Below are 144179 nucleotides of genomic sequence, written 5' to 3'. Positions count from 1 at the left end.
AGACACTTTTATCTATTTTAAAGCGACCTATAGTGCATTTATACCGCTGAGCTACAGGAAAGTTAATTTTAATAATTTAATTTTTAACATAATATTAATAAAAAAAGAATACTTTACAATATGGTGCTGTTAGTTAACATCACCTAAATTAATTAGCTAACATTAACAAAAAATTTGCATCATTGTTTTATTAATTATAATGTTTCTGTTACTCATGCCAGAAACCTTATTCGTATTAGCTTGTGGTGCATTATTAATGTTAACAAACAATATTTTATCATAATCATTTATTAGTAAATGCTGAAATTTACATGAATTAATATTGTAAATGCTGCCATTATATTGTTTATATAATGTGTATATAATTTGTTTATTTTTCTTTAATCACTACAATAATTTAGAATTTAAGCTGTCTGTTATTTATTTTATTATAAGTTGCACTATATTTTGAAGGATTGGGTTAAGCCGTAAATACGAACTTCGAGTCTGAATCATAGTTTTATAGTTCATGCAAGTGTGATGAATAGGTCACCACACGCCCCTTAATTTGAAGGAATGGACATGGTTAATTCAATTAGTGGTTACAGCTGATACGGGCGGAGAGGTGTGCTGATCTCTACCTCTCTTATACTTCGTGCTGTTGTTACACAGGCAAGTGGTAAACACGGACATTATGTTCAGGAAAAGCCTTAAATCGTCATCACAAAGGACTTGAACATTCGGAAGGAAGATTCAAAGACTATTTCCCTTTCTCGCAGCCAACGAGGTGTAGTGTTTTATTTGTTTGTATTTTGTGTCAGTAAAATGCCATTACATCTGTTGCACGCGCTTTGCTTTTGCTGTGTGTCAAGCTAATGTTATATTTCTGTATCTTGTTGTTTATACTATTTAGTTTTCACGGTAGAAATGGAGAATTTGAGACTTCAATTAAGCCAGTAGCAAGAGAACCACTTGTGTTAATAAAAGTTGTAGATGTATTCTTCATTGTTAGTTTGTCTGTTAATGCATTGTTAACAAACTGCACCTCATTTAAAGTGTTTCCATTTATTTGATTGCATATGCTTGCCATTATAAATAATCAAAATAAGAATTCTTAACAGTGCTTTATAAATAATACAATGCTCTTGTATCCTACACACTTTGGGTGAAACCAATCTTTACACCTGTCACACTGAGCATATGGTTTGTCCAAGGTGTTTGGTAGCTTGCAGACACAATATAGAGGTTCAGAAGACACAGATTCCACTGAACTGGAATGCTCAGCCTGATTAGGTAAAAAAACAAAAAAATTACTTCATATTGCACAATACATTGACTACTCTCAAGCATATTTAAGGAATATCAGTATTCTACTACTCGGTTATGTCCATTCTTAAATTTTAAATTACAACAAAGTTTAAATATGTGTGGTAATGCATCCAGATTCAACACATATAATTGGGATACATCTAACTAAAAACAGAAAGGGGGAGAGATTAATTTACCGTTACTTTTATTGAAGAGATCTTGTGAAGTCTCTTTCTGTTCTTGAAATTGTTAGGAATATCTAGAGAACTGTAACACTCCCGTCCGTTTCCCTGCCTGTTTTTCCCTATAGACTTCATTTCTCACGATCCCGCACCTGTTCGTCATCCGTAATCACCTCGTTTCCCGCACCGGCCAGCCATCATTGTAATTACCAAGGACTATTTATACCCTGTGTTTCCTTTGTCCGCTTGTCGGTTATTGATTGTCGTGTAAAGTCTGGCGTTACGTGTACCAGTCTTTGTTTATTAAAAGATTACCATTTTTTGGATACCTGGCTTCTCGTCTGTCTCGTCCGGCACGTGAGCCGTGACAAGAACAACATAGCTGTCCCCAGGGCCCAGACACCTGTGTCTTGGTAGGGAGTATCACTGAAAGACTGTCCATTAGACCGGAGTTTCGCTAATTCTGTTAAAATGTTTTCCTCACTCACAGACACATACCGTATCTGTTAACAATGAACATATACAGTACAGGTTAAGACTGCATTAAAAACTGTGTGCCCCCAAACAAAAACACCTACAGTCATCTATTAAACAATCTTAACACATACCTTTCCAAACACATTGAACCTGCAACAACAAAACAACTAAATAAATGAATGTTTGCACGCAAGAATATTATAAAAGTTTGATAGATCATCTTAAACAAGTAGGCCTACCTCCAATAAAACAATAGTAGGCCTACTAACGTTAAACCACACACCATGTATAAAGATAGCCTATATTTTCAATACATGAATAAATGTATGCAGAAATTAATTCGCTTACCTGTAAACATCCTTAGACATCTTGCGATGTGGTCCTAGCGTGACTAGCTGTCACACATTTTAGTCCAGGCAGGCGTACGTTTAAGTTTTTTTAGTTAGTCAGTTTAATTGTACTATTTTACCAACGCAATTACAGTCACACTATAGTTGTTGACGAAAAAGAGTGAGTTCTAAAACGTGCGTGTTTTAGAACTCACCTTGTGTGAAATGATGATCTTCGAGGTCATAATAGTCAGTAAAAGTAAATGTCGCTTCCAAATGGACGAACAATGAATTGTTTCATATATATTTTTAAATGTTTTCAGCACATTTAAAAAGTAAACCATTTATTAGGAAACGAGGAAATTAAGTCTTTTTAAAAAAAAAAGTATACCTGTGATAAAAGGCTACTGTTTTGACAATGCCTCCACTAACTTCCTTTTGCCCTGACCAATCAGTGTCCAGAAAGGGGCGCACAAGCGGTCTCTTGCACGAGTAGTATGTTTAAGAAGGTGTTATGCGCATATATCTTTATATATGCATGTACGCTGATTACTTTTCTCACGCATTACAAAGATTTAACGGCACTAACCCAACATCCGTTTTTTCTGTAAACATTGTCAAGCGCTACATTATACAGTTTTTACTGTAGCTCAGTGGTAAGATCATCGCGTTATCAACGCAAGGTTGTGGGTTGGATCCCAGGCGGATTGCACATACCTATATATATGTATAGGATAAAGCAAGTTAAGACACTTTGGAAAAAGCGTCTGCCAACTACATACATTTTAATGTAATCACAAATTTATTCACATAAAGGTCTTTAAACTATTAAGGCGAGATTGAAAAATTGTTGCATTGACACGTCCAGTATGTTGACAGTTTCTGGCTGTGGGTAGCAGTTCCGTCTGGTAAACAGCGCACCAGTAGCCTATTAACTTCTCTTTCGTCCTTGAATGAACAAAACAGGCAATATTATGCCAGAAAGCACATTTTGTATTCTGAAATATTAAATTAATACAAAGAATTATGAAAATAGGAAGCACATTAGACCTGCTTAGAGCGGCGCTGTTAAACCTACTGTTAAGTCACAAATGTTAATATAAAAAAGGGAATCAATGTGATTTAGATGCTTAAAGAGTATTCTACCACCTTTTTATATATTTAGAAATAAAGACTGTAAAGTGTTTAAGAACTTAATTGTGACCCTGGACAACAAAACCAGTCTCATCGGTAAATGTCTTGTTTTACAAATTACGCCTTGAATTAATGTATGGTTGTTAGGATAGGACAATATCTGGCTGAGAAACTTTATTTGTGAATAATCATATTACCAGAATAAATGTAATTGATATTGCATTTTTAAGGCATTCTAATTCTTAACAGCCATTTCAGCACTTTGGACATTGATAGAAATCACCATATCCCCTGCACATTGAACACTAAAACTAAAAGTCTGCTTTCTGACATGTTGGTAGACAAAGAGACATGGTATAACACAGCTCTGGAACATTTATCATTTATCCTCAAAGACAGTTGAGATATGGCACCCCAAAATGTGCTAAAAGTGCAACCGCCATTGTACCGTTTTGTGAGATATGCCAACTTCATGGGTCCATAACCTAAAAATGCTATAGTAAAATTGTCTGCTTTTTGGCCAGGGGGTAGTCAAGGATATTGGGTATAACCTATATGTAGAACTTTTAACGCACCCTTAAAGGTTTTCGAGATGTAGCACCTCAAAATGTCCCATAGGTGCAACGGCCCATTGAAGAGTTCTGTAAGATATGCCAACTTCAGGGGTCAATAACTTCAAAATACTACAGTAAAATTGTCTGCTTTTTGGCTAGGGGTAGTCAAGGATACTGGGTATAACCTATATGTAGAACTTTTAACGCACCCTTAAAGGTTTTCGAGATGTAGCACCTCAAAATGTCCCATAGGTGCAACGGCCCATTGAAGAGTTCTGTAAGATATGCCAACTTCAGGGGTCAATAACTTCAAAATACTACAGTAAAATTGTCTGCTTTTTGGCTAGGGGTAGTCAAGGATACTGGGTATAACCCCTATGTGGACATTTCAACGCACCCTTAAAGGTTTCGAGATGTAGTACCTCAAAATGTCCCATAGGTGCAACGGCCCATTGAAGAGTACTGTGAGAGGCCAAGTTCACAAGTCCATAACTTTAAAATGCTACAGTAAATAGATCTGCTTTTTGGCTAGATGTTAGTCGCACTGGGTATAACTCCAATGTAGAACTTCTGACGCACCCTCAAAGAAAGTCGAGATATGGCACCCCAAATTGTCCCAATAACCCCATAATGCTACAGTAAAACGGTCTGTTTTCTTGCATGACGGTAGATATCCAGACAAGGTATAACCTAGCTGTGGAACTTTTAACGCACCATCAAAGACATACTTGTACAAAAACACATTTTCTGTACATACAAGAAGTGACAAAGTTTACATAAATCTATATACATGTAACTCTATAGCAGTAATATACGCAATGGCTTAGACCAACAAGAGTATGATAAATTGTAAGAGTAAAAATTCGAATAAGCTTTAATTTCCAATCGTGCACACATAGACAAGCAACGTGTTGTGATTTCAGGAATTCAGAATGAAAAAATACAGTATAGCGAAACACAGGAAATGGAAAAAATAAATACATAAAATACATCAATGATGAAAAATAATTAATTTACTATGCTTTTTACAAATATACACATAATTGACTTAATTATGCATAAACTGTATTGCATGCTCTTCACTAGAATATTGCACTTTCAACCTTGTAGGTACTTTTGGATATGATTAATATTCTTTGTGGAGATATCCTGCCTAAAAAACCGTTCTATCAAAGTAATAATGGTAAGGGGAGTGGGTGATGAAGGTTCCACGTGAGGTTCACATCTCAAGGGGCATTCAGCATGTCATGACTCAGACAGCAAGCAGCAGCCCATCCTCTGTGCACTCTCTCTCTCTCACACACATACGCTCGCACGCACACACACATACATACATACAGACAGACACGCCCACAGACAAACGCGCGGACACACACACACACACACACACACAAAGTTTTTATTTAAAAAACGTAAAAGAAGAGAAACGCGAGATGGTCCCTAAGCTAAGCGTGAATAAGAAACTGGAAAAGCGGATGCTTCGCGTTTTTAAGGTGGAACGGAAAGCGTCAATAAGAAACTGCGAATAAGAAGCTGGATTCAGCCTCGTGCTTGTCAGATACTACGCGAGGACGTCGTGGATATGCAAATTAGCGCGTGACGTCATCTGGCGACTACCATTGAAAAAGAGCTAGCAACACTGTAGTGTTTGAAATAAAAACGCATGTATCAAATGCTTTATAGTAGTCTAAGAATAAAAGGAAACTATCTTTTGGAACCAAATGTGAATAATCTAATATATCTAATATTATATGTATATTATTTGATGTATGTCTATTGGGCAGAAATCCTGATTGTGTTTCATCTATAACCGAATTGAGAACACATTTTGACCTTTGAAATTTAGACTTATACAACTCACAAATTTTCGGATCTTCATATAATGTATCGTCAATCATAAGTTTCCCTATATTATTTTTTCTGGCTTGCTCTCTTTCTAATCTGAAAAAGTAAGCAGAGCTTTGCTCACCTTCTTCAAGCCATTTTCTGCGTGAGCGAATGTAGGCTCCTTCAGCTTTATATTTATAAATGTTATCTAATTGATGCTGCAGTTCAGCAAGTTCAGCTTTTTCAGAATCAGTGATATCCTCCACAAATAACATCATTTTCATTAGATTTTCTCTTTTTAGCTAAGATGCTACTAAATTTATGCAAATATTTACTAACTTCATATTTAGTTAGCTCCCAATTACTGCCGTAATTTTTTTTTTCTTTTGCTTTAGCCCAAAACTTTTTAATAATGTCAATGATGTTGTCTTTAACTTCCTCAAAGACTAATCGAGTTATTAAGTTTCCAATAAGAGGGGGTTATATGCGAGGTAACTTCATTTGAGAAAGGAAAATTCATAGTAATACATTTGTGATCAGACATAGGTGAAGGAATAATGTCAGTCGAAACGTTATGCAGCTCCTTAGAAATAAGGCATAGGTCAAAGCGAGATTAACAAGAAAATGAGTTATTATTCCATGTAAATGATCTTTAAGAAGGATGAGTATCTCTCCAGCTATCAACCAGACAGAACCTTTCCCTGAACATCTTTAAATAAGAAATAGGACTGTTAGGTTTCGGTGGCCATCTATCCATGTTATTGTCACTAACCATATTAAAGTCACCTCCGAAAATCAAATATGAATTTGGGTAGTTAGTTAACAGTGAAAGTATACGTTTTTCTATGTGATCCAAAAACTTTCATTTTTCTTTTTGTTCATTGTGCCCATAAACATTGGTGACTAATATTTCTAGTAAGAGGCAAACATATCGACCATTTGGATCACACTCAGTGAATAAAACTTTCCCCTTGAAACAATGACGTAAAACACATACCCCAGCTGAGCTTGAGGTTGCATGAGACATCCACAAGTCCATGCCCCATCGGGATCTCCATAACTTCAAATCTTCTCTGACTGAATGACATTCTTGTAAAAAGTAGAAGTCAGAGTTAAACTGTTTAAGGTACAAAAAAAAACAGCTTTACGTTTGGTAAGATTTCGTAACCCTCTCACATTAAACGAAAGAATAGACAGAGCCATAACAGAAAAAACAAAGACAAAAAGAGAACTTCAAATTAAACAATAATAACAATTATGATCCAAGTAGCGTGCTAAGGGATCACTTATTTATGGAATTTATGCAGAGATGAGCACAGCAAAATCTTAGAAGTAAAACATCCTAATAATGTAGTGCAGTACTACTCCAACAGAGTAAAGTAATAACTAAAAAAATCTGTGTTAGTAAACTCTCACAATAAGGGTGGATTAAACTATTGATTTTAATACAATGAATAATTCATTTAAAATAAACTGGCTCAGTCAATTTCTCAATAATCCTACCTCGATTTGGAATCTATATCAATTTGCAATTTTCACAATTTGGTGGCATAAAATTTGTTTTAATGTGCAATTATGATATTCAAAAACGTCCCCTTAAGCTATCTAATTTTCACAAACAGGCTCTTTTGGCATGGACTCTTATGTACAAACATAACTTTTCCCCTCATCGATGTTACATTTGGAACAATAAAAACATTCTATTTAAAAATAGGTCTTTGTTATAGAATATTGCATGATGGCCAGCTCTTCAATAAGGAAGGCATGCTTTTTAGGTATTCAGAAACTCCTAAGGAGTTTGCCATTGTTATGGATGCTATTCCATCTGGCATATGCATGCTTTTTAGAAACTGTTCTTTATTTTCAGAAGTCTCTTTACCTGAGCCTAGCGATACACCTTCTGGTAAATTATGTTTTACTAGTAAAAAAGGAAGAACTCTTAAGGTAAGAGCTTTACTTATTGAGAGGATTGCCCCTTCTGCTGTTTCATACTGGAACAGCTTTTTTGATAATCTAAACTGGAAAATGATATGGTCCATGCAACAAAAATATCTTCTTTCTAATAAAGTCAAAGAAATATCCTTTAAAATACTCCATAACATTTACCCTTCCAAAACTTTTCTAAAGAAAAAATTTAGATCTGACTTTGACACCAAATGCATCTTTTGTCAGAATGACACTGAATCTCTTCTTCACTTGTTTCGGTCGTGCAACTGTACTCAACTACTTTGGAAACATGTTGGTTTGTTTATTTCAAATACTATTTTGAAGGGCTTTGTTATGAACCCAAAATGCTTGTTTTATAATCAATCTATTTCTTTCTCTGTGTAAAGTTTATATACATAAATGTAAATTTTCTAATAGCAAACCTATTTTTATAGTTTTTCTACAAGAGATAAAACTTTATTTAAAAACAATTATGTTTTCTTCCAATATGAAAGCACAAAGGACTTGTAAAATTTGCACTGATTATAAGCTTTTCAACCTATTTAATTTGTAATTTGTTATAGCAAAAGGTTCAATAAAGCATTATAAAAAAATAAAAAATAAAATAAAATAAAGAGCTAGCAACACTGAGCCAGACACTCTCAAATCACACCTCCTGCTTAATGCTAAACATAGTTTTCATGTATTAAATATATGTATACCAAACATGATGTCAGAGTATATTGGTACAATATTTGCTTTTATTAAAATAATTAAGGATAAATTGACTACAATGTAGCCAGTTGTTAATATTTGTACACAAAATGTGTTCGAAGACATAGAATAGAGGACAAAAAGCGTTAATAATAATTTACTAAAGACTGAATAAAAAAAAGAAAATAAGGAAAGTATCAAGTCATTGCAAACCGTCATAGTCGTTCTGCTTGAAATGGTGTTGAGATATGGATCCATAATATCTTGCTTGCTATTATCATTCAGACGTTCAGTTGACAGTTCCAAAATAAATGATAGACTGGTGCGCTGTGAATTTGACGAAATATACTTCTATCGGTTTCATTGCTACTTCATGAAATGTTTGAAATGATAACATTTCTCCAACAGCTCCTCAGCATCCACAATGGTCCGTTTTAAAGTGCCAGAAACTAACATCTGCTGCAGATGCATCTCAAAACATTATTCCCCTGCCGTGTTTAACTCTGTCTCGGTTTCACTTTTAATGGAAACGATGCCCTCGTCTTCTGCTATACCACCATCTGAGGCAAGGTTGTTGAACTTCGACTCATCGTACCACAGAACACGGCTCCAGTCTTCCATAAGCCAATCTGTATGTTCTTTGGTAAAGGCCAGAGGTATTTTGCTGTTGACAGAATGAATTTACTGTTTCTTTACTGCCAAACAGCCCCGCAATCCTGCCTCTTGTAAGCATCGTCTTGCGGTGCGAGATGAAATAGGTTGTTTTCCTCGCCTTTGCACAATTCATCCATGACTTTTGGAGCTGTTTTGAAGGCCTTGATGTGATTTTCATTATCTTGTCAAAACGCTCACTTATCTTCCTTGGGTGGCTGCAACGCTTTGCATTGTGCAAGGTACCGGTCTCACGGTGCTTTGCAATAATCCTGCGGACGGTGCGATCATTCAAATCCAGCAGACGAGCAACATCAGATGCAGATTTACCAGATTGAGCCATTTTGACAATGTCCCCGTTGGTTGCAGAAGGCAGCTCCTTCCTTTTGACCATTGTTGTTTTGTCTATACATGGTCACTAGATGACATTAAATTGCAAGTTAAAAAAGTTGAAGAAATGAAGATCACCAGTTGATCCAGATTGTTATGTTTCTATTCCTTGATAACATGGGCCACGGCCGTTGTAACGATAAACAACATAATGAGGCCAGCTTAGTAATTTCTAGCAATGATGTGCAGCAAGTGAGTAGGTTGGTTTGACAAAAAATGAAGAATGTTAACTTTACATCTGAATCCCTATTACGGTTAGGGTGGCCATTTTCATAAAACCAAAAGGAGGACACTTTGCTGCATTTAGTGAGGCTAGAATAACTGCATCTGGTGTACTCGCAAATACAATACAATTTTGTCAATCATATCGATGGTATCATGATACAGTGATTCTGAGATAGACTACTCTATTCATTGCCAGACAATTTGATCAACGACATTTCTTGATGTAGACCTATGTGTAACAGAAGAGGCAAAAAAGTGTTTGTTCACAGTATTTGTATTTATTCAAGACACTCCAGTAGGACTGGTGATGCTTGACTGCATGATAGACTTTTCAAAGTCTATGTTTCGTTTCGGCATGTTTAACGTTATGATGTGACGTAGCCAGTACGTTAAGCTTGTTTACATTTTTTTAACCAATGATATATCAGATATTTATCAGACACCTCTTTCAGCCAATCATTTGTTTGACCAAAGATCTTATGGCGTCAGCCGCTATGCTGCTGCGTCCCAATAAAGGTTTTAGAGCGCGTTTTTTAAGGCCGATTCAGCGCAACTCCGAAAAGGAGGACAAATGAGTGTACGGCTTGAGGCTGCGCCGGACGCCGGACAGGGGGCTTAAAATCCGGACTGTCCGGCCAAAATCTGGACGTATGGCCACCCTAATTACTGTAGGCTATAGGCCACAACATGGATAAAAAATCTTCAGTTACTTTTGAATAGCTACTAAAAGAATGAGGAAGCCAATCTTCATAGATCACCTAATTGGACATAACCCTATTCAATTTGTAATAGGCCTACAGGAGGTGTGAACAACAGAGCTGATAACAGTTACATTGCTTAACTGAAGTGGTTGCTTAAGTTTTATAAACAAAACCATTTATCAGCATAAGAAACTCAAAACCAGAAGACTTAGTACACTAAGCCGAGCTGACACTACATGACTGTGAGACTACTTGAATTGCTATGGCACTTACACTACACAACTAGGTTTCTCGTCCTCCTTCATCTTGTTGTTGTAGCAGCAGACACACTACACAACACAATGCAGAAAAAGTGCGTTAGTAAATAAGACTATCCCTGCCTTCCAATTGGCCTTCTAGGAGGAGGGAACCGGCTAACAGAAAACAACTTTTAATTAATAAATAAAAACGTAAATAGACAGCCGACAGCCCCCCTTACGACAAACCACAACATAAATTCCAGGCCTGGTCCTCTCTCACTGACGGTCCGGTTGCTTGTCCTCTTATGCTCCCAATCTCCTCTGTGATGCGAGACCGGTGCGCGTACAGTGAAATTGACCTATTTGTCAGTTATGGTGAACCATACCTGAAATGTGACCTCTGCATTTAACCCATCCAGAGAGTGGTGAACACACGCACAGCAAGTCGTGAACACACGTACAGCCGGAGCAGTGGGCAGCTATCACTGCAGCGCCCGGGGAGCAGGTAGGGGTAAGGTGCCTTGCTCAACGGCACCTCAGTCGTTACCTGCCGGCCCTGAGGATCGAACTGGCAACTTTCTGGTCACAAGTCCGACTCTCTAACCATTAGGCCACGACTGAATAAGGTAGGCGCTGACGAGAGCCGGGATTCGAGTCCGGTGCATGAGTGACCGTACAGCTGACGCTTCGTTATCACTCACGCACTGGCCTTGAATCCCAGCTCTCGTCCCGCCTACCTCACTACATACACCCATTGCCCCTCACAGGCCTGGGGTACCCCGAGACTGTGCTTGCTCCCCCACCTCCCCTGGGGTTTGGGGGGGTCACCCAGCCTCGGCGGACTACCCCTGGGGGTATGTACCGACGAGCCGAGAGAACGGAGACAGGAGCACTCCGAATGACCGGAATGAGAGAGGGAAGAGAGAGGAAAAAAGAGAGAAATTCTAGTCCGGTTCCCCGACATGCTGTGGCTCGGTACTCAATCAGCCAGGGTACGTAAATAGACAGCTGGCAGCCCCCCTCACGGGCGACTGCCGGAGACACACAAACCACAACATAAAGTCCAGGCCTGGTCCTCTCTCACTGATGGTCCGGTCGCTCGTCCTCTTATGCTCCCAATCTCCTCCATGATATGAGACCGGCGCTCGTACAGCTGACGATCGTTATTACTCACTCACTGGCCTCGAATCCCGGGCTATTGTCCCGCCTACCTCACTACAGTACTGTTTTTGTGTTGGAATAGTAGGTACTTTTGAGTGCATGGCAAAAGAGATTGCACACACTGGGACATACTAACAGGGAGCGGAAGTGGTCATTGTTGCCTAGGCAACATCCCAGGTAGCCAAACAGTTTGGCCCAAAAATGGCCCAAATCCTGCAGGCCAGAAAAAATAACTCGGCCCAGTTGCGGTTGCCAGACTCATGCCATATCTGGGATGAATGAAGCCCCAGAATCAGCCCAGTGCGGGTGCTTGAACTGAGCTGACACTGCAAGCATAGGACCACAATCACGCCAGCTAAAAACTGTACACTCAGCCAGCAAATGTAAATAAGTTTAATAAGAACAACAAAACTAAACTAAGTATATAATTTATTCTTAATCACGCCTTTCATAAAATCTACGAAAACAAATGTGTATTAGACATTCAGTTTAAAAATTAAGCTTTTGTGCATTGTAATTCAAATAAATCCTACAAAGTACGGTATGTTGCCATCCTCTCATTTTAAATACGTAGAAACAACGTGTAAGCCTAAAGCCTTTTTTTCCGGATGTCTGGACTAGCTGAGGTTTAGAAAAACATATGTTTCAATATATTGAGTTTGGTTAACATTATTCTTAAAACAATATTCCTCTGCCAATATGATTTCAAAATCCTTAAAGAAACCATATAACGTTATTTGCACTTTTACTTACATGGTACAGATGAATTCTTCCGAGATGGTAAACAAAACTGATGATCTTGAGAAATCTAAATGTGACAAAACGATCACAAAAAGATGTAAAGTTGTATAACCTTAGTGGACAGTAAGGTTGTCCCATAAACATATCTTATGATAATATACCAGCTAAATAAAGAACTCGGGAACTCAATACTATTTTTAAGTAACGTTTAAGTAAAGCAAATAATATTTTTATTTTATTAGGATATAGAGTGCTCTAGGAAGTCCTGATGGTTCCAAACTTCTTCCATTTACGGATGATGGGGGCCACTGTGCTCATTGGGACCTTCAATGCTGCAGAAACTTTTCTGTACTCTTCCCCAGGCAAGTACGGGATCTCTGGCCCGAAAGGAGCAAATCATACTTACAATGGGATATTGTTTGTAGTATTTTGACGAAATTAATTATTAATTGAATCCATTTTGGAATAAGGCTGTAACAAGACAAAATGTGGAAAAAGTGAAGCGCTGTGAATAGCCATAATTTCCAGATGCACTCTATACACACTTAAGGTTTCATACGTAGTCACATTACCATTACAAATGACATGACATGACTCACCTAAATTACATTTTTTCACTGTCAGAATAATTGTGAAGCTATTGGTAAAGGTTATGATTGCACTTCAAAAAACATTTAAATATTGTCACTAGATGTCGCTGCTAGTGAGCACGTCTTGAAACATGCAGCCGTTTATATGTTTCAAAATCAAAGTTCCGCTTCAAGCTTGTTTCATAAGATAATTTTTATGAAAAAAAACAAATCTAAATGATAATCACTCAACAAAAAATATTTGCTCAGACATAAAATGTATCAGTAATAAAATAAAACAAAATCAAAGTTGAAAGGCTTTACAACTTATTTTTGAAAAAAGTTGACCATTAATTAATTAATTATGTGTGTGTGTGTGTGTGTGTGAAGATATTAGGAGATTACATGTATTTTTTATTTCTTTCTTCTATGGATTGTCTTCTATTTATTTCTCACTAAAGTAAAACATATTTGAGATTTGCTAAATAATTTTATAACAAAGTAAAACATATTTGCTGCATTGTTAAAAGGTAATTCATTCTGAAAAGTCTATTTAACCTACCTGTGCGCCACCCAACTGCTCTACCTTAACTGGCCCGATGGTCTGTATGGTAATATCTCACCCAAAATAACAGCAGCACTTGAGGAACATAGTCAGGCAGAATGTGGCAAAACTGTCATTTCTCAGCCCAAATTGGGCCAAATCCAAATAACATTTGGCAGGCTATGCAAATCCTGCTGTGTGAAATGAGTTCTGACTGAAACATTATACATCTACATACCGTTTGCCTACGTCTCCCACCGGTAAGTCAAAACTTTAACCATATAGTCTGTGGTCCTCCCACTCAACTGTTATAAATGTTACTGCTTCCAAATGCATAGAGACTGTGTCTGTCCCCTGAATAATAATTTGACCAGTGCTCGAAAAATGACCAAAACCAATTCATAAAGTTCGGCCTACTTAATATTAGATCACTAAATTCAAAGGCTGTTATTGTAAATGAAATTAGACAACAGTTTTGATATACTTTGTTTTACCGTGACTCAGAGAACAGAGCATACATTTTAATCAGTGCTTGTGTTGAACATAATTTTTCCAAACAAAAGTAAAAAAACATTGCTTTTTTTACATTGGCTACTGTGTATATACCCGACACATCACATAACACAACACATCAATAGACTCACTCATTGATTTAATCATACTCCAGACTTGATTATATCTGACTGAGCCGATCTAACCAATATAGATATTATACCTGAAAGCAGACCTGCCGGTTTGAATCTCAGTGCCAGCAGGTCATGACTGAAGTGCCATTGAGCAAGGCACCTTACCCCTGATTGCTCTGCAATAATGTGCCACTGTAAAAAAAACTACTTGTAAGTCGCTTTGGATAAAAGCGTCTGCCAAATGAATAAATGTAGTAAAGATAGTTTTGCAAAGAGCTTGCCAGATTTGACTCATTTAATACATTAGAAGCTGTCGCACTTATGAAGTAAAAAAAGATTAATGAGAATAACAAAGCACCACTCGCACCCTTGGAAACAAACAATTGCCAATGGAAACAAACCCAATTAGAGGTCTTTAAAATTGCAAACTGTTATAAAAAGGCACTAAAGGCAGCAAAGTCTGAGCACCTCTGTAACCTGACAGACACAAACAAAAACAATCCAAGGTTTTTATTAAGTACAGTTGCTAAATTAACAAATAAACACATCACCTGACCTGGTTATTCCGCTGCACCTTGGTAGCAATGAATTTATGAACTTTTTTACAGAGAAAATCGAAAACATACAAGACAAAATAGTAAAAACTCAACCTCCAAGTCTGTCCTATGAATTAGTACCAACCATCACCCCAAAATAAAGGTTAGTGTTTTCACCAATAAAACTGGAGGATTTAATTAAACTTATTGCAACATCTAAACCTATAACTTGCTTATTAGACCCCATACCAACTAAATTATTAAAAGAGTTGCTACTCGTTGCAATTGAGCCCATTTATAAAATTATCAACTCGTCAATTTATCTAGGCCATTTCCAAGAACACTTTAAAATGGCCGTCATTAAGCCTCTTATCAAGAAACCAAACTTGGACCCCAACGAACTAGGAAACTATAGACCGTTTTCAAATCTCCCTTACCTGTCAAAAATACTAGAAAAAGTAGTGTCCACTCAGTTGTGCTCTTTCTTACAAAATGATGACATACACGGAAAAGTTCAGTCAGGCTTTAGACCGCATCATAGCACTGAAACTGCGCTCATTAAAATGACAAATGTCTTGCTTATAGTGTCAGATAAAGGTAACATCTCACTCCTGGTCCTGCTTGACCTATGTGCTGCGTTCGAAAACCAGTGATTCATTTGAAGGCAGAAAAGAAAATTCCCACACCATGATGTCATTGACTTCCACTCCTCAAACACATTGAATGACATCTCAACACACTGATACACAGACGGCACTAGTTTATTGCTTTTCCCAAGAGTTCTTGGCATCAATATGTCCTATAAAAAGACCTTTCCCACTGAGACCCCAACACCAGCATCTTCCCCCATTCCCTCTCCCACTGTTTAGCACTGGATTCTTGACCATTTCTGAAGCATCACCATGGCAACGTTTACAAGTTGGGAGTGACTGTGTCAAGAGAAGTGCATGAGGGTATATGGGGCTTTCAGTGCAACTGAAGGACAGAAAACAATGAGCTTTTAATGAGGTCGGCGAAACAGAAGTTTCAAGACCTTGAACAGCAAGATTATTGTTGATGAGATTATAGATATAATTTACTTTAAGCTATTTACTAAAAAGTACCAAAGACAACAACGTTCCAAAATATAGTCATTAAATGTAACAAATCTTGTACTGTGTAGGCCATATTTTGCAGAAGTACAACCAGAACTTTATATGTATTTCCTCCTAGGTATTTGAGCCCCCTTAATCTCGCATATAATGTATAAACATGTTTGGGTGAGGATTTAAAGGTGCACTTCAACATCAGAACATTTATAACCAAAAAAAAATGTTTCACATCTTGAGAAGTGGTCCATTTCTTCGTATTGATTTTGTACTGACAGAAAGGTTCACAATATATCCTCTTTTATTTATTAATTCTCAGTTTACAAGTACAAATATTACTAAAGGGCAACTATTTTTACAAATGTTAATTTAACATTTCATAGATAAAAAACACACATCAGTACAGCAGATTACTATACAGACCATCTGTAAAGTGCATCAAAGTTTAAACTGACAAGAAATTTACTTTGTAAATATATTAAGTTATAATGCTGGATCCCAAAGAACCAATTTCGCCTCATTTTGTACCAAACTGAAGTGCAGTCAATGTGACTGTATCAGTCTAAGAAGTTAAGGACCATTACAACACATAGTCTCACGTTCACTTTTCAGTAATTTACTGAAGTCTCAATGACTATGACAGATTAAAAAATTAAAAAGATGCCCTGATATAGAGGTAACATTCTAACATGGCAAGGCAAACCCTTATTGAAGGAAGGTTGTCAGAAATTACATCAAACTTGCCTTTTGAGGTGCGTTGTTACCTGCACAGAGCACAATATAGTGTTCAGAGGTAGAGCGTGAAGTTAAAAACAGTGCTGAAATAGTCTGAATGTATGATCCTTTACACCGTCCATTCTGAACAGATAGTATGAGTGCCTCCTTTATGTAGTGACAATTTGGAAGGAGACTTGGAGAATTGGCATCCACACATACAATATTCACTTCCATAAGCAGTGTAAAGCGACTGCTCCTTAGTCGTAAGACTCAAATATTATTTCCACATGGGTTGGGGGGCAGGTCTGGGAGTTTTAGGGCTGGGTCTCTTTGCAGTCTTGGCTTTGGCTGCATTGATGACGGCAGTGCGAATTGTCTTGGCGGTCGTGGCAGCAGTCGGGCTATGTAAAGTGTTGGGAGTCTGGGGGTCAGAGATGGGCGCGTAGCGTTTGGACACACGCAACGGCGAGCCCCTTACAAACCGCTCATGGCTTTTGCTGTTCACCCCTTCTGTTGCGTTACGCTTATTCTTTGTGTCGGACTGGACGTTTGTTTTAGGTTGCACTCCGCCGTTGTGTTTAAGTTCATTCCGGATGCTAGTGACTTCCATTGATCGCACTGATGTAGAACGTGTATGAAAAGGGCGCGATCCGTGACTAGCTGACAAACCGTTGGAAGGAATTGGCTCAGCCTTAGTGCGCACTCTTGGAGTTCCACTGCTGTTGGAGGGTCCTCCACGGGGTGCCAGAGATCTTTTAGTAGGTCCTCGAGTCGGCACCTTCACCGGACGGGAATCCTCCTTAGCGTTATCCCTCTTTTCAGCTTCTTTCTTCCATTTGGAACAGTGATTGGTGGCTGGCCGCACCAAAGCTGGTGAAAGGCTTTCATATGACCGTAGACCTCTCACCAGGGTATGGCACTCCAGCACCTCTCCTACTCGTGGGTAAATATGCTCTTTTTCTGGGCTACATGGCTCAAGATCTTCCATCAGCGTTGGACTCGTTTCAGCAGGAGATGAGCTCAACCAGGTCTCTCCCACTAGGCTAGAGTCTGTTTCGCCTTTTGTCTGTGGCATTATTTCTGACTGAGCCACTGTGTTGTTTACACTTCTTTCGATTAACACTTTGTCCTTCTCAGTATCCTCAGGTGCATCGGCCGCTATCTGTGCCAGCCTTTCAGAGGCATCTTGAACCCGTTTCTCAACTTTCAAAACTCTGTTAGGGGATAGTCCTGTGAGAGGCAAGACATTCACTGCCTCCTGCTGTTCTTCAAACACAACTAAAGCGCCATCACTTGGGACTCTCCTCGTATTCAACCTAGAGTGGCTTTTCGTAGTATCCGGTGTGGCCGCTGGAACCCGTTGAAGTCCACATGCTGAATCTGTGCTTAACCACTGACCTTCTTTTTCAGACCTTCTCTGTCCAGTTTCGGCTGTATTGGTGTCGTTCTGTAGCAATTGTGTTTTAAGCATTGAGTCTCTTGGAGGCTGTTGGTTCTCAGACATATTTCTGCGCAGGCTTCGACGGCCTCCCGTGTATCTTAGGCTTTTCTGAAGAGCGTGTTCTAGGTCATCTGATTCCCGCTCCTCCTCCAGTCCGGTGCACAGGGCCAGAGAGCGTCGCTTTTCCACATTCTCACGCTCGCGAACCGCACGCCTCTGCTCCAGCAGCTCTCGTTCTGTGTTCTCCTGATAACAAACAAACATAATTCAGATCATTTTTAGTATTGTTGTATTAGCTCATATATAAAAGAGTGTTCATTTAGAATCTACTTGGCGACACTGATCTTGAGATCTTATCCTGAGATCTTATTTTTTCCAACTCCAGGTTCTTTGGTCATTTAAAAGGGTATAGGAATAATTCACTCAACATCACTTGTGTGCAGTATATTGATACTAGTGTTATCAGTGGCTCTCACCCGCACAGCTTTCTGGAATCGTTGGCAGAAGCAGTGGAAGGTGTGGCAGGCCTCCTCCAGTTTGAAGTATTTCTCATCTTCACATAAAAACTCCATGAGGTCTTTACTGGTCTTCTGTAAGTTTTCCACCTCATCTTGAGCCTCCTGAAGCCTCACGTCTACAACCTGAATAAAAGGGGGTTTTACTGACATGCTGAACTTTAACATCAGCATCTGGGAATATTAATACTGATGCGCACGTACCTCCAGAAAAGATCTTGTCTGCTGCTCGATCTCGGAGTCTGACTGAGCTTTGACTCTGAGATCTGCGACTCGACTCTGCAGTCGTGATAAATCCTCTTCTACAGACGCCTCCGATAACCTAATCAGACAAAATGTTGAATGAAAAATTACGATTATTTGTGCTGTGAAAATAACTGCAAAACAATATTAATGCTCATAAGACCATTTTACAAATAAAATGCAATTTTAGGGGTGAAACACAATAAAAATTTGCCCTTTAACATGCTCCATTAGATTCATCTGGAGATATTCTGACCTTGATGCTGGACTGACGTGAGTCAAGTGGCTGTTAAACATCAGCAGGTCTTTATTCTTCTTCACAACCTCCTGTGGAAAAGTCACTCATGTTGATAGTTTATAACAGTTTTTATTTAGAATTGTTATTTACCCAATCTTTGTTTATAAACGTATTAACTAAACTTTTTCAGCCGAACAAAGTCAGAGTTATACAGTATAAAATATATGCCACATATACACATAAACAGACATCTCACCAAAAGTTTGATGGCAAAAGGCTCAGTATTGTTTTTACTTTCCAAAAAACTATCCCTTTAACAACCATGCTGGTATAAAAAGGGAGGCTACGGTCACGTGATGTTTGAGAGATGTGATTATAGGCAGGCAGCACTTACCATGGCAACAAAATGGAGGAGATTCATGCCTGGTTTGTTGGCTTTGGTGTCAGCCAGTTTGAGTAAAGAGGAAATCCTGAATCCAGCAGCATTCCCTGCATAACCTCCCTAAGAACGCGAGAAAGGTCAGACGGACTCCAAAAGAAAAGATTTAGCAAACGAATGGTGCTTACTAAACGGGCCATAATGTATTTAAGTCTAAGTGCAAAAACAGCAAGCAAAACTACTTACAGCGTTCATGTAGTTTCCCGCCTTGAGCACCAAACGCAGGATATAGTGAAGCTCGGTGCAGCTCAGCAGCTCTGCACGAAGAACACATGAACGTCAACCACAACACATGAGGTTCCACTTATTCCATTAAATATCAGATCTGAAATTCTAGGCCATTGCGGCTCACACGTGAAGTTGATTTAGGAAGAAATCTAAAGTTTTCGAGCTACGACAGGTCCAAACAAATCTAGTGAAAGGAAGGACACTTGCCCCCTGCTGACTGTTTACCTCCAGCCGCATCCCCCAGACATCTGGCCGCCGCACAGAGGGAGGTCACTGCCAGGTCAAACTCCTGCTGGAGCATCATGACGTCCAGACGCATGCGAAAACTGGCCGGGTCAGATGGTGATGATGATGAGAGAGAAACAGATGATTAATCAGCAGCCAGTGAAACATCATGATGCGTTTATGTTACAGGAACAGAGAACAGATTTGATGTGCCGCCCAATCACTACGGCAAAGGCTAAAAGACAGAAAGACTGTGCTGATTAGGCAATGAATAAAAGAGTTGTTAGTCTCAAATTGTTACCTGGGTAACTCCACCAGTAAGAGTACGAAGAGATCTGCTTCTGGCAGTAAACTACGGTCTCCATTGAACTTCTTCAATCTGGCCTCCTGGACACAAGAAGATTTCCAGGTTTTGTAATTGGAGATCGCGTGGGGTAAATCATGTCAAACTAAAACGAATCAGACTGAATTTGGTCAGTGATCACATTATACCTCGTCTTTATCAGGCAGAAGTTTGCAGAGCTCTGACAGTTTCTCCGCCCCGTATCGTTCACCGAGCCCCCGCCTCACATCCTCCACAATATCACAGGCAGCACTGAAGAAGCAAACAGTTTGTGAAAATAAATTTCTACATGACAGCAGAGCTCAGCGTCTCCAATCCATCTGAAGTTCTGTAGGAAGCGCGTGTAACTCCGCTCTTCATCAGGTTGCACTGGCTCCCTGTTGCCGCCCGCATAAATTTCCAAGCTATGCTCCTGGCCTAAAAGACCACCACCGGGTCCGCACCATCGTATCTCCACTCGCTAATGCAGATCTACGTTCCTGCCAGATCCCTGCGGTCTGCAAAGGAACAACGAATAGTGGTACCATCCCAAAAAGGAAAAAAGTCACTCTCCCGTACCTTCTCTGGATCTGTTCCACATTAGTGGAATGATCTACCTGCTGCTACAAGATCAGCAGACTCGGTTGCCATCTTTAAAAAATGCCGAAACGCATCTCTTCCGTCAACACGTCTTGATTTATCCTAATTCTTTTCCCTTTCCTTCTTAAAAAAAATAAAAAAAAATAATAATAATCATACTAACCTCACTATTCTTAGCTTTGTATACTGTGCTAGGCTTTAATTGACTAGTTTGATGCACTTATGTATTTTGTTGCCTGTATGTTGTTATAATTGCTTCCAATGTTTCCTCATCTGTAAGTCGCTTTGGATAATTTGTCTGCTAAATGACTAAATGTAAATGTAAATAACTTTACTCTAAAAGAATGAACTTCAATACAGAAATGTTTGATACAAGCACAAAATGCAAAAACCAATGAATAAGTGACATTTCTAACCATAGGAATAAACAGTTTTTAAGTGTAACAGCCAAGTCAACCTTCACATATGACAGTTTGGGAACCATATGCTGAAGCTTGAAAAGCGGAGTTGTCGTTGGACGGACCGCCCACCAAGTCTATACATGATAAATATTTCAAGTAATTGCAGAAACAATTTATTAAAGTATTGTTTTTGTCATCTCTGTCCCCACTACTTTACAAAACAAAGTTACACCACGGATAAGATCCCAGCTACATCCCATTTCAATCCAACTGAACATTGCTCCTTCAGTCAGAAAAAGAAGTTGTGTCAAGCACACAGCTGCCGTATTTCCCCTGGATTAGAAGAGGTCTGCAAGGTTTATTCTGTTGTTATTTAATGGGTACTGGAGGGCTGTGTAGTTCAACATGAAATAACGAATTAGGTACCAGAAAGTCTGGCTCTAACTCACTGGGCACAATTCAAAAGCGTGTGCAAACAAGGAGGCGTGTACAAAAATGTGTAATGATTTTGCCTCATGTTCTGACAGTTATTAGTCTCACTTGAGAGCTTTTAAAACTGAAAGGAGAGCTACTGCACCTAAGCATGTTTAGACATGACAACTGTCCTTCCTTTAATAAGACAAAAAACATTGCTTAGAAAACATAACAATGGGTAGGATTAGATTACTTTAAAACTGTCTGGATCAAAATAGATACATTTCATCTCACCACCAATTTGGACAGGTTGACACAGAGGCTTTTAAAGGTTCTGTCAGACGGACAGCAGGTGTGACCTGTGACCACCTTCACTGACCAACATCAAAAGCCAGCTGTTCTGATTGGATGACATCGTCTAAACACTTGTCGTCTCCCCCCAGGACCCTTTACATTCACACATTCATGCTTCAGCTAAGGCCATCGACAGCTCGCAAATAAGCAGCCTGCTGCTACCGCCAGTCTGAAAGTGTTAAGACCATCTCTCAGTACCTCAACACACCTTCATTTCCTCTTTCTAACAAATGGCACCCTATCACTGCCCTCACATGCAAAGTTTGGCCTCATAATCTGAGAAATAATGGCACTGAAACACATGTTTCTATTTAAAATGACACATGAAGACATCTGAAGAGCTATTTAGTTCATTGATTATCTTTAATATTATAATTTTTACTTGTATGCTGTCAGCCGCAGCATCAAACAAAATCACAAAACTTTCACGGCCCCCAGAATATTTTGTGTGTATGTATATTTTTTGTGGCTCTATTTTTAAAGTATCGGTTTAGGCACCAAAACGGTACCCAGCCCTGTCGTTAACATTTAAAAAGTAACTGTCATTTAATTACACTTTTTTTTCAGCTACTGTAACAGATTTTATTTTTTATTTTGTAATTAAATTACGTAATGCGTTAGCCTAACGTAACAAGTTAGCCTACTCCTGGTCATAAATGACAGGAAATCAATGGCAGGGAAAGAGTTAATGTACACAATAGCTTAAATTATATGATCACGTATTAACTTTTATGACAAAGTACACATTTCAGATAACATTGTTACATTACATTCTGAAATTTCTATATAGAAAAGCTAATAGGCCTATAATTAAAATATATCCATCTCTGTATGCTCAGATGGGCTAATATAAACAACCTAACCTAACAATTACTCATGCATGTGTTCAAGTAGGGACTGTGTTTACCCGAGTCAAGGAAGATTTTTTTTGCTTTTTCGATTCTGTTTGGTAATTCCAGTGACATAAAACTAAACCAAAACTTACATTTTTAATTGCCGCAGGAATATTCCGACATTCATGCTGCGTTTGGAGTCAAGCAGTGAAACCTACAAAAAACAAATGGTAATATTATAATTTTGGGGCAGAAATCTGATACTATTTTGTTTATTTCCAACAAAATGCAGCATTTAATATTTTTGGTAAATATCTTACTTTGTCAAAGCTAATCTCCTGGGGAGACCCGCAACGCAGCAAACTTTGCCTAAAGCTGTTGGCCCTGTCCAGCTTGCCACCCTCTTTCTGCCCAAAGAGCTCATCCAGAGAGTTCAGGTCAATTGGCACCTCCTCGTCTTCGTCCAACGAACCGCTCCACACGCTCCTGCGACCCTCCACACGCTCTCTGGGGATCTGCTCCCAGTTGAGTTTACGGAGCCTGTTTTTACGGCTGGAGTCCACACGGGTCAGACCGCTGAACGGGGCAGGCGGGGGTGGCGGAGGGATTTGGGGTGGTGGAGGGGGGATAAGGGGCGTTGGAACAGGGACAGCTGTCATGACTCTCACTTCCGGTTTCTGGGTGCCAGAACGGTCAAGCTATGTTCCATATAAAAAATTATGTTCCAAAAAAATGAAGGTGAAATAAACACACATGAAAAGTCCAGGAGGTCCACGCCGTCCATCCGCATTCAAGGCTCACTCTAGGGCTGTTGTTATGTTCATGTTGTTTATCTGTTGGGGGAAATAAGACCATTAATTGTAGGAAACAACAGCGACAAACAAACAAACAACACAAGGCCAGTTGGCAAGACAAATCAAGCAGTATCCAGAACTGTGACCTCCTTTGAAAACTATCCGTAACTGCTTTTGAGCAATCTTGACCCTCCAGTAAAATGTACAACACCGGGTAATAAGATGACATCATGGCATTCAACCTCACTTGCGTGCTTTAAGCGATGAGTTGTTTACAGCCATCACACACCCAAAAGCTAGCCTATGGGCTTCAGGCACCTGGCAACTCTTTGCCCCCAATTAACACAAGGGTGTCTGTACTGACTATGTGCTTCATCTCGCTATTTGTGCTGCTGCCAGCGAGGTTTATACTCCTCTTGGTTTAACCCGAGGTTATAGTTGCTTAGGGTTCAAGGTGTTTCCAGCATGTGAATGGGCTCAGTCGCTCCACATGTGCTCTGTGAACCTACACACCGACATTTCACCCCGCAGTTCATTCATGTGAATGAGGCCACAGGACAATGACAGAGAAGCAGCCAAAACCATCCACATGCTGCGAATGGGATCAGTGTAACAAACATACTTTTAAATTTAGATTGTTTTGGCTCATCCGTTGAGGATATCACAAAATATTTGTTTCAATTATTTTTACTTTTAGATTTGTGGTTGACCATATGTATGCTCAGGGGCTGCCCACATGACAAATGCTATAGTACCCCTACTGTTTACTATAGCAAACTGCAGTAAATCGATGTATATATTCACAATTATATGATAGCACAGTGTAGTTACTACAGTGAGGTTTAAAAACAAGGGAGAAGGAATTTTACAGTTCACTATAGAGGAAAGGCATCTAATAAACAAGGCAAGATACCTTCAAACTGCAAACGAGTATACAACAGAATGCAAAGGGAGGGACACAAGAAGTGTTTTGCGTCCAAAGAACGAACAGCGTTTTAAGTAAAACTTTCGTTACGCGCTTTTAAAAACGTGACGCACGGACGGGCTGTTTTATTCTCACCAAAGCCACCTGAGCGCGCTGTAAATGCACAAGACCAAAACTGACAATGGAAACGCCAAGACGTCAAATGAACATAGTAACTTTAACTCCATATAATAAACACGTGCTTATAGCGACTAAAGGCCTTTTAGCATCATTGTGAAATGTTACGGACGACATGTGTCCCTGCAGAGAAGCAAAGGAACAACATTCACTTATTCAAATTTAAAAAAGGAAACCAATTACTCCACTAACACAAGCATACACAAGGTGCGTAAAATAACTGGGGTAAAGGCAGAAATGAAGAAAAACGATATCGGGTAAAAATAGGCACCTGGTTTTTATACCGATTAATTTGTTTTTAGGTAAAGGTGCCCGTCTCTGAAAATGTGTCCATTAATCTAAAATGACAATTGACTTCTTAAATCTTAAAAGGATAAGATATGACAAGGGTGTCAGTCGTGACTAATGCACCGTTACGAGTAGCCTAAATAAAAACTGAAATGACACCACATTCCAGAGAAATATAGTAAACGTCTTTCCGTATAGCGCAGCAATAAAATGTGAATTTAAAATAAAACAGTACTTACATTTTGTTTCTTAGAAAGAAATCAAAAAGTTGATATAAATTTCTGGTAAGCTGTGATAATTTCTCACGCGTTTCTCTACATGAAAATGATAAACATCCGAGAGCGTCACAGAACAGTGCAAACTCAGTCCTTAGCAGCAAAACTCCCAAACTTTTGAGCGCTCCCGACAGGCGCATGCGCACAACAAAGACGCGCTCATTGGGTTCCCACAGAATACCAATCCTACTACGGTCAAGGATCGCTGGTAAATATTAAACACGCAGAATGCGATGCGCAACACGTTACCAGATCGGCGAATCGCCGTTGCGGGAGCGATTGGAAAACGCACAGCTTTGTCGTGGTAAATAATTATCTGGTGATGAAGAATACGACATTAAGGTCTGAGTATCAAACGTCCACTTAAAGGTTGAAGGAGAGATGTAAAATACGATGCATATCTAGTTACAGTACAGAACGAGAGAGAAAGCTTCACCCCAGATAAAAACCGGATTCCTAATATGTGACCCTGGCCTGGAAAACAAAACCAGTCTTAAAGGGATAGTTCACCCAAAAATGAAAATTCTGTCATCATCTACTCTCCCAATTATGTCATTTCATATCTGTATAAATGTCTTTGTTCTGATGAACACAGAGAAATATATTTGGAAGAATGTCAGCAATTTTCAGTTCTGGGACATCGTCTACTACCATAGTAGGAAAAGAACATTCTTTTGTTCTGGTGAACACAAAATTAGATATTTGGAAGAATGTAGGAAAACACACAGTTCTCTGGCACATTTGACCACCATTACATTTTTCCTACTATCGTGAGTAATTGATGAATTTTCATTTTTGATGTATTGTTTGTTTGGATAGGACGATATTTTGGCCGAGAAACAAATATTTGAAAATCTGGAATCTTAGGGTGTAAAAAACAATATATTGAGAAATCGCCTTTTAAGTTGTTCAAATTAAGTCCTTAGCATAGCATACTACTAACAAAAATAAATTTTTGATATATTAACGGTAGGAAATTGACAAAATATCTTCATGAAACATGATCTTTACCTAAAACCCTAATGATTTTTGTCATAACGGAAAAATCTCACATTTTGACCGATACAATGTGTTTTTGGCTATTACTATAAATGTCCCCATGCTGCTTAAAACTGGTAGTCCAGGGTCACATATCAAACGAAATGCAAAGTTGTCGTCCACTATGAACTTTCATGAAAAGCCTCTGATCTTCTTCTTCAGTTTGTTATCAAGGTAGTAAAACCAGTGGCTGTAATCTTCCCATGCATTGTGAAGGGCTTTGATCACTTCTAGTGATGAGAAGCCAAGATGAAGTGAGCAGAGCATCAGTCATGGGAAACAACGTGAGTGGCTTTGGAGATTAAGCCAGCTCCTGAAAGGAAAACACTGGAAAAAGAGAATCCCCCAAATGAGGTGAAACTGGGAAACAGGAGGCTATCAGGTGATCGTGTGAGTGTTGAGTCCCTTCGCCTTGACACCATTCTAGCTTTGCTCTCAGGTGAAGCCAAGCAGAATGCTGAAAGGCAGTGCTCAACAGGAGCCTGTAGATCCCTCAGCACTCTGGCCAGTTTCCATAAAGCAAGCCAGAAAACTTTTTTGTCAGAACAGTTGTGGTTCTGGAAACATTGCTATCAATTATTTTTGTTCAGAATTTATAGAAATGGAAAAGTTTCCATTTGCTTTACATTCAGTCTCATTGATGTCTTATTGAAAAAATGTCCAACTGTATTCGTAAATATCATGGTAGACTGATAAACCTGTGACTTCTAATCCTGTCGCAGCCATCCAATCAAATTGAACATACATGGCATTTTCCTGTGCGATATATACCAGACAGTTTGCACCATGGTCTATGGGTGTGCCATCTGAATTTGACACCTTTACTGCACAAACAAGTCTTTTTTGTTGTACTTGCTAAGTAGACCATGTTTTGGCCTTCTTTATCTAATAAAAAAGGAAAAAACTAAATTTAAAGCAAGAGCATATACAGTTTAAACAAATGTGAAGCTGTTCGGAACTTTTTAAGTTCTTACAGCTGGACATGGCATTGTTTGAGGACTGGTAGAGTGGGCTATTCATATGTATAGACACACCTGCATTTGATCACACAGAGGCATCTGGAGTTTAATGGGACCCAGTGGCCCCGCAGAAGCTAGGGCCGGCATTCATGCAAAAAGGAGGCAAAGAACCAACAAGAACGGGTTTACAATCCAACAGGTGATTAAGAAGAGAGAGTGGAGGAACACTGAGAAGGACGTGAGTGAGGTATGCCAAGAAGCAGCTTGGAGAAATTCAGAAAAGACGTCTACTGATCAAATTAAACGTCGCTGTCAAACTGGAGATCTAATCATTGAAAAGATATCAGAGATCTGCAAAGTCAGCCATCCCCTCAAGCCCTTTTCATACTCAACTGTTTGAATAAGCGGTTCTTGGCATGAAGCCTGGGGACTGGTAGTTGTTAAAGAAAGAGTTCCTATTCTTCTCTATATATTGTGAGGGTACTTTATCCCACATTTCCCACATTATAAAGCAGCGCATTGTGAATACTTTAACCCATTGTGAGATTTCTGATTAGTGTATTGCCAAAGCAAGTATGTGCTTGTTTCTCCCAGTGCAACAAAAATTATTATATGGAAATAGTAAAGGCCTTAGAATGTTTTTAAGTGAACTGCTGAGATATATAGGACAGATATATTTAACCGCAAAGTTTTTTTTACAACTTGAAGGCTCTTTGATGCAACAACACAGACTAATGTGAATGGATGTGCATGGGAGCTGTGGCTATTCATGTACGGACAGGACACACACTATTTGTGTTTTCACATCTAGTGAAATAAGATGGTTCCAACTCCGGGAAACCTAATGAAAAGGACCGTCGCTGTTCACACACCTGTTCAATCTCTCTATCACTTTGTACCTAGTCTTGTGTAAACTGAAGGTCTGGAACTTGTCACTGCTTTGTGCCCAAGAGGCTATATGACTGACAGGTAAAGCAATCGCGTTTCGTTTTGTGCTGCATCATGTTTAGATGACCACACTCCTAGCTGTAACAGACCAGTGTACATTCACGAACGTGTCAAAAGTTAACAGCAACAAAATGAATTTAAGTTTATGCCTTGAACCTAGCATACTCTTAAGAATTAAGCATTAAGACAACCGTGATGAATTCTTGTAGCAACTGTTGTAAACACGACAGCTTACTTCGAAGATCAGACGGCATGTGTTGTTTCCAGGCGGGCCGTTAAAGAACGTAATACACACGTCTCCCGGAGATCCTGTGAAATTCAACCAATCAGATGACGACTTTGAACGTTCTGAAGTGTTTCCAGAAAAGTGTGGCGTATTCATCAGATTTTTAGCTGTCGGCCCGTGGGCGTGACGTCTGATGCTGTGACTACTTTGTACCAGACCGTGTCTGTTGCATTCCACCCACGTTTTTCAATTACTTATCGCCTCATTCTAATTACACCTATCAAAGCCAGTAAAGACGTGTCAAACTAGATTTGTACAGGTTCTGGCAACAAGCAGCAACGCCTATCCTTGCAAATCTCAGTATGATAAAGTTTGTCAGTGGTTGCTATAGGTGCATTGCTAGTGTTGGTGGTTGCTCAGGTGTCCTGGGGGTCTCTGCGGAGTGTTGCTCTGTGATTTTTCTGCATACGCTTTTTTATCATTTAATGGTTTATTTAATCCAGTAGGTTTCTTGATAATTTAACACAGAGGACAGTCAATGAGTAAATAAGAGTCTGATTCTCAACTATTTTTATGAAAATGCACCTTCTGTGGCAACAGTGATCATACGGTTAATATTCAAAGACTAGAGCCTCGTAAAGGAAGTCTTTTAATGTGTCTGACAAAGCGAGGTTGACACACAAAGGAACATGACTAAAGCGAACGATGTATACAGCAGGGACCCGCGGGGACCTTAAAAGGGTGATCATGTATAGAAAGTCATTTGCATTTCTAGACTGTGGCTTTTTCACCCTCAACTAGAACAATCCCGACATAGAGCAATTAGCAATCCTTTTCACTTTTTTCATCAAGGCAAATTGAGTGGTTTTACTCATTAAGATCTTTATTTTGTAATATATGTTTTTTTTATTTTAATTCACTTTAAAAACCGTTTTAAGAAAATTTTCTGAAAGCTAGTTAACATGAGATTTTGGTAAATGTATATATAATTATTACAAGGTGCTTTTTCGAGGTGTATTATTTTCAGATATCAAAAATCATGTTTTTTATTATGTTACTATCTTTTTATTGTGTATTATTTTGTTAGTTAGCTGTAGTAGTTAACTAATACATTAGAAGTGTTCATTAGAAGGACTTATTCAAAGCAACACAACTGCAATTTGATTGATATCAATTGGAACACACAATTAAAAAAACAAGATTTCTGGAATCCGAGTTATCTGTTTTTGCAAATGAAGTCTTCATATTTAGATCAAAATGCATGTTTGTCTTGAGTTGCCTTAAAGCCCCTATAGGAAACGTTTTGCCACGTAGAAGCTTTCTATTTGATACATTTTGATTTCAAATCAACACTGTGTTTTTAATATTTACTTATGCGGCAAGCAGCTGTGTAATGTTCTTCCAGCTGGTGGCTGTCGCTTCTCAACAGGGTCCTGATCACCCGTGTCATAACAACTGACTGGCTTTAGATAATCCCCTTATTAATTGTTTACTAGTCATTTATGTTAAATTATGTATTCTTTCTTAAATTGCATTTATTTGTGACATATCAATTACTTTTCTAATAGATTATTTCATATAACTCAGATTGTGTGATGAAATGATGTCATACGTCTAAATTATGGGGTTATTGTCACTCTGGTGGGATCTATTCATTAAAGACTCTGATTAATAACTTCACATCTAGCATATTCTTCTCTGTCCATCAGGAATCTGAATGGAAATATTCTTGTACCACACTACTGCCCATTCAATTGAACAACAGCAAAACAAGTTCCTAATTTTAGAGGTGGGAATCAGTGTACGTGATTTGTGTGGTGTAAACCCCTATTACTCCTTCTAACACACTCACTGTTTATTCAGGCAAAACACTCATTCATTCATGCGTCCCCTCTGCCGCATCCATGTCAACCTCATTACACCCTTCTCCCACTTCTGTTATGCCAGCTGATGATGTCATCCACACGGCTGGCAAGATGCCTGGTATAGCAGGCTATATGTGAGGGTCGGGGGATAAACATCCTTCCTATAGTGCTCCCAACAGAAAGCACATATCTCCCAGCTCAACTCTACTCGAAGACCCTTTTCATCCCACCCCAACTCCGGTGGGTCTACTGTTTTTAAAACTGAATGGAAGACATGCCGATTCTGGGAGGTTTATTGGAGGGACTAGTCTTGAGATTATCCCTCTCTTTTTTTACCCCTGCCTCCAGTGTCCTCGGATCTCCAAGCCTTTCCCGTGCCTTCTTTTCATCGCTACTAAATTGTTGCATAACAATGCAGCCTTCTGATTTAACCTAGATGCTGGTTAAACAAGACTGGTGTATGCTGGTTCATGAATATTTAGAAACATCACTTTTAATGAGAATAAAACTGAAACAAAATAAATCACATGTCATTCCATAGTCGTATACAGGTTTTGAATGATACCAATTGGTGAAAAAATAATGAAAACATTTGTAATTATCTTTTTAAGTCTTATTTGCACTGTTTGGAGCCTTTGGGGTTCAAATTACTTCAAAACTTGGCCAACATGTCTTGATGTGCCAACTTCAATATGCACTTGTAAGTATAAAATGTAAAAATAAATGATAGACAATACATTTCATCATGTGTGTTACCTGAATCAGTAGCATCGACGAAAGCCCTGGGTGTGCGTTTACATCTATTTTTTTGCCTTTGTGCAAGCATGAACGCTTAACCTCACCCTCAAAAGGAGCTGCAGTGTGTTTGGCAGAAAGTTTTCAAAGCACAAAGGGAGGGCTGGCCTATAAAGGGTGGCCAGCAAGGCCATGAGAGGCAACTCAATATGTCATTGCCAAGTTGTTTTGTCAGGCTAAGCACACAGAAGAGGCGAAGCCGTAGCTGGATGCAGAAAATTACAGTCGCTGGTAAAGACAACAATATCAACACTCATTAGCATTATTAGCAGCCATAACCGGGCCCTGTCTAACATTTGAAATCAAGTTTGATTGACCTCTTGTGGTGAGAAATGAGGTGATCTAAACAAGAAACACTGAGCCAAAGAAAACACTTGTCCACTATCATTGTATTTTTGACCACTCCACTTGACCCTTCATTGCACACTGAAAGGATTGTATTGCCAACACGTTGCATTCAAATAACTAATTCAAAATTCATAGAAAACAATAAATAGAAACAAACGGGACAATTGATGACTGTGTTAAAGCTAATAGGGAAGGTCAGAAAATGTCATGTTATGTATGAGTTAAAATTACTTTTGCTAGCAGACTTTAGCATAGGCCAATTTCTAAAATTGGAACTTTTTGAAAAACATAAAAAGCTTTATGCAGATTTCTGCCGAAATACCCTTTATAGTGGTTCTCGCTCAACACTGGGGGATTTCAGTTTAAAATACACCAGCCATGTGTCCTTGTTCACATCTCACACAGGCACCCTCCTCCCTTAGTTATCAGATGTGCAAATTCAGCGTTGATCCAGACCTCTTACAAGAGCAGATTAAATGGACATCTTTCAGTGCGTCTTAACCACACCCCTCCACCCTGGAGGAAAGATAAATAAGTAAAAGCGCTTCTTGGCTTTATTCCCAAATTAATCCAGGTCTTAACGTTGAGGTCAACCTGCCAGGCTTTAGGTTATCACAGGGATTTTCAGATTGTCCGTAGGTCTGTGGTTAACTCTTCGTTCTGCTAGTCCAGCTATGTAAACATTAGCCCTGGTGTGTTTGAAACAGAAACAGGCTAGGTTGGGCCTGACCCCTTCTCCATCTGTCCCAGTGGGCGGCTAAATGGATGGGCTGGGAGTAGGAAATCAGCAGGGAGTGTGGAGGTGATGAAGTCTGTCATCCTGTTGTTGATGGTCCACACCTGTCTGTTGTTTTGGGGATAATCTACAGAGACAAAGACTCTTCATTGACTGTTTACACTACACCTAAAAGTGAATCACTGGGAAGGACGGCATTGTTCACCCAAAAATGAAAATTCTAATTAGATTATTACAAATTTGTATAATTTGTATGTTCTGCTAAACACTAAGAAAGATATTTGGAAGAATGTCTGTAATCAGATTTCGCCCCCCCATTACTGCCCCAGTAGGGAAAATGAATACTATGGCAGTCAATGGAGGGTGAGATCTGCTCGGTTACTGACATTCTGCCAAATATCTTCCTTTGTGTTAAGCAATCAAATACATTTATACAGGTTTGTACAGACTTCACACTACCTATATTAATGTATTTAATTACATTTCTCAGATCACCAACCACTAAAATGAGGGCAGCACAACTCCTGCTGTATCAAGTGAAAGTTTCTTAGATGGGGTCATTTACGGTCAGCTCCACTGAACCAAACACAAGCGCATGCATAGGCGATGAGGTCCTGTCTGAGGTCATTGAGTCATTCATACTCACTATGCTGGATTACCTCATATACATCAGTCCTAATGAGCACAGATAGAGATCCCTGCCTCACCTCTTTGATCTCGACATGAATGTTACTGTTAAGCAACAGATTATACATACAGGTGAAACTTCAAGCTGATGCATGACCAGGGAGCTTTACTAACACGCCTGCTTTCAAACACGTGTATCACCCTTAGCGAGATGAACTCCATTCAAATTCTCATGTGTAATTGTGTACAGAGAATCTGTTCAACACATTTTTGGCAAATGCACCCTTGAGCAGTGGGCTGTGAAGCTATGCTTCTGCTGTTATACTAATCACAAGCTTTACCCATCACTTTTATAATTTGTCACCAGGTGTGCTGAAAAATCTCTCCGTGAGGAAATTAGAAATCCCCTGGGTCTTTAATGAAATGACATACACAAACTGCCACAGGGCACTAAATGGAGAGCTTGAACTTCACAGTGCATGGCTATATCTGAATAATAAGTCGTTTTTCATCCAAAGCTTCCTCACAGTTTAGCATGTAGAAAAGTCACTTCATAATTGGCAAGCATTTGTTAAGGTTATCTGATAGGAAGCCAAATTTAAGTTAATTTGTTCAAATTTTAGTAAGTCTTGTCAAAATCAAAACATTTTGAGGACTATTACTGTGGTGTTGTTTCTATATTCTGGCCTCTTTATATTGAATTATATATCAAATGTATGATCAGTTGATTTTATCAAGAGTATCCATTTAAGGAAGGAGAGTCATTTAAGAAAGGAGAATAAATAGTCCAACACAAAAAGCTTAGATACACTGTTTGCTAAGTTAAAGGTCATGACCTCATGCTAATGCTTCTTTGACACTGAAGATCTCCCTGGTTGCACATAGCGCAAAAGACCACATCAGTCACATGGTTTGACAGAGGCCGACAAGAGTTTCTTTCACAGTTAACACGACTGATATTGAGATTAGTGTATCATGATCTAACCAATGAGGATTTAATGATGTTTTGTCTATTGGTAGACAGTCCTGTGATGTTGCCAGTGAAAATATCCATTAAGAATAAAAGGAAAGCATTCATTAACTCTGAGATGACAGAATCGTGCAAAATTTCCTGCACCCACAGAGGTTCACACCCACTCGCTTATATAACTACTTCATGGTCCTGTTTCAACAAATTTTAAAATCACTTACAAATACACAAATAGAAAATTTCGCTCAAAAATGGCAGTTACATAATAAGCACCTTTCCCACACAAATTGTCCTAAATGCCCGTCGTTGCATGTGTATATCAAGTTCTTCCCTAAGGGGTAAAATGTCTGCTGGCAGGATTAAGAACACAACTGCAGTTTGCAAGATTAAGAAATAGCATATAAACACAAAATATTCTCATGCTTAGTTTTCCAAATTATTATTATTATTAAGGTGCTTTTATATGTAGTCAACTTCTAGTGAACTTGGTGTATTAATATAGTGGAAAAACTGCTATTCTAAGTTGGAGCTGATCTGTTCACTATCTTGAGAGTGGTGCATCTCTCAAACAGCTGCTGAACCCATTTTTATAAACCCAAATACCCACCTGTCCAAGACCACCCCCTTTAAAGCACAGCCAACTTTTCTTTCTATATCATATTAATCAACAAATACAGTCGAAATACAAATGATATTACAAGTGGATAATTTGAAAACCCATTGTATCTCATGACTTTGATATGACTTGCACCTCCACAAGTTATTTTTCTAAATAATTTCCTCTGCAGAAGTGTTCTGAAGGGATTATTAATCTTTCAATAACAACATGATCCCAGTTTTATAAGCTAAAATGATTTAGAAAGATTTGCAAAATATCAGTTTCATATCAAATATTTAATTTTTGTCTGTGATTGACGTGTTCCTCGACAGGCTGTTAATACGCCCTTACGGCTTCCTCTCCAGGCACTTCCATCCTAGCTTTCAGCCAAGCTGATTTCCTCTCCTTGCCGCTCTCACTGAGGCATAAAACCAAGTCAAAGTGCTCAAAATCAAGACACAAACGCAGAAAGCCAGCCTCAGAACCACACAGACCCAAGAACAATCCCTCTCTGAAAACAGATCCAACTGAGAAGCTATTGTGAAAAATAAAAGCCTTTCAAGGTTTGATCTTCTTAAATATGATAAATCATCTGTCTGTGTTGGCCTCTGTTAATCTGACCCTGTTTCCTGATATTTCAACAGTGCTGAGGAGCATACACAGGAAAGCTTCGGAGGAAAAGACAGGCATCGTTTAAGGATTGGACCCGGTGGTAAACTTTATCATCCATTACTGTGGATTTACATAAGTTGCGCATTAGCCTGGGTCAGTAAATTATAGACACACACGGATGCCACATTGAGCACTTTGACCCATTTATGTCATTGTCATCGCCATATTGGTGAGGGAATGCTGTGGTCCCAGTGCTAAAAGATGCCGGACATGAACCGCACGTGGTAAGTCAAACTAAATAATATGTCTGTGTTTTGTTGGCAATCAGCGTGTATGTGCATAATGTAAACAACACAAAGGGATAAAGCGATGATGTATTGTATGCTCGTGCTGTAATTCTGTTCCCCCTACACACCTCCAGCAGATTGTCTTGATCCAGAAAATAATCGTACAGCTGTATCTCTTTATAAATTTGATCAAACTGAATACTCTTCGAAGACATGAAGTATGCAGTACTACTGCATAGGTACTCAAGATTAATGTTATGGTTGTGGACAGAACCCAAGCGCAGGCAGACATGTGTCGAACAACAAGACTTTATTTCAAAACAAAGACCCTCGATGGGGAAAACATGAACACAAACAAGACTGAAAACTAAAACTTCCCACAAGGGGGACAACACAAACAAGGTTTTAAGAATAACAAACTAAGTCCACAAACTTGAGTCCAGAGAACAGGAACACGGGTAATCCAGACAGACAAAGAGTAAGTGTGCAAAATGAACCAACAAGGGACAGAGGGAAACTGGGGCTTGATAAAGGGAAACACTAACGAGGACTGATGACACAGGGAGAGTGGCCACAGGTGACATGGATGAAACACTAAGGGAAAGCTAACAGGAGGATTGCACGAGGCAGGTGAGGGGACTGAAACACTAAGGGAAAGATGGACCAGGGCTGGAGACAAGACTAACACTAATGGGGCGGGACTAAAGGACATGACACCGGAGAGAGAGCATGGCTTCTCAAACCAAAACAATGCTCTTTCTCCACACAAAACACATGGGACTGACATGATCCTGCCACAAGACTCGAAAACCAAGACAAGGAGAGGCAGGATCATGACAATTAATATATAGATTTGCAGAAACTGTGTGTTACCCCATCTTTAAGACAACAACTTTCTTATGATTAATTGCTTTGATTAATTCATTTGAGAAATGTAAATTTTCTGATTTTCCGTACACGATTATTATAGCCAAATTAATTCACGATAACACTGATAGACAGTATATGTATGTGCAATTGATATATGGAAATTGTTCATGATAAATAAATAATGTGTTCACTCAGTCTTTAATGTTGATTATTTTTGTGTTTTCCTTTCTTGGCCATTGTGGCATGTAAGTCAAAAGGTGCATTAGTGCCACCTGTAAGATATTGCTGCTGAATTATTTACGATATTTCCACAACATCAATTCTCACGCTTGTTAATATTTAGTTATTGTCAATATCCCAGACCGTGTCCTCCAAAAATCAACCCTCATAAGTAAGTTATGCAAGCACTTATTATAACCTATAGTTACATTTGAAAGAAATGCTGACGATATGCTCTATGGGTGACGGTTTGCATGTTACGTCATTTTGTTTGACCGTCACCAGCAAATGAATCAAAATGCAGGTTTGTTTATACGCAATGTGTGAACATCAAACATAGTCCCTCACCCACTGTTTTCCACTAATACATTTGTAAAATTTGCTTTTTCATATATGTAATTGGCAGACACTTTGGGTAATCATTCTAGGTATGCATTTCATGTTCTCTGAATTATTCTTGTACTGCTAACTCAATGGTCTACTAACTAACCAACTAGTAAGGTGTTTCTCAAAGAGGCAGTTCGGGCAACTTCTTTACAAAGCTCCAGAGTTCCAACCAAAAGAAATCAGAGAAGATAATTAACACAACACAGACTGAATCGCACAGTGTTGTCCTCAGGCAAATAGACAGGGTGATTTTTAAACTCGGCGAGCGATACTGAGATGAGTCGCTCTCTGAACACATTGTTCTCCTGGTGCTCTTGCCTCATAACGAGGGCCGCTTACGTAACTGGATTGAAGGGGAGGCCGTGCAAAGGGTAGTGATTTATTTTTCGGGATGAGGGGCAAAGCACATTACTTTTGACGGGAATAAGGGGCAACACCGCATACTTTACATGGGACTGGACATCGGAGTTTTTCAGTTGAAAGCATGTGAAACAGACATTTCTCAATGCAGGAGACAGATAAACTAAGTAACTCCAAAAAACAGCAGCAGTGCAGATAAGAAGAGAGAAAATTGTGTAGTGAAAACTTGAATCATGTAAAAACATAATTGTATTAATATATGATTATGCAACTCTAAATTAAGATCTTAAAACAAGTAAGCATTGTTTTCAAATACAAGGATGTTTTTTTAATCCATAAACAGTTTACCCTGAGGTAGAGGAGTGTCTAATGCATCTGATGGTGATAAAAGCTGCATGATTGGGTGGAGGTGAGTTGCGGAGATACACCTGCAAGTTTCCTGCTTTCCTGAGGCATAGCCGTTAGAGCATAACGCTGGCAACGCCAAAGTCATGGGTTTGATCCCAGGGGATTGCACATGCAGAATCAAATGTGGAGTAAATCGCTTTGGATAAAAGCGTCTGCCAAATGAAAAATGTATTGCCATTTGCTTGGAGTCGTGAAGAGATGATGAGTAGAGAGCGTAGATCAAACACTTAAAATTTGCAACAATTATATAAAATATTTTTTTCATCACCTTTAGTTAGCTACTTTAGTCATGCACACTACAATGCTACAATGCAAATAATAGTGATAAGGCATAATTTTGTTTCATATTTCATTGTATAATTGCATATTTTAATTGCATATTTATATGTTTAATATTTTTTGTTTAAAGCACATTATAATAATGCATGCATTTATGGTACATATCTGAGGATTTTTATATGAATGAACGGTAATGATACGTTATTTGTTAACAGTGGTAAATGCATTAGCTAACATTAGCTAACAATGTTTTCAGTGTTTATTTATCCCATTCCTTAACTAATTGTTAACAAATAGAACTGTATTGTAAAGTGTTACCAAATAAACATTTATTAAATACAAAATTAAAAAATTCTAATAAAATGTGATCAACTGGACACCCGATTTTAGAAAAGGCCTTCACATCACTGAGGCACTAAAGAAAATAAATTTTATACAGTACACACTCCTGCTTAAGACATCTGGAGACCTGAAACACAAATACTTAACCAACATGCAAATGAGTTCTGCACCTAAGAAACGTGTGTTCCATCTTACAATAAAAACTTGGTAGACTTTAGACAGAGCCGACTTCTTTCACATAGTTGTGTAGCAAACAACACACCAGCAGAAAATGTGAGGCTATAAAACAAGCAGATCACATGACAAGGCTACAGGAATGAATCAAACACCAAGCACCTGATATTTAAGAAAGTGCAGCTGCTGTGGTTTTGCCTAACTCTTTATCCTCCTACAGTTTTGTACCATGAGCAACATGAGCTGTCAAGTCTTAGGACGCTCATCTATACTGAATCATAGCTACCCGTTACGACCTTTAGCTGACAGAGCCACGCTAATGAAGGAGTTCAAGGTGTTTGTGTTGTAAACATACCTGAGAGGAGAACTCTTGTGCTGTGCGAAAAATCCAGTTTGAGGTTTTTTCAACAATGAAATGGTTGTAATGATGGGACTGAACAGAGAGTTTTATAGAAGGTGAGGTATAATCCCTCCGTCTGTTTTCCTGAAGGCTATTCATGTTAAGCGGAGTATTGTAGTGCCTGTAGAATAATAGCGGGGAGGAAACATTCCCCAACCACATCATTTCAGCATGAATTCCCAGGAAAAACTTTTATAAGCGGGGGTTTTTGTGCTAATGAAGGCATCACTAGTACTGTAGTGCATACTTGAGCAAACCCATAACCTGCACTTTGGATTGGGGGGTTGTTGATGAGCAGATGTGTGCTAGTGCTTTTCTAAAGTCATTGCATAGGTTTGATGGCCAAACAATAACATTCCCATAGACTAACACTTGCTACCCATGTACACAGGGCTCTGAGTAGAAAGTTTGCATTCTGACCTCATGTGACCACATCATTAGAAATGAAAACTGCTTTTTACAGGTCCAGCGTGTAGTGTTTTGGAGGATCTATTGACAGAAATGCAATATAATATACATAACTTTGTCTTCAGAGGTGTATAAAGACCGTTCATAATGAATCGTTATGTTTTTATTACATTAGAATGAGATTTAGAATGTTCTAAATACACCGCGGGTCCCCTTACATGGACTTCGCCATGTTGTTTCTACAGTAGCCCTAAACAGACAAACTGCTCTACAGGGCGTGTTTCGTGAATACATTATCTCCTTCGGCAAAGAAGCGTAAACGTGACGACATCTTAGTTCTGTGCAGCCACCCTAGTGCTTTGAAAGAGAGGGGTGGAGTGAGCCGTTGGTTGCCATTCGCAAGCTAACCACTATGCTGCTAAAATCTCCACATTCTCTTTTAAATGAAATGTCACGTGCATGAATCAATTTCTTCTTTTGTTCCAACACTAGGGAATAGCCTCTGTCAAGTCTAGACTTATAACTAAGGGAGTTTCCAAAAATCACTTTATGCACTGTTCATGGATGTCCCGAAGATGCATGACAGACACAGCCCTGGTCCAGCCAGATCTTCCACTTCGTGGGCCACACGTTACTGAGCAATGATATCTGTTCAACATGTTTTACACCAAGGTATACTTAACTGCGGAAGCCGTAAAGTGCCAAACAAAACAACAAATCGCAAAACGCAACACCAAATCTGAAAACACATTAACAAACCATAAAGCACAACAACAAATCCGGAAACAAAATAACAAATCAGAAAACACAACGACAAGTCAGAAAACACAACGACAAGTCAGAAAACACAACGACAAATCCGGAAACAAAATAACAAATCAGAAAACACAACGACAAGTCAGAAAACACAACGACAATTCGGTCAAACCGGAAAAGGTAGGTCTTTTGTGTGACCAGGTAGTTACTGCTGATTGGACGGAACCCCTGTCAATCAAGATAAACAGTCAGGTGTGTGTTTTCATAGAAAATAATGGAGTTTGTTCAGCACTACTTTTAAGAAGGACATTCATATGGCGTGATTCTAGATATGCTTCTAACATATCATGATATTAAGATCAGCTTGCGCTCCCTTGAAAGACACCTCAAGAATGCAGGTTTATTCAGACGAAAAAACGATTCCCTATTAATTCGATGTCAGGAATGCTTTCAGAGCAGATGCAAAACACCAAATTTGAACCCACAATAAGGATAGTACATTATATATTTGTGTACACTGACGCCAGCTACTTCTTGTTATTCTGTGCCGCTAGCTACAGAACAGTACTTCCTGTTTATCTTGATTGACAGGGGTTCCTTCCAATCAGCAGGAACTACCCCGGTCACACAAAAGACCTACCTTTTCCATTTTGACCGAATTGTCGTTGTGTATTCTGACTTGTCGTTGTGTTTTCTGATTTGACGTTGTGTTTTCTGATTTGTTATTTTGTTTCCGGATTTGTCGTTGTGTTTTCTGACTTGTCGTTGTGTTTTCTGACTTGACGTTGTGTTTTCTGATTTGTTATTTTGTTTCCGGATTTGTCGTTGTGTTTTCTGACTTGTCGTTGTGTTTTCTGACTTGTCGTTGTGTTTTCTGACTTGACGTTGTGTTTTCTGATTTGTTATTTTGTTTCCGGATTTGTTGTTGTGCTTTATGGTTTGTTAATGTGTTTTCAGATTTGGTGTTGCGTTTTGCGATTTGTTGTTTTGTTTGGCACTTTACGGCTTCCGTACTTTACAATGATAAAACTTTTATTTTTAAACCGTGAACACCAGCCACTGACAGGACTACCGAATATGACTGGCCGAGGGTTTCTCATGTTATCCATGTTAGCTGTTACGCTATCTTCAATTGTACAGACTGTTCGATCTCCCTAAAATAAGACAATCTCTGTCACCACCTCTCAGTTATAATCTAAAGGCAAGATATGGCCAAAGGTCCATTGTATGTTTAGGGATATTTTGGAACACTCTCCTCAGCAAGCTGCACAACATGTGGTATCATTTATGTCATTGCAGGTACGAGCTGCGCCCAAGTGTGGTGCTTACGGTTAAGGGTTTGACAGTATAAGCGATAACAATAATATCAAACAGGAAATGGTTTGTTTCCTTTGTGACCTCAAGCCTTCATATCGCATTTCAGGAGACCACAATACAAAGGCAATGCAAACATGGATGCCAGTGGGAATATGCATAAAAAGAGCTAAAGGACAGGGGATCTGGTCATATAAGGGTGCATAGTATTGGTGAGAAACATACATTTGCTCTGCTCACACAGACGTAGCCATGTCAATGCAAATGTCAAACTCAAAACCAACAATTTACATCACCCTGCTAAAAAATATACAAACCGGGCCATTTATTATGTCCAGAAACGAAATAGACAAGGTCATTGTTTTGGGGTCTGGCTGAGCTGATGCAACATGAAGTATATGGGTCGCCAGATTTGAAAGCAGACCAAATGGCTTAACTTGGCTGCCTGAATAACAGTTATTCCCAAAACTCAGCTTGCAGGTCGCCGGCCTAGTAGAAAACTCCCCGCTGACCCTCTTTGTAAGCACGTGTTGCTTAAAATAGCAAGAGGCTGTGTGAAAACTTTGGATTCATGACACAGGACCGCTTAACATGGGATCCAACCTGCCGCCCAGAACCGGGCGTGCACAAAGATAAAAGATGTCAAATACAATTGCCTGAAACATGGCCATGACATCATTTGTGCGCAATAACTTTTTCCCAAGGCAACAGCCAAGCACCACAGCAGGGTAAGTGGGGCGAGCTTGCACACTCCGCACTGACACACAGTAAGTATACAGGGCAGAGAAGCCTTTGGAGCAATGATGTCAACCATTTCCCATACAGATAAACCCAGACCGTTGAGCAGAACAAGATAATGAGCCTCACATCGCAGACTCAGACCTGACATGTAAGTCTGAGTGGTTGGAGCAGCATATAGCTATGTTTACTTTCTTTGCTTTTGGCAGAGATGAGTGTCGTGTGAAAGACAGCTGAGGATGACTTGAACATCTATTAGGTTCACTCAAACCCTTTAAGCCCACACATTCATAAACTGTTGTCTGCATTGTCTAAAAACATAAAAAAGAGCAAACACACAGACTTGAAATTCATTAAATCTGTCTGCTCCCTGTCTGTTTGAAATGGTGCTTATATTGGGATAAACATGTATGTACTACTGCCCTCTGCTGACATAAAACATCAAATGTACTTCATAAATTGCACTGGAAGACCAGCAAAAAAAACACAAAAAGTTCAAAAGTGTCACAAGAAATAATTACAATAATAACAAAGTTTTCAAAATAATCATAATCCCAAAATATACATCATAATCAGTAATAATGAAAAAGGTAAGGCTAATTGTGTAGAATGATAATATGTACATGGTGTGATAATACATGGAATTGATAGAGTAAAGAAAGAGAAAAGGAAACTCATAAAATTAGTATGAAACTTTCTTTTACTTTCAATATTCCAAGAGGGATCAATTCGAGCACTGGACCTACTGAAACAGAACAGAATAATTAAGTCTGTGTTTTTGCTAAATGTCTTAATAATAAATTACAGAAGGTAGGCCTTACTAAATAGCTTTTACTCATCTAGAAGCAGCTGTTATGTTTTATGAGTATTTCTGTCTTTTTCTGCATGTTTTTGTTTAGTTGTACTAAAACGTAGAAAGGCCTTTTACAGTATGACCCAGTTACCGTTCTATCATTATTTTGAACTTATAAAACGCTAGTGCAGTTGAAATGTTATTTTAGAGACATTTGTACCACCCTTTAAATAATAATTGTAATTCACTTTTGATTGTGACACTTATAAGCTGTTTCTTAAATATCAGTTATTTCTAAATAGTTCAAATCCAATATGTGCATCCCCTGTACCTTTATTTTACATTTACAATTAAACGCAATATGATGTTAACACATGCTTCTTTTCGTTTTCGTTTTCATTTTAAATATATGTATATGGTTTAAGTAATCTGATGTAATTATTTTCATTTTTAATCAAATTAAATATTTTATTCAATTATATAATTGTAAAGTATAAGAAGTTCTTTGCACAATAAGGAAAAACAATAGGCCTACAGTCAAAAGAACACCGGCAGTGCTCCAAGACTACGTTTAACTTATAAATACATACAGCCAGACGGTGTAGTTACTTCAATTTACATTTAGTTTTTTTTTCATTTGTCTGTCAAATATTCACATAAAGTAGAAATGGGTTTTAAGTAGTTTTTATGTTGTGAGAGATGTGGTTGACCGGACCGAGTTAGTAAGAATGTTCCACCAGGAAGGAGTTGATGGAGAATGAGCGGCAGAGCGATTTACTGCCCTGATAAGGAGAAGACAATACAAGACGGCACTCATTTGCTGAACGCAGGGTTCTTGATGGGGTGTAGTAGGGTGTGAAAGTATGCCGGTGCAGATCCAGTGATAGTCCTGTAGGCAAACATCAGTGACTTGAATCTGATCCGGGCTTCAACCGGTAGCCAGTGGAGAGAGATGAAAAGGGGCATCACATGAGCCCTTTTAGTTATGTTTGTTATGAAACTCTGACCTCAATCAAAACGATTAACGTTTGTCTCGAAACTAATAGATTCATCTGACATAGGATTACCCGTTATGAAATGTAACCCAAACTAGGCTTAAGTGCAGCGGCCAATCTTAAGTGTATTTGCTGCCATTATGCGGTTCTCCGCGGTGCTAACAGCCCAGTGATCACGGAGAAATCACACATTAGATTCACGTAGAGGCCAATTTCAAAATAGGCATTAGTATCTTTATAAATCAACTGCACATTCTTGGTATCATATTTAAAATCTTCGACACAAGAACACCACAGTGAAAAAGTGGCTTTAGATATGAGCCAATGGCGTTTAAGCTGATGTGGAACAGGCAGTCTTTTGGCACGCCCATTTCTCCGACCTGCAGATACCCGTCTCTACTTTCGCTGCTCGCGCAATGATACAACACATTAAGCCGAAGGGCAGCACGTGTTAACAACAGCAGTGTGTACGAATAGCATACGTTAAACATTATTTTCCCTTGCATATACTCATTACATATTAGCTATTAAATGTCAGTTATATGGCCAGTATTTGGCCTCATGTTCGCATGTTCTGTGTGAATCGGTGCGCAATGTGTTCGATGGCCCTGTTTTTTTTATCTTCCTCAACACTCCGCCTCCAAAAAGAAGTCCCGGCCACATCCGCCATTTCGCAGGCGACTGGAAAGCCATTGTTAGCAAAAACAGCGTTATGTTGAAAGTGTCGACCTTAAATGTGCATACTTTCACAATCTAGTCTCGAGGTTAAACAAACCACTTATGCATCACTCTCGTGCAAGTAACGCCAAGGGAAACGATTTAAGAGTTGTTTTGCGCGTTAGATTACGTGAATTTGTCTGCGTTCGTCAGTAGTGTGTTAGCATAGCAGCAGCAACAGGAAGGCCGCTTGCCTGAGATTTCGGCGTGCGTTGTCTACGTTATCACATCATCAGCTAACGATAATTTTGTGAATTTGATATTTCGCATCTTTCTTAAATCGCCACGCTGTCCGTCGCGGCACAGGAGTCAGTAGAAATTGAAAGAGAAATGGCAAGCTCGGTGGGGAACGTGGCTGACAGCACAGGTAACCGTGACAAAAACGCCTTATAAATAAGCGATATGAATTTGATTTATGGTTTAGTAGCTATGTGACTTTCGTAATTTTTACTGCAGTTATAACTTTTTGCATACGTGTGTCGAGTATACGTTACCGTGACTGGGAGAACAAAACCATTTTCAGATTGATCTGGTGTGTGCGCGCGCGCGCGAGTGTTTGTTTGTCTTGCTTGCAGTTTGATCATGTTTATTGAAAATAACGTTGATGTCTGAGTAGAATAAGGGATAATAACCAGACCTAGTTGTTGTGCGCAGTCTCTGCACACTCTTGTATCTTATGTACGTCTCATGCTCATAACCGAAGCCCTCTGTACATCTTTGTTTTTCATTCATGTTCACCCCTTTACAATTTACATATAGTCTGTATCTACTATTATTTCAGTAATTTATTCATTAAGTATTTATAACCATTCATTAATTTGAACATTTCTGAGTCTTTAGATGCCGATTCTCGAAAATTAAGTTTGTTTTATTTTTTCATTTATTTATCAATTTTGGATGGCAGAATATAAAAAAATAGCATCATTCAGGAACCGTCAAAACTAGTGTTAGATCATTCTATGCAGTGACATTCATTATTTAACATGGTTCCACTAAATAAAATGTCACTTAAAAGAAAAACGATCTTGTCATTTTAATTTGGTTTTATTTTCTTTGCCTCATTTCCATTTCTTCTAACATGTTGTTTCCCCCCTTCTTTGGGCCGGTTGGTGCTTCAGAACCAACCAAACGTATGCTTTCCTTCCAAGGTTTGGCAGAACTGGCGCACCGTGAATATCAGTCGGGAGATTTTGAGGCGGCTGAGCGTCACTGCATGCAGCTGTGGAGGCAGGAGCCGGATAATACAGGCGTCCTGTTGTTGCTCTCCTCCATCCACTTTCAGTGTCGCAGGCTTGACAGGTGAGATGGATGGCTTTGCCTGTGCTCTTCATGTAGCTCAGTTGCTGGTCTGTGGACATACGTGCAGTGGATGCTGTGCTTTAGATGTCGACCAATATTGGATTTTGCAGATAACTAAGGTGGTCAAGTACCTACGGATAATGATAGAACCATTTAACTCAGTTGATATTGTTGTACTTTTAAATAAAACACAACAATATCAACTATGTTAATAAAAAATAAACTCTAATTTAAACAAAATAAGTAGGTTATTTCTACAATAACTAAACAAAGTCTAGGTACCAAATTGGCAAAAAAGAATGACAGATCTGGTGTAATATTTATTGAAATATTGTCGGGTTCACATGCGTGTTTGTTTACATTGGCTAATGTAAATGACATTAGTTTAATTCGCGCTGTCTCTGTCATCTATATCTTCTTTTCAAATTTAGAGGCGGTGTTCATGCGCACGTGTATACAAACACACACACCACTGTAGTGACAATGCCAATCCATAGTTAGAATAATAAAATGTAAACATTTCTGCATGTATTTTCATCGCCCTGTTGTAACTTCTTAAAATAATATGCTACTAATGTTAACGCACTCTCAGACCTGTCGGCAAAAGTACTGCTGTTCTCCATTCATGCAGCATATAGTCAATGAAGAAATGAATTTTTTACATGTCATGTTTACAGCAGCTGGCTCTACCATGTCACTGTGAAACTTTTAAACCCCCATCTGATGTAACTGTATTCCACCCTGTGCAGACTGTGGTCTCAGGTCTCCAAACCAAACAGGCTGTCCGTATTAGTTTTATTTCCCCCTCTAGAGATCGCTGTTTTGCTCTATACTCTGTACTCTCTACCTGTGTATCACAACCAGTAAAAACTATCAGTGGGGATTATTGCTGATAGTTAAGATTATCGTTATCGGTGGCAATGAATCAGCAAAACCGATGATTCTTTAAACCTCTACTGTGTTTCACTCCATTCTGTTAATGTAAAAGTGAGTATGCTGAAACAATTGTTATCAACTTTGGAGGAGTTGTTCAAAATGAACACAAAACATACCTAAGAAAGACTGCGTTTATTGGATTTCATGTGCGTGCTCTAAGGCGCAAGTTGTTTCTTATATTATTAATAAAAACAGGGCTCCAGACGGAGCCTTATAGAGTCTCATTTGCGACCAAAAATATTAATTTCCTGACCTCAAGAGGTGCTCTAGCGGCAGACGAAACCGACTCCCATGCTGTATTGACGCCCGGTTCGAGGTCCCCTAGTGTGCGAGTGACTGGTTACACAAACAGTTTTCACAAGCAGTTTCCTGCACGCTCAGCGATAGCGCTCTTCTCTCCGTTTATTCCACACCCTGCGTACCAATACCCGATGAGGCAGCACGGAATAAGCGCTTGCAGATCTCCGCAGAAAAAACTGGATTTTTGTGCTTGTTATACAAGTAGACACACACAATGTGAGCGTGTTTGTATTATGCGCTGTTTGATGTGATGGATTTTAATGAGCCTTATGACGAACAATGTGACGTTTAAATTAAAAAAAAAAACAATCTCTGAGAATTTCAGGGAATGTATTTGTTACAAGACACCGCTCACAGCAAGAATGAACGACAAATTAGCTTTCTAAGTTTTATTTGAAGTTATCTTTACGTTGTGTAGTGAACATGCAGAAGTGTCATTATTACAAACTAAAATAAATAATGTAACAAGTCCTTTCGTAATAATTAAAAAATATATAGCCTACTATTTCTTACAGTATAATATATAAATATGGTCTTTACATGCAACTTTTCTGTTGGTTCAAATGAATTGGGAGTAATTTGGTCTGGTGTGTTAAGTGTTGAACCAGTCTTAGTAATAATAAATAACACTTCTCTGCCTCTTTTTATATGAGCAGAACCAAATCTGCTGTCATCTGCCTTTAAATGCTTAGACAGGCCGTGTCTGAAGACTACTTGAACACATTTACACACATTTCTATTCTGTGGAAATCTACCAAAATTTTAGGGTGGAATTTAACAAAAAAGTCGAAGATTCCATATGAACCTGCTTATGAGGGAAAACAACTTAAAAGAAAAATTGTATATGAACAAAACCTATGAGAGGGCAGATTAACATACATATTCTTTATTAATTTTTTTTGGTAAATGTTATACTTTAAAAATAATTTGGCGCCTGCTTTTTTCCCCTGTGGGAGCCAATGGTTCCTTAACTGATATTTTTACCTGGAGCCCTGTAGAAAAAGAACCCGTTCGGCTTTTGTTGCAGATACTTCTGTTTGCTTAGTGTTTATTTGCACCAGTTTATCAGGAGGTTACGATTTGTTCTCTTTTTGGGAAAAATTTACTGTTTTCCAATTTTGCAGACATGTTGTATTGCAGCTTTGAATGGGAACGTAGCCATAGATGACTACACGCACACACATTCAACTCATTTTAACCCTCGCAGCACATCAGCGTTTCTCGTTTACGACGCATCAGTTTTTCTTGGCATGCAGGTCGGCGCACTTCAGCACTTTGGCCATCAAGCAGAACCCAATGCTGGCTGAGGCGTACTCCAACCTGGGCAATGTTTACAAGGAACGGGGACAACTGCAAGAGGCCATCGAGCACTACCGTCACGCACTCCGTCTCAAACCAGACTTCATCGATGGATACATTAACCTGGCAGCAGCCCTGGTGGCAGCAGGGGACATGGAGGGAGCAGTTCAAGCATATGTGTCTGCTCTTCAATACAATCCTGTGAGTGTGGAGTTAAGTGCAGGCCTTTTAAGCTCCTTTATTTGACATTCTATACAAGAGCTGTGTTAAAGTGCATTATAATCACAGCAAGCTTTTTGCTGTTTGCTGTTTAGATTCATACTGCTAAAGTATACTGGCCAATTATTGATGTTTGTTTTTCACGTTTACAGGACCTGTATTGTGTACGAAGCGACTTGGGTAACCTCCTTAAAGCGCTTGGGCGCCTTGAAGAAGCAAAGGTACGTTTAAATATGTCGGCCCTTACACGTAATGGTTTATTTTGTTGTACTGTTGCCGTAGACCATAATCCCCTGTCAGAGACCTAGCCATTCCTGTGGGAGGGAGTTCTTCCTCCCTCACCAAAGTCTTGTTTACACACTTTTAAGAGTGTGCTCTTTACTTTCCTCTACTTCTCACTTTACCATTCAGTAAAGACCAAGTCCTGGCATTGAGCTAGAGCAGAGTGTACCTGCACTAAATGTCATACACCCATCTCTTTCTCTCTGTCTCTCTCTGCCATTTACTTACAAAGTGAAGCCCCCCTTTCCTGTTTTAATTTGCTGGAGAGACACTCTTTTTCCAGACCCACTTTTTGCCCTCTATCACATCAGTGCTTCTCAGTGTAAACACTGCTTCATTCTGGCCCGGCCAGCTACCGCTTGCCCCCCACACACAGGAAGAAAGGCTGGGCTTCTCTGTCTCAACAAATGGGGATCCTAAAACACGTTTTTCCATGTAGTCTCTCGGAGGGATTTTGCTGGCTCGGTCTTGGTGAAATAAATGGACTGATAAAGTTAGTGATCTTTGCTGTGCAAAAAATAAGATGGCTTCTAACCCTAAAGAGTTTTCTGTGTGTTCTTCAAAGTGTTGGCCCTTTGGCTGACCTGTAGGTTTTCTTAATGAAGCCCTTGTAAACATTATCCTGGACTGCTATGAGACAGTATGACCATTTGTAGTTTAAGTGGGTCTTTGGGGGGATTAAGTAGGGACTCGTCCTCTCGTTGGTTTGAAGCCCTCTTATTTGGTGCCTCAAGGGGACGGAGTGGGGAAGAGCACGAGGGGGCCAGCGGCTCCCCCCACCAGCTCTGTCGCTCCCAACCCCCGCGCGCTTGCCAAGGGTCTGTGGAGTGTGCGCGCTCTGAACTGTCTGCCTGACCCGACAGCTAAGCCGAGAGATGGGCTTCAAGGGCTTCGCAGTGAAATTAATCAGTATCCCACCTATTTATCATTTGGCCCCATGCTTCCCCATCACTATAGTAAGGCCAGCCGGGTTCGGGAGGGTTTATGCATTTCGAGCACTGCGACCACCCTGGGCTGTGCCAGGCAGACAGATCTCTATCTGCACTCCACTGCACGCTTCAGATACCATATTAGAGAGAGAGAATATTATCTGCGCGACACAAGCGATGACCTCTTTATTTCAGAGCTGTGGAGGCTTCTAGATGATTATGAAATCATTAAACCCCAGGCTGTTCTCTTTACCCAATGGCCAGGAGTCAAGAATTGAGAGAATTCAGGAAAAAGCAAACAATGTGTTAAACCATGCAAGCAAAGAATACTACAATGAAGGAAAATAAAAGAAGAAATGATTCCATTTCTTCCCCCGTTGTATGTTATGATTATGAGTAACATTCCCAAATATATGTGATCAGTTCATTTGATTAAGATCAAGCCAGTTTGCCTCCCTCCTATTTCTGTATTTAAAAATGTGGCGTGATAATGAAAAAACACCCAATTAGTTTTTAAATCTAAACTCAAAGCCTTTCTTCACCCCATATGAGAATATTCCCCTTCTCTAAAAGAAGTCAAATCCTATTGGTTGCATGGGTTGTTGTAGGTTATTTGATAAAGCTTTCTCTTTTACTCGTTTGGTTTTGTTTTGTCAATACACGTTTTGATATCCATATGACATGTCTTGATTGCAAACTTTTACTAACGTTCTTGTTTTCTTATTTTGTCTCTTTTGGCTTTTCCACCACTGATATTGTTATTAAGAAAGTTTCAGGTGGGTGACACTATTCCTGCGTAGGTGCGGTCTGGTGGACAGGAACACTAGGGCAGCATCAGTCTTCTCCTCTTCTTCCAGCTGCGGTCGCCCCCCCAGACAAAGTCCAAAAATATGGTAACGGGTTTGTAACGCCAACAAAAGAAAAACACCTTACTCCAATGCCTGAGAGTCTTGTGGCTACCTTTGAAGAAACAAGCAAGAATAAACACCTAGTAAATGAACGCAAATGAACGTAAAAGTAAACTGTAAATGTCAAGTATATTAAAAAGTGAAATGGATTGGATGCTGTAAGCAAACGAAAGCACAGTAAGAACCCTCTAACTCTTACTTGTTGATTGTTTTTTCCGGTTCATTTGGATTATGATTTATTTTTTCTCCTTTATTTGGAGTTGCAGCGTTCTGCTGAGCAGATGATGCGCTGTGAGTCTGCAGCTGCGCATGGGCCGCGCAGCGACAAATGCGACCAAATGGCGCGTGCTCAAACCGCACCCAACCCCTCCCCTCATTTCCAGACTTGTGGGTTGCAGACCTGCATGCTCTCCCTACTAGCATGGCACCAGGTGGATACCCAGCCCTTTATAGGACTGTTATGGAATATTGACCATTTAAAATGCAAATTAATTTGGCCGTGGGATCAAATCTCAGTTGAAGCCCCCAAAGGGTTAAGGGTTGTGTTGCGTGTGCCTGTCTGGTGGGGAGTTTAACTGCTCCAGGTCTGCATTCTGCACCCAAAGCTGGCGTTTGCGCAGGCGAATGCGAGCGCAAACAGAAGCGATGCAAGCTGCGACCACGGCGTGCCGACGCCAATTGGCCGTCCGTGTGGCTTTTCGCGCATGCATTACAGGGACCTCCACCTGCACGCCACACTTGCATTTAAGGTTGTGAATTGACTTTAGTATAACTTCTCGCTATTTTCAGATCTGGGAGCGGGAGTTCCTACCTATTTTTAAACGTAAGGTGGATCTCTGTTGTTTTAAGCTCATAACTGAAGAATGTAAGTTAGAGTGTAGGTGTTGGTTGGATCAGCGCAGCGTAGGAAAAAGTGTGCAGCTTTGCGCGGCAGAATTTTGCGCCCGCTAGCCCATGCTGTAGGCTCACTTTTTGCTTTCTTTGACATGAGATGCTAACTCTCCTATTGTCTGCCCTTTTTGTTTTTCTTCCTTTTTATTTGCTCTCTTGGTTTTCTTTTACAACCCCTCCTCTGTCCACCCTCTCCGTCTTTCTTTTCTTGGTTTTTACTTTGAACCTCTTCAAGGCTTGTTACCTGAAGGCAATTGAAACTCAGCCAAATTTTGCTGTGGCCTGGAGTAACCTGGGCTGTGTGTTCAACGCCCAGGGAGAGATCTGGCTGGCCATTCATCATTTTGAGAAGGTTTGCAGACCTCTTTGCTCAAATTCAAGTGCTTATAAAATAGATCCAACTATGGCTTATAAAGGTTACGTGTTAAATGGGTTTACAGGCAGTGACCCTGGATCCAAACTTTTTGGATGCTTACATTAACCTGGGCAATGTCCTAAAAGAGGCCCGCATCTTCGACAGGTACGTTTTTCTACCTTTTATCGTGCAATAACTCAGTAACAATAGTGATCTTGTACTTTATTTGCACCTACCGCCTTGACTTGTTTGTGTATATTGCTTTTAGGTAGTTCTATATAGACGGTGTTTGAATTTAATTAGATGTTAAGATTGTTAAATTATATGTAACATCACTATGAGCTGCTCTAATTTTGTGACGTCAAAGAATTTTGTAAATGCTCACCTCGTTGAGAATGATGTCATATAGCTTTCTAATGTATGTTTTTCTTTTCTGCAGAGCTGTCGCCAGTTATCTGCGTGCCCTCAGCCTGAGTCCTAACCATGCCGTCGTGCATGGGAACCTGGCCTGCGTGTACTATGAACAGGGTTTGATTGACTTGGCCGTTGACACCTACCGTCGTGCCATTGAGCTGCAGCCCCACTTTCCCGATGCTTACTGCAATCTCGCCAATGCTCTGAAGGAGAAGGGCAATGTAAGAAACTCCTCAATACAAAGGCAAAACAGTGTTTTCGCTTAAAACAACTTCAGGGCAATCACCATTTCCAATAAACCCAATGGCAATTGTCTTGTGATCTTGTAGTTGAATTAGTTGAATACAGTAAAGGGTTACAGTAAAAAAAACTGGCAACAGTCCTCTGAATCGGAGTAAAAAAAGTACACTAACCCCTTTCTCTCAACAGGTAGTGTTCTAGCTTTTGTTGAAACTAGTAACTTTGTATTAACAACTAATGTACTATTGCTCTTTTATGACATATCGCTTATTGCTCCCCGAACTCTTTGTAAGTCGCTTTTGGATAAAAGCGTATGCTTAATGACTAAATGTAAATGTAATCTATGTCAGTAGCAGACGTGTTTCACTTTTGGATTTTCTCTGCAAAGTACATGAGTCATATTTGACTCTGCTTACTCGTATGCCTTGTGTCAGGTATCGGAAGCAGAGGAATGCTACAACACAGCTCTGCGTCTGTGTCCGACCCATGCCGACTCCCTCAACAACCTGGCCAACATCAAGCGTGAGCAGGGCAACATTGAGGATGCTGTACAGCTCTACAGAAAAGCTCTGGAGGTAAAGTGCTTGTATTCAAATGTTATCTAGCTTTCATCGATGAACTTCATTTCTCTTAAGTTTGGACTTTTTGTTGTTCAGGTGTTCCCAGAATTTGCTGCAGCACATTCAAACCTTGCCAGTGTCCTGCAGCAGCAAGGCAAGCTCCAGGAAGCTCTTATGCACTATAAGGAGGCCATCAGGCATGTAGACCCTAATCATTACATTACTGTATTATGGGATAAAGGGAAGTGGCTACATTCTTCCGAGTTGTCTCATTGTGTTTTTTACCACTAAACAGAATCAGCCCCACATTTGCTGATGCTTACTCCAATATGGGCAACACTCTTAAAGAGATGCAGGATGTTCAGGGCGCCCTGCAGTGCTACACTCGCGCAATTCAGATCAATCCTGCTTTTGCAGATGCTCACAGTAACTTGGCTTCCATTCACAAGGTATTCTAGAGAGCTGTACATATCTCTTTCGCCGTGGCTTTGAATTTAATTGTGTAATTGTGACCATATCAGAGCTACAAAAACAACACATTTTCATTTGATTTTTGCATTTAGAGATTTTAGTGTTGTTCTTTGTCTTGAATTAATTCATTTTTTATAGGACTCTGGAAATATTCCTGAGGCGATCGCGTCTTACCGCACTGCCTTAAAACTCAAGCCAGACTTCCCTGATGCCTATTGTAACTTGGCTCACTGCCTACAGGTATATACTTGACATTGCTTTTTCTAAATGGTTCAAAAAATGTTTGTCAAGAAATCTAATGTATATTTTATGATTAAAAAGCAACATTTTCTTTTGACAATTTTATGTTCACAATTCACTTATTTCACAAAATGGCGACAGACTGGAAGTAGGGCAAAAGTTTTCCTGACGCACTAATGCCATATCAGTGCGATATCATTTATTCATTCAGCTTTGTTTCTCACCGCAAATCATTTTATTTACCAAAAGCTAAAGTTGCATATGCTGTCCGATTTGTTCATGTTTGATCAACCATTACAAAAACATAGTTTTTTGGGCAATTAATTTATTATCAAGGTCTGATATATGTTAGATGAATCAGCATAAAGGGAGCGCAACATGCCTAAATTCTTCTAGTCTCCGCAACTTTTCTGTGTACTGAACAGAGCTATAGCATTGACCAGACAAGCGTTTACCCTACTTCCGGTTTGTACACGTCACGCTGTGAAATAGGTCTATTGTCAATGATCTTTCACTTTTTAAAGAATTTGTCTCCCTGTGTCAAGCAAAGCTTGTGATTATTGAATTTTGTTTTTGTAATGGCTTTGTGGTTATTTTAATTTGAATGTAATATAAATTGTGTTTTATCTGGACTGCATTTTCAAGTAAGGGAGTATGTTGTTATTGATGGATTTCTGTTTATATGTGTAGGTATCGCGTGTAGTATTTTCTTTCATAACTTATTCTGGGGGAGAAATTTGCTCACCATTTTCCCTGTCAAATAAAAGTTCTACTTAATATGCATGACTTAATATTAGATTTTTCTCATCAGATTGTGTGTGATTGGACTGACTATGACGAGCGTATGAAGAAGCTGGTGAGCATTGTGGCCGATCAGTTGGAGAAGAACCGCCTGCCGTCTGTGCACCCCCATCACAGTATGCTGTACCCCCTGTCACACGGTTTCCGCAAGGCAATTGCAGAGAGACATGGCAACCTCTGTCTGGATAAGGTGTGTACTGGTTGTCAGATATTCTGTTTTCTGGGGTAAGGTAGTGGAAGTTTACAGGTCCATTGAGCTTTATATTTTCAGTAAAATGATGGGGCGAATTCTGTGTGGTGTATTTTTTACAGCTGCAATAATCTTTGCCAAATTTGGTGAACACACACATAAATGGAACAACAATGTTGTAAATTCCAGGATTATTTCCCCGTAGTCTGGAGTTGGAAAATGAAGTTGACATTGACCGTAAATAGTCAGTTGTAACTGCTGTCTGTACAATTTCTTTTGTAATGACTTTTGAAATGACAAGGCTCTTGTCTTGCTTTTCAATAAAATACTTGAACTAAAATGTAGCAAGACAAAGTAAATTAAAGCTGCAAGCAGCATTTAGCGGGTTTTGAGGTTAAAGGCAGTCAAAAGCAGTCGTGCATTCATGAATAGGTTAGGGGGTCACACCTCAACACACGCATGAAGGATCAAAGTCCAACACACACACACGCACAGAAAAATGACAGGTATGAACTCATAGAAACTATGCATGGTTACAGAAACATGCACGTATACTACAAGAATGTTACTTTTCTGACTATCAATTCATTTGGACAATTCGTTAATGAGTATCCGATTTTCATTGTTGTTGGCTTTTAAATTGAAGAGAAGGTGCTTTCAAACTCAAGAAGTCTGAAGTTCCTGGGCCGAGACGTTTGTTTTCAAAGCGTATCAGAGCCTGTAGATGTATAACCGTTGCATATTTACAGTATTTAGTGCCATTGTTCATGTTATAGTGCCACCTAGTGTCCAATCACCGTGTTATTTTCACATATGTGTGAAGCCCACGTGAAGCTATCTCAAATCCTTCTCTAACAACGTCCGTTTAAGTGTCATAGGCTCCACTCAGTTCCGTTTTTGCCCCCCCTACCGTGTATGAATATAAATTTCAACGTTTTTTCAATGATTATTGACATTCACACTGCACAGAAGTCATCTGCATTGGTTTGGTTCTGATCGGTTGGAAAACCAAGGACTAGTTCGCGAAAGTAGGTTTTTGACATTATCAGCGATAACTCACGAACCGTTTGATCGACAAAAGCGTGTCCAGAGGCAAAGTTGTTCAGAATGAGAAGAGCTATCATTTGATGTAAATAGTTTGAGTATATGTCAAATGTCACGTGATACACAATTGTTTATGCACTCCAAAAACGTTTTTTCGCCCCCCCCCCGGTGGCCGAATGAGTTGATATTTCTTACAGACCTTCAGGACCACGAGTCGAACAAGCCCAGTGAGTGTCGTTTCGATCGGCCCCCGTTAACCCTGTGTAATGAGTGCTCAAAATTCATTGGCCGATGGCGGCCACGTTTTTTTTCACGTCAACTTTTTTTCAATGAATATTTACATTCACACTCCACAGAATTCATCAGCGTTGGTTTGGTTCCGATCGGGCTAAAATCCAGGGACTAGTTAATTTTATTTTTCATAAAATGCAAATTAGCGGAAATATTTGCATACCGGAAATGAAATCGGAGATAGCCATTTTTTAAGTTTGGAGCCAAGGATTCCAATGACACCAAACACTTTGTTGTGCGACATCTGGTTTACGAGCATTGAGCCCAAACGCATTGGCCATCGCTATAGCACCACCTATGGGCTGATTTGGCTGGTTCACTGTATCTGAGTAACCTGCACAGATACAACCAACTGACAAAGTCTCGAGTTTCTACGACTTACGGTTTGGTCTGGGCAATGCGTTTTATGGCGGAAGAATAATAATAATAAGAATAAAAATCCTTACAAAAACAATAGGTTTTCAGCACTTCGTGCTCGAAACCCTAATTAAAGTAGAAAATTGAGCACTCTCCGTGCTTAAAGAATGTACTGTAAGTTACTCTGTACCCCTACAGCAAAACAGGTCATTCAAAAGTGTCATTCAAAATTAGACCTATAGGCTACAAATACTAATAAATGAAAACTGTTGGATCATTATAGGCTACATTGCAAAATGATTTTAAGAAAAAGAAAAAACATCCCATGTGAGCAATTCTGACTGATGCTGACTGACAACCATATCAGTTCACGTCGCTCCTCCAAACCTCACCCACAAAAGATGACTGTTCTCTCAGAAGATGTACTCGTGGCCAGGATGCACAGAACATACTTTGACAAGTTGTTTAGTACAGCGAACTGAGTGGACGCAAGCGACCACTGTAGGGATCTTGTGAGCGGCGGGACTACTCTAGTCTGAATTATAGTTACCGACCAGTAAAGGACATTTTCTCCCGTGCGGCAAGTCCCGTGTCTTTCTATGATGCTTTAAAATGCTCCACACACACTGCCAAAATGGCATTAACACAGCGCACGCGTGTCCCTCTCTCTATGTACTGGTTGCTGCTTGATCGTATCACAAGCCAAACATGCCTTTTTAGCTATTTTCGGCCGAACATGTTAGGTTGCCGAACATTCGGTGCATCCCTTATACACATCCTTCATTTTGTGTCTTGTTGATAAACCAAAATCATCTGAATTTCACATCACATTTTAAGTGCAATTTCTAAACTGCATATGGCTTGGCTGTAGTGTGGTTTCGGCTCCCGAATGTGTGAGCATGTATGTAATGCTTCCCTTCTTTCCTGTAGATCAATGCTCTGCACAAACCTGCCTATGAGCATCCAAAAGACCTGAAGGCCAGCGGAGGACGTTTGCGCGTAGGCTACATTAGCTCAGATTTTGGCAACCATCCCACTTCCCACCTGATGCAGTCCATTCCTGGTATGCACAACTCTGAGAAGTTTGAGGTGAGGACTCTGTTGTGCTTGATTTACTGGCTGATCTGCGCAATGAAGAATTTGTACTGAAGCTGGTGTGTTTTTCAGGTGTTCTGTTACGCCCTCAGCCCAGATGACAGCACCAACTTTAGAGTCAAAGTCATGGCAGAGTCTCACCACTTCATCGATCTCTCACAGGCAAGTTTGCAGCTCTGTACATGTCGGCCCTTCTTCCCTCTCCATCTAATTGACTTTATCTTTGTTTCATCAGATTCCCTGTAATGGAAAAGCAGCTGACAGGATCCACCAAGATGGAATCCATATCCTGGTCAACATGAATGGTTATACTAAGGGAGCACGCAATGAGCTGTTTGCGTTGTGCCCAGCGCCCATTCAGGTAAGTGTTCTTGCAGAGAGACCGTCAGCTGTACTGATCTATAGGCAAATCGTCGCAGACTAGCAATGTACTTTTTTCTGCCACAGGCCATGTGGCTTGGTTACCCTGGGACCAGTGGAGCTCCATTCATGGACTACATCGTCAGTGATAAGGAGACGTCTCCTATTGATGTTGCAGATCAGTACTCTGAGAAACTGGCCTACATGCCTCACACTTTCTTTATTGGAGATCATGCTAACATGTTCCCCCACCTCAAGGCAAGATTTTTTCAACTCAAATATAAAATCGAAAAGGTTGTTAAAGGTTTTTAACGTATTGTCTTTTGCCCAGTAGAAAAAGGCAGTGATCGACTTCAAGTCAAATGGACACATTTTCGACAATCGTATTGTACTGAATGGCATAGATGTCAAAGCCTTCTTGGAAAGCCTTCCTGATGTCAAAGTTGTGAAGGTAAACAAAGAAGCGGTTTCTTCATCATATCCCATGGCATTTGTTAATTGCAAAAGGTGTTCATTCATAATTTCCCCTTTCAGATGGAGTGTGACGGCCAGGAGGTGGCTGACAGTAATGGTGCCCTCTCAATGCCAGTCATTCCTATGAACACAGCTGCGGAGGCCATCATTAACATGATCAACCAAGGCCAGATCCAAGTCACCATCAACGGTTTTACTGTCAGCAATGGCCTGGCCACAACTCAGGTACACCCCACTACTGGCCCCTGGCGTACATCTCGACTTTGACTGCATGTGTGTTACTGGAGTTTGATTGACTTTCAGAATAAGGTTTCTTCTCAGCTTGCTTTGCATTAAGGCTGCTGTAATATATTCTCTTAAATCAATCTTTGCAAGAGAAAGGAATGGGTAATTGATCAATTAGTTCATGTCATGATTAAGGTCTATATTCTTGATTCTAAGCATTGATTCTGGTTTACGTGTTGCGCAATAGTCGAGCTGGAGTACTTTATTTGTTTTACAGCTTCGGTTTGGAAATGCATTTTCTCTTCTTCCATCTTGTTTGTGTTGCTTGTAACTGGAAAATGAACTTAATTGGTTCACATCAAGTGGGTTAACACGTTGACTGCCGTGGCCAAAATTGATGGAAAAGTAGCTGTGTAAAGTTGTCGTCTGCTTTCTGGCTTTTCACATGCAAAATGTATTTTCCCTCTGGTTGGTGATGGAAAGAATGAATCCTTTCAGACTAGTTTCCTCCTTTGATCCTCTGCTGATTTCACCCCACTTTGAGCGAAGATCTGGTAAAGCGACCATATCACAGTAGACAGTCAGAATGTGTCCAAATGTTGTTTTTCAGATTTGTACAGTGGAGGAGGTTGTAGTATCTGGAACTGTTGCCTTGCAGGTATGGTACACAGAATAGCACGGCAGGATTCACAATAGTCATTTCTGTTTTCCACCTGGGCTTTGCCACTGCAGTAGGTGGCACACAATGCGGTGGAGGTGGTGACCGGCTTGTAGAAGTGGGAGTTGCTTGTCTATTCACTGATCTAATCTAGTATTTTATGCAATGGTGTTTTTGTGCAGATTAACAACAAGGCGGCGACCGGAGAGGAGGTTCTCAGAGCAATCGTGGTGACTACCCGCTCACAGTACGGCCTTCCTGAAGACTCCATTGTCTACTGCAACTTTAACCAGCTTTATAAAATAGACCCTCCCACCCTGCAGATGTGGGCCAATGTAAGATGACCATAGTTTCCCCCCCAAATTGGCATTACAATACTCTTATTCCTGTCACTGCTATACTGAATTACATATTTTAATCGACGTTTATTAAAGGCAGTTCAGCGAGTACTCTGAATTATTTTTTATGTATGTATAAAAATGTTTTTCTTCCCGTGGCTTCGTTTAAACTGCTTTTCCAAAAATATCACATCGACGCTCCCTTATTATTGCGTTGCATTGTGATCATTTTTTTTTTTTTTTTGAGGGATTCAAAATCCCTCAAAGGATTTTGCCTTTGAGGCAGCGCTTAAAATATCCGACTTCCTGATCAGTGCCATGCCTACTGAAGAAGGGAGCTGATTGAGACACACCCAAAGAGTGCCTAATTGTCATGACAAAAAAGCCAAAATTAGCATGAAATGTAAGGTTTGTGGCAAGCTCCACTCACTGTTCTCTGTTGTGTAGATCTTGAAGCGTGTGCCCAACAGTGTGTTGTGGCTCCTGCGATTTCCAGCGGTGGGCGAGCCCAACATCCAGCAGTACGCTCAGAATCTGGGCCTGCCTGCCTCACGCATCATCTTCTCCCCTGTGGCTCCCAAAGAGGAGCATGTAAGACGTGGCCAGTTGGCAGATGTGTGCCTGGACACCCCTCTCTGCAACGGCCACACCACAGGCATGGATGTGCTGTGGGCTGGTACCCCTATGGTTACCATGCCAGGTAATGAGTGCTCGTGTCCACCCAGACCATCATTGAAAACGGGGCAAGCACCACTCAGATTTATTTGGTTTGTGTATTGATATCCTGATGTCTTGCGCAGGAGAAACACTGGCGTCACGTGTCGCAGCATCCCAGCTCACCTGTCTTGGCTGCCCTGAACTCATCGCTCCGAGCCGCCAGGACTACGAAGAAGTTGCCGTCAAACTCGGCACAGACATGGAATAGTAAGCCCTGTTTTTCATTCAACCTTCTCAAACACAAAGCAGACTTATTAAGCGGGCATTTAAAACGCATTCTTCACTCCTTACAGCCTGAAGAAGATCCGCTCGCGTGTGTGGAAGCAGCGCATCTGCAGTCCGCTCTTCAACACCAAACAGTACACCATGGACCTGGAGAAGCTCTACCTGCAGATGTGGGAGCACCACGCTAGTGGAGGCAAACCTGACCACCTGGTCAAAATTCACTCTCTGGAGACCAGTGAGAGCACCTAAGCCAAGCTCACTGTTGCATGCTCCTCCCTCTTTAACCGATCATCCCCGCCCTTCAATGATATACATGTCGGTCACAGAGACTCTAAGGAGCCTACATGTGAGCACCATCACTTGATCACAGCTAGCTTTTGTTTCCATGAGCCACAGTGGACAGCGGTGTGCCCAGAGCTGCTCTGCTGAGACTCTGCCCCCTCCCCATCATACCTTGAATAAATTGATGTTGGTCGACTCAACTGTCCTTTCTGCTTCCGTGTGGAGTCCTAAAGAGCTTCAGCATCCTGAAACTGTCATTTGAAGTGGTCTTGCAGAAAAATATCTAAAAGGCAAATATAGTCTTTAAGCTAAGGAAAATGCGACCGATCAATGTAACTGTTCTATAATGGGCTGTAACGCGGATGTTTCTTTTTTAGTTAGGTGATGTGCTGCGCTGCTTGACCTATTTTAGCTTTCTCATCATAACCTAAAGTTGGGTGACGGATACATACCAAGGATCTCTTTTTCCCTAATGAATGCCAACGTATTCCATATGCTATGAACAGAAAAACAATTTCTTCTTTTTTGAAAAATGATATGTGAACGTAATACGAGTGTCACATTACATTGCTAAAGCATTGACAACTGTTGAATTTTCTTTATTTTTTATGATTTTACCAGGAAAGGTTTAGGTAAGTATGTTCTGAATTGTTTCAGTTTTGTACACTGTCCTTCGTATTAACTCGTTTTATTTATGCTGTGTCGATTCTACAAGGCTCTGAAATAATAAAAACTGAAATAAAGAGATGTGGCAAACCTTTCAGATGTGCACATACTTAATTCATTCTTTTTAGGAGCTAACACATAATGCAGTATTACCTGGATTGCGATCTTTATGCTATTATGCATGTTCTTGTTGCTGGTTGAACTGTGATGTGCACTCCTTGTACATGTAATTGGTTAATGTGTCCGCTGAATACAGAAGCGCTAAAGATGTTTCTACACTTCTGTGATGGCGTTGTGGGCTTGTTAAAATCTCACGTAGAACCACCAGCAGAGGGCAGGCATTACCTGCTCTAGTCGAACTACTTTGTCTTGTTTTATACCTTTTTGTTTCAAATGTGTTTTGATCATATATAACACAATTAAGCTAACATCTTAACAGCGAAGTTAAGTTGCAATGAAAGAAAATATGAATCATAATATAGTTTCGATCCTAACCTACGTTTTACGTCACAAACTCGATAAAGATGGACCTACACATCACATACTGACACACAAATAGGCTGCACTATTTAGATCAACCGGAACCAGCAACACTTCCAATAACAACTGATGCGTTTGTTGCATCAAAGAGTGCAAAACAGTACTCTACTCTCAGCCAGTCTTGTCTCATTGTTCCAAGGTTACTAGAGCGGGCAGGACGCGGTCCATGTCCTGACAAATGCTGTGATCGAGCTGGACAAAGGACGTGGCGACTCAACAAACTGATAAATGATAATCTTAAATCTAATTATGTTTTATTTGGCCTTGTTGTGCGTCTGTCGAGCTTGTGCAGAGGCAGCAGTTTTGCCAGAGGGGAACTGGAATCCCCTGGTTTGCCTGGCCGGGGGCTGCTAGAATTTTATAGTTTTATTTCATTAACACTGCATAGAGGAATTTGTAGTCTGTCTGATATTTGGCCTGTGTTTTGACTTGCATAACCTGTTTTGCTTATAGTTAATGTTTTCTTGTACAGCTGCTTTGTAACAATGGACATTTAAAAAAGCGCTATTTAAATAAAGCTGCCTTGACTGTTGTGAAGCTCTAGTGGGACCGGAAGTTGTGTGCCTGCTCTCGACGGCAACATCCGGTCGACGAAATTTGAACGAACGTGAGTGTTGAAGCGTTTGCGTAAGTTTCTTTTGAGTGAGATATCAAACCCGCTTTTAATAGGTATGATGCACAAAATACGCTTCACAAGACCGCCTCTCTCCTGGCGATGATGAATGCAAATGTTCACGTTATGTTACTATCGAGTCGAATCTTGATATTGAGGATCCAACGTTAAAGTCCCGGATATGTTACGATTTTGGTAACGCATGAGCAATTGAGGTTTAACGGGTTTTGTTAGTTGTAATACAGCTAGTTAGTATCGATTCATTATTTAGGTGAATTTGCCCATGATCAAGTAAAGCTTTAACGTTAACTGTCATCTTCGTACTCATTTCAAGTTCAAATCTGTAAGTTTATAGAGCGTTTATTTATTTTAATATTTTAAACATGTTCTCAGTTAAACTGCAGTGACGACAGGTTTGCTGCTATGGATCCCGGTACTATGTCATTATTTCAAAGAGTCTCAGAAAAGCTTGGTTGGGACAGACATGAAGATCTTGATCAAGTTGAGAAGAAGGTACGACACTTAACTTGTATATTGTACCATATTTCTGTTGTGGTCATTACTGTGAATACACTTAACTCATCACACATGTTGCCAGTTTGACAGTTTTTCGTTGTTTTAGCTGAGAAAGGGCTTGAATAAAAGCAGACGGCCAGCATTGGGCAGTTATGACTCGAGTCCGTCCTCGGGCAGAGATCTAACACACCGACCGCAGCAGTCTGACAGCGACTGCTCGGGGAAAGAGAATCGATCTCGGCCCAGTCATGTGCTGTTGAGTTCAGATGATGAGGATTTGGATCAATGTGGGTTGCATTCTAAAACACTTTTCTCAGTTCTGTTTTCACGGTTGCTTGAATGTTGTTTTTCTCTGTGTGTTGTATTTCAGTTCTTGCTCAGAAGGCTACACCGAAACACACTTTTAAGCAGTGCACCTCATCTGCTATGAAAGCGAGGTGGGAAACTTCTTTTCAACGTTAAATCTATTCAGTTGTTTATGGGTAAAATCTAATCGAGCTCTTCTATCCTCTTTGGTGTGTTCCGCTAAGAAACACTTTCTGCAGGTAACATGGCTTTTGAAAGCATGCATAGGTGTACGTCCATTTATTTATTTAATTTGATAGATACGAAAGTTTATATTCCTATGATGTGATTTAGCTAGGTAAAAATCACATGTAAGTTGTCTATGGCAATATTTACATGCAACCGTTTTCTAGTAATATAAGCAAAGAGGCAACAAGAATTTGTTTCTCTCCTTTAGAAGAGTTCAGATGGGAAAAAAAGAGATCATGATGTTGAATGAATGTTCTCCACACATGGAGTAAACGTTACTCAAATAATTCTGCATTTAAATCTGCAAAATACCACACTCTTCCCAGTCTGAAATATCTACTATAGCTGGATAAAAGCAAATGTAAGAGCCTAAAGGAAAAGAAGTTCATTTAAATGACGGATTTAGAGTTTTTTGCATCAAATTATTCATGTGGAGATTATTCTCCTGATCACCCAGACATGAGCTTAAACTAAATCTGTTGCTTTATACTCTTTCTAGAGAGCCAGTTCCTGTACTGTCTTCGGATAGTGACAACGAGTTTGAAAGTTGTACGTTTTTTTCATCCATTCTCGTTTTACGTCAAAATCAACTTTTGAGAGATGTAACAAAATGCATTTCAATGTCACAGTTTTGAATCGAGTGAAAACCCCAAAGGCTAAAGTGCGGTCACAGTCTGCAAGCGGCAGTGACGACTGGTAAGTGAAAGAGAAGCGATGCTCTAAAGAAGTTCATGCGTGTAAATGTTTGTCTCAATCATTTGTTTCTTTTTCTCATGCCTCAGTTTGAAACGCTTCATAGTGGACAGCATGTCATCCGATGATGATTTTATCAATGACAAGAGGAAGCCTTTCCTTACCAAAGGTACCTATTTTATTAGTTCAAAGGAACGGCTTACCGCAAAATTCAAACGCACCTCGTGCCTTCCTAGGTGTATATGACTTTCTTTTATCAGATGAACACAGTCAGGGTTATTATGCGTTAATTTTCTGTCTAATATTTCCTTTAAACTGCATGTATTTGTAAAAACGTATGACCAAAGACTTTCAACTGTTTTACGAATGAGCACATGGTTTGACAGAATGTATGATCTTCTCCTGAACAAAAGAAGAACTACTCATAAGAGTAAAATGGTCTCTGCTTTATCTCACTGTAACCGAACAGGCCAGGTTTCTCATCAGCCAGTAGATGTGTTAATGTGAGTCCTTTGTGCTATACTCGCATATTACATCCAACACCTTCTGCTTCTATCTAGGGAAACCCAAGACTGGCAAATCTCCTAAACCGCTTCAGAAGACAGAGAAACAGCCTCCATCTCGCTGGGATTCTCCAGTCTTCCTGAGCGACAGTGATGACGACGACAATAACATTGTGATCCAGAGCACCTGGAGTTCCAGACACAGCCGCCCAGCATCTAAGGAACATCACATCTCTCGTAAAGAGAAAGCTGCCGTTCCAGCACCGATCATCACAGCGATGACAAACAGTGGTCAAGACGACACATGCAGCTCCGAGGAAGAGTTCCAGTCTTTACTGGACAGAGTCAGACAGAATCACAATCTGGGAGGAAAAACACCTGCAAGTCCAAAACGGCCTCCAGGTATTTAAAAGCATAGTTGACAAAAACTCCGTCATCATTTGTTTGCCCTTTTGTGTAGTGCAATAGAAATGGTCATTTCTAGTTTGGATGGATGTGAGGGGGAGTAAATGATGAAAGAATTGTCAGTTATGGGTGAACTGTACATTTACATTTAGTCATTTAGCAGACGCTTTTATCCAAAGCGACTTACAGATGAGGAAACATTGGAAGCAATTATAACAACATAGACCACAAAATACATAAGTGCATCAAACTAGTCCATTAAAGCCTAGCACAGTATAAAAAGCTAAGAATAGTGAGGTTAGTACGTTTTTTTTTATTTTTTATTATAAAGAAGGAAAGGGAAGAGAAGTAGGAAAAATCAATCCACGACGTGTTGACGGAAGAGATGCGTTTTTAGGTGTTTTTTAAAGATGGTAACCGAGTCTGCTGATCTTGTAGCAGCTGGTAGATCATTCCACCAATGTGGAACAGATCCAGGGAAGGTACGGGAGAGTGACTTTTTTTCCTTTTTGGGATGGTACCACTAGTCGTTGTTCCTTTGCAGACTGCAGGGATCTGGCAGGAACATAGATCTGCATTAGCGAGTGGAGATACGATGGTGCGGACCCGGTGGTGGTCTTTTAGGCCAGGAGCATAGCTTGGAAATTTATGCGGGCGGCAACAGGGAGCCAGTGTAACCTGATGAAGAGTGGAGTTAAATGCGCTCTCTTCGGTTCATTGAAGAACACTCTTGCTGCCGCATTCTGGATCATCTGGAGAGGTTTGATTGTGCAAGCAGGAAGTCCAGCCAGAAGCGCATTGCAATAATCCAGTTTGGACAGGACAAGAGCCTGGACTAGGACTTGCGTAGAGTGCTCCGATAGGAAAGGTCTAATTTTCCTAATGTTGTAGAGGATGAATCTACAGGACCGGGTGGTGCTGGCAACATGACTTGTGAGGTTAAGCCGATCTTCGATTACCACTCCCAGGTTTCTGGCTGTGCTGGACGGAGTAATCGTTGATGAGCCTAGTTGATTGGCAAGGTTGTGGTGAATCTTTGGGTTGGCTGGGATCACAAGCAGTTCCGTTTTTGCAAGGTTTAGCTGCAGGTGATGATCCTTCATCCAAAGCGAGATGTCACTCAGGCATGCCGCGATGCGAGCAGCGACAGTCGGATCGTCCGGTTGAAATGACAAGTAGAGTTGTGTGTCGTCGGCATAGCAGTGATAGGAGAAGCCATGCTTCTGAATGACCGAGGCGAGGGATGTCATGTAAATGGAGAAGAGTAGCGGTCCAAGCACTGAGCCCTGTGGCACCCCCGTGTTGAGCTGTTGGGACGCGGAGACCTCATCTCTCCAGGATACTCTGAATGACCTACCCGAGAGGTAGGACTCAAACCATTGCAACGCCATTCCAGAGACACCCATAGCACTGAGAGTAGCCTGGAGGATGTGATAATTGACAGTGTCAAAGGCAGCAGACAGATCCAGTAGGATGAGCACAAATGACATGGATGATGCTTTTGCCAGTCTCAGGGCTTCGATGACTGAGAGCAGTGCAGTCTCTGTGGAATGACCGGTCTTGAACCCAGACTGATTGCTGTCCAGGAGGTTGTTTTGCATGAGAAAGGAGGAGAGCTGGTTGAACACAACTCGCTCTAGGGCTTTGGCGAGGAAGGGAAGAAGGGAGACAGGCCTGTAGCTTTCTAGCAGTGTAGGGTCCAGGGTGGTGGCGTAGAGAACTGGCTGCTGATGGCAGTAGTTTTCTTTACAAAGAACGATGCAAAATCAGCAGCTGTTAACTCCGATGAAGGTGCGGGAGCAGGCGGACAGAGGAGAGCAGAGAAGGTTTTGAAGAGCGTTCGAGAGTCCGGAGAGTTGCAGATCCTCGAGTGGTAGTAATCTGATTTTGCAGAGGTGACATCTACAGAGAAAGAAGAGAGAAGAGATTGGTAGAGAGAGAGGTCTGCAGGGTCTTTTGACTTGCGCTATTTTCTCTCAGCTGACCGGAGGCTGGCGCGATGCTCACGCAGTACATCCGATAACCAGGGAGCCGACGGGGATGCACGGGCTGGTCCAGATGCAAGAGGGCATAGGTTGTCCAAGCAGGATGAACGCGTGGAACACAGTGGCTGTGGCATTGTCTGTATTCAAAAGAGAGAGCTCATCAGAGGGGGGGAGTGCAGAGAAGACAGCAGAGGAAAAACAGGAGGGAGGGAGAGACCGCAGGTTGCGCCGGAAGGTGACCATCGGTAAGACATCTGCGATATCCGGAGCAGTGAGGTCGAGGGTGACGAAGAAGTGATCAGACGTGTGCAGCGGGGTGACCTGAGAGTGATGAGTGGAGCAGTACCTTGTGATGATCAGATCTAGATGGTTTCCAGACTTGTGGGTTGTTGATGTGGAAACATGCTCGAGGAGAAATGATGCGGTCAGGTTGACGAAGTCAGCAGCCTGTGGCTTTCCAATGTGGATGTTGAAGTCACCTAGTACCACCAGGGGAGTACTATCCTCAGGGAAGGATGAAAGAAGCACATCCAGCTCCTCCAAGAAATGTCCAAGCTGACCTGGGGGACGATATATAACTACAAAATGACTTTTAACAGGGTGGGTGATAGTAACAGCATGAAACTCGAAGGAGCTGTTGTCACACATGGGTGTTAGCTGATTGAATTTCCAGTCTTTGGGGAAGAGTAGACCGGTGCCTCCACCCCTTCCTGTAATGCGAGGGCTGTCACTTAAAGTGTGGTTATGGGAGAGGGCAGCGGGAGTGGCAGAGTCCTCTGGTTTGATCCATGTTTCTGTAAGTGCTACAATGGAAAGACCAGAATGTTTAACAAAAGCTGTAATGAAATCAGCTTTGTTCACAGCAGATTGGCAGTTCCACAATCCTATTGGGAAAGTAGAAGGGGCAGTTGCTAGCAGTGATACATTGTGAAGATTATTAGCATTGCGTCGCCTTCGGCATGCGGCAGATGATTTACGTGTTGTGATAACAGAAAGGATTTTAAAACTTATATTTAAGAGAAGCAGAAAGAAAATAGGGAGAAACATTAAAGATAACAATAAAGGAATAAGTATTAGTGCAAACAAGTAAGACAAAAAGTGCAAGTGTTCATACAAAAAAAAACTGTAGGTGCCTGTTAATACAAGGGTAACTTATGATTCCAAAAGAGGTTGATGTTATGACACGACTAGTACAAACGCAAGCAGATGTGTTTTCTACCTGAAGTATTCTTATAAGGTTAAGGAACTCGTAACGCTGAGCATTTAATGTAAGTATGTTATCTTTCATGCACTGATGATTCTATGGACATGGATGATGCATCAGAGTGTTAAAAAGTTGTTTTATTAGAAGTCATAAATTGAATCGAGTTAATCATTTTTGCCTGTGCAAATTTTAGAATATAGAAGACAGCTTTATTTAGGTTTTTTACATATTGCCTATGACACTTTATAAGGCTTCAACACTAAGGTTTGATACAGATGGAAATGATTAATCTTCTCAACTTGCAGAGCCCAGACCACGACCACCCTGTTTGTCCACACCGTCTGCTGTGGGTAAGAAGACAGATGAGCGATCACACGTAAGCCACACCCCAGTGCAGATGCCCAGCAGCAGACCTATAAGCCATACTGAGCCCAGACCACCGCCCAACAGCAGGTAATAATCTACATCCAGCCGTCATACACCGTACTGGTTATACATGGTGTGGGATTTCTGCACTAAAAGAATAAAAAATGTCTCCAGTGTTCACAAGATCTTGAGATTGTTTTATTTTCAGATGCACGGACAGTATTTGCATTAAACTTAGTTGGGCGGTTTTCCCCATTATGTTTATTTATTTGAATCCTGTGTTTGGCAGATATTATAAATCAACACTATTTTGAATAAGTTATATTAGTGTTGTATTAACTTGTGACATCCAGGGCTTTTTCTAACATGTGATCTGTTCTTAAAGGGATATTTCAGGCAAGAAACAAAATATCCCAATGTTTTACCCGCCCTCAAGGGATCCTCACTGAATACGACTGTCTTCTTGAAGAGTAATGCAGTCAAGTTACTTAGTCATATTCAGTTAGGATGCCTTGAGGGTGAGTCAAATATGGGGACATTTAGTTTCTTGCCTAAAATATCCCTTTAAAGGGTCATAGTCACTCTTCAAAAAGGTGACTCACCTGTGAATTTTAAGTGAGTTGGTCACACTAAACAGAGAGTTGATTTGGAATTTACTTAAATTTTATTGAAGTTTAATCAGTTTCTTAACAACTCATTCCACCACCCTGGCGCTATTTATTGTAAGTAAGTAAATCATTTTAAAATGTATTACAAATTCATACACTCACTGGCCACTTTATTATGTACACCAGTTCAATTGCTTGGTAACACAAATTGTTAATCAGCCAATTGGCAACTTGATGCATTTTGGCATCTGAGGTGCGAGTACCACTCCTGTCAGCTAAGAACGTGAAACTCAAGCTACAATTCAGGACATTGGAAAAATGTTGCCTGGCCTCGATTTCAGGTGCGACATTCAGATGGAATCAACAACATGAAAGCAGGGATCCATCCTGTCTCGTATCAACGGTTCAGTCTGATGTAGGGCTATAATGGTGTGGGGGATATTTTCTTGGCAAACTTTTTGCCCCTTCGTGCCGATTGAGCATCCCTTTATGATTTCAGCTTTCCTGTAGCTCAGTGGTAAGAGCATTGCGTTAACAACGCAAGGTTGTGGGTTTGATCCCAGGGGATTGCAGATACCCATGTATAAGATAATGCTATGTAAATCGCTTTGGATAAAAGCGTCTGCCAAATGCCTAAAATGTAAAACAGTGAGCACGGTGTACCCATTTTCTGAAGGCTACCTTCAGCAGGATAATGCAAACTGTTTTTTTGAACATGACAATGAGTTCACAGTACTCCAAGGGCCTCCATAGTCACCAGATCTCAATCCAATAGAGCACCTTAGGGATGTGGTTGAACGGGAGATTCGCATCGTAGATGTGCAAATCTACAGCAACTAAGTGATGCTATCATGTCAAGGGACCCAAATCTATGACACCTTGTCGAATCTACACCATGAAGACTTGGGCATATATTGTGTGTCCCTAATCTTGAAAGAACAATACATTTTGCTCATAATTTTTGCAGTTTTGCCATCTCCGTCTTTGACATGATGTTGGTGTTGTGTTTGTCAGAGTGGTGGTGTGTAAAACTCCAGGGTGTTTCCTGCAGTCTCTATCTGTCCCCGGATCCTCATACAGCCGCAGCTTCAAACAGAACAAAGAGGAGCTCACCATTAAACTCTATCAGCTCTACAACGCCAGTGTATTTGACAGCAAGGTGCAAACCCGGAACTCTTTCAGACTGTAACAGTAGTAAATAGCTCTTGTTTAGTATCTTACCTACAACAAAACTAGAATTTTAATTGAAATGGGTTTTTGTGAAGTATTAATGCATGCTAGACACTGTAAAGCACCATGCAGTTGCTACGATGTCTTTCTCACCAAGGTTTAAATCTGGGCTCAATCACAAATTCCACTCTCCTTTAGCTTCCCGTTGACATGTCCGTCACATGGAATAAGAAGATGAGAAAGACAGCTGGATATTGCATCTCGGGTCAAGCGCGAGGCACAGGGATACGATACGCTCGCATCGAGCTGTCTGTCAAAGTGTGTGACTCCGCAGGTACTTGCTACAGTTTTCAAAATGCTACGAACATCAATAAGAATAAAAGTATATTTAGTAATATTTATGAATAATATAGTAATATGCATGCACACAACCCTGTGTTTTTCAGATCGATTGCGAGATACGTTAGTTCATGAAATGTGTCATGCTGCTACATGGCTCATAAACAATGTGCGTGATGGTCACGGGCCCTTCTGGAGGCTTTATGCCGGTAAAGCCATGCTTGCACACCCTGAGCTGCCCATGGTGACGCGCTGCCACAGTTATGACATCAACTACAAGTACCAATATCATTGTGACCGCTGTAAGAACACGTAAGTGTCAAACTCATTTAAATCCTGTTGCCATTCTGCTGTCAAAACTGTCATTTTTACTGTTGCTCATAAACATATCAACTCTTTTACTGTTGCCCTACATATCAACATTTGACACGTTATTTGGCGTTTGTGCTATCTTACCTAAGCAATCCGACAGATAGTTTTCACCAGGTAAATGATAAAACCGGTAAAGATCCCATAGACTTGCATTGCAGGAGTGACCTGAGCCATATCTTGAGACCAGGCTCATAAGCTGGAGGTGCCAAAAATCCCACTAAAAATAACCAAGAAATGCCCTTTGGCATTCTGGCATCCACCCATCCACCACATGTTAGCATCACAGCACTCACTCACTTAAAGTTGATCAACTGTTCCTACTATTCGATGATGATCAAATATTGACCGTATCCTCTGCTGCACAGGATTGGCCGTCACTCCAAGTCACTGGACACCACAAAGTTTGTATGTGCTTTGTGCACTGGGAAGCTGGTTTTACTGACCCCGTCAAAGCCACGAGGACCCACGCCTTTCGCTGCCTTCGTAAAGGAGAATTACGGTTCAGTAAGACAGGAGCTGGTCGGGCAAAGTCATGGTGAGGTGATGCGCAAACTCAGTGCAGACTTTGCTAGTAAGACGCGCCTCAGTCAAAGCTGATCTGGGATCAGATGACTTAAATAGGAACAAAACCTTAAATACCTCAAACCTTCAAGACTGCTGCGGAAGTAAGAGTTCTGTTAGTGCTGGAAGATGCTGTCTCTTATTTAGATTTGATTCAGATTGTTTTCCACTGTCAAATTATCATATGTATGATCGACGATGGTATTTATGATATTTGAGACGTATTCAATTCATTTACTTGATTCTGAATCTTTAATGTGAGGATTCGACCATTTCATACCAGTCACTTCAGGGATGTGTGTGTGTGTGATTTCTCTTGTGTAGTTGTTGCCTTTTATGTGTTTATTTCAAATTTATTTTATGTTTTTCCAAATACAATTTTAGCACATTTGTAGTTACTGAATGGAGAAAATGTCCATTTCAGATGGTTTTTTAAGACTTATTCAGTTAGAAATGACTGAAAAGTGTTTTTCTCCAATAAAGATATTTATTGCAGGCTTTCCATTCAAATTTGTTTTGCCGTCTATAATTCATTGTGCTTTCATGTGGTTATGGGCTGTTGAAGAGCCCTTTGTAATGCATTAAATATTGCATGTATAGGACTGTAAATCTTCCAGCATGCTTTGCCCATTAGACAGGGTTTGCCCTCAGCCTTTATCAGAGTGCTGGATATTACGCTGTTCTGTAAGCAGCTATCGGTCTGTCAAATATCTTATTTCCAAAAAAGACTGATGGGGTATATGTAACACACTTATCTGTACACAATAGCTGTGTCTTATTTTGGATGGCTGCGTCCTACAGAGGTGGCATTCGAAGTCTGCATAGGTCATGGAGGCCGTCTTGTTTCAAAAAAAGCAAGTTGGACGACACTGCGAGCATCAAATACAACCTTCTTTCACAGGAATTCAGAGGATGTATGAGGTGTATCCATTGTTGCTAGAAATAACCCACAATTCTTTGCGTCGCCACAAATCACAACCCTCTATTTATTTATAATTTTTTTCTTTAAGTTCCTTACAGAACAAATGTAGTAAATTAGTGACTTTAAACATTAAAAACAATTTAATTCTTCTGGCATCGTTTCGGGTAAAACCTTTTTAATATTTTAACTTTTATGTAAAAACATTTTATTAATTCGACAGGTGTTAGAGCACAATGTATTGGCATAGCAATGTGATACTTCCTGTTTCCCTTTTCCAATAGGACTCTTGTTTAATTCGAGGTTGAGGATGCTCCGTATACCGCATCAGTAAGAGGATGTAGCCTTCAGAGGACTCAAGGGCGCTGCCTTAAACACGAGACACATTTGCTTTGCCTTTTCCAGATATAGTTTATGAAACTCAACAAAAATCTCAATAACAAACATTATTTCATTTAATTTAAATAGCATCTCAATTATACTAGTATACAAGACATCTGAAAACTAATTTGAGGATGCAAAAACAGAAATTACAAAAATACAATCACAGAATCACTAGAAATTCTCTAAAATCGCAGAACTTTCCTTTTATCAGACTGAGGCACAGAGAAGGGATAAAGTAAAGTTTAAATCCCTGAAAGCGTACAGTATCATATGACATTCCACATACAACAGATTGATGCTTAAGGTAACAGAAGAAATTGTAAACTTTTTTACAATCATAAACCGGTTCAGGATAGTGTAATCTGTGATTAATTCTGAAATATTGGTATATAAACAAGGCATGAACACAAAGGTTAAGAATATCTGACTGTGTTCTACATAATGACAACTGCAGTTGTGTGCTACAGTTTGTTTACATCTTTAAAGGAATAGATCGGCCAAAAATGACCATTCTGTCTTTAATTACTCACCCTCAAATTGTTCTTATCTTGTTTAAATGCGTTATTATGCTGAACACAAAGAATGATATTTAGAAAAATACCAAACGGTTCAGGGGCTCTATTGACTTCCATAGTAGGGGAAAAACAACCATGGTAGTCAATGGTGCCCCAGAACTGTTTAGTTTCCCTCATTCTTAAAATGATCATCTTCGTGGTCTGGAGAACAAAAAATGGGAGTAAATGATGACAGAATGGTCATTTTTGGCCGATCTATTCCTTTAAAATCTGAGAATATAGTCTGTAAACGGCTGACGTCTTTGCTCTTTGGCAAACACACAGAGATCTTAAATGACCACTGGGATTAGCTATCTAGGTTTTGGAATGGTACATCAATGGTGCATGAAACAAAAATTCTAAAAATCTTTAGAACGGTTTAAGTGAAATTCTGTTGATCAGACTGCAGCGACATTCAGTACAAACTTGTTTTCTTCATAATGCGAAGAAATTCTTGCTGGTTAACTTCTCCATCGCCATCTCTGTCTGCTTCATCGATCATTTCCTTTATTCAAATCATATACAACAAACATATTGTATATTATAATATCATTAAATGCTATTAAAGGTTGTCTAGCAGGATTCTCTCTTACCTGTAGCTCCTCGTCTGTCAGGTTTTCCCCGAGTTCTTTGGCAACTCTCTTTAGATTCCTGAAGGATATTTTCCCTGTCTCGTCATCATCAAACAGTCGAAACGCCTTTAGAATTTCTTCCTTAGAGTCCTTTTCCGCCTTAAGATTTCAAAACAAACACAAACACGTTCAGGTCTATTCTATTTTAGCATTTTCATTATTTTTGCCCTGTGGCATTATTTTTATTACAAAGATCACATTTGGAATGCCAGGATGCATGCACTTTTCCCTATTTTGTTTTTAAGGTTAATTTTAAGGGTTATTATTTGTAAATCCTCAATTCATCAGTCTCGTTTTTAAGATGTTCGAGAGAAATAAGACTTTGTGAAATGCTGACATTTGAAATAGTGTGACTTACCATTTTTTGAGTCATCACGGAGAGAAAATCCACGAACGAGATTTTTCCAGTAGCATCTTTGTCCACCTCTGCAATCATTTTCTTGATTTCTTCTTTTTTAGGCTCAAAACCCAGAGCACGCATGGCCACCTGCAGTGTAGTTCCACAACAATAACCCCACAGTGAAAGATACATCACCTTCGTGTATATGTATATTTGTTACATGGCATTATATCTCACCTTTAACTCCTTCACCTCGATGTGACCAGAGCCGTCAGTGTCAAACAACTCGAAAGCCTCTCGAATCTCCTGTTTTTGCTCCTCCGTCAGTTCAGGCTTTGGACTGGCTTTTTTACGAGGGGCCACGGCACCCAGTGAGGGTCTTTTGGGACTGGTGGCCTGAATAGAATAAACAGAATGACGAAGGAGACCATTACATTAACATACAGAAACACACTGTAGTTATAAATATTGCACAATAAACCGTGCAGTGCATGTATAACATTGCCATAATATTGAACACGTTAGAGTTTCTCTGATTAATAAATTGACAATCGTTCAAGATATTTATTTTCTGACGGCGGCGACAGTAGCACAGATACCGTTACGTGTGTAAACCAACGTGTCGGTAAGGCTACGAACACATAACAACGGAACAAAACATTCAAAGAAAAAACACCTTTCATCTAAAAATGAAACAAACACATTACAGAGGAAGACATGGTCCACTCACCATCGTAATCGAGAGAAGCCGACAAGGAGAATGTGCTAATGCTACTATGGCGAAGGATTTGTTATGAATATTCGTGACGAGCTTGTTCAGCCTCGTTCGTCCATTGGCTTGGATCTTGCCAGGTTGGTAGGCGTGGCTCATTAATAATGAAATAGGCTACGTATGACAAGACGCGTCAGGAAGTAAATTTCGCATAACCCATTCGTCATAGTAGAATTTAAATAGCTTCCAAGGGTTTTCGTCGTATTTACACTTTTTCAGACGTCAGAGCAGACTTTGATTTAACTTTCATTTTTTTGCGATTTTATCACACACACGTTTTTGTGTTCTTAAAATTCCCGTGGTACGTATTAAAGTAATTAAACAATGTGTCGATCATCAATCTTACCTTAATCAAACAATTAATACGTTTATTGCAAAGATCAGTGGTAAGCAGAAAAAACTTTATCGTACTTCTCTTATAATATCCTTTTTTGCCCTAGCATGTACGGAGGGGAGTATCTGGTGTTTAGTATAAGACATTAAATAATAACCTTTAGCAAACTAAATAAAAATGCTTAGCTTGGCTATCGATCACGTAAGGGGTGGCGAATGTGTTCTCTATATTGATTGGTCAGAGTAGTGGCGCTCTTTGACGTTGCCGTTCTGTTACTGGTCAAGCTCACGCGTTAACGTGAACGTTCAACCAATCAGGGAGCTGTGCACTCTCTGCCGATGGTGGCTTCATATGTTATCATTACAGCTGTGCGGTGTTTAAGTGTCAGAGTAATGATGCTCATGTCGTGTGCGGTGTACTAGCCCGACTGAACGGCAAGACAAGTACCGTGAACAAGCACAGATATTGTACAGTGAACTGGTTCACCTGCTGTTCAAAGGAGCCAGAAGAAACACACATGGCAACTCGTATCAGACATGTGAGTATAAAACAGAAACAACAGAAAGTTATTTTTTATTTTTAACATTTTACATGTTTACATGTAGTGCTGCGCTATGTTGTATCGTTTGAAACACACTTCTCTTGTTGCTTATACATTTTTGTAGTATAAGTGTGATAGTCCTAAAAGTGTTTTTTGTTTTGTCTACTGGCTAATGTAGAGAACACCATGGTTTTTCAAGCAAACCCGTGGTTGTTTTGTGTTGAACTGTAGTAACAACATGCTACATTTCCCCGATGGTCATCAGTCATTGCACCTTGCTCACTGTACTCCGTTAAAATAGAACCAACACATATTATTGTGTTTCTGTAATTTATTTGTACATTGTCTTTACATCGTGTCCCGTTTGCAGCACCACTACAAGATAGAATATTTTGGTAAAATAATTTAAATGAGAAGGTTCTGCCGTATTCATGTTTTCCTAAGTGGTCTATAGCAGGGGTCCACATTATTGACACCAAGAACCCTCGTTGTATTAAACAATATTGAAAGCCCCCCCCCGCTCACAAAAACTACAAAATGTCTATCCATTAAAATATTCTAGAGTTTGATATTAACTGGAAAAGTGCTTACTCATCATTATTTGTTCTTTTTAATATTATGTATTTCAATGCCCATTTTGTCTCATTTTTATTATTAATCTTCCCGAGGGTCCCTTAAACATGAAACATTTTCATCTTTTATGCCATCCCAGTTACATATTATTTTATATCATATGCTAGCTTTCTTTGTCTTTGGATGTTTTTTGTTAAATGGGTTGTGAAAGAAAAATGGTTATAATTTAAACTTTGGCTCACACATTTGTGAGTAAAGGTTTGACCTGGCATTACTAGGGTTGGGAACCAAGACCCTTATTCAGAACCGATACCGGATGTACACATACCGGCAGCGCACAGCTCCTGCCACCACTAAATTACATTATATTTGTCCCTTTTAGTCATTAATATACATACTGACTTCAACCTGGACCACTAAATAAATAGACTGTTACTGTAATGTAATGTAAATATGAGTGTTACTTTATTTAGTGTACAAGTCAATTTCATGAGTGATAAACAAAGTGATTGAAAATCGATTTATTTTCATGCATTTTAAATGTTTAAAAATGTGGAAACCACTCATTGCATCAACTCCTCACCTGGCTGCATTATTATTTGTAAAAAAAAGGGTCTTTCTGGAGTGTGTGTATACATGATTATAAATGTGGTGAAAGTTAACATTTTAATATTTGATTAATTTACTCTCATTAAATGAAGTAGTATCTTGGCCCTCAAGGGACTATATTTGGCCAACCAGTTTATTCCTGCTTGAAAAGCAGAATGTTAATGAAACATCAGCTTTGAAGCACATTACTCAACATTACTTACTACCTTACAGCAACACTACATTCAATGAAGGAAAAATAGTAAATCAAAGTTCATTTAAATGCAACCAGAATCTGTGATCATTAGGCAAAACTGGAACCTGAATCAGAACCGGAAAATATCTTATGATACACACCCAAACCTAAGCATGACCTTTTCTCTCAACTTATGTTTTCTGTAAACTGTTCCTTTAATTTGGTTTCTGCTATGGTGCACAAACTGGAGAAATTACAATACACTGTGAGCTTGTGATCATTTTCTCTGCAGAGTAACAAGCGGTGTGCTGTCATCGGGGGATCTGGGTTTCTCGGCCGGCACCTTGTGGAGCGCTTGGTGGACAAAGGATATGCAGTAGCTGTGTTTGATATCAGGCAGACTTATGAACTTCCAGGAGTGACCTTTTACCAGGGAGACCTGTGCGACAAACACGTGAGGATCCTTCCAACGTAATGCAGATGCAGTATGATACGATGGTCGTGTTTTGACCTGCTAAAATGACCTCTCTTATTTAGGCTTTGCTGATGGCTTTGAAAGATGTGTCTATAGTGTTTCATTGTGCTTCACCTGCACCAGCCAGTGATGACCGCGCTCTATTTCAGCGGGTCAATATTGATGGCACACGTACTGTTATACAGGCCAGTCATGAGGCAGGTGTACAGGTATGAGTATGGAGTACAACACTGACAACATAAGGATGTCTATGAATCAAAAAGAGATTTTCAGTTGTAACTAATTATGTAAAATGTTGTAATCTTTTGCTCGAAATGTAAACAACTCTCAAGATAATTGACCTAATCTTTAAAGAAAACTAAGAATTTTCCTGTAGATGTGTGAACTCCCTTGGCCTCTGCTTCTCAGAAATTATATTTTTTGACAGACATCAGTGTGATGATGATATTCAAAGGAGACTGACCTGTTTGTCAAAAATGTTATAGCCGTGCTGCTGCAAGTTTGTTGTTCTTAAAATTGCCATTTTGATGGCCAAAGTTGTTTTTGTTTTCTCTTTCAAAGGGTCATATGGCGCAAATACGTGTTTTTCTGTGTCTTTGGTGTGTTATAAGTTGCTCATGCATGTATTAGACACGTAAAATTGCCAAAATGTTAGTGTCGGAATAAATGATGTACGATTGCTTACAAAATATGGTAAGAGGCGTTACATTTCCGTCACAAGCTTGCAGCATTCGAGCAATCACTATGCACTGGTTAACTGGCCAATCATAGCACACCTTGCTTTTCAGAGCGATGAGCTTCATAAAAAATCTGCATGTTTCACAGAGGCGGAGCAAAGAGGAGACACAAACATGCACCTTATGTGGAAAATACAGCATCTATGAACCTTAAATCGTGTTCGAGATCTAATTCTTAGTTTTGCATGAGGTTTTGTGAATTATCGAATTCTTATTCTACAGTTACAAATGGATAACAGTTGTTTGCAAACTGGCAGTTAGATATTGTTGGTAACATTCATGGCATTTTTTTTCCACAGAAATTGGTCCTGACCAGCAGTGCAAGTGTGGTGTTTGAAGGAACTGATATCAAGAATGCAAAAGAGGATTTGCCTTACGCGAAAAGGCCAATTGATTATTACACAGAGACCAAAATCCAACAGGAGAAGGTAGAAATAAATCAAAGCATTATTAATCTGAATTGCCTGAAATACCCCTGTGCTCAGATTAAAGTGATTTTGTTTTTACGGGTCACTTTTATGTCGAAATATCCGCCAAAATAATAAGACATCAGGCCCGTTTCAATAGGTTTAACCTTGAACTAAGTTGGTTTACTTAGAAATGAAAAATTTAGATTTTGGTTTTCAGAACAGCTGATTTGAGTTCAATTTACTTCTGGTTAGTCTTACCCTGGGTTAAGCGTGTCCACCACGACTATAAAGAGCCATCATCAATGGAGCTCTGATATTACGATTCACAATGGCAACAGCACCAACAAAATGAGACATCATGTATAGGACACCTGTAGGGCGTCAGACTCTCGTTCAAAGTTAGACTGATCGCCGGTTTGACCCGGCTCTTAGCAGATTTGAGTTGGGATGGCTGCACGTCAACATTAATTGTTTATTACCTTTATCACTTCATTTCTGCATGTTTGTCTGTATTTATTAATTTCTTTATTCATGCACTTTACTTATACACTTTATTAAGTAATTTCTCATCATCCATAGAAATTTATGCTCTGATGTAATACACGTACGATGGCTGATGTTATTGATCTAATGATGGATGAATTTGATATATCTAATTCACTGTACAGAAAAAGGGGACAGTTTTAATAAAAATGCAAAGAGAAATGACAAAATTCCAGTCGGGTCCTAAATTGCTCTCCTGAAATCAAAGTACATCCCTATAATTTAATGCAGTCTCTCGTGTACTGAATCCTCTATATAAATCCAATATGACATATTAGTCAGTGAGATGGTCTCTGTGTGATCTAAATGTGTGTCATGACTGTACTAATGAATGAGGTACACCACTTGTGCTTTAAAAGGGGGATGAGATGGAAATAAACTGTGGGTTTTCCAAAGAAAGCCTGCTTCCGACCAGGTTGGATTTACAGAGTAAGTTGCTATGTCTACTGACTCTTGAGTATAAATTACCTCTCTTTTAGAAATGGGCTTTAGTTACCCTGCTTTCTCTGGTTTTACATACCTCACATTCTGAAACTGAAAACCCAGAGTTTCCTTTATTTTAGAGTTAATATACTCAGACTTTTCCCTACACCTGCTTTCTGAAACGGGCCTATCGTCTGGTACACGTATGAGACGGAAATATAAACTCCAGTATCTTTGCATACAGATTGCAGCTATACAAGAACGATGCGCCGATTGGTTGCTGTGGTATTTGTCCCACCCCTGGTGCACTGTTATTGGACAGCTGAGTAAAAAGTGACATTGACGAGCCGAGATCTTTCACTCCAAGTTGAACATTTTGCAATTCTCAGCACAGAGCGTGAAAAAAAACACCTTCAGTTGGAAACAGTTGTAAAGACACACCAGGACCAGGTGCTGGCAGAAACACAGCCCCTTAGTTTTGTTTATAGGCTTTCCTATGAACAATCAGTGAGCTCCAGTGTTTCAAAAACATTGTTTAATAATCTTTCTCTCCCTGCTCAGCTGGTGTTGGAGGCCTGCAGTAAGGAGATGGATTTCCTCACTGTTGCTATTCGACCACATGGCATCTTTGGCCCCCGCGACCCACAGTTAGTGCCCATTCTGGTAGACACTGCCCGCAGAGGAAAGATGAAGTTTATCATCGGGTGAGCAATAGTAACCTCTACCTTGTGCACATTTCAAGGGTCTGCTATGTACCGTACTAGTGGTGCCGAGACCTCTTCAATCCACTAGGTGGCAGTATGTACCTAAAAAAGTTGACTGTGCTTTTCAACCTTGTTTTGCCAATGCCAGATGGAAAGCCTCTAACCTGCTTAGTATCCATTAAAAGTATTTGTATTTGTTAACTGCTCAATAACAATATAAATAATTTATGTAGGTTCTGAAGCAGAGTTGTATTCAGCGTGTCTGAGCTTTCTGTTTTAACACAACATGGACTCTTCTGAGAAGGCTTTACTATAACATGATGGCAGATTTTGCGCCTAGAATTTCAGACACAAGATCAGGCACAGATGTTGAGTGATGGGACCTGTGTGGTAGCTGGCACTTCAGTTAATGTCATTTCAGTTATTAAAGGTCCAATCAGTGAAAACTAGAGGCAAGGTTGCGAATTGCAACCCACTGCTCACTCCAGCCTTCCCTCTCCCTTTACATGGCGAATTACATGCAAGGGGACCCGTGGTGTATGTAGATGAAAATAGCTCGTTCTAAGGTATTAATAACGTAACGCTTCACTGTGTAAAGTCTTTATAAACCTCTAAAGACATAGCTATGTATATTATATTGCATCAGTAGATCATCCCAAAAATGACACACTGGACCTTTAAATGAGTTTAAGGTTTATGCTTTATGAAGACAATCCCCCTCCCATTCTGCTTTACAAGTTTGACCATGTGACTGATTTTTATGCACCTATTAAAAACTGGGTAGCAGAAATAGCCGAACCAATAATGTAATTATTGTACATAATTGACAGATTTCCCAGTGTTCTGGGGTTTTTCATTTTGTGTTATGCTGGTTAAAAATGTCAACAGATTATTTAATATGTTTTATATATATATATATATATAAATTATTTATGTTTTATTAATACATTTTAATATAGAATTATATTAAAAATTATTCTGTATATATTTAATATATTAAATTAGTATATATTTTTTTCTGTGGAATTCTCAGGGCATAAATTAAAGAAAATATGCTTGTACATAAACTAACGTTTTCACAGACTGATTTGTGTTTTTTATACGCAGAGATGGATCTAATCTTGTGGACTTTACTTATGTGGAGAATGTAGTTCATGGGCATATTTTAGCAGCTGAATGCCTGAAGGTCGATTCTCCACTATGTGGTCAGGTAGGAATGTGAGCGAGTGAAAAATGTTTGTAGTATCTTGATGTACAGTCATAGATCCGGTCCCACGTCTTTGTGTGTGGAGTGTAAACCAGTCACGTGATAACACGCAGCAAGTTTTGACTTTCCAAGGAAATAGCTATGTGACCACAAACAGTAAAGAGGTTGTCCTCAAAAGATTTTCCTAAAAATAGTTTAAGGACGATGATGTGTTTTGAGTTAACCAGAACTTCACATACTTCAGAAGGATTTCTGGTAAAATTACACTTGGACGTCAACAGTACCATATAAATGTACTTCTTTATCTCTTAATAACAGGCTTACCACATAACCAATGATGAGCCAGTGCGTTTCTGGGACTTTATGTCACAGATTCTGGTGGGTCTTGATTACAGCGCACCGCGGTACCACCTGCCCTACATGCTGGTCTATGGAATAGCTCTGTTGCTGTGGCTGATAGCCTTCATACTGCGGCCCCTGGTCCAGATCAAACCCACCTTCACTCCCATGAGAGTTGCTCTGGCCGGCACTCACCATTACTATAGCTGTGCCCGTGCCAAGCAGGACATGGGTTATCAACCTGTTGTCCCTTTAAAAGAAGCAATAGCACGCACAATAGAGAGTTATCCACATCTACGGAAGGGAGCGTAATACCCCAGGACATAATTCTCGCTTCCTCACGTGATTCTTCAGCAAAAATATGAGCCTTTGACTCTGGATTACCAGTGTGTTGACTCTACTGTAAAGTAGGTTATATTTACAGTGTATTCATCAGTCCTTCATGATCTCAAACAGATGGATGTTGTGTGAACGCTATTTCGTTTTCAGGTGGGCTGTATAAATGTCAAACAAATAAAATATTTTGTCTTGCATTCTTTTTTCTTTTTGGTTAAATCACAAGTTTGCAACCCAGAATATCAAATTACAGAACACTAGAAGGAAAAAAAAGAACCAAAACCTGTGTTTGCTGCAATCTTTCTTTAACACCATTAAAGACTCAGAATAAAGCTAAGTTTTAACCTTTATTTTCCACCTGCGTGGCTCGCATGTGAGCTCAGCTCGAAAGGTATATTATACTGACTTACTGAATTCTTTTTTACTTTGGTAAACTCTGCAATTGATCCCTGTGTCTCGATCAGCTCACTTGTTTCCGAGGTCGTGAATCAGCATATCATGTACACGGGTTCGGCCACTGGTAAGGATACTGGCTCACTTATTTTCCTGTGACTGCTAAAGCGCATCGTGATGCTTCAGAGCAGGTAGTAATAAACAACTGGCAAAAAAATATTTTGTGAATGAGATAGCCCTAATGGCTAACAAGGGCGCTGATTGAGACACAGCCATATATAGGGTCACTGTTTATTTTCATGTTGAAAATAAGTAGGTTCAACCAAAACCCAGTTAATATGTGAACTCTTGAATTGATGTACACTGAGATGTGAAACTTGAGTTACAGCTTACTCTATAGGTTTATGCGCTTGCACTACGACATGATCAATGGAGCTCAGATTTTACAGTTCACCATGGCAACTGCACCCAAAAAAGAAACATGGCGGCAGAAAGCACTTGAGAGCAAGCGCACTTTTCGCTCTGCATACAGTTTATTTACTGATGTGCTGAAAATTAATTTCTGCATTTGTCTGTAGTTATTAATTTCTTTATTCATGCACTTTATTTATGAAGTATTTGTCTCAGAACAGTCTTTTTGGAACTATTAAATGTTGTCCTTTGGTATGTTCATGGGTAAGATTTCATAATTAATAAATAACACTATGAAAAAACTGTTTAACAACGCAGAGGAAGCACATGCTTTTTTTATATTATGTATATATTTTTTTTTTGCTGAAATTGTTTTGAAACACAAAAAAGTGGAAAATTGAGTTTTTTTTTTTTTTTTTTTTTTTTAAAGATTTATTTTGGGGCGTTTTTGCCTTTATTTGGACAGCTTTTTGAAGAGAGGACAGGAAGTGAAGTGGGCGAGAGAGAGGGGGTGGGGTCGGGAAAGGACCTCGAGCCGGGACTCGAACTCGGGTCGCCCGGAGCGCAACAGCGCCATATGTCGGAGCACTTAACCGCAAGGCTATCGGCTCCGACGAAAATTGAGTTTTCTTATATATTGAATAATATTCTACAGTAATCCTTAAACGTTACGCTGCAAAAATGGCAGCAAGGTTTTAGCAATGTTGGATATTTGCAATTCCTCCAGTAGGTGTTGGATGGGAGGTGAGGTTGTTTTTCGGATAGTTGACATTCCCTGCTCACAGATATGAATCTTAATCATTATGACTCACAGCTGTCCAACCTGTTCCTGTCCCATCACAGTAGGTGTGACCTGCAGTGAAACCGCATCAAGCCTCTCAGGGGTGTGAATGTGTCTGATGTGCAATGAGTAACCTAGAGACAGTACACACCCCACTTCCTCTTAACAGAGCTGACCGTATTGGTCCCAGAAGGTTCATTAAGAAGAGTCAAATATTCACCTTGACTAAACATTGCCAAGTTTATGTAAGCAGTTAGTGTTGTAGGCTGTCCTTTCTTTAGGTGAGACTTGTTTTGTTTCGGTCTAAATGGTCTCTTTTTTCACAATCCTAAACATTTTTTCTGATGTTAATGAACCTTAAACAAACCTGTAAGATGTTGTCTACTGCGAATAATATTAAACACCGAAACCAATGTCTGTTACATATTGGTCTTGTTTCAGAATATTCTGATTGTCCCAGCCCTTAAAGATGCCATTCTGACCAGTTTCTGTGTCTAAGTCATGCTGGTTTTGTATCGCTGGGTGGGCAGATGAACAAGATCTCAATTCAGACAGATTAGAGTCGGTGTGACATCACTTCCAGTCATTGTTCTCTGCAGCTTGGTCTCTATCTGTACATGATATACATCAGAAGTCAACACACAATGGTATGCAAGAAGCACACTTTCTATTCCACCCATAACACTGAGTTACACACATACTCAGGAACACGCCTAGGTTTGGTTGGCCAGGCCTCCCTGACTGGCTGGGCAGGTCTGTGCCAACGCCCGTACCTGCTCGCTGGAGAAGACAGCTGTCACTGAAAACAGTGTGTGCATGCGTCAGTGTGTGTTCACTGAGCCAAGATCTCACAGTTCTTTTTCTAACACAGCTTGGTGCATCTGTGACCCAAGCTATTACTCACAGCTAAACTCACTCTGACCAGGTAAGTCACTTGTGCTTTTAATAAAATGTCACAAAGTAGTGATAGTATTTGGGATTGACATCTACTCACTATATACACACACACACACACATATATATATATATCTATATATATATAGATATATATATATATTCACTGTATTGTTGGCTTTTGATTCATGCCGTAACTCGTTATTATGTCATGTGCTTATAATGTATCGTGATTGTGTTTTTGTTGTATTGTTTTATAAAAAGCACTTCGGTTAACTTGAAAATACTTTCTTTTCTTTATTCTGTATGAACACTCATGATTGATTTCATCTGTACTGGTTGCAGAGTTATTACAGTTTTATTTAGTTTTATTAATATAAGCTTTTACTTTCAGCTTCTTTGTTAATTTTAGCTTAAGTTTTTGCAATTTTGGTATATGCTTTTGCCATTTAATAATTTATTGGTTTATTTTTATTTTGTTATTGAAGATTAATGAATTTCAATTTTAGTTTTAGTTTATTATTATCATTTCACTGCTATAAACTTAATTCAGTTTATTTTTGAGGAAACATTTAAATTGTCCTTGAGTTAAGTTTTTTCAATAATTTATAGGTCAGTATTTGATTTGATTTCAATGAACAGTTTTAATTTGATTAAACTTCAATAACCTTGACTGGTTGGTATAGACTGTTGCTCTGGTGAAAGTGCATTTGACTTCATACAATTATTTGGCTTTGTCATTGTTTCCTCTTCACAAACTGTGTTTACACTTGATATCACGTTGTGTCACCATGGAGCAAAGCTCAATGCTCATGTTGGAATAACTTTGGGGAAAGTTTTGGCTCAATGTGCTCTGTTGAGTTTCTGATGCTTTGTTTAACAAGCCCGGGGTCATTTTTGAGTAGCGTAAGCTTTGTTTCTTCATCCTGTACACTTAAGATATTGAGCAGTTTGTTGAGCGTTTTAAGAATTGTCTCATCTGATACTTACAACAGATACAATCTAGGATGTTAACCAACAAAATAATAATGATGGCTTACTAACTTGATTTTTAACCACGCATTGTGATCGGATCTCAATGTAATGTAAATGCAACCCAGCCAGTTTATCTACATTTACCGGTACAACTTCACAGAAAACCCCGCCCGCTATAATTATTCTCTCGTTTGTCAGAAGCCTGTCAGACTGCGGAGCAGATGACAAATACAGCGGAAACTTTACTCTTTTGCTCCCTAACGTTGCATTTTCCCGCAATGGATACTTTTTTACAGTGTATCATTATTTGCAACCTACAGAGGATGTATGTCAAACCACACGATATGTTTTAGTTGACCACTTCAGCTGTATCATCACATAGGCTATTGGTGAAGGCCATGAACGGTTCTACTCGACGCACACAAAGCGCATAATTTCTTTATTTTCATCCCACAGACACGAAAAGCAACACTATGCCACCTTGTTTATAACATACGTGTGTGTTGTGTAGGCTATTTACTGTATAGGGTGTTATTAACTCTCAGTTTTCCCGCGAGGGATGCCGTACTGCTGCCGCTTGTGTCTCTCACCGTCGCCGGAAGCGGCAGCCGCACCGCTTAAACCGGCCCAGCTAACAATCTTTGGTTTTTGCTTCTAACGTTAGTTTTTGGTCCTCCGGGAAAGTTTTCCTTCCCATAACATTACAGGAACCATGAAACAAACGTTTTATTTCCGTTAGGATAACCCAAAACAAACCTTTGAAAGGAACGTTAGCGGAACGTCCCCAGAACGTTAGCCTAAAATAGTTTTCTCTGGTCCGTTTGACCTCACCACACGTCAGTGATGAGTACATCCATGCTTTGTTTTTATCCATCGCTTATCTTATCTCATTAAAATAAGTAAAATACATAATCCAAAACTATATGGAGAATTAATAATTGTAATAAATTATTTTTCTAATAAAACCACACTGTGTGTACATCAGCATCAGACATTATATTTAGATATTGAAATAAAATAACCAATGACTTCAACACAATATACATTATAGCGGCTATTAATTGACAGGAGTATAATCATTTAATTATTTTCATGTATTTTCATTTATTGTAGCCTAGGTTATTCTCAGCTATGGATTTTTGATTTATAATATTCATCTGGTAATAACACGTTTTAGTGTATTTTGTCATTTATTTTATTCCTATTGCACATGGCAGTTGGTTAAGCTTAGGTTAACTTATTGACCCTGTCATTAAATTAAAAATTCTGATAAAATTATGGAACACAACAGATTGACCCAAAACCGTACAGCAAGTATACAGTCCGATATGGCAGTTCTATGACAACTTGGCCTAGTCTCCCTAACCTGTGATTTTAAGAAAATATGCAGGGGCTCCAGATTTAAATGGTCTTTTTTCATTACTTTTGCTAACACTTTACACAAGGGATGTGCTTAATCTATGTTATTGTTAGTTAATAGACACACAACTATTGCTTGCTTGTTTGTGAGACTTCATTATGCATAAACTAATGTGAACACTGAATAGTTATAACTTTTGATAAACAATAAGAATAAATTCTGCAGAAGTAATGGTCATCGCTAGCTCATGATAACTAGTGTTAATGTATTTTTTTCTCATTTCCTTTATCCAGGTTATTTTTTTAAGCAAGTGCTGCAAACAATGTCCGGTGGTGAGTTTTGAATCTGTCTTTTTGTAGTGAATCTTATATAAATCTATCTGACTCACTCTTTCACAAGTCAGTAATACATTATGGCATTCCACTCTTACTTAAACGAGAGTTAAGCGAGAGCACACTGTTTTGCTGCATGTCATGCATTGCTTAAAACACCCAACTTTCATCTTCATGCTTTAGTTTCGTCATTTTTCACAGTGTCCCTTTCACTCACTGTTGTTGAATTGCAATATTGAACATATCTTTGTATATTTTTGTCTGGTATGTTCTTGTGTGTAGAGGGGAACAGACAGTCTGTTTTAAGGACCACAACGGTCCGCACTGCTCTGAAAGGAGATAACAGCTGGATACAGAGACAGCAGGAGAAACTTGAGCAAGAAGAGAATGAGAAACCATGGTAGGCAAGAAATTAGTCAGTGTGAGTGAGACAGAAAGGGACAGTAGAAAATAAAAAGAGACTCACACAGATGATGAGTCCAAAGTTAAGCTACACTCTAGTAACACAGGTTTGAAACATTTTCTTCTCCTGGCAGGATTGCTGAGGTTCGAGCAAACCGCACAAATAGCGTGTTGGAAGATACAAGTCCTGTTTCTACACCCCCAACTAAAGATCCTCTGCCCACAGACAACACAGAGAAGTATTAACTCCCTGCTTGGGTTATATTACTTGAACATTTGTTATTTGGCAGCCACTTTTACTCAACTTTTATTTATATGGAGCTTATTTATATAGCAATTTTCATTGTTACAAAGCAGCTATACATGAAAACATGTTACATTAAATACCATACAAGCACTGACACACACACTTACACACACCAAAACATACATACAGTGCATCCACACGCACACGCACACACACACACAAAAACTCCAGTGGAGAAAAAAACTCAGATACTGTGGAGCTAAACTGTGGAGGGCCCTATAGGTAGTCAGTAAGATTTTAAAGTAAATACGTTGACAAGGACTCTATCTGCGGTTACCACTAATTCTGATAAAAAGTCACCGAATTCATTTTATAAAGTCTGTATGGTGCCCTGGTGGCCTAGATACAGTAGCCAGATAAAATGTTTATTTAAAATTTTAGGTGATTTATCATTTACATTTGGTGACGTTATACAAAGCACCATCTCCTCAAAAGAGTTGTATTTAAATTTAGACTTTTGAGTAATGCTAAAAGTATAATTAGAAAATGCACCAATACCTCCCCCTTTACCTTTATGACGAGCCACATGTTTATAACAGTAATTTTGGGGAACTAACAGATGTAATTTAGTCATCTGGTTTTATCCAGACAGAGCAAATCTATTTATGATATGTGATCATATTATAAACAAAAATTGCCTTATTTTTTGAGAGACCTCATATTTAGCAAACTGAGTCATTTCAGATGTTTATCTGGATTATATTCATTTATTATTTGATTTACATAAATTAAATTACCTGTCAATGATTTACATACTTTTGGGACAGACACAGTCTCTATGTTATGGTGTTTTGTAGATGAGATAGCTATATGCTGTGGATTTTGTGTTTCTGTGATAGACAGCAATCAATTAAGCCATTCTGTCTGCTCCCTGACCAGTGCCCTAGTGAGTCAAGTTTTAGCGTTAAGACTATGCGCCATAGTTCTAGGCAGCAGCCCCAGTCCAAGAGGGATGGAGACCGTCTCTTTTCAACAGGTCAGGTCTGCCCCAAAATCGACATAATTTTGCAGGCACCACCAAGACAATCAGCAGTTTAATGAAGACAATCTACTATAAATCTCATCACCACTATAAGCAGGGAGGGGACCAGAGAATACTTTAGTGTCCACAAAATCACGTGTCTTAAACCCATGAGTAAGATACCTGTATATTTTGCAGACGGGAGGGAACAGGGTTTATACAGGATAGCTCTGTAGGTCAAACTGTTTAAACTTTGATAGTTTACAAATTACAAATAATTAAAATGTTAAATTTTTTATTTCACAGCGCAAAAGCATCTTCTGGATACTTGATCAGGTACATTCTCAGACTATCAGTGACAAACAAAGGCACAGCACCTTTCTCCTAGTTTACCATACAATAAATACTTTTCTTTTGCAGAGGGGTTTTCACAAAGACGGAAGCCAAGCCAACATCAACTTCATCAGCCAATGGATATGCGTAAGCAAAACTGAATGCACTTAATGTTGCTTCTGACTATAGAAACATCAGAAAATAAACACTGCCATGTGTGGCAGTTTCCTGGACAAGGATTAGGTCTGGACTGGGCTTTAGTTAAGTTTAGTTTACCATCCATCCATCCATCCATTTTCTACCGCTTATTCGGGGCCGGGTCGCGGGGGCAGCAGTCTAAGCAGAGATGCCCAGACATCCCTCACCCTAGACACTTCCTCTAGCTCTTCCGGGGGGACACCGAGGCGTTCCCAGGCCAGCCGGGAGACATAGTCCCACCAGCATGTCCTAGGTCTTCCCCGGGGTCTCCTCCCGGTCGGACGGGCCCTGAACACCTTCCGGGGAAGGCGTCCAGTAGGCATCCGTAACAGATGCCCAAGCCACCTCAGCTGACCCCTCTCGATGTGGAGGAGCAGCGGCTCTACTCCGAGCTCCTCCCGGGTGACCGAGCTTCTCACCCTATCTCTAAGGGATCGCCCACCCACCCTGCGGAGGAAGCTCATTTCAGCCGCCTGTATCCGGGATCTTGTCCTTTCGGTCATGACCCAAAGCTCATGACCATAGGTGAGAGTAGGAACGTAGATTGACCTTCGCCTTGTGGCTCAGCTCTTTCTTCACCACGACGGACCGGTACATCGACCGCATTACTGCAGAAGCTGCACCGATCCGTCTGTCAATCTCCCGTTCCATCCTTCCCTCACTCGTGAACAAGACCCCGAGATACTTAAACTCCTCCACTTGAGGAAGGAACTCTCCACCAACCTGAAGTGGACAAGCCACCCTTTTCCGACTGAGGACCATGGCCTCGGATTTGGAGGTACTGATTTTCATGCCAGCCGCTTCACACTCTGCTGTAAACGGTCCCAGTGCATGCTGAAGGTCCTGGTTTGAAGGGGCCAACACGACAACGTCATCCGCAAATAGCAGAGACGAGATCGTGTGGTCCCCAAACCTGACACCCTCCGGCCCCTGGCTGCGCCTAGAAATTCTGTCCATAAAAATTACGAACAGAACCGGTGACAAAGGGCAGCCCTGCCGGAGTCCGACATGCACTGGGAACAAGTCCGACTTACTGCCGGCAATACAAATCAAGCTCCTGCTTCGGTCGTACAGGGACCTGACAGCCCTTAGTAAAGGACCACATACCCCATACTCCCGAAGCACCCTCCACAGGATGCCACGAGGGACACAGTCGAATGCCTTCTCCAAATCCACAAAACACATGTGGATTGGTTGAGCAAACTCCCATGAACCCTCCAGCACCCTGTAGAGGGTGTAGAGCTGGTCCAGCGTTCCACGGCCTGGACGAAAACCACACTGTTCCTCCTGAATCCGAGGTTCTACTATCGGCCGTATTCTCCTCTCCAGTACCCTGGCATAGACTTTCCCGGGAAGGCTGAGAAGTGTGATCCCCCTATAGTTGGAACACACCCTCCGGTCCCCCTTCTTAAAAAGAGGGACCACCACCCCGGTCTGCCATCCCAGAGGCACTGTCCCCGACCGCCACGCGATGCTGCAGAGGCGTGTCAGCCAAGACAGCCCCACAACATCCAGAGACTTGAGGTACTCAGGGCGAATCTCATCCACCCCTGGTGCCTTGCCACCGAGGAGTTTCTTGACAACTTCAGTGACTTCGGGTTGGGTGATTGACGAGTCCACCTCTGAGCCCTCAGCCTCTGCTTCCTCAATGGAGGACGTGACGGTGGGATTGAGGAGATCCTCGAAGTACTCCTTCCACCGTCCGACGACATCCCCAGTTGAGGTCAACAGCCTCCCACCTCCACTGTAAACAGCGTTGGTAGGGCACTGTTTCCCTCTCCTGAGGCGCCGGACGGTTTGCCAGAATCTCTTCGAGGCCAGTTGATAGTCCTTCTCCATGGCCTCACCAAACTCCTCCCAGGCCCGAGTTTTTGCCTCCACAACTACCCGGGCAGCCGTCCGCTTGGCCTGCCGGTACCCGTCAGCTGCCTCAGGAGTCCCACAAGCCAACCAGGCCCGATAGGACTCCTTCTTCAGCTTGACGGTTTCCCTTACTTCATGTGTCCACCACCGGGTTCGGGGATTCCCGCCTCGACAGGCACCGGAGACCTTACGGCCACAGCTCCGAGCGGCCGCTTCGACAATGGAGGTGGAGAACATGGTCCACTCGGACTCAATGTCTCCAGCCTCCCTCGGGATCTGGTTGAAGCTCTACCGGAGGTGGGAGTTAAAGATCTCTCTGACAGGAGACTCGGCCAGGCGTTCCCAGCAGACCCTTACAGTACATTTGGGTCTGCCGAGTCTGTCCAGCTTCCTCTCTCGCCATCGGATCCAACTCACCACCAGGTGGTGATCAGTTGACAGCTCCGCCCCTCTCTTAACCCGAGTGTCCAAAACATACGGTCGCAGGTCAGATGAAACGACTACAAAGTCGATCATCGACCTGCGGCCTAGGGTGTCCTGGTGCCATGTGTACTGATGGACACCCTTATGCTTGAACATGGTGTTCGTTATAGACAAACTGTGACTAGCACAGAAGTCCAATAACTGAACACCGCTCGGGTTCAGATCAGGGGGGCCGTTCCTCCCAATCACGCCCCTCCAGGTGTCACTGTCGTTGCCCACATGGGCGTTGAAGTCCCCCAGTAGGACGACGGAGTCCCCAGTCGGAGCACTTTCCAGCACCCCTCCCAGGGACTCCAAGAAGGTCGGGTACTCTGCACTGCCGTTCGGCCCGTAGGCACAAACAACAGTGAGAGACCTAACCCCGACCCGTAGGCGCAGGGAAACGACCCTCTCGTTCACCGGGGTAAACTCCAACACATGGCGGGAGAGCTGGGGGGCTATAAGCAAACCCACACCAGCCCGCCGCCTTTCACCATGGGCAACTCCAGAGTGGTGAAGTGTCCATCCTCTCTCGAGGAGTGTGGTTTCAGAGCCCAAGCCATGCGTAGAGGTGATCCCGACTATCTCTAGTCGGAACCTCTCAACTTCACGCACCATCTCAGGCTCCTTCCCCGCCAGCGAGGTGACGTTCCACGTCCCTAGAGCTAGCTTCCGTATCCAGGGATCGGGCTGTCGAGGCACTCTCCTCCGACTGCCGCCCGATCCACTCTGCACCGACCCCCTATGGTCCCTCCCGCACGTGGTGAGCCCACGGGAAGGCGGACCTACGTCGCTCCTTCGGGCTGAGCCCGGCCGGACCCCGTGGGGAAAGGCCCGGCCACCAGGCGCTCGCATACGAGCACCGACCCTGGGCCTGGCTCCAGGGTGGTGCCCCGGTTGCGCCATTCCGGGCGACGTCACGGTCCTTGGTATTTTTAACATCATATGGGATTTTTGAACCACTCTTAGTCTGACCCGTCGCCTAAGACCTGTTTGCCTTGGGAGACCCTACCAGGGGCATATAGCCCCCGACAACATAGCTCCTAGGGTCACTCGGGTACTCAAACCCCTCCACCACGGTAAGGTGGCGGTTCAAGGAAGGGTTTCCTTAGTTTACATTTCAGTAATTTTTCAAACATGCCTTACAAACAAACAAACACGCTGGTGTCCTTCTTGAGACAAAACAATATCACTAATGTATTTTAAGATATAACTGTGCAAGTTGTTCTAAAAATTGATTTTAGTCAAGCACTAGGCTTAAACCCTGTCCGGTAAACCACCCCATGGGGTGGATCTAGGTAAAGTGTTTGTCTTGGATTAGGTTGTATTGCTAGAAAAAAAGATTTGCAAAATGAATTTGAATAATATGTTATCTCACCCTCTCTCACTTCTTAGCGGGGTAAAAAGCTTCTCCAAAACCTCTTCTGATGGTTACAAGAAAATGTAAGTGAGCCAGACCAAAAACACTTACAAATGCACTGAAAGCATTTGACTCAGTTTAGCACATCTTTAGATTTTCATTTTCTTTAAATGTGTATCCGCAGAGCTCCTCACACAATTCGAGTCAACAATGAGACGCCTGTGCAGTCTGAGCCCGCTCTGAATAAAGAGGAGATGGAAAAGAGGTTTGAGATACTGATGACAGATTTAACTAGGGTGCTGTAAGAGTTAAAAGTCCTTTTCATAAAATGACCTTCTCTTTGTGTGTGTGTTTGTTTGTGTGTGTTCGCATGTGCAGGACAGAGGCAGCCAGCAGTGTCCTAAAAGCTTCAGCGGCCAGCCAGCGTTCCTATGTACTGTCGGCTGCAAAGAAATATGAGTAAGTGTAATGGTACAGTTATTGCTCAAAGTGAAAATGTGAAAGCAGGAAGCATACCAAAGTAGTATTATTTGTTGTATCCGTTTGTTTGTAGACATACGGTACATATAGTAAAAACATCATTTTAATGGTACCATGATAATTCCATGTTTTTTGTAACCAAACCATGGCTTTGGTTTTTGGAGATGATGTCAAAAAAGATTGATGTAGGCATATCCCACCTTATATTCATGCTTTGCTTTTTCAGCTCATCAGAAAACCCCAACAACTGTACCCAGACGAGTACTTCTTTTGTTGCTAAAAGGTACCCCAAACATTTCACCAAATCAAATCAAATGTTTTGACCCTCATCTCCATTCCTGAATTCTTGTGCATATGTGGTTTGTAGAGTTGTCTTAAGTGATGATGAGGATATACCCACAACAGAGCCTGCTCCGTCTGCCTCTAAGCAAAGGTAAACGACACACACCACTTGTCAAATACACGCCTACAACTGCAATGTTTGAATTTTTGTTTAACAGTATCTTTATTTTGTATTTTCTGTATTTACAGTGTTAAACCAATTCCAGAAGCACCCCCTGCCCCATTGGTGAAGGATGTAAAGCCAGTACCACCTGAAGTTAAATCTGTACCTAAACCTACATCACTTGCAACTGAAGCTAAAGCAGCGGTTGAAACTAAAACAGAAGCAACTGCAACCAAACCAACAGCCGAACTTAAATCAGTGGCTGAAACGAAACCCACAACACAAATGACACCAGCAACTGAATCTAAACCTACATCAGAAACTAAACAAGTTGCTGAAACTAAATCCACAAAACCAGCAGTTGAACCCAAAACTAAATCTACAACACAAACTACAGTAACTACAACGGTAACTGAATCTAAATCCACAGCTGAACCTAAACCAGCAGCTGAGACTAAAGTTACAATACAGACTAACACAGAAACTGAACCCAAATCCAAGGCAGAAATTAAACAAGTTGCTGAAAGTAAATCTAAAACACAAACTACAACAGCAACTGAATTCAAATCCACATTTAAAGCTGAAAATACACCTACATCTCAGAAGAAAGTAGCATCTGAACCCACCCCAGAGAAAAGGTATGTTATTATATAAATGAAATGTACATACATCATTTCTGTTTCAGAATATTAAATACCTTGACAAAGAGTGAGTTTTATAGACTGAATATGGACATTCATCGTCTGTCCTGTTATTTCTTCATTGTGATTTTGTTCTCCTGTTTCAGCGTTGAAAGTCTGACGGCACTTTCAGACACCCTGATATCCTTCAACACAGAGCCTGCCAGGTACAAGATGATCTGATTCGTTCATGTTATAAAGACTGCATATTAATATTAGTGTCATTCATGTGGATAGAGCACAGAGTGTTTTGATTTTCTTGCTCTTCGTTAGCAGTCATTTGTCGGGTCATTCTCATGAAACCATTGGCAGTAATGATTCCAAATATAAAACACAATTCAGTAACACAGAAAATGAACATAATAAAGATAAGCCGGTAACACGTTACAATAAGATTGTATTTGTTAACATAAGCAAATGCATAAACTTACATGAACTATCAATGGCCCTCATTCATGGAACACATTTTTGTGTAAACATTCGTAAAGTCGTTCCGACCTTTACGGGTTCATGAACATGTTTGTATTTTCAAAATGTAAAGTTGGTATGAAATAAATGTACACATCCTCACGTGTAAATGGTGCGTGAAATATAACTGTATTCTTTTGGACTAACTGATGACATTGCATATTTATGCACTATGTATCAGAATGATATTTCTTTTTTTGCCCCTCTTTCTTTCTTTTTTTTACTCGTTAAAGGGATACTCCTCTCCGTAATTCATGACAGTTTTGAATTTTAATATTTCAGTGGCATATCCCTTTAGCTTTGGGTAAATGCACTCTATTGACCAACCATCATACTTGTACAACACAACAATGGATGAGTTAATATTGCGGAAAATTTTTATATTCATTAATAGTCTTCAAAATAAGAAACTCTCAACCTATCACTGCTGTGAATATTCCAAATCATAGCAACCTGAAAAACTATAAAGCACAAACAGCTGGCAGATTTCAGAAGAACACCAGACATGATTTCAGCTGGCTAAAAACCCTTTGGTGGACACACATAAATTCATACACTTATTGTTAGGCGGACAGCCTATTACTATATTATGCACTTGTGCAATATAACGTGCCAAACCTGAGAATGAGTCCAGAAGATTCCACAGCCTTCCTAGATACGTTATTTGCATAGCTGTAATTTATAGGCAGGGATTATGCCTATTATGAATAAGTCCTTAGCGCCCTATTTACGAATGATTGGAAGTCATTAACATACACACATTTTACTATCACCTCTGTATTTGTACAACCGCAGGAGAGTTTTCGGGAAGGTCTATTTTACGCGCAAATCACTCATATATTCTTTAAAACATCATGTTTGACTAAGATTATGTGAAAGTCACCCACTCACTCACTGTTACTCATTTTGATGTATTATACATATTCTCATGTGAAATCCAACTTTGTCTCACTTGAACTCACAGACAACACATGAGAATGTACATTACAGAGAATGTTCCTGTGTTTGCTCACACTGTCACAGTGTATGATTTAATACACATTTTCTGCATTCCTGTCTGTGTGCCAGAATGGATCCTAAACAAAACCTGGAAAAGAGAAATGATGTGAAGAATGATGATCTTCTGGATCTCTCTGGGAGGTCTGTATGACACATTAACTCATTACTTTAACTTAAACTGTTGTGTTTCACTCTTAACTCATAACTTATCATGATAATGATTTATTATGTCAAGTCAATTGAGAAGCTGCTTCGTAACAGTCCACAAGATCGCACGAATGCTCTATTTGTGCTTTTTTTTAGCTCATTGTAATTGCTGTTTTTGTTCATCCTGCAGTAAACCTGAAATAGATCTGCTCAGTCAAGACTTGCTTACAGGTGACAGGTGAGAAAGGCTGTATATGCAAATGTAATTCATAATGAAAACTATTCGTAAAATCCCCCACAAAAAATGCTACAACAATTGTATTATTCCAGGTAGGAATATGTGTAATTTAATATGTTTAGTCAACATTTGTTGTGTGAATTTGACATCGATTTATTTTAACAGTCTGTAATGTAAATTTATTTTCGTTTATACCATGATCTACCTGAATACTCGATTCTGACTGGCTGGAATCATTTAATGCACAGGTAGTTCCAATAAGTTTGATCACGATTGCCAGTGCTCAATAAAACAGTTCCGAAAATGTTCTTAATGTTGCCCAGGATTGAGACTAAAAATGGCTCTGGACACCTTTGCAGGTTAGGTTGATTGGGGATTCCAAATTGTCCCATCGACTTGTGCATAGAACAGACTTTTGTATACAAACAGACTAGTTCTTGCCATTAATACAGCTGTAGAAGCTCTAACGGCGTAAAGAATGAAACAATAAATAAATATTCGGCATCTTTACTTTAAATTGTGTCCTGAGCACATGCCGCACCCTACTGCTCAGCTCTGTTCATTCGCATTCCCACATTCAAAAGCAGCAATCCAGGAAAATATTCGTTATGATATAATGTATTCAAATATTGATGTCGGAAATTCTGTGAGGCTGGTGACTGTAGTGAATACTTTTGAGTTAGTACATGTTTTGCTTAAATATGCAATATGAGTAAACAGTGCTCATAAACAGCTGTTTAAGCTGTAGCCCGCTTGAAAGTGCTTAGACCCAAAAAAGGCATTCCTTAAGTCAGCTTGAACAACTGAATAGTACCTACAAGTTGCTTTTGTAAAAGCGCTAACTAAATATATATCCAAATTGTCTTCCAGCATAAAATGTATGCATTCAACCTTAAGTTTAACACATGTCATTTACTTTAAAGTGTTAACATCATTCAGAAATGTCCTTTAAATCACCATATGAAACTGGAAAAAGCTTTCATGACACAAAATTATTTGTGTTAGTATTGTATAGTGATTTGAGTGTATTATTGATTTCTCTTTCAGTTATCTGCCAGACACAAAGCAGACACAGATGAGTCTGGACCTGCTTGCTGATGATGTTATCCCCTTCAATACTAGCGCTACCAGGTTATTTATTTGTTTTTAACATTTACAATTTTTTTAAGAATACATGCGCATAAGATCAAGATTTTGTACCTAAATAAACAAAAGACACACAACACAAACTGAAGCTTTAAAGCATCATAACTAATGGTTTAATATTTTTCTCTTATTCTCAGAATCAGCACTGACTACACTTATAGCAGGACAACCGTAAAACAGACAACGCATTTAGAGAGGTACTGCACAATGGCTTTCTTTTTTTAATTGGTCACGTTAACAATCTTTTTTCGTATTCTTTTAGCCTCTTAGCTTTTTCTTTTTCTGATGCTCAAACATTTTCCAACCTCTCTACATTTGCGTGCAAGGGTGCATTTTAATGACTGTAGTATTCACTACTACAGTCACAATACCATAAACATACAACCACAGAACAAATAAAGAGACCATTCCAAATGTTTGTTTAATCAGCATTTCTAGATGTATTGTGGCCATTCTAGTCCATTGTCTGTTGAAATTTAGTATATGCTGAAATATGCAAATTGAATGTTTATTAATTAAAGTTAAATGCATAATTAAGTGTAAAACGACTATGAAGTTTAAAACACAAGAAGCAATGTCTGCAGCAGTCTCCAAGTGAGGCAACAGTTGCAAGAAACCAAAACTCCACTGGTTTATATGTGTGGAGATGAAACATGAGACTCAACTGGGTGCACCAGTTCTCCTCTGGCATATAAACATAACACTGGTGCATCTACAGAGTGGATAAATACCGCTTGTAAGCTGTGAGGTTCTACAAAAGCAAGCAGCTGGGCAGAGAAGTGGACAGATAAATTGTGGAAAAAAAAACATTTAGGAGCGAAACAGCATTTTTTTGCGTCCTTAAAGGTCCGGTTGAACGTGCAGTTTTTGCCAATCTCCTATTATTCTTGAGTACCTATAGAGCAGTATTGCATGATTCATATTTTCGAAGAATATTTAGTTTTCGCGCCATCTATCTTTCAAACGATCTACAAATCCAGCATTATATCCACCGTTTATATAACATCCATCACTGAAATGCTGTGGCCAAAAAAACATCTCTCATTACCTCAAGAGTAATGAGGTCCACAGTGCAGTCAATCTTGATGCAACGCAGCCAATCTTGATGGTAAGCGGGTCTTCCTATCGCTCGTCAGTTGACGCGTGGGCGAGCTATTTCTCTCCCTTTGCCGTGGGCATTCTTTTACAGGAGAATTGCCCAATAAGGGACTAAAAAAAGTTGATACGCAAAGTTTTTCATCCTCTGGGAACTCATGCGTAGTAAATGTTTAGGTTAAATTCACTTCGCTTTGGAAAAAAGTGCAGGAAGGGAATGTCATACTATTCCCTCTGTGTAAAATTAGAGTTCTGTATCAGAGTCACATTACAATTCAACTTGTACAAAAGTTTGTGTTTCTGAGCTCACTGTGAACTGTTTTGTTTTTCAGTTCTGATGATCCATTTGATCCAATTCCAATAGGGAGTCTTCCCACAAAGAGGTAACGATTTCATCTTAAAGTAGACGGTTTTCAATGTTTAACAATCAGCCTAAGCCAACACCACTATCACACACTTTCTCTCTTTTTATAGTCCTGAGTGGTATTCTGATCCAAAGTCAGACTCGACCAACAGGTAACTTTGCAATAAATGAATTAAATAATATGTCTCTATTTGCTTCTTGAAAAAGATAATCGTGGTATAGTCTGTGAAAAGATAACGTTTTTTTTACCTTCAGCTCCACAGTTACAGTCAAACACTACAAGAGTCCCATAAACAAGGATCCCAAGTGAGTTGAATTCTCACTATTGTTTTTATTAATTTCATAATGTTGTCTGTTATATAATGCATTGGATTACATCTGAATCTTTTTTTCATTGATAGCATGTCCACAGATGTTTTGGTTTCTCTGGCCGAGGACGTTATTCCAATGAGTACTAAGAGGTATTTTATCAAGAAACGATCTGCAGGATCCACTCTAAAAAGCTAAAGTTTTTACATTAAGATCATTTTTACACCCGGAGAGTAAAAACAACACCACTTTACCAGCAACTTCAGAGGGGAAGAAGCATGACACATAAAGATTTGTTGTTCGAATCCGTCTTTCGCTTTACATTTTTACAGAAGAAATATTAGATTAAAGGTGTTTAACAATAAAGTGTATGGTAAGGTTAGGGGTAGTATTAGGGGAGGTGTTTATTTCATCATTTTAATAAATATAATAATTAACACTCTATTATTATTGTATAATGTTTAATGAACAACAATACTTTGATACCTTGCTTTGTTGAAATGGAATGGAGTTAAATTTATACGGAATCTGGATGAGCCAGGTGAAATGGAAGTCAAGGCATTGAAATCAAGGCTGTAGCTAAATTTGCGCTAAATAAAAGTGGGTGGGTCCACCATTATTGGTCTCAAAAATTGGGTGGACAATTATTCCGACACCCATGATCATACTGCATACTGGGTTGCCGTCTTGGAGGAGGTATCAGCAAAACAGTTTGAGTCGCACCCAACCCTAAAACTCCTCCCGACCTCACACTACACCTTATAGATGTTCAGACAACTCTCCAGAGGAAAGGCTAGCCTTTACATCACAGAACAATTGAAGAATTTTAAAAGCAACATCTGCTTTATTTACAGGAGGAATTGGACTGTGAACATGGAGAGGTAAGTGCTGATTTCATTGTGTAAACTTCATGACAGATCATTAATATTTACCTGCCAACTGCTTCATGCCAACCCCACTATTGTATGAATTAAAAAATCCGTTTTTTTCTCATTGTACTGCATATTCATTTAGTCAATAACAACAACGATAATAACCAATGTGAGATCACTCCAGTTGTTTTTTAATTTTTCACAGAAATCTCAACATCCACCAAACCATTATGAATCAAATTTTGCAAATATTTTCTTATAGATTTATCACTAAATTATTTGTTTATATAATTTAATACAATTTGTGTAATGTGTTTCGGATGTAATTGTCACCTTAAAAAATAATGTCCTTAAAAGGACAAATTGAAAATATAATCTAAATGAATACCAATGAATTGCTGGGTTAATCTTTGTTGAAGCATCCAGGCTAGCTGAAATATCTGTAAAACAAGTATAAAACATGCAAAGGTTCATAGGCTAAACCTGCTTCACATCTGCATTCAGAAATAAGAAATGGAGCACTGAGCCATAAGGGCAGGGTTTCTAGGACAACAGCAAAAGTATAGCCCTGCATTATGTCTTGGGTTACCTATTGTTATTTCTATAAAAGGCCACGTAAAGACAAACATTTACCCAAAGACAACCTTTCCCAAGAATACTTGCATGTGTCGCATTAAACAAAAATGTTAATGTAAAAAGGAGCCTTCTGTGGTGTATGTGTGTTTAATGCAAAGTGACTGTTTGTGTTGTAGCTCAACCAGCACTAAAATCGTGGACACTGATGACCAAAAAGAGTTACCAGAATCTGAATCCAAGAAGTTTGTTTGAAATTATTCAATATAACTTTTTTGTTGTAACCTGGAGGTGTTGTTCTTTTAATGTATTCTCTGTTTTTCCTTTGTTTTAGGGGCTTTGTCTACGTTAAAGAATATGTAAACAATTCACATCTTGATGGCAGGTAAGGAGCAGGCACTTTTTTCTCACAACAATTGTTTGTTTTGATACTGGGCTGAGATGATTTTAACAGTTACACATTTTTTGCTGTGTGTGTGTAAACAATATCCCTAAAATCAAAAACTGAAATACGTTAAAATTGCATTTCTTCGTAGCCCAGCAAGTGGCTTTTCGGCTGGAGTATGATGTCAGAAATGGAAAGCGTTTGTAATGTTGTAACTGCACATTTACGTGGTTGATTGTTTAGTTGCATTTTACTCACCATCCGTTTGAGAACCGCTGAATGCTGGTTTTGCATAAAATATATAAAATACCAGCAGCAGTGAAGATATGCTTTGCAGTGGATCTGTGGACCAAGGCGATGTCTTATAGCATTAAAACGAGTTTTGTATGTCTTCCCTGTCGTAGCAGCTCTGATTATGTGTCCTCATCAACCTCCAGCTACAATTACAGCAGCCCCAGTCACTACTCCAGGTAACCTCTTTATATAGTCACATTGAACCACAGGTGTATTCATCATGTTATGTCACAATTATGACATCACGTCATCATGTCATATCTATTAAGCGTTCAAACATCACTTTAAACTTCTTAAGTTGGATTTGATTCGCATGTACACATTTCTTTTCCACCACTGTAAATATCAGTGGCTCCCAATCTTGTTCCTGGGGACTCAAGCACTGCACATTACTTTTTGGTTTAATTTTGGATTTCATGGCTAAAGAGCGGGGGCCTCATGTATAAATGTTGTGCACACATTTAGATGTGGTACGCACACATATCAGGTTCCACACACATATCAGGATTGATAATGACATTAGCGTAATGTGCACATCCTGTGGATGTAAGTCTTACATTACTGCAATAGGATATAACGTTAACCAAGAACACTGTAATTTCCTTTTTAAGCAATGAGGAAAGTGGCTTTTTAGCTTGTCATATGAGCTTTGTCCAATGGCCTCATTTTGTCTCTTTAGCCATAAAGAAACTTCTTGCACATACTGTGGAGAACTGGTGGGAAATGACACGATCACCATTGAGCACCTGAACATATCATGTCACCCGTCCTGCTTTAAGGTACAGAATGATCCCTGCTCAGACAATGCATTTTGTATGGTAATATGCTTGTTTGCTTGATGTTACTTGACCACACGAAATGACATATGACAATATGCTTTAAAGAGGATGCATATTGAATGACTTTCTTTTACCCCCTCTTAAGTGCGGTATCTGCAGTAAACCGATGGGAGATCTACTCTACAACATGTTTCTTCACCGTGGGACTGTTCACTGTGAGAGCTGCTATTCCAATGTGCTTTAAGTCTGACAATTAATTCCAGGACAAATGGATATAATTCACTGTTATGTAAAGCTCCTTCCTTGTAATAAGAATTACACTTAAAACGATTTGTGCATGTTAATACATATTGCTGAATGAAGCTTTAATGTCGGATGCTTTAAATGTGTGCTAGTATAGCCATAGAAGATCTTTTTTTTGCATTCATTAATGCATACTTTGACTTTTAGTCAAATGTTCAATTTCTGTTTTCAGTGACTCTGAATGGCTGGTCAATTATGATGCAAATATATTCTATATTGCTAAATGTGATAAATTTCTGTATAACAGCAGTGTAAAAATAAACGGTTTTATCCACCTTTATTGTATTGCAGTAGAAAATATAAATATAGCATATTAAAAATACTGAGGTATACAAATCTTTATAAATGAACTTCATATAAAAGATATAAAGGATCATTTTCAACAAACAATCTCAGCAACACCAAAAGGACATAATTATAGTACTATAACACTATTGTGAATAAAAAATCATTAACTTTATCATGTTTGCAGTGATATTAATCTGTGAGTTTTTCTGTGACAAGCAGCAAACATGCCTAAGTGACTGTAAAATGTTGCCTTTGGTCTGAATGCATATAAGAAAATGCAGAGTGTGATGAACAAAATCTGATTTCAAGAGAAGAAGATGCATTCTTAAATTGCACACCCAGTTATAGTTCAGCTGAGATCAAAATATTTTGGCAACAGTGGTCTTTACCATCCGCTCCTTTGGGCAGATGGTAAAGCATCATTCTTCATGTCTGTAAATTCATTGGCCTCTAGCTCTCCGCACAGCGATGTTCTGCATGTGTTGCCATAGTAATGACGGGTCTGACACGTTATGTCTGATAAGTGACTCCAAACCGCCTGCTTGATCCAGACTCTGCCAGTAGTCCTGTGGCCACATCAGGTGCCAGCTGAGAAGAAAGACAAACTTTTAATCTACACAGCTTGTTTTACCATTATATCGGTCAAGACTGGATAGGCAGGTGAATTTGTCAAATAAACAGGCGTGTAACCCGGCCTCCTCATGATAATAACAAAACGTGCAGCATTTTAAGGGGGATACATGCTTTTACTATTCATGTTGATGATGAAATGGAAGCACACATTTCACTGAAATGTGGCTTTTCCTTTCCTTTGCATTCAGGAGAATTTCATGTTAGAGACTGTAATGAAAGGTTATGTAACACTTTTTAAATAGCACGCTTTGATGAATCATGCACAAGAAAACAAGTCTAAGGGTAACATTATTATTCCACATTGTAATGCGACAATTAGTCAGCTACATTTGTGTACATATAAAGTTTTACATATTGCTGCTGTGTTTTTACCTATCATTGGCATCAATGCTTTCCACAGATCCGTATCCAGGACTTGGCAGTGGACATCCCATGTGTGAGCTGTCGGCCATCTTTGGTTGAGGGAGCATGTTCTTTTCTGGATTCTTCTTGTGTGCTTTTACAGCGGCCAGACGCTCATTCTCTCGATCACACACAAAACACTCATAGCCGTTCAGGTAGTTGGGTTTACTCATGTCATTAACACCCCACTCTCTAGTCTCCAACACATTCAACAGGTGCAGGTTAGTGATCTTTGCAGGCGATTTATACTCCAAATAACGCAAGTACTCAGTGTCGTCTTGGTCTAGAGCCTTTATGTGCTCCGCCATATCTCGTGGAGAGGGGAAATTATCGATGAGGATGGCAGAATGATTGTTTGGCAGCCAGTCGGCCACTGAAGCCGAGCCCCTGTATATTGGCACACAACCCTGGTGCATGGGCCGCCAGAGCTTCTCGGTCATGTAGTCTGGACACAGGCCGTTCTCTAAGGCCAGGTGGAACTTATAGCGGGAAACGAAGCTCATGAAGCGCCCGTCTTCACCAGTAGCTGTGCTGGTGTCCTCCAGATCCTCTGGTAAATGTCTGTTGTTAAGGCACTTCCCATATGAGTCGATCTGAAGATGACACAAAAACGACAAAATTATATTTTGTCAAGATCATACATAGATTGTAAACATACAAAGTGTAAATAGTGTTTGGTTGCTTAATTGTTCTAAAATGGTTGCTAGGGCATTGGTACAAGGTTGTTATGCCATTATGCTTTTTCAGCAATAGTGGGTCAAAAACCTTATGAAATGCCCTCACAACTCGCACCCATTGTTACCAGAAAACCCCAAACACCTCTTAAATACACAGCAATATTTTCTGAAGATGTTTTCAGGTTAAGACAACTCCTTCCATTCATTTTAGTCTGGGACTAGGCTTAAGTGCTCCCTGGAAAAAACTTTTGGTCCGCGATAAAAACTCCTTTAATCAGAGCCAAAATAAGGCATTTCGAGTTTGTGATAGGACATCCTATCTGCATTTTACGCTACAGAAATGTCCCAGAATGGTTTGCTTTCGAACATTCTTCCAAATATCAGTCTCTGTGTTCATCAGAACAAAGAAAATAATACAGATGTCTTACTCTGATTGCATATTTGGAACACTAGGTACCTCTATGTATTTCATGAGCTCCTGAACATAGCGGTCCCTGTCAGAAGGCACATCACAGTGGGACTGCATGTAGAGCACAGGAGCCAGACCAGCGTGTCTCCAGCGGTTCTTCTCCTGCAACGACACGGCAGACGGTGTCAGGAGATAATCTAGCGAGGGCAGCCACTGCAGGGTTAGTGGATAGTCGGACTCCCTCCTGAATGTGGCCGTGTAGTTAAAGAGCCTTATGCCAACGCTGTGAGAGAGGAGATAGTTATTCATGGGTGACTCTTCGTGAAATAACGCCCATGTTTGGTGCGGCATACGTGGCAGCGGAGCTTCGTATGCCCTAAAGTCCGTGCCGTAGAAGATAATGGACAACGTGCGACGGTACAGTTGAACTTTACGATTGCGTGTGACCAGACAAGAGAAGCGGGCACAGTCCACGCGCTCCGTGTCTCCTGGGAAGTGGGGAAACAGATTGGAGCTCCACCACAAAAGGATGGGCAACTCTTTATTAGGCCGATGGTCATTGTTTCCAGGGCCACGGTAGGTGCTCACAGTGCCAAACTCCACATCAGTAAGAGCGCTCTGAGGCTGGAAAACATCCAATGTGTCCACTGCCCCCCGGCCCCAGCATGATACTGGGGTCACTACAACAAGCCAAAAGCAGAGCATCATTGTCGACCTGGGAACAATCAGAGAAAGAATGTAAAATTTTATTCATTCTTTTGTCCATCCTTAAACTGTAGCCATAGAATTGTATTGGCTCATTCTAGGTCATTAACTGTACAGTACACTAAATAAACGGCTGTGAGATACATTTCAGCATTTTTTGCTAATTATAGTCTCAGAACTGCTTAACGTTCTGTTTAAAAATTATCAAAACAAAACAGCATATCTGTGCATTATAGCATCATCAAACCTAAGTATCTTCGTCGGTACAGCTAGCTCCCGACTTCCCCAGAAATGCTGTCTAGGTAGGCGCATTCACAGCCTACACAGACGTTTATTTTTCACATAACGTGATCTGACCGTATAATTTCTTACCTTAGTTAAACGAAACGCATGTTAAGATGTTTTGTGTTCTCTGCCGACCCTCAAGAGCCCTGTGAGTGGGACGTGATGTGCATTTTCGGATTTGAGGAATATCGCAAGGAATAGCTGGACACTACTGCCACCTTGTGTTGTGGATGAACATAACATTACATTACATTACAAACATTTTAAACCTTCAATATCTTTTATTCCCTTTATCTGAACTTCAAATAGCACATATAAACAACTGATGTAAAATAACAAATGAAACGCATGAAATTAAGAATTACTGCAACTCAAAATTATGCAATAGCATAACTTACCCGTTTGAAAAAAATAAGCAGATAGCATGATAGTGTATGTTTAATGTTGAATAAATCTTGAGACTAACCAATTTAAAATTGCAACTATCTTTTCTATCTGAGTAGTTTTATTATAGTATGGGGTTATATTGTTTTTTGTGTCAGTTTCATTACAATTAATATAGAATAGACAGTCAGATAGACCTGTACATATACATGTTAAATAAGCATAATAAAATAAAGGGAGAATGAAATTAGCTGTCTTAGCTGACTATTTACACGTTTTACGGCGTTAGCGCTTTTTGTCTGTCAGAACAGGGTTGCAGATTTGCACATAGACGCGCAAGCGCAAGGAGCGCGTGAAACCTCAGCAGCAAGCAGCTCACTGTTCGCGGTACAATATGAGGTAATACAGTGATTTTTTTTGCATGTTTAAACTCTAAAGTGTTTTTCAGTTTTCACCGGTATCAACGTTCCAATGTCCTTTGGCTCATTTTCAATTACGGTCCTAGTTTTTTTAATAATACATAAATACCTGCGCTAGGCATAGATGGAGTTAACGAAGATCGAAAATGCTTTAACGTTTAATGACATGAGTAGAAACATAAATGTCAGATTTGTTTTAATCAGAGTGTAAGTGAGGTTTGATTCATAACATACAGGACAATGAAGACGTTAGCTTGAGCACTAGTGTGCTAAAAACACTGCTGTCATGCACACGTGCGCATGCGCATTCAATGATCAGCTGTTTCCTGTTATGTGTCATTATTTTTTATTGAAAGAAAAACAACGTTTGTTGACTGAATGCACGAGATATTTAAGTTTTGGGTTTCTGTGGTCTAGTTTTGTCAGTAATGTGTAATAGCAATAACTAGGGACAAATATATTTTGCAGTTATTATGTCGTCAAACATCTCAAATCCATATAAAATGGCATCTGCTCTTCATTATTCTTCCCTAATATTACTTTTTATGTAGGACTAGGAATGCATATTTAGTAAAAGTCTGTTGTGATATTTCTACTTGCTTGTGTGCATCAAAACGTGACGTTTACATCAGACCTTTAGGGCCGGTTTCACAGACAAGGCTTAAGACTAGTGTCCCAGACTAAAATAATGTTTGAGCTGTCTTAACTGAAAATATCTTGGCCTGACGTATCCTAAAATATATCGGTGCCATTGTTTTGTCTCAACATGCACACCAGTAATGTTTTTTTCTGATTAAAATACACTAATTTAACTAAGCCATAGTCCCCAAGAACAGCACATTTTCCTACAGGCTAAAGTTAAAAAGAAAATCATGAAACGGTCTTATGTTTAACCAATCTGTTTGCTCTCTCAAAGTGTGTCTTCCTGGCCAAGGTCTCAGGTTCAGACACTATAGCAGCTGACCCACAGCAGATAAGCCACCACTGAATAACACTGTGAAGAATGGCTAAAACCTGTGTATTCTAATCAGATCATTTGGTATAACATTACCTGTTCCTGATTGAACCTAAGAGGAAACCTTTATTGTGTGTTTTCCCTCTGGACAAAACATGCTTGTATCTGTGTGTGTGTTATTTAGGTTGCAGTGAACACGTGCAATATTGGAGGCCGTTATGAGTGGGAAGAGCCTGTTGCTGAAGGTCATTCTGCTGGGGGATGGTGGTGTGGGTAAAAGCTCTCTCATGAACCGCTATGTCACCGACCGCTTCGACTCACAGTCGTTCCACACCATTGGCGTGGAGTTCCTCAACCGCGACCTTGAAATAGACAGCAAGCTGGTCACCCTCCAGATTTGGGACACGGCAGGCCAGGAGCGCTTCAAGAGCCTGCGCACGCCCTTCTACCGTGGGGCGGACTGCTGTCTGCTAACGTTTGCCGTGGACGACCTGCAGAGCTTCCAGAACCTAGGCTGCTGGAAGAAGGAGTTCATGTATTATTCTGACGTACGAGACCCTGAACGGTTTCCCTTTGTGGTGCTCGGAAATAAAGTGGACAAGGAGGACCGTGAAGTCGGGGAGGATGAGGCCAGGGCGTGGTGTGAGGAAAACGGCTGCTGTCCATATTTTGAGACTAGCGCAAAAGACGACACCAACGTGGGGGCTGCCTTTGAGTCGGCGGTTCGGGAAGTTCTGGCTGGTGAGGACCTGATAGACCACACCATGTTAAGTAGTACCATTGATCTCCATGGAAACCGTAAAGTGGCTCGCTCTTCCTGCTGTTGAGGCGCCTTGGAATTGGACCTCTGCATTTTGGTTTTATATTCAAAGACTGAAACTCTCTCATGCTTTACGTGTTTGATGGCTTGAAGTGTAGGTACAGGCACAACTTTAGCCAGACGTGTCTCTTGGCTACACGTGTAACAGATAGTCCTATGTAATGCGTATGTAAGAGTAAAGTTATGTTATAAACACTTAATCCCTCTTCCATCTGGTACAAACAACATACTTGTCTCCAGCCAAAGGCGTGAATGTTTGTAATGTGGCTCTTCTTTAACAGTGTTCTATAACTGTAAACTTCAGCAGATTCAAAGTCGTCCTCTGATCGCTGGAATTGGACAAGATTTCTGGGAGACATGCATGTCTTGTTCTTAAACAACACAAAGCCCTTGGCTTGGAGAAGTAAGCTGTTGTGATTACAATGAGAATGCATCATGATCTGCTAAATGCTGAATTTTTATAAGTATGTGTAGTGTAACGGCATGAACCCATTAACGTTGTTATTCATTTTTTACACATTTGTGAATGCACACCAGTCTGTTACTTTGGGGACAATTCCACCTGTCAGTCATATGACCTCTTGGGTGGTCCTTGGCCATTCAAAGCGGCAATGGTTCTTTCTTCAGAACGAAGGTCTTGGTACGTGTGACTGTCCTCTACATAACATTCTGCTATTTTGTGTTGAGCGTTGTGTTATGGCATACCATTTGTCCCCTTTTCCAACATGCACCATACATACTTTGCTACCAATTAAAGGGATAGTTCCATGAATTTTTTTTAATTATTTGATCATTTACTCACCCTCATGTGATTCCAAACCCATATCTCTTTGTTTCTTCTGCAAAATACAGAAGATATTTTAAGGTACGTTGGTAACCCAACAACTTTGTCCCTCTAATGACTTCCATTGGATACAAAACTGACATTTTGCTAAATATCTTTTTTTGGCATACAAGTTTTGGGGGTAAATAAATGACACATATTATGTCAGGACTGGGTACGTTTTATCACTGTACAAGGCTAATTAGTGTTATTTTGTTCACAGTACAGAATTGGATATTTGGGGGAAATGTGTTTAACTGTCATGAAAATAATGATGCAATGTATAAATCTACTAAATAAGACTTGGTCTTTTCCTGTTTATATAATAATTATAAAAAAATATGACTGTGAGATTTACCCTGTTATCTGATATGTAAAAAAACTCAACATTGCCAGTCATCTCTAACAAACAGTCTGAGGTACAGTCATTGTAGTTTCTTCTGTCATTTTGTTGAATTCATTAATTTATTTTATCCTTTAGTTGTTACATTTATAACAGTGTTGGTGTCTTTTTTTGTGTGTGTTGTTTAGGCATATTTCATGTTTCAATTGTCAGGTTGTGTTGTGTATATTTAACCAATTGTACATCGAATCACATGATGAGAATACGTGGTGAGCAATGAAAAAGGAAGTTCTGTCTCTCTTGCATGGGATGGTCATGTGTGTGCTAAAAACATAAATGCACAGTTCCTCTTTTGAAATGATGTACGAAGTTTTCTGAGTTCGTGGAGATCTAAATTTGATGTTGGAGACTTGGGAAGTTAACAGTTGATGTGAATTGAAGGAATACATGTGGAATATTCTAGCTGATCAATTATAATGTACTTTATTAATTTTTGGCCCAATGCTGAAAGGAAACCAAAGCACACGGTACTATGACCCTAAAAGGGCACTTGTAATTTACTTTGTGCATTAATAAGTACTTCTCCTTATTTCTTTTTTACTATGTTTTTTTTAATTCTAGTGTCCCTGAACATGAATGTGGTCTAATTTATTTTCGAAATGAAGCAGAACATTTCCTTTTAAGTCGCTTTGGATAAAAGCAACTGCTAAAGGCCTACATGTAAATGTAGAACATTTAAACTTATATAAATTGAGGGGCCTCATTTATAAAATGCGTAGATATACCGACCTAAATTTGATTTAACAATCATTTCCCAAAGTACAAACGTGTTATTCATAGAACGAACATACTCAACTTTCAGTTGACAGATATGCTTACATGCAACCCTCTGACATCATACATATTTTGTTGTTTTCATATGATTTATGTGTCATGTTTGACAAGAAACTGATTTTTTTTATTGATGCCTACTTACGTACATACTGTATCTGCTGCAAAAACGAAGTCTTAAATGTGTATTGCTACACTGTGAAATGGAAACCATGGTCTGGTTTTATAGTAAGGAAATCTCTATTGCGTGGTGAAAGATTCTCATCTCTATCTGTATCAAATCACTGGAAATGCAAGTGATATGACGTGACTTGTTTCAGTGTTACAAAAGTAAAAAATCTAGTTCTGCAATAAATCAGTCTCACTGCTTTGTCGGGGTTATAATTTACAGCAAAAAAAGTTAAATAAAAGTTATAAATCCTATACTGTATGTCGAATAAAAACAATTAGGTCAAGTCTGAAACTGTTATTCATTTCAATGGGGAAACTTCAATAAACATACTGATTGTCTCTTTTAGCCGATTGGATTTATATAAAGTCAGTACACCAGTGTTAAGTGCTGTATGCTTTGAACTTGGGCATTCATTTGTAAACACTGTATTTGCTAAAATGCATTGTCTGTTTCTTTTTCAGCAAGGGTTGCGCTTTTTTTGAAAATAACTAGGCAGCTGCACATCATGTAGGTCAAGCAATAAGGTCAAGACTGCTTTTATTTTCCAATTTAGTTTGCAAGAATGCAATGCGATGAATAAACGAACTCTAACAGCCATTATTTTGTTGTATGTCAACACGTTTTTTTTGACTCATATCTTTTGCCACTTGATGTGGTTGTCAAGATATTTGCAATTGAAATGTAGTGTTTTCTCTATCGTATCTTATGATAAGAGGAAAGGATGTAAAGATAGAAAGAGGATGGACAAATTGAAATGACACATACTTTCTCTCAAAGAACAACAACGATACTGTCATACTGTCTGAGACAACTTTACATTTACCAAAACTTAAAGTGTAATGAAACGCTTCACTACCTTTTCTAAGATTTTAACAAACATGGTTGTTTTTTGTTTCAAACATAGCAGGGGTGGCACCACTACTCTGGTGGGGCAATTTTGATACTTTAAAATGTGTTGAGCTCATCATTGAAACTAAAAAGCATGTGGCACAATAAATGCAAGGAGACCACAAATCAAGTAAATAATTAATTTAATATTGATTAAAATGTATTTTACTGAATAGTAAAGAACCCTAATGATTGTGGTGCTTTCTTTCTAGACCAGGGGTTTTCAAACTGGGGTCCTGGAATGTTCTAAGGGGTCCCCAGAAAATCTTAAAACCTTTTTACTGTTTCATTGAGACATGTTCATATTTATTTAGTGTTTATCTCTTCTTTCTTGCAACTCTTTTAATACCTAATTATTCTGTTGTCTTAATATCATACCTATTATTGACCTATTATTTAAATAAAACCTTTTTTATATATAAATAAAGTACAATAGTACTTGATTGTGGTGCCATGTGTATCACCTCTGTGTCAAGCCCTTCTTATAACCCACAAGAATATGTTTAAAGGTTTTGATTCGCCGGAAATTACGTGTGTTATAAGTTGCCCATGCATGTATTAGACATGTTAAATTGCAAATATGTAAGTGTCAAAACAAAAGATGTATTTTATCTAGAAGCTTATGCTCACCCAGACCTGCCTGAAATGCCTTGTGTAAGTTCGTAACACGATTTGACTAAGACCGTCCAAATCTAAACGCAAGTAAGGTGGGTGATCTTGTAAATCTGATTGTACCATCGCCGGCACAGCAATGTCGCAGAGACGCTGCAGGATTTCTGGGTTTGACCTCCATTTGTGCCCAACATCTCGGATGTAACCTCGGTTCCTTGATGGAGGGAACGAGACATTGTGTCGAGACTGACAGAATGAAGTCAAACCCCATTCTGTCAGTCTCGACACAACATCGAGAGACTGACAGAAAGGGAACTGAGGTTACCAACCAGTATTCGACCAATCACTGAACTGGCAAATCATAGCACACCTCACTTTTCAGAGCGATGAGCTTTGTAAAATATCAGCGCGTTTCAGAGAGGCGGATCAAAGAGGAGATGCAAACATGCACAGTATGTGGAAAATACAGAGTTTTTAAACCTTAAATCGTGTATACACATTGTATAACATCTAAAGAAAACAATAATATTAATTTTAGCCGCGTCAAATGACCCATTTAAGGTTTGCTGGAGCTGCACATAGGTGGCCTACTGGATCCTGTCCACACCAAACATGCAGATTTGTTGGTGAGGGCAGCAAATCATATGCAGCTCTTAACATAAAACTTAGCCTGTCTGTTTGAATTCTCCATAGCTCTCTCCAAGTGATTTTGTGCCATTCAATGCCTTCCCCGCTCATCCAGCGGCCTTGCTGGGCTTGAGAGACCACTCTGGCACATCTTGACGTCGAAACTCTACTACCAGGTGATGCTGTTCCTTTGGTGTCGTTCTTCGCCATTTGGGTGCGATTGATTCCAAACTAAGTCCCCCTCTGCCATGTTGAACTTGTGCCACAATGTCCCAATGTCCGAGGGCTGCCTTCCCATCTGCTACCGCTCTTGTTGGGTTCAATGTTATCCCTGTCGCTACTGTTGGAGCAGCATCTCTTACACATGGATCATAGGATTCTTTGAGCGTCATCTCCAACCTTGTTTTGGTGCATTTATAATCCTCCACAAGGCTTAAAATGGGAAGAGAGAGTTCTATTCCCCTACAGCCTATGTTGCTATAGCATATTGGTAGCCCAAGCCATTTCCTCACTTATATACTCACCAATCTCTCCAGGTTCCAGGCGTAAGATACTGTGAGCTCATAGATTGAAATTGGCCACACGCAGGCGTGCCCACAAGCCAGAGTTTCAGCTTCTCAGGAGGAGCAGTATTATTGAGTCCACTGGCTGTCTTTTGCCTGAGTTGTTCCACCTGTTTGGCGTCTTTGAGGTCTGTGGTGTACCACCAAGTATCTGATCTAATCTAAATAGCTGCCTTTAAGCTTTGCCCCTTTTTTAACAAGGAGATTTTCCTTGATGTTCACATTCCTTGCAGATGTGAATAGCTGATTTAATACTGCCACTCTTTACTTTGTCTATTTCTTTCATTCTTTACTGCTTTTACATTTCATGTGTTATTTGCTTAGTGTTCATTATTTGTGAGTTAGTTGGTTTGTTTCCCCTTTAATGTAGCCAATAAACCCACATTTGGAACCACGCTTGAATTGCTTTTGTGTTTATTGATCACATCTTAACGCCACTTTAACTGCTTGATTTCGTTACGATTTCTGAAGTGGTACTGCACTATAGAAAGAGTAATGTTTTTCAAGGCCAGGAACGTAATATTTCTTAGAGTAAATATACGATCAGATGATCACCTGCTGGACAAGTGCATTTAGTTGTCGCTATTATTGATTCTGCTGCATCAGGTGAAGTGGTTAAGATAGGTATTGTTAATCACCATTAATTATACGTCTTTGACTGTGTTTAAATTCATAGTTTTCCCGAAATACACTACATATATTCGTGGAGAATGTGCGGGCAGGTTTAAAAGTTTTTTAAACTTGATTTAAACATGAAAACAGTGACAAACCCCCAGCCGGTCACGAGATCACAGACTCATGGCCGGCCCCAAGTTCAGGGACTCCACTCTGCACCTTAACAACCAGCCGAGGACCCAGACAGCTACCTTTGGGTCAGTGAAGCCATACACCTGAACAACATGGCAATAATAGACACTGTTTTGGCACTATGGGCAGACAATTCAGCCATCAGCCCCACACTGTAATGCTCTCACTATGAACACACCGGACATTCCCTTCATTGTCAAGAGCGCACGATTCCCATTGGACTCCTACCTGTCAACCATGGCAACTGCGTCTGCGCTTTTTTTCAGGACTCACCACATGACATTTACATTGGGCCAGACATCCTAGTTTGCTTTTAGAGCACCCTTCCAGATGATCTCCATCACCTCTGTCATGCCAATGGCCAAAGAACAGGTGTGCAGGAACGAAATGACCAAAGACTATCTTCCAGTGTACACTGTCTGTAGCCAACCCATCCGTGAAGTCAAGGAAATCACCGTCCCTGTAACTGTCAACAAGACGGATGATGCAACGATGGAGGAGCCTTACCCCCTAATTGAAGCACAAGTCCAGCAAATCCTGAAGGATGCAGATGCCATACAGGACGGAGGAGACCTCCAAAAACTTCGACAAGTCGTGTACAAGTACAAAGCGTCATTTAGACTGCGGCGTCACTAACCTTCATATGGTACGAATTCCCTCGCACCCAAATGCTCCCCCCACATCCGTCAAGCACTACAAAATCCCATTGCTTCACATGAGCCAGAACAAGAGATCATTGACTCTATGCTGGAAAAAGATGTCTTCCGGCCCTGCAACAGCACCTACTCAGCACCTATCTGGCCCGTCCTTAAACCCAACGGCAAGTGGCGACCAACAATTGACTACAAGAAACTGAATCAACAGGTGCCCCTGTCACGATGGCCCATGATCCCCAGGATAAGGGGGGCTACCATCTTCTCTACACTTGATGTAGCCCCCGGGTTCTGGACTATACCGGTTCAGCCAGAAGATCAACGCAAGCTGGCTTTCACCTTGGGCAACCGACAATACACCTTCACATATGCCATCTTCGGATATGCCAACTCACTAGCTGAATTCAAAGTCAACAAAGCGTGCCTGGATGCCAGAGTGAGAGGCAACCTCATCTACTTAGATGAAGTCCTCATGAAAAGTACGACTTTAGCCTGAAGCAGATAGATCACCTCCTGGACCAACTGACCACAGCTGGTGCTAAGATTGCATTCCACAAGGGACAATGGTGTTAAACCAAGGCGAACTACGTCGTACTACTCATAGGACCACATGGTATTGAACCCCAGTCCAGCCGCATACAGGCCATACAGAACATTAAACTTCCTACAAACATCTCAGAACTGCAAAGTTTCTTTGTAGTCTGCAATTACTCACCACAGTTCATCTAGGACTACTCCGACATTGCAGGACCCTTAAATTCCTTTCTGAAAAAAGACTGCCCATTTCTGTGGGCTGAAGCTCAGGACAATGGTGTGACTGAGCTTAAATGACACCTGTGCTCAGCTTCATGTCTGGCCTACCCTGATCCTCAGAAGGAGTTCTACCTCGAAGCTGGATTCTCTAACCACTGCCTCAGCGCTGGTCTGTACCAACGACATGATCAGGATAAAAGAGTGGTCACTTATGCAAGCAAAACACTGTTTCCACCTGAGCTTAAGTATTGAGACTTTGAAAAAGCCTTGCTTTGCACTGTATGGGCAATAGAGCGATGCTCCAATTACATTGGAGCACAGAACGTGATCATAGAGACCTGCCACCAGCCTGTCACGTTCCTCAATAGTCAACGCATCAGAGATGGCATTGTCACCAACGCACTCATAGCCACGTGGTTTATGGCCCTCCAATGATGCAACATTGAGGCACGGTGTGCTCAAAATCACAGGTCTGCACTGGGCAATGGACTTGCTGCATGTCAAATCTGCTGTGATGACACACCAACCACAACATTGGAGTCAGAGGAAAACCAGCTGCAACAATCCACCTGTCACAGGTACTTTGAAGAAAATTTATGCCAAGGCATGCCAACAGCATAAGTTGATAGATGCTCATACAGCCCAAACAACAGGATATCTCCTGATAAACAAACTGCCAGGCACAAACCCATCCATCGAAAAAAAGTGCATATACGTGTTTGTAAACCTCTTAAATAACTATATATTCCTTATATTACACTGATGGTAAAAATAATCATATAAATGTATAAGATGGGAAATGTCTTTGTTACGGAGGTAACCTCAAATCCCTTTCTGTCAGTCTCTCGACGTTGTTTCGAACTGACAGATGGGGTTTCATCTTAAAAATCTATCAACTCTGATGTACTTTTTAAAAGGCTAATGAAATTGGTGAATGGCACACATTCTTTCACATTTTGGGCTGAGGAACCTTGGAAGGATACCCGGGTCGCTGCAGCGGGCAAAGCGTTGTGGCATAAAGGGCACAACGTCTCATTCCCTCCATCAGGGAACTGAGGTTACATCCATAAGATGAAACGGCTGGTTGCCAACTGAGAAGTAACAGGCAGCACAGCACTGACTGTGTTCCAGTGTCTCCTGTCCCAGCTGACTCGCAGGCCCCTGTGCGTACGCAACAGATCTTGTGAGATGGTTGAGGATATGCACAAACTTCTCCCTGAGGGGAGCAAGAGCCAGAACAAAGGGCAGGACTTCGCACTAACATGCTCAGGTTTCCCATGAGGGAGGATCGAGACATGAAAGTACGTATCCTCCAGATTGACAACCACAAACCAATCCTTATGTCAGACGGACATCAGTACGTGCCCCTGTGTCAACATTCTGAACGGTAGCCTGAAGAGCTTAGTTCAGAGAGCGCAGCCCCCACCTTTCTTGAGAACAATGAAGTAGGGGTTGTAGAACCCCGAGGACATCTCTGTCAGACTCGACCCCTTTCACCAGAGGGGTGGTACCTTGACCTGAAGCACGGGGAGCATTCTTGCCTCGAACCGAGTTAATGGAATGCACCGAACCTGGGCGGCTGTCTGGTGAACTGGATCGCATAGCAGGGACAGATCCTCCTCGCTAGCCAACTGGACGGACTGTGGAGCTGAAACCGCACCCCAGAAACCGAGACAGAGGAGCCAGGGGAGTGATCCCGACACTTCGGCGTCAGACTTGTCCTGGGATCGACCGGCCGAAGTTGGGAGCTCCAGGGAGTCTTTCACATCTGATAACAGGAAGTCGCCATCCGATGCCGCAACGAAAAACTCTTACTCGTAAGCCCTGTGGGCCGGTCAGTGCCGCCCATTGGAAACACATATAATATGAACGGTCCGCGGCTTTGGTGGTGTATTAAAGTTCATAAAATCCCATATCACCACCGTCGCTGCAGATGCCTCAAAAGCTGGCGGGGAGCGGGAAGCAGGCGATGTTGTGGCTGCGTCCCAAAGGACACAGCCAGCCGTTACCACGATTGGTGAGCGTATTGGGGTATGAACGGTCTGGGGCGTTGGCGGCGGATTAACGCTCATAGAGTCCCCAAATCACCGCCGCTCGCCGCTGTAGATGGCTCAGAAACTGCCGCAGCAGACAGCCCAGGAACCGTAGCTGCAAATGTCTCGAAAGCCATTGCTGCAGATGGCTTGGAAGCTGCCATGGAGTGGGAAGCAGGCGATGTTCTGGCTGCGTTCCTGAGGACATAGCCAACAGTGACCGCAACACCTCGTACGAGTCGATTGCATCCAAGGTTACATGTCAGGGACACGCCCACACTGTAGGACATTTTCAGCTCTTTTAGAAATTTTTCTCTTTTAGACACCTATGTCTTCCACTGAAACACCTGAGGGGAGTCGTATACAGGAGGCGATTCCGCTGATCTGCGTTGTATGGTACAGTGGGTAAGTACAGAGCAATAATTTGCTAAGCATAAAGATGATGCTTCGCAGGTTCTAAAGAACAAAGGGTGAATGAATCCGCGCCATTTGCCAATTTCATTGGCCTTTTAAAAAGTACATCAGAGTTGATAGGTTTTCAAGATCAAACCCCATCTGTCGGTTAGACACAACGTCGAGAGACCGACAGAAAGGGAACCCTCCTTACCTTGTCACAAAGGAAGAGCATTGTGACCAACAATAGCTCCACTCATGTAAAGAGGGCACAAACAAACAATGAACCACAGCTCCCCCTACTGCTGGAGGAACATATTACATCTTCCCCACATCCACCCCCTCTACAAATGATGACGTCCCAGTCATCACTTAAAAAACCACAACATTAAATCATTTTTAATTTTAAGATTCTCTCTGTAGTGTTTGTGTGGGGTGTGTGTGTTTAAATGTATTGCTCAGGCAGAGCTTCTTCTTCGCTTTAGCCTTTTCCCACACTTCCCTTCCTCTCTACCTTCTCCTTGTCTACTTGTCCCCTTTTTCGCTCAGGATATCTCTTCCTTGGCTGCTCAGGATTATGGACTTCCAATGGTGTCTTCTCCCCATGTTTTTCCATTTTCACTCATAGTCTCTTCCAACAGACTCTCATACTGTTCACACTCTTCCTCCACAACTTCTGGCAATTCCACACTTGTACACTGCGTGATAGTGCCACTGTCTCTACTCATCCTGGTATCCACTATTTCCTCTTCTTCCTCGGAAACACTTGAGTCCATTCCAGACACTTCCTCCAAGTTAGACTCTTCTTGGCCTAGGTACCTGGGACCAATTGAGACAAACATACACTGGGACAGAAGATTGCGGTGGACAACTCTTTCCATGCCACCATCTTCCCGACGAACAATATACACTGGAATTCATGCCTGTTTCTTCATAACCACATATAGGCATGGTTCCCACCTATCAGCCAGCTTCTGTCTCCCCTCGACATAACAAACTTTCACTATCACTCTGTCACCAGGTTGGAACCAGCTTTTGTCTTTCTTGTCATAGTGCTTTTCCTGAAGATCTTTAGCATGCCTCGACATTCTGTCTGTTTCATCATAAGCACAGGTCAAGCATTCATGCAGAGTCTGCACATATTCACTGTACTCACATGGCATTTTTGCTGTAGAGAGGCCTAAAAGGCGATCTACAGGCAGTTGTGGATGTCTGCCATACATCAAGAAGTATGGGGAGAAACCAGCCAAATCATGTTGAGTGCAGTTGTAAGCATGTGTCAGTGCGTCAATGTATTCATGCCACCTGGGTTTCTGATCAGGATCCAGAGTGCCCAACATATTCATTAGAGTCCTGTTAAATCTCCCTGTGGTCCAATTGCCCTGTGGGTGGTAGGGACTCGTATGAGTCCTTGTGATCCCCGTCAGCTTACACAACTCCTTCACCACTGTACTCAAGAAATTTCTGCCCTGATCTGCATGGAGTCTTGCTGGGAACCCAAATCGACAGAAGAAATTCATCCACAGCACCATCGCCACAGTAACAGCCTTCTTGTCTTTTGTGGGGTAAGCCTGGGCGAATCTTCAGTAGTGATCAGTGACCACCAGGACATTCTCGATTCCTACCTTTGACTTCTCCAGGACAAGGAAATCCATGCAGATGAGTTCCATAGGGGCATTGGTGTGAATGCTCACCAGCGGAGCTCTATTTCCAGCTGTTGGAGTTTTACTCAGACAACATTCACACTGCACGCACCAGGACTTTTATTTCACAATGCACTCTTGGCCTAAAGAATTGTTCCCGTAACAGATTCAAGGTACGCTCAAATCCCAAATGACCAGAGTTGTAATGAAGACTTGTTTTAGCCAGAAGTTTTCTCTGGCAAGGCCAGCTGAGCAAAGGAACGTCCCATAACATCCTTAACATGCCTGTTAAGAAATCCATCTTTAACCACCAGCCTCCTCCACTCTTTTAAGAGAAGCAGAGCATCTTTTCCTTTCTCCAACCTTTCTCCATGTCTTGGCTTTCTGTTTAGTGATTTGTAGTGCATGACTGGCCCAATGACAGGCTCCTCTTTTGGCATCCTCTGATCTCCAGCTTTGTCATTGCAGGCAGCGCATCAGTACCTGTTCCATCAAATGGATCCGCTGACTTTTCAACCCGATCCATAATCTCTTCCTCTTTGCAGTCAACAGTTTTCTTCCCTTGATCACTAACGTCTAGTGCCTTCCTTCCTGACTCAACTTCACAGTACTGGTCTCGCTTGGTGGTCGACATCCCCGAGAGTGCATTGGCATTAAAGTTGGATTTCCCTTGCCTATACTCAATGTCGAAGTCAAACATGGCAAGCTGTTACACCCAGTGCTGACCTGTGGCATCCAACTTTGCTGTACTAATCACATGGTTGTACATGTGGGTTGTTGTCCATCAGCACAGAAAACTTATGCCCATAGAGGTGGTCACAAAATTGTATCCCTCACAGCCCACTTTAGAGCCAAAAACTCTAACTTGTGTGTGGGGTAACGGGTTTCAGGTGGTCTCAAACCTGGGCTTGCTTAAGCAAATTACTTTTTCCTTGAGCTTGCCCAAGGATCGCTCCAAGACCCTTACCAGAAGCATCCGTTTGCAGTCCAAATGGTAAATTGGGGTAGCCCAGAAGTGTCCCACTGTCACCACTTTTAGTGTAGTGTTAAAGGACAAGAATATTTTTTTAAGAGCAGTGGTAGGAGTATACAAAAATACAAAATTCTAAAGTTTATTAGTCTCATAAGCACAGATTTCAATGAAGGCAGAGTAAATATGAAATGTAACACCGAAGCACAATATCACGATACTTTCAACAAAGATGTCATCCTTCTTCCAACGCCATCAAGTAGTGTTGTCTTCACGCAGAGCACAAAGGGGTTTCATTTCAGTTGAAGTGTTTAATGTAGGCCTACTAGACTATGTCTACATTAATTGGCAAAGTGTGCTAGGGTGTGACTGAAAATTATATATTTGACATGAATACTTTACTCTTAGAACTAAGCTGAAGGACAGTACATTTGAGTAGTTTCTATCATTTGAGATTAGTGATGCATGCAGTTTTTTATAGTCAGATTTCTGATGTGTTGCTTTTCCTCTAGATCAAGAAGGAACAAAGAACTAAGTGTTAAGCTCTTGATACAATTAGGGAGATTCTTGCGAAGCATAACATTGTAACAGATCTTAATCAGGTTGTGCAAGACATTACAGATGCACTTTTCCAAACACATCCTCTTTTTATAACCACTTCAGCACAAGGAAAATTCGCAACAGATTACAGAAGAAATTTGTATTTTAAAGAGCAGTTTGAACTGATTGAACCTATTGAATATTTGTATGACAGGTCACAAAAAAATGCTTTTGTCTATGTTTCAATTGCAAAGCAGCAGGAGTGTTTACTTGGTCATCGACTGTTTTTGGACAAGGTTGTGTTTAATCAAGAGTCTTTGCCTAGCCAATGCAAGTCTTTTCAGGATGGAAGATACCACAAGGAGAACAAACTTTCAGATGAAAAAAAAGTAACATAGCTTTAGGTTTATACATACTGTAGATGACTTTGAAGTCTGCAACCCTCTCGGCACCTCAAGAAAGATTCATAAAGTTACGGCTGTATATTGGGTCATTCTAAATATGTCTTCAAAATGTCGTTCAAGTCTAAATTTAATTAATCTAGCCGTTCTTGGGTCTCTCCCTCTAATGGAATTAGTGGGCTAAAGTCAGTCACACACCACCTCGACTTTCTTCCATATAGCGCACATTTTATTCATAATGTAATGAATACAGGCCTATAGTTCCTGCACATTTTTGTTTTTCTGAATTGTGTTAATGGCTAATAAAAAATAAGTAATACAAAAGTTCAGTTATAATTATTTATTTCCATCAGTTGGGTTAACGTTAGGCCCTGTAATTAGCAAACAGAATTTTCAAATCTGTAGGTATGTGAGGGACCGAGAAGCCAAGCACAAGGAACACAAGATTGCTACAAAAACATGGGTCTTTATTTGAACCCAAGACTCGAAATAACTTTACACTTAAATTTCTTACAACAAAATAATATAACCAAACAGAAATTGAGATCAAAATGGTTAGACAAAACCAAACAAACACAACTTAAACTGACCTGCTCAAATGAACAAAGCAACAGTTTATAAAGGAAAGGATGGGCCCATTACAAATTAAGAGGGGGAACAATTTAACTTCACACACAACATATAACCCTACATAAATCAAAATCAAATCAAACAGAGATATATGGTAAATAAAGTAAAGGAAGCTAAATGTAAACAAATATCATAAATGTACAACTAACTAAATAAATACATTAAGGTTCCTTCCTCCTCCCCGGGCAACTCCCAGTGAATGGTACGTCCGGACGGAACCAAAAAACTAAATACAGTGTTCCTGCCGTACTCTAGTTTTCCGTCACACCAGGATGCGGCTGCAGCGGACCATGTCTGAAGTTGATCACCGGTAAACTTAAACCTGAAATGAATGTCATTCGTGTAAGTGTGTGCATGTGTGTGCGTGTTTTGGATACATCCATATTACCGCTCGTGTGCGGCCACCACTCGGGCCGTCACATTTCCCCCCCCTTCAGGAATCTCGCCAGTAGAGCGGGAGAGATAGTCAGCAGTAACGTTGACTTTACCAGAAACGTGTTGTATCTTGAATCGGAAGGGCTGCATGGCGAGATACCATCTTGTAATCCTTCCATTAGAATCCTTCATTTTCTCCAACCACTGCAATGCTTTATGATCAGTCTCTAGGGTAAACTCACGGCCTAGTAGATAGTATCGTAGGGAATCCAACGCCCACTTTCTTCCTCTTGCTGCAAGGGCGGAGCCTTAGGCCCACCTCTCTTTGAGGCACGACTCATTTTAACAGGAGGGAAAAAAAACAGCCTCGAGGGGCAAAAAAGAACAAAGCACGCTTTGTGTCCTTGACTGACTGAATGATCCCACCGCTGCCACCATATGTGAGGGACCGAGAAGCCAAGCACAAGGAACACAAGATTGCTACAAAAACATGGGTCTTTATTTGAACCCAAGACTCGAAATAACTTTACACTTAAATTTCTTACAACAAAATAATATAACCAAACAGAAATTGAGATCAAAATGGTTAGACAAAACCAAACAAACACAACTTAAACTGACCTGCTCAAATGAACAAAGCAACAGTTTATAAAGGAAAGGATGGGCCCATTACAAATTAAGAGGGGGAACAATTTAACTTCACACACAACATATAACCCTACATAAATCAAAATCAAATCAAACAGAGATATATGGTAAATAAAGTAAAGGAAGCTAAATGTAAACAAATATCATAAATGTACAACTAACTAAATTACTAAATAAATACATTAAGGTTCCTTCCTCCTCCCCGGGCAACTCCCAGTGAATGGTACGTCCGGACGGAACCAAAAAACTAAATACAGTGTTCCTGCCGGACTCTAGTTTTCCGTCACACCAGGATGCGGCTGCAGCGGACCATGTCTGAAGTTGATCACCGGTAAACTTAAACCTGAAATGAATGTCATTCGTGTAAGTGTGTGCATGTGTGTGCGTGTTTTGGATACATCCATATTACCGCTCGTGTGCGGCCACCACTCGGGCCGTCACAAGGTAGTTTCAAAGATGAACATAACCTTTAATTTTTATTTGCTACATGACACATGTCATGAATACGAAGGAGGTTTTATGCAAGTTTATGCATCCATTATGACATTTTTTATGCAAATATTGTTTGTTTGAGGTCTTTGTTGACAACTTTACATAAACCAATGCATCATAACCTGTCATAATTGTCATAAAAAACATGACATAGCAGATGAATAATTGAATTTAAGACACTACTTAGCTTTATGGTTTAACATTACATTAAACTAGTCATGTTGGTTTTGACATTGGCTGTCATGAGGCCATTATAATTCAATTCAATTTTATTTATATAGCGCTTTTCACAATTTGCATTGTTCCAAAGCAGCTTTACAGGGGAAAAAATAAAACAATAAAAACCCAAAAAAGGGTAAAACACGCTACATGGTGTTTTATATAATAAATTAAAGTATTCTAGTAAATAATATCTAATGTCAGCATCTCCTGGTGGTTTATTTAGCATATGTTGCATTAAGTGAATGCTTGGCTGAAAAGATGCATCTTTAGTCTAGATTTAAATTGGGCGAGTGTGTCTGATCCTCGAATAATATCAGGAAGGCCAGAGTTAAGGTGCTACGTATGAGAAAGCTCGACCCCCATTGGTGGATTTAGTTATTCTAGGTATTATCAAAAGTCCTGCGTTTTGAGATCTTAGAGCTCTGTTAGGTAGGTGGGGGCTAAACCCTTTAAGGCTTTATAAGTGATTAAAAGAACTTTAAAGTCAATACGATACTTAATGGGTAGCCAGTGAAGGGTTGATAAAATTGGGGTTATGTGATCGTATTTTCTGGACCTGGTTAAAACTCTGACAGCTGCATTCTGAACTAACTGTAGTTTGTTTATTGGTGATGCAGGACAACCACTAAGTAGCGCATTACAGTAGTCAAGTCTTGAGGTCATAAATGCACGAATAAGCTTCTCCGCGGCAGCAACACATAGAATATTTCGTAACTTGGCAACATTTCTTGGGTGGAAAAAGGCTGTTTTTGTGACATTTGAGATGTGATTTCGAAATGAGGTTGCTGTCTAATATAACGCCTAGATCTTTTACTCTATTTGTTGGAGTAACAGTACATCCTTCAACTTGCAGTTTATAATCAGAAATATTCGGTTTGCGTGTCTTTGGTCCGATAAGTAATATTTCTTTTTTATTAGAATTTAAAAGAAGGAAATTACAGGTAATCCAATGTTTTATATCGTCAATGCACTCTGCCAATTTGGATAGCTGGGAGGAATCATCTGGTCTTGATGAGATATATAGCTGAGTATCATCTGCATAGCAATGGAAGCTAATTCCATGTTTTTTAATAATGTTTCCGTGGGGCAGCATGTATATGGAGAACAGCACGGGTCCCAGAACCGATCCCTTAGGTAATCCATAATTTACTTGCGTTAGGTTTGATGATTCCCCATTTAAATGGACAAATTGATGTCTGTCTGACAAGTAAGATCTAAACCATTGTAGTGCTTGTCCCTCAATACAGGTATAATTGTGTAAGTGATCTAGAAGTATGTTATGGTCTACGGTATCGAACGCAGTAATAAGGTCAAGCAGGACCAGGAGTGAGATGTTACTTTTATCTGATGCTATAAGCAGGTCGTTTGTAATTTTAACGAGCGCAGTTTCAGTGCTATGAAAGCCGTTATTTTGTAAGTCAAGTCAAGTCAGCTTTATTTATATAGCGCTTTTTACAATTTTCATTGTTACAAAGCAGCTGTACAAGAAAACATTGACTATAAGTAAAACATAAAAGGTTATGGAAGTCAAAACATAGGTCAAATATCAGACACACAATAAATTCCTATATGCAGTGTTAATTAAATAAGACTATCAAATTCTAGCAGCCCCCCGGCCAGGCAAACAGTGCAAAACAGTATGCAAACGGTGGCGAAGAACCCAAAACTCCATTGTAGGAGAAAAAAACCTCAGAGGGAAACCAGGCCTAACTAGGGGATTCCAGTTCCCCTCTGGCAAAAACTGCTGCCTCTGCACAAGCTCGACAGTGCTTGCACAACAAGGCAAAATAAAAAAAGTTAGATTTAAAACGATCATTAATAATCTAATAGCGACTGAAGATTTGTAGCGTCGCCACGTCCTTCGTCCAGCATTTGTCAGGTCTGGGAATGGATTGCGCCCTGCCCGCTCCGGTAACCTTGGACTGCATCCTGCCCGCTCTAGTAACCTTGGAACAATGAGACAAGACTGGCTGAGAGTAGAGTACTGTTCTGCACTCTTTGATGCAACAAATGCATCTTTTGTTATTGGAAGTGTCCCTGGTTCCGGTTGATCTAACTAGTGCAGCCTAGATCTTTGAAATATATATATTATGATAGTGTAGTGTATGCAAATTTAAAAAGATGTGTCTTTAGTCTAGATTTAAACTGACAGAGTGTGTCCGCCTCCCGGATATTGCAGGGAAGACTGTTTCAAAGTTTAGGCGCTAGATAAGAAAAGGATCTGCCGCCTGCAATTGATTTTGAAATTCTAGGTATTACCAACTGACCTGACACCTGAGAGCGTAGTGCACGTGATGGACCATAATACGTGAGAAGTTCTCTCAAGTAGTGAGGAGCTAAACCATGCAAGGCTTTATAGGTAATAAGCAAGATTTTAAAGTTTATGCGATGCTTTATAGGTAACCGGGCTAATATGCTCATACTTTTTTGTACGTGTAAGAACTCGAGCTGCCGCATTTTGGACCAGTTGGAGTTTTTGTAATAGGCCTGCAGGGCAACCACCTAATAGTGCATTACAGTAATCTAGTCTTGATGTCATAAAGGCATGTATAAGCTTCTCTGCATCTGACGGTGACAGCATATGACGTAGTTTAGATATATTTTTAAGATGGAAAAACACAATTTTACAGGTGTTGGCGACCTGGTTCTCAAATGACAGAGTACTATCGAATATAAAGCCAAGATTCTTAGCTGAAGATGAGGGTTTTATGGAAGATCCATTAATAGTTAAGCAGTATTCTTGGTTGTCACGTAGGGTGGTTTTCGGTCCGATAAGTAACACTACAGTTTTGTCAGAGTTCAGTAATAAAAAATTGCTACTCATCCACTTTTTTATATCGACTATGCATTCCACTATTTGATGGAATTGCTGTGTTTCATGAGGCTTCGAGGAAATATAAAGTTGCATATCATCAGCATAACAGTGAAAGCTTACTCCGTGTCGCTTTATTATATCTCCTAGAGGTAGCATGTATAATGCGAAGAGCATAGGCCCTAAGACTGAGCCCTGTGGTACACTGTACTGGACTTGCGATTTGCGTGATACCTCATTGTTTATTGCTACATATTGAAAACGGTTGCATAAATAAGATCTAAGCCATTTCAAAGCTATTTCCTTAATACCGACATCATTTTCGAGTCTATGTAGCACTAAGATCTAGCAGCACTAATAAGGAGACACAACCTCGGTCGGACGCCATAAGCAGATCATTTGTAACTCTAATCAGAGCAGTCTCTGTACTGTGATGTGCTCTTAATCCAGACTGGACATCTTCATTAATCTCATTCCTTTGGAGGAAGGAACATATTTGAGTTGAGACTACTTTTTCCAGAACTTTAGATAAGAAAGTTTGATTCGAAATAGGTCTGTAGTTAACTAGTTCTCCAGGGTCCAGATGGGTTTTTTTGACAAGGGGCCTTATGACAGCCACCTTATATGCTTTTGGCACATGTCCTAATGTCAGAGATGAGTTAATAATGCTAAGTAGAGGATCTATAATTTCTGGGAGCATCTCTTTCAGTAGATTTGTAGAAAGAGCACAACTGAGTGCACACTACTTTTTCTAGAATTTTAGACTGGTATGGAAGATTTGAAATCGTTCTATAGTTTCCTAGTTCATTTGGATCTAAGCTTGGTTTCTTGATTAGAGGCTTAATGACGGCCATCTTAAAGTGTCCTAGGAAATGGCCTAGATTAATTGACGAGTTGATAATGTTATAAATGGGCTCAATTGCAACAGGTAGTAACTCTTTTAATAATTTAGTTGATATGGGGTCTAATAAGCAAGTTGTAGGTTTAGATGTTGCAATAAGTTTAATTAAATCTTCCTGTTTTATAGGTGAAAAACCTTTCTTAAAAGCCTTTCTTTTGGAGCAATGGTTGGTGCTAATTCATAGGACAGATTTGGAGGTTGAGTTTTTACTATTTTGTCACAAATGTTTTCGATTTTCTATGTAACAAATATCATGAATTCATTGCTACCGAGGTGCGACGGAATAGCCAGGTCAGGTGGAGTCTGTTTATTTGTTAATTTAGCAACTGTGCTAAATAAAAACCTTGGATTGTTATTGTTGGTTTCTATGAGGTTACGAAGGTACTCAGCCTTTGCTGCTTTTAGTGCCTTTTTATAACAATTTGCACTCTCTTTCCACGCCATTTTAAAGATGTCTAATTGCGATTTTATCCATTTTCGCTCTAGTTTGCAAGTTTTCTTTTAAGGGCGCGAGTGGTGCTATTGTACCATGGTGCAATATTTTTCTCATTAATCTTTTTTGACTTCGTAGGTGCGACAGCTTCTAATGTATTAGAGAAAATAGTGCATTACAGTAATCTAGTCTTGATGTCATAAAGGCATGTATAAGCTTCTCTGCATCTGATGGTGACAGCATATGACGTAGTTTAGATATATTTTTAAGATGGAAAAACGCAATTTTACAGGTGTTGGCGACCTGGTTCTCAAATGACAGAGTACTATTGAATATAAAGCCAAGATTCTTAGCTAAAGATGAGGGTTTTATGGAACATCCATCAATAGTTAAGCAGTATTCTTGGTTGTTACGTAGGGCGGTTTTCGGTCCGATAAGTAACACTTCAGTTTTGTCCGAGTTCAGTAATAAAAAATTGCTACTCATCCACTTTTTTATATCGACCATGCATTCCACTATTCGATGGAATTGCTGTGTTTCATGAGGCTTCGAGGAAATATAAAGTTGCGTATCATTTACATTTACATTTTACATTTAGTCATTTAGCAGACGCTTTTATCCAAAGCGACTTACAGATGAGGAAACATTGGAAGCAATTATAACAACATAGGCAACGAAAATACATAAGAGCATCAAACTAGTCCATTAAAGCCTAGCACAGTATAAAAGCTAAGAATAGTGAGGTTAGTAATTATTATTTTTATTTTATTTTTTTTTTTTAAGAAGGAAAGGGAAGAGAATTAGGAAAAACTCAATCAGCAACGTGTTGACGGAAGAGATGCGTTTTTAGGTGTTTTTTAAAGATGGCAACCGAGTCTGCTGATCTTGTAGCAGCTGGTAGATCATTCCACCAATGTGGAACAGATCCAGTGAAGGTACGGGAGAGTGACTTTTTTCCTTTTTGGGATGGTACCACTAGTCGTTGTTCCTTTGCAGACCGCAGTGATCTGGCAGGAACATAGATCTGCATTAGCGAGTGGAGATACGATGGTGCAGATCCGGTGTTGGTCTTGTAGGCCAGGAGCAAAACCTTGAACTTCATGCGGGCGGCAACAGGGAGCCAGTGTAACCTGATGAAGAGCAGAGTTACATGCGCTCTCTTCGGTTCATTGAAGACCACTCTTGCCGCCGCATTCTGGATCATCTGGAGAGGTTTGATTGTGCAAGCAGGAAGTCCAGCCAGAAGCGCATTGCAATAATCCAGTTTGGACAGGACAAGAGCCTGGACTAGGACTTGCGTAGAGTGCTCCGATAGGAATGGTCTAATTTTCCTAATGTTGTAGAGGATGAATCTACAGGACCGGGTGGTGCTGGCAACATGACTTGTGAGGTTAAGCCGATCATCGATTACCACTCCCAGGTTTCTGGCTGTGCTGGACGGTGTAATCGTTGATGAGCCTAGTTGAATGGCAAGGTTGTGGTGAATCTTTGGGTTGCCCGGGATCACAAGCAGTTCCGTTTTTGCAAGGTTTAGCTGCAGGTGATGATCCTTCATCCAAAGCGAGATGTCACTAAGGCATGCCGCGATGCGAGCAGCGACCGTCGGATCGTCCGGTTGAAATGACAAGTAGAGTTGTGTGTCGTCCGCATAGCAGTGATAGGAGAAGCCATGCTTCTGAATGACCGAGCCGAGGGATGTTATGTAAATGGAGAAGAGTAGCGGTCCAAGCACTGAGCCCTGTGGCACCCCCGTGTTGAGCTGTTGGGACGCGGAGACCTCATCTCTCCAGGATACTCTGAATGACCTACCCTAGAGGTAGGACTCAAACCATTGCAACGCCATTCCAGAGACACCCATAGCACTGAGAGAAGCCAGGAGGATGTGATGATTGACAGTGTCAAAGGCAGCAGACAGATCCAGTAGGATGAGCACAGAAGACATGGATGATGCTTTTGCCAGTCTCAGGGCTTCGATGACTGAGAGCAGTGCAGTCTCTGTGGAATGACCGGTCTTGAACCCAGACTGATTGCTGTCCAGGAGGTTGTTTTGCATGAGAAAGGAGGAGAGCTGATTGAACACAACTCGCTCCAGGGCTTTGGCGATGAAGGGAAGAAGGGAGACAGAAGTATCATCAGCATAACAGTGAAAGCTTACTCCGTGTCGCTTTATTATATCTCCTAGAGGTAGCATATATAATGCGAAGAGCATAGGCCCTAAGACTGAGCCCTGTGGTACACCGTACTGGACTTTCGATTTGCGTGATACCTCATTGTTTATTGCTTTAAATTCTGATATACGCCTACAAGGTGTCCGATATGTTAAGGACATGATAATTTCTGCTGGGCAGTGCAGTGGTTTGCCAGAATTGTATAGGATTGTCAGCATTATTGTTGTTGACAACAGTGTATCATTTATCTCTGACAAACTTTCATCTTGGTATTTGGAACATTTAAGGTGCTTCAAGCTTGTTGAAAACACACATCCAAAGATAGAGAATCTGGATGCTGAGTCTTTGAATGATCTCAGTCCACTGCAAGCATATACAGCTGCTTGAAAGCTCCTGGTATCTCTGAAACTCTTTCTTCTACATTAAAAGGTAAGCAAGATTTGTAAACAATTCTTCTAAACAATTCCAAAATTACTTTTATGTGGTAATTTATTTATCCAAAGCTTGGCATGTAAAATTATAATTATGCCATGCACAACCTGTTTATGGTTTCATGTCCCCTCAGATAATGTGGCTTCGGGTCTTCATCTCACCTCAAAACATTCTGAAGGTCCAATTTCCACAACTGCCTGACTTTGGAAATGAACTTTGCAATTTAACAAACATTTCAGAGCTGCCTGCTGAAAGGGCTGTGTTAAAAATTGTGTGGGACAAAGATTTATCTGTGCTCAACAGTCTGATACACAATCTGTTTCATCTCTTGGTATGTTTTCCAACTTTCTCGCATGATGTTGATTTGAGGCTTCGCAAAGCAAATTAAGTTTATGATCAAACAAACAAGAATTTAAGTGTACCAAGAGAACACACATCTTGGAAAAAATGGCGGAGGCTCTTAAAGCATAACCACGACCAGAGGAAATTGAAGCTGTTGCTTCTGCACTTGTGTTAAAGTGAGTTTTTTAGTCACATTCCATTGCTTACATAATTGGTTCAGGAGGTTGGAGATGAATTGGGCACCTCGGTTCCCCACCTAGTGAAAATTTCTTCTCTTAAAATTCGCACAATGGTACCAGACTTGGCAGCTCGTATGGGAAACACCTCCACCCATTTTGAGAAATAGTCCACTATAACCAGCAAATATTCATTCCGTCGGGTGCTCCGAGGAAATGGTCCCATGATGTCTATTCCCAGCATGTAACCGGGTTCAACTATAGGTAAACTTTGTAGCACGCCTGCAGGTTTTAAGTTAGTCGGCTTGTATTGTTGACATTTCTGAAAATTCCTACAATGGTGCCATACATCTGTGCAAATCGTGGGCCAGTAAGCAAACTCTAGAAGTCTCATCAATGTTTTAAATTTGCCCAAGTGACCACTTAGGGGATTGTCGTGTGCATAAGTTAAGATGACTTTCTTCAAACTTGCAGGGATGATGACTTGAAGTCTTTGGCCTTCTTTGCCATCTGGTACACTCCTAAACAACACATCATTTTTGAATACATGGTGAGTTATCTTCATGTCAGTGATTCTCTGATTTGACATTTTAACTACAAATTATTGGCACTCTGTGTCACGTTCCTGTGCTGCTGCAATTTGGGACAAATCCACTGGCAGATCACTTGTGACAGCATTACAGTCACTCCTAGCGGTAGTATGCACCATCACTACTGGTGATTCTAATGTGTACCTTCGGGATAACGCATCCGGTACTACATTACATTGTCCTCTTCTGAACCGTACAGTAAAATGATACCCCTGCAGCCTTAAAGTCCATCTTTGTAATCTAGAGGATGGTTTGGGATGTTGGAAAAGCCAAACTAAGGATGCATGATCGGTAATCACTTCAAACGCTCGTACCTTCCAGGTAATGGTGCCACTTTTCTACCGCCCATACCACTGCAAGACACTCTTTTTCAGATGTTGAATAGGCTTTCTCTGCACCTTGGATCAAACGAGAAGGATAAGCAATTACTCTCTCCTGGCCTTCTATCTCCTGTGTCAAAACAGCTCCCAGACCCACATCACTTGCTTCCGTCTGTACTTTAAAAGACGATTCAGGTTAGGAGTGCTTAACACAGGTGCCCTAATGAGTTCATCTTTTATACGTTCAAATGACTGCTGGCACTCGTCAGTCCGCCTCTTTCTTCTTTAGAGCGTGCAATGGAACAGTTTTACTAGAAAAATCTGCAATAAATCCATGATACCATGCTGCTCGCCCCAAAAATCGCTGGACCTCCTTCAAGTTCTTGGGAGTGGGAAATGTCTTGATTGCTTCCACCTTATCCACATTCATCTTGATCCCATCTGCGGTGATGGTATGTCCTAGGTAATCAAGTGAATCACAGATGAACCTACATTTCTTAAGCGTGAGCCCGGCCTTGTGTAAACTCTGAAACACTTGATTGAGATGTTGCATGAGAGATGGGATATCTGGAGAGTATACAATTATGTCATCGATATACACCATGCAACATTTGTTCTTATGCTCTCTTAAGACCTGTTCCATCAACCGTTGGAATGAAGCTGCAGCATTTTTTTGTCCAAAAGGAAGACACAAGAATTCATATAATCCTGAAGCAGTAGAAAACATTGACTTTTGTACACTTGCCGAAGCCATTTCAACTTGCCAGTACCCACTCTTTAAGTCCAAAGTAGTAAACACTTTGGCTCCTTGTAGAGAATCCAGAATATATATGATTTGAGGCATCGGTTATGCGTCCAGATGAGTCTTTGCATTCAACCCACGGTAATCAATACATAACCTAGATCCTCCATCCTTTTTGTCCACAACCACTACCGGAGAGGCCCATGGAGATGTAGAAGGCTTGATGATTCTTAAGTGAAGTAGCTCCTTAATTTGTTCTTCAATAAAATCCCCTTTAGCCTTCGAAACTCTGTACGGTCTCTTTCTTATGGGAAGTTCGTCAATTGTTTTAATCTCGTGTTTAATCAGATTTGTAAGTCCTAGCTTTGTGGTACATACTACTGACCAATCATCTAAGAGCATTTTCAATTGACTTTTTACCTCATCATTAGTAGGGGAGTTTTCCACGACTTGATCGATTAACTTCTCATGCTCCTCATCTTCCAATCGCTCAACTCCACCTTGTGCAGCATAAAATTATACCGCACCCAAAGGGTGGCTACCGTTGGTATTCGGCAGTGATATACTTGAAACGTTGAAATCAATAGTGACTTTAGCTTCTTTAAGGAAATCCAATCCCAGTATTATTGGCACTGCCAAATCCTCGCCATCCATCACATAGAACAAGACCTCATGTTTTACTCCATACATCTCACATTCCCATAGAATTTTCCCTTGAGCTTTTTGACTCTGTCCATTTGCAAGCATGAACATCTGCGTGCTTCGAGTCAATTGCTCAGCCTTCCTCTTCAATTTCTGCCATACTTTCCGGTGCATTAAAGAAAACGTACTTCCTGTATCAATCACAGCCCGGTGCCATTTTTCCCGGAAGTGCATGGTTGAGCTCAGTCGGACCTGGAACGCCCCCTTTTCGGCGCGTGCACGTCAGAGTTGCTCGGTTGCCCTGACTTCACTCGATGACGGGGCAGCTAAGGGCTATGTCGATATTTCCCAGGTGGAACGTGCAGTCGCGGTACACTTGTGCCCGCAGACAGCTGCCACATAGAGAGATCGACCAAGGCTCCCTTCCAAGGCGTGTACGTTTTCGGCATCGCTGGTGTCGAAGGCTTACAACGCTGCGGGTCAAGCTGCCTCGGCCCTTTTGCACGAGGGAAGGACCGACCCAGGACTTATGCAGGAACTCCGCACTGCCACTGACCTCGCTCTCCGGGCGACGAAGATGACGGCGCGGGCCCTGGGTCGGACGATGTCCACACTAGTGGTCCAGGAGAGACACCTTTGGTTGAACCTTGCGCAGATGCGGGACGCTGAGAAGGTTTGGTTTCTCGACGCTCCCATCGCGCAGGGTGGGCTGTTCGGTGACACGGTCGAGGACATCTCCCAGCAGTTCTCGACTGTGAAGAAGCAGAGGCGATCAAACACATCCCGCCCAGCAGCCCCGCCCCTCTACGACTCCGGCTCTAGCGCCTCCTGCACAGGCGGCCTCCCGGAGAAGGACGTCGAAGAGGAGAGCACCATCCCGTCACCAACCTCCGCGGATGCAGAAGCGTTCCTGACGGGATGAACCCAGGGAGATAGAGTTCACCGGGCCCGACCCAAGCAACTACATCGCTAGAGGGTGTTGCTGGGACGGGGCTGGGACGGTGCCTGCCCCGTCCCAGCAACACCAGCCGGGCCCTTTTCAGGGCCTGGTGCCCACATTCTCACAAAAGAGCTTTCTCTCTCCCTGGGTCTACCTCCGCAGGACGGTGCTCGGCAACCCCACGTTGTGTCCCGGCGAGACACACGGTCGGGTGTAGCCCTCAGTGGCCACCAGCACCCTCAGTCAGACGGTGCGGTGTGCCGCGATATCGCCAGGCAGTGTCGCCATCACGCCCTTCTGCCGGCGCACCCTAACCCCGTGGTCTTCGAAGACCTTCTTACGGACAGGGGTCCCTCTTTGGCAGCTATCGAGGCGCGTCGTGGTGACGGCGGACGCCTCCCTGCAGGGTTGGGGTGCTGTGTGTAACGGGCGCGCAGTGTCGGGTCTGTGGACGGGCCCCCGCCTGCACTGGCATATTAATCGCCTAGAGATGTTGGCGGTGCTACTTGCACTGAGGAGATTTCGACCCCTCATGCAGGACAAGCACGTGCTGGTCCTGTCGGACAGCACGACTGCCGTGGCGTATATCAACCGACAGGGTGGTATCCGTTCGCAGCAGTTATCACCACTCGCCCTACGCCTCCTCCTGTGGAGCCAGCAGGTGACGAAGTCCCTGTTAGCCGCTCACATCCCGGGCGACCTGAACCAGACAGCCGACGCGCTCTCTCGTCAGTTGACGCCCCGCGGAGAGTGGCGGCTCCACCCCCGCGCAGTTCAGCTCATTTGGGTGCAGTTCGGGCAGGCACAGGTACTCCCTGACCGAGGCCCCCCTCGGCACGGATGCCTTGGTGCACAGCTGGCCGCGGGACAAGCGGAAGTACGCCTTCCCCCCCAGTGAGCCTCATTGCACACGTCTTGTGCAAGGTCAGGGAAGAGGAGCATCAAGTGCTACTAGTTGCGCCTTACTGGCCCAACCGGACTTGGTTCTCGGAGCTGATGCTTCTGACGACAACTCCCCCTGGCCGATTCCCCTGACGAAGGACCTTCTTTCGCAGGGGAAGGGCGCGTTATTGCATCCAAGACCAGACCTCTGGAACCTCCATGTCTGGCTCCTGGACGGGATGAGGAGATCCTGAGTGGTCTATCCCCGGCGGTGGTGGAGACCATTGTCCAGGCTAGGGCCCCGGCCACGAGGCGGCTATACGCATTTAAGTGGCGCCTCTTCTCGTCCTGGTGTTCTTCTCGTGGAGAAGACCCACGGGAATGCTCGATCGGGAGCGTGCTGTCCTTCCTGAAGACGAGACTCGAGAACAATCTCTCCTCTTCCACGTTGAAAGTGTATGTAGCCGCTATTGCCGCTACATACAGAATTCCAAAGGGAGGCAGCGTTTCTCTTGCCTCTAAGCTCATTGACTTTACATATACCTGCTAAAGCATGCTGTGAGTTTGAGTGGGGGTAATTCAAAAGAATGGAGAAAAGTCACGTGAGAGGAGGCAGTGCCTCCAAAGGGCTATGATTGTATTAACTCATCAGCGAGATCCCGCCTGCTCGTCTGCGTTTTACATTTTAAACTGCGGGCGCTAAATTAGATTGAACGTTAATTAAATTGTTTTATTAGTTGTATTAATCGGAGTTTAGGATTCGTGTCGGAGATGCGGAGGCAGAGGAGTTATCGATTGTTGACAAAATATTACGTGGTTCAGATTTGTTCAAAAACTTTTGCTTGTGATCAGGCTTGCTCAGGATAGCAGCAAGGCTAAAGTAAGTCACATCTATTTGATTTGATCTCTTAAATGCTTTGAGTATTTCTGGGACTGCTAATAATTAAATTGATGGTATTGGTAATGATGTTATTCTTATATAGGAAATCCCAAATGTTCCAGAAGAAGATGAAGGAGGTGTTGATGTACCTTTTCCCAAAGCAGGGAAAATAAAAAACTTAAAAAATCAGAAGTACATACTGTAATGAACTTGTAGTAATTAAAAGGAATTTTTCACACATAAACACTGAAATGGCACTGGTTCTGACAATCGCACTTGTTAATAGTGCAGAGATGAACAAAAATTACATGGGTAGAAATCTGCCTCCTCATTTTTTAAGTCCACCGCACACCACTGGTTTCACCGTATACTTAAGGGGGAACATTTTTTTGTTTCAACTTACCAGCTCAGTTCTTTAATATTCCACTCTACCCCTCCCAGGTCTAAAGAAAAGAAACGAAACAAGGAAGAGACGAGATAGAAGAGAGTGATCTCTTATGTAAGTTGTGAGGATGTCACGCCCTATAGCTGTGACTGACCCAATCAGACAATGGCACCTTTGGAGGGAAAGTAATTGTCTTTGTCTTCCAGCACTTACTTGCAGCTGGGAGCTGATTGGGTGACCTCTCAGAACACTTTGAGCATTGCAGTAGTCCAACCTTGAGATTACTAGGGCCTGGACAATGTAGATGTGGAATGTAGATATTAAGAAGTTATGGTTCATAATCTGTCACAAACCGATATAGCAAACAGTAAACTGCCTGCCAGCCAAAAATACTTTTAGGCTAATGCACTTGCGTAACGTAAAAGTGTCCATGACTTATTTCCCTTCTTCTGATGTCTGAATGTCTTTATATGCGATGAGTCTTTGGTGGGAGAAGCGGTATTATAACTTGCGGTACGGATAGAACAAAGCCAAGCTGTGTGAAAACATGTCATCTGGTGGTCTGGCGTGCATCATTTCTTAACTTGGACTCGGAGCAGGAGAACGAATGTTGCAATTTTCATCACCCCGGGAACGTTTAAAAACTCAAATATTTTGACCTGCTTTTCAGGTGGTTTACGCAACACACGCTCTGTCCGTGCACGTGTCTGTGTGCACATTGGGGCGCAACTCGATATGGAGAGCAGAGGAGCCATGTAGTGACAGAAATGACATAACACTATGTAAATAGGATAAATAACATAAGCACATTTAGGGGGTTTGTGGAAATTTTCTCATTCAAATATCTGCCATATGCAATATAGTGTTGCGACGGATCGCTGGAAAATTATTAGTTTTCATTAATACCTAAACCTGATTCGATGACTCTGGATAACTTGAATGGGGACACTTCCATGATTTGTGTTTTCTAGAAGTATGGAGCGAAAATTGTGTGTGTGTGCATGTGATCCCGAGGGCAAAAAAAAAAACCTTTCCTCTTCCTCCGCCGCTTATATGGGGTGAGCTTGATGGGACTCAGGTGCCAGCGATCGGCAGGTGCGGGGCTTTATTGGGCCGTTCCCTTGGCGATGCTGATTGCACATGTGGCGCATGCGCGAGCGGCGACACGGTCCATGCACGTCTCCTACCTGTATTTGTTTGTTTTTGCTTTAATGTGTGTTTTTTAAACGCCGTAACGTCAAAGAGGAATTAAGCCATAAAAACAATACAACGTGTTGGCCCTCATTATGAGGCTGAATAAAGTATTTTTTCTGTTGATCCTCACGTTGTTAGCCGAATTCATCCAACATGTTGTCGGCCACAACATTAAGATACACAGCGGCCAGATGGCTCGGATCACCTACACCCGGCACTTTCTGTTAAACATCGGACTCCCTTCAACCCGTCTTTGCTTCAAAGACACGTCGCTGTTACCACCCGAATGTGTTAGAGGCAACAACACAAACATAAGGAAACGCGGGAGGAAAGGGGGAATCCGGGAGCGGATTAAAAGGCAACCCTATAGACAATCTCTTCCAACTGTCATGCTGGGTAATGTCCAAAGCCTACGGAATAAAGTGGATGAGTTGCGGGCCTGCACTAAGTACCTTTCGGACTACCGGCAGTCTTGCCTTATCTGCCTGACAGAGAGTTGGCTTACGGGGGCGGACCCAGATTCTGCAGCCGATCTGGAGGGTTTCACGCTGGTGAGGATGGATCGTAACCAAAATTCTGGGAAAAGCAAGGGTGTAGGTGTTTGTGTATATATTAATAGTAAGTACTGTTACCCTGCTCATATTACACTGAAACACCAAGTTTGTACGAAGGACATTGAACTATTAGCGCTCAGCTTAAGGCCCTATCACCTGCCCAGAGAGATACACCAAATCAGACTTTTTGTTGTGTATATCGCACCCTCTGCAGACATACAAGCTTCTACTATCTATGAACTTGTAGCACAGTCGGAGGCAGAGGCTCCAGATTCTGCTAACTTTGTGATGGGAGATTTTAATTCATGTAGCTTAAAAGAGCACTTGCCCACATATCATCAATACGTCACTTGTCCCACCCGCAACACAGCCTGTCTCGACCAGTGCTATGGAAATATCCAGGACGCCTTTTATTCTAAAGCACTGCCCGGTCTGGGGAACTCGGATCACAACATGGTCAAACTGGTGCCCGCCTATGTGTCTAGGCTGCGGCGTGAGAAAGTCAGAAAGGTGGAGGTAAAGAGCTGGACTGCTGACGCATCCGAGGCGTTGCGGGACTGTCTAGAGTGCACGGATTGGGACATTGTGACAGACGGGACCGAAAACGTCAATGACGCGGCGCTTGCTATTTCGGGATATATAACATTCTGCGAGGACGCAATCATTCCCAAAAAGACTGTTAAGATGTTTCCTAACAATAAGCCCTGGGTAACGCCAGAATTAAAACAACTTCTCAACCAAAAAAAGCGACTGTTTAAATTGGGAGGAAACAGAGAAGAGAAAAGGACTGTGCAGAAAAGCATTAAAGGTATGATTAGGGACTGCAAAGCTGCATATAAACGTAAATTAGAGAACTTTTTTAGAAATGATGCTAGGAGAGCCTGGCAGGGGGTGCAGGAAATCACAGGATACAAGCCTAAGAGGCATCTTATGGCAGCGGAAAATGAACTTGAAATGGCAAATGATTTGAATGATTTTTATTGTAGATTTGATATTCATGATTTTACAGCTGAACAGGAACTGGTTTTTAAAGAAATCAGTAGTATGAAGTGTGTGGATATAGATATCTCTATAGATGATGTTAAGTCTTATTTAAGACATGTGAATCCCCGTAAAGCTAGCGGGCCCGATGGTTTTAGTAATAGGACATTAAGGGTGTGTGCAGATCAGCTGGCACAGCCCTTTCAAAGGCTGTTCCAGCTGTCAGTAGACACTGGTGTAGTTCCCTGTCTATGGAAAAAATCTTTGATCGTGCCCGTACCCAAAAATAATAAACCTAGGGAACTTAATGATCTGCGCCCTGTTGCCTTGACATCTACGGCAATGAAATGTTTTGAAAAGATAATTTTGAAACAGCTTTTATGTGTGGTCACACCATCCTTAGACCCAAACCAGTTTGCATATCGTGTGGAGAGAGGGGTTGAAGATGCACTGCGGACTCTAACAAACAACATATATGAGCACCTTGAACAGGCAAAGAGTCTTGTCAAGATCGTGTTCATATACTTCAGCAGTGCCTTCAACACAATCCAACCCCACTTGATGGTAAAAACATTGGTACACCTCGGGGTTAACCCAAAACTAGTTTTGTGGATTTTTAACTTTTTGAAAAACCGTAGTCAACAAGTGAAATTTAACTCAAGTGAATGGTGACCACATGAATTTTCTACCTGTGGATAATAAAGTTTACCTTTACCTTAACACTGGGCCACTCACCACATCTTTTATATTATTGTTTTTTTGTTTGTGCTGGTTTATTTTATTGCAAAAATTTCCTATAAAATAGCAGCATTTATTTTAAACCTAAATAGACTAATGGCAACCGAAAAAAATAGAAGACTAAGTGAAATAACTGCCACAACAATTTATTTGCTGTCATCTTTTAAAGCCTAGAAAACTCTCTACTTTAACGCCAGGGCTCTAGAGTGTGACCAGATGGTTTCATTTTGCAACTATTTTCACCATCAATGCAATCACTTTTTCTTAAAGGTTGCACTGCTGCAACTGCCAGAATTATTAATATAACCATAGATGCGCATTAATGTTATATTGTTCAAGCAGTGCATCCAGCCACTCCCTTTCACCTCCCCTCCCTTTGCCATTAGTTTATATATCACCAAAGCCGGGTGCGAAAGGCGCATTCAATGCTTATTATAAAGTGGTCATCGACTTCTGAAGAGAACATCTCTGCTAAAGGATTGACAGAAAAGACGAGTTAAGCACTCACTCTTCTGCACTCTGCAGAATGCAAGAATTTCCCTGGCTAAGGTAAAAAACTGCAACGATAACCACATGTATGCATTGTATGCAGTGTGAAGAAAACAACATTTACAGCAGGGTGTTTAAACTTTAAGCATTACACTACAGTACTGTATAAAGCTCCTCAATGATCCTGCAAAGCATACAAAATGTTTGACAATGTTAAATACTTTTTATCTATGAGTTGCTATGGAAATCAGCAGTCGGACTTTGTCTTTTATATTTTATTTAACATAGTATTATTAATAATAAAACAAATGAAAATGTCATAGACAAAAATTATGGGACCACAACCTAATATTTTGTTGCACAACCTTTAGAGGCAATCACTTCAAGCAACGTTTTCTGTAGCTCTAAATTAGACTTTTGTAACTGTTAACAGGTAGTTTGGCTCACTCTCCCTGAGCAAACTGCTCCAGCTGTCTCAGGTTTGAAGTCAGCTGTTTCCGTTGATGTTCGATAGGATCTGGAATCATAGAAGCCCGCTTCAGAATAGTCCAATGTTTTGTTCTTATCCATTCTATGGTGATTTTAGCTGTGTGTTTTGGGTTATCCTGTTGGAGGACCCATGACCTACGATTGAGACTGAGCTTTCTGACACTGTTTTACTTGCTTTTGCCTCCGCTGGATAAAATTCCTGATGTGTGGGGGAAACCATGAATTCAAAAGCACAAGAACTATCTTGATTGTCACTTGAAACAAAATACCCATTCAGAAAGCCAGCTGACAGAAGCATAACAACCATAGTCATGACTTCAAACAAACCCTTTTCTTTTATCCGTCAATTTTCTGTCACAAGCATTAAAAACACTATCCTCTCATTACGAATCATTTCAATAAATAAAACAGGCTGTGTGAAAGTGATGGTAGTGGTAGGAGTTTGATTGTGCGGATGCTTTAAGGCAGAACAGGAAAAAAAAGGTACAGTGGAGCTATTGGAGCCATAAGACTCTTTAAGGTGATAAAGTCAGCAGCTTTTTTATACAACACAGTATAAATATTATTTTTTAATCCTGTGAAGACATAAATACAACAATATTTGAGTTGCAATAAAATCATATCTAGTGCTGTGCCACCATAAATTCTTAAGACGATGCTGCTTGAGCAGTTTCTCAACGATAAATAATACTTTTAAAATCACATAAAAGGTTATATGTACACATTTCTTTATATTGAACACATATATAATAAATATAGCCTACAGTGAAATAATAAAAAAACATATTCTGAAATCTCGAGAGTATTTTCGAAATTTCCTGTGTTCACAATTTGAAAATCTGGGCTGCGTTCAAACGGAAATTGTGGTGTGGTTGACCACCCTGTTGTGATGACACAAGAGTTGAACTATGGCAGCTGAGAAGACCATTCTTTGTGTTTTTTTAGAAGAATTTTGTGAGCCTGATAAAATCGGTATAAATACATATTGAATACTGCTAAATAAATGTCTTCTAATATCTTCAATTGTTGCGTATACCGAGCTGCAGTGGACACATTTGTAAATGACTTTACTTGGACCCATTGTGGAAGCTGTCTCTTTATTACCAGGTCGTTCCAGACATTGTTCAGAAGAACAACGTACTTTGTTGTTCCCTCTCTAATAATTGTTTTAATCATACAAAGAAGTGCAGAAAATGATCGGCTGCTCAGCTAAAATGATATCTAATGCTTTAAAATGGCGACCAAAACCAGAAAGACGTGGAAGAGAATGTAAAACAACCATTCAAAGGGATTTAAAAATAGCCAAAATGGCAAAAACTCAGCCAATGATCAGCTCCAGGGTGATGATAGAAAGTCGTCTCGGTTACGTATGTAACCTCTGTTCCCTGATGGAGGGAACAAGACGTTGTGTCGAAGCCGACAGATGGGGTTCGCCCTTGAGAACCAATCGTCTCTGACTATTTTGAAAAGGCCAATGAAATTGGCGAATGAAATTTGCATGCCGGGCTCCGCCCCCAGATATCCGGGTATAAAAGGGGAGCCGGCGAGCTCATTCATTCACCTTTTGTGCTGAGGAGCCTGAGAGCATCTCGTGACTGCTGCAGCGGACGGCTATTGTCGTGGCATGAAGGACACAACGTCTTGTTCCCTCCATCAGGGAACAGAGGTTACATACGTAACCGAGACGTTCCCTTTCTGTCGGTCTCTCGACGTTGTGTCGAAGCCGACAGATGGGGTTCCTATTGAAAACGCCACGGCACTAGCCGCGTCACAATCTCCAGCGAAGCGACGTTGACCAGCCTAGCGAGTCAGACGTAAGCGCTCTCGCGAAATTGTAACCTTCCAGTAGGTAGACAGGGGGACCCAGAGCTTTTAGAAAAGATGGGTAGCCCCTGCCCTCTGCCAACTCAGACGGCCCCATTGGCGAGAGCCATCCGGTCGCAGGACCACTGGGTAAGCGCTATTCCCTCAAGGGGGAGGTGCGCTACGGAGACCACTTCCCACCTCGGGGGGAAAACAGTGGAGGATCAGCATTGTCTTACCGGTAGGGAAGAACTCATGGGAGGTATGTGCGAGAAGCCGCAAGGTGGATGTCCACCTGGG

The 144179-nt window shown here is 40.7% G+C and overlaps 8 protein-coding genes across 21 annotated transcripts; 5 read left to right on the top strand and 3 right to left on the bottom strand.

The window, feature by feature from the left end:
• Positions 1-16186: 16186 nt before the first annotated feature.
• On the bottom strand, positions 16187-25453 carry fhdc2 (FH2 domain containing 2). The gene is made up of 12 exons (XM_079479377.1): positions 25295-25453; positions 23192-23704; positions 23024-23085; positions 20440-20542; positions 20249-20334; positions 19948-20048; positions 19681-19751; positions 19450-19557; positions 19074-19144; positions 18779-18896; positions 18536-18700; positions 16187-18305 (listed from the first exon to the last, which is right to left on the bottom strand). Exons 2-12 carry the CDS (start codon positions 23528-23530, stop codon positions 16896-16898), a joined length of 2634 nt encoding a protein of 877 aa, XP_079335503.1. The 5' UTR covers positions 23531-23704; positions 25295-25453; the 3' UTR covers positions 16187-16895.
• Positions 25454-44429: 18976 nt separating this feature from the next.
• On the top strand, positions 44430-61660 carry LOC306907856 (UDP-N-acetylglucosamine--peptide N-acetylglucosaminyltransferase 110 kDa subunit). Of its 8 annotated transcripts, none has more exons than XR_013787946.1 (24): positions 44430-44866; positions 45648-45798; positions 48291-48534; positions 48705-48773; positions 51798-51914; positions 52003-52082; positions 52357-52552; positions 53006-53146; positions 53228-53328; positions 53427-53580; positions 53741-53842; positions 54654-54833; positions 57456-57614; positions 57693-57782; positions 57856-57981; positions 58068-58238; positions 58315-58431; positions 58515-58679; positions 59290-59337; positions 59520-59672; positions 60123-60375; positions 60476-60599; positions 60686-61189; positions 61277-61660. XR_013787946.1 is itself a non-coding variant. In XM_079480310.1 (23 exons), the coding sequence occupies exons 1-23, from the start codon at positions 44830-44832 to the stop codon at positions 60864-60866; spliced, it is 3159 nt and encodes a 1052-aa protein (XP_079336436.1). In that variant the 5' UTR covers positions 44430-44829; the 3' UTR covers positions 60867-61660. The 8 variants fall into 8 exon arrangements, 4 of the variants coding, with proteins under 4 accessions (XP_079336436.1, XP_079336438.1, XP_079336435.1 ...); XR_013787948.1 differs by having other exon boundaries at positions 44442-44866; positions 45618-45798; XR_013787945.1 differs by lacking the exon at positions 59290-59337.
• Positions 61661-62162: 502 nt separating this feature from the next.
• On the top strand, positions 62163-72610 carry gcna (germ cell nuclear acidic peptidase). 6 transcript variants are annotated; one of them, XM_079480430.1, is made up of 13 exons: positions 62163-62712; positions 63112-63231; positions 63341-63521; positions 63605-63671; positions 64268-64317; positions 64398-64464; positions 64551-64630; positions 65022-65366; positions 68864-69011; positions 70547-70691; positions 70901-71036; positions 71149-71353; positions 71779-72610. In XM_079480430.1, exons 2-13 carry the CDS (start codon positions 63142-63144, stop codon positions 72008-72010), a joined length of 1746 nt encoding a protein of 581 aa, XP_079336556.1. In that variant the 5' UTR covers positions 62163-62712; positions 63112-63141; the 3' UTR covers positions 72011-72610. The 6 variants fall into 6 exon arrangements, with proteins under 6 accessions (XP_079336556.1, XP_079336559.1, XP_079336557.1 ...); XM_079480433.1 differs by having other exon boundaries at positions 62648-62732; positions 71779-72482; XM_079480431.1 differs by having other exon boundaries at positions 62705-62774; positions 71779-72482.
• A 677-nt stretch (positions 72611-73287) lies between these two features.
• cetn2 (centrin, EF-hand protein, 2) lies at positions 73288-75615 on the bottom strand. Its single transcript, XM_079479229.1, has 5 exons — positions 75534-75615; positions 75041-75199; positions 74822-74950; positions 74425-74562; positions 73288-74336 (listed from the first exon to the last, which is right to left on the bottom strand). Exons 1-5 carry the CDS (start codon positions 75534-75536, stop codon positions 74247-74249), a joined length of 519 nt encoding a protein of 172 aa, XP_079335355.1. The 5' UTR covers positions 75537-75615; the 3' UTR covers positions 73288-74246.
• Positions 75616-75677: 62 nt separating this feature from the next.
• nsdhl (NAD(P) dependent 3-beta-hydroxysteroid dehydrogenase NSDHL) lies at positions 75678-84041 on the top strand. The gene is made up of 7 exons (XM_079480630.1): positions 75678-76447; positions 78100-78261; positions 78345-78491; positions 79319-79447; positions 80957-81099; positions 82207-82309; positions 82625-84041. Exons 1-7 carry the CDS (start codon positions 76427-76429, stop codon positions 82955-82957), a joined length of 1038 nt encoding a protein of 345 aa, XP_079336756.1. The 5' UTR covers positions 75678-76426; the 3' UTR covers positions 82958-84041.
• A 1203-nt stretch (positions 84042-85244) lies between these two features.
• On the top strand, positions 85245-104049 carry znf185 (zinc finger protein 185 with LIM domain). The gene is made up of 27 exons (XM_079479505.1): positions 85245-85491; positions 88089-88127; positions 88410-88527; positions 88664-88768; positions 90104-90133; positions 90218-90277; positions 94049-94096; positions 94198-94278; positions 94392-94472; positions 94720-94776; positions 94861-94926; positions 95025-95576; positions 95726-95785; positions 97155-97226; positions 97423-97470; positions 98518-98601; positions 98754-98813; positions 100044-100094; positions 100186-100227; positions 100331-100381; positions 100477-100536; positions 101239-101265; positions 102009-102074; positions 102164-102214; positions 102619-102684; positions 103188-103287; positions 103433-104049. Exons 2-27 carry the CDS (start codon positions 88118-88120, stop codon positions 103529-103531), a joined length of 2145 nt encoding a protein of 714 aa, XP_079335631.1. The 5' UTR covers positions 85245-85491; positions 88089-88117; the 3' UTR covers positions 103532-104049.
• On the bottom strand, positions 103843-108063 carry pofut4 (protein O-fucosyltransferase 4). 2 transcript variants are annotated; one of them, XM_079479507.1, is made up of 4 exons: positions 107077-108063; positions 106048-106714; positions 104884-105506; positions 103843-104466 (listed from the first exon to the last, which is right to left on the bottom strand). In XM_079479507.1, exons 2-4 carry the CDS (start codon positions 106705-106707, stop codon positions 104319-104321), a joined length of 1431 nt encoding a protein of 476 aa, XP_079335633.1. In that variant the 5' UTR covers positions 106708-106714; positions 107077-108063; the 3' UTR covers positions 103843-104318. The 2 variants fall into 2 exon arrangements, with proteins under 2 accessions (XP_079335633.1, XP_079335632.1); XM_079479506.1 differs by having other exon boundaries at positions 106952-107128.
• On the top strand, positions 107691-112335 carry rab9b (RAB9B, member RAS oncogene family). Its single transcript, XM_079479508.1, has 2 exons — positions 107691-107772; positions 108932-112335. Exon 2 carries the CDS (start codon positions 108966-108968, stop codon positions 109572-109574), a length of 609 nt encoding a protein of 202 aa, XP_079335634.1. The 5' UTR covers positions 107691-107772; positions 108932-108965; the 3' UTR covers positions 109575-112335.
• Positions 112336-144179: the final 31844 nt, after the last annotated feature.

This window comes from Barbatula barbatula (assembly GCF_947034865.1).
Source record: "Barbatula barbatula genome assembly, chromosome: 18".
Taxonomy (NCBI): domain Eukaryota; kingdom Metazoa; phylum Chordata; class Actinopteri; order Cypriniformes; family Nemacheilidae; genus Barbatula; species Barbatula barbatula.
The sequence above is the reverse complement of the archived record's forward strand: the minus strand, read 5'-3'. Positions and strand labels throughout refer to the sequence as shown.

Coding starts and splice junctions, on each gene's coding strand:
- fhdc2 (XM_079479377.1), bottom strand. CDS start 23,530: ATGACAGCTGTCCCTGTTCCAACGCCCCTTATCCCCCCTCCACCACCC. Junction 20,049..20,248: donor TTACTGGTGGAGTTACCCAG/GTAACAATTTGA, acceptor TGACCCGGCCAG/TTTTCGCATGCGTCTGGACG. Junction 19,558..19,680: donor CGGGAAACTACATGAACGCT/GTAAGTAGTTTT, acceptor TCGCGTTCTTAG/GGAGGTTATGCAGGGAATGC.
- LOC306907856 (XM_079480309.1), top strand. CDS start 44,830: ATGGCAAGCTCGGTGGGGAACGTGGCTGACAGCACAG. Junction 53,581..53,740: donor ACTTGGCTTCCATTCACAAG/GTATTCTAGAGA, acceptor CATTTTTTATAG/GACTCTGGAAATATTCCTGA. Junction 59,338..59,519: donor CTGGAACTGTTGCCTTGCAG/GTATGGTACACA, acceptor GTTTTTGTGCAG/ATTAACAACAAGGCGGCGAC.
- gcna (XM_079480430.1), top strand. CDS start 63,142: ATGGATCCCGGTACTATGTCATTATTTCAAAGAGTCTCAGAAAAGCTT. Junction 64,465..64,550: donor GCAAGCGGCAGTGACGACTG/GTAAGTGAAAGA, acceptor CTCATGCCTCAG/TTTGAAACGCTTCATAGTGG. Junction 70,692..70,900: donor CCAGTGTATTTGACAGCAAG/GTGCAAACCCGG, acceptor ACTCTCCTTTAG/CTTCCCGTTGACATGTCCGT.
- cetn2 (XM_079479229.1), bottom strand. Junction 74,951..75,040: donor TCGAGGTGAAGGAGTTAAAG/GTGAGATATAAT, acceptor ACTACACTGCAG/GTGGCCATGCGTGCTCTGGG. Junction 74,337..74,424: donor TGACAGACGAGGAGCTACAG/GTAAGAGAGAAT, acceptor ATTTGAATAAAG/GAAATGATCGATGAAGCAGA.
- nsdhl (XM_079480630.1), top strand. CDS start 76,427: ATGGCAACTCGTATCAGACAT. Junction 81,100..82,206: donor AAGATGAAGTTTATCATCGG/GTGAGCAATAGT, acceptor TTTTATACGCAG/AGATGGATCTAATCTTGTGG. Junction 82,310..82,624: donor ATTCTCCACTATGTGGTCAG/GTAGGAATGTGA, acceptor TCTTAATAACAG/GCTTACCACATAACCAATGA.
- znf185 (XM_079479505.1), top strand. Junction 90,134..90,217: donor TCTTCTGGATACTTGATCAG/GTACATTCTCAG, acceptor TTTCTTTTGCAG/AGGGGTTTTCACAAAGACGG. Junction 97,227..97,422: donor CTTCTGGATCTCTCTGGGAG/GTCTGTATGACA, acceptor TTCATCCTGCAG/TAAACCTGAAATAGATCTGC.
- pofut4 (XM_079479506.1), bottom strand. CDS start 107,016: ATGCGCCTACCTAGACAGCATTTCTGGGGAAGTCGGGAGCTAGCTGTA. Junction 106,715..106,951: donor GTACCGACGAAGATACTTAG/GTTTGATGATGC, acceptor GATTGTTCCCAG/GTCGACAATGATGCTCTGCT. Junction 104,467..104,883: donor AGCATTGATGCCAATGATAG/GTAAAAACACAG, acceptor CTTTCTTCTCAG/CTGGCACCTGATGTGGCCAC.
- rab9b (XM_079479508.1), top strand. CDS start 108,966: ATGAGTGGGAAGAGCCTGTTGCTGAAGGTCATTCTGCTGGGGGATGGT.